Source organism: Giraffa tippelskirchi, chromosome 8 (genome assembly GCF_054371585.1).
Source record: "Giraffa tippelskirchi isolate mGirTip1 chromosome 8, T2T-mGirTip1v1.2.pri, whole genome shotgun sequence".
Classification (NCBI taxonomy): domain Eukaryota; kingdom Metazoa; phylum Chordata; class Mammalia; order Artiodactyla; family Giraffidae; genus Giraffa; species Giraffa tippelskirchi.
The window spans coordinates 133,022,868-133,128,238 of record NC_137282.1 but is presented as its reverse complement, the minus strand read 5'-3'; the positions used below and the strand labels follow the sequence as shown (position 1 = coordinate 133,128,238).

Genomic DNA, 105,371 nt, shown 5'->3' with positions numbered 1-105,371 from the left:
CCCCTGTCCATCCAGACCATGAAGGACCTCCAGAAGGGCATCAAGATTCCAGCTAGCTCCCCTCATTCTATACCATTCCCACCTGACCTTTCTTTCTCCCGATTTTTATCACCCAAATAAAATCAGAACAAATTTAAGATTGCTTTTAAAAAACTGCTATCACCAAAAAAGAAAAAAGAAAAATTGCTAACACTCAGAAACTATTTTCATGGAACTTCCCTGGTGGCCCAGTAGCTGAGACTCCGAGCTCCCAACACAGGGGCCCTGGCTCCATCCCTGGTCAGGGAACTAGATTCTACATGCCACAACTGAGCAACCAAGACCCAGCACAGCCAAATAAATAAGTTGGGGGAAGAAAATTGTTTTCAGACTTCCCTGGTAGTGCAGTAGATAAGAATCTGCCCACCAATGCAGGGGACACAGGTTTGATCCCTGTGTCTGGGAATATTCCACATATAGTGGAGCAAATAAGCCTGTGCACCGCATCTACTGAGCCTGTACTCTAAAGCCTGCATGCCGCAATGACTAAAGCCGGTGCGCTCTAGAGCCTGTGCTCTGCAACAAGAGAAGCCACCACAATGAGAGAGCCTGCACACTGCAAGGAAGAGCAGCCCTCACTGATGGCAATTAAAGAAAGCCTGCACAAAGCAACGAAGACCCAGCACAGCCAATAAATAAAACTGTTTGCATTGGGGATTAACCTTTACACAGGGATTCTTAACTTCACATAGAAGAAAAGAGGTCTCAATGGCAGTGTTAGTGGGAATGAAAAGGTCATGAGTCAGTGTCCCCAGGAAAAGTCAGGACAGCCACGCTGCCAACACTCATTGTGCTTACCACGGGAAAGTGGGCTTTGGGGACTAGAGGAATGTGTTTTTTGCTTTATACAAATCTGTACCACTTGACATCTTCCATGATCATATTACTTTAAAAATTTTTTTATTTGGCTATACCGGGTCTTAGTTGTGGCACTTTGTGGGATCTTTTAGCTGCAGCATGTGGTATCTTTAGTTGCAGCAAGCGGGATCTAGTTCCCTGACCAGGGATGGAACCCAGGGCGCCTGCATTGGGAGCGCAGAGTCTTAGCCACTGGACCACCAGGGAAGTCCCCAGTATTACTTTTATGCAAAAAAAAAATTTCCCTTAAAACTAAGCAAAGATAGAAACAGAGTAGAGATAGAATAAATGGATCTTGATGATGAGCTGCATGGAGAGCTCCAAGAGGGCTCATGATGGGTTGAGATTCTAAGTAAGGATGACTCCTCTATAAACCATGGTACCGACAATGGAAACAGGGAACTTAGCTGGAGGAACAGGTTTGAGAGAGAGGTTAAGTTCAGTTTGGGCCCACGGAAACAGGTAGAGAGAAATGTCCTGTTAGAAAAAAGGGAGTGTGAGTCTGAAGCTTGAGGTAGTGGCTGGAATTGAAGCTAATGCTTTGGGAACTGTCCACACTGGAGGGCCAGTTAAAGCCACACGAGGTAAGAGGAGATTCCTGAGGCTGAGAATGTAGAGAGAGGAAGGCCAAGGACAGAAACCAGGAGAACAGCCATCCCTGAAGCAGGCAGAAGAGGGAAGCCATGACCAGGGGTGTAGAGGCCTGGTTAGAGAAGGTGTACATGGGGTACTATCACCAAAGGCAAGAGAGCAGAGTTCAAAAAGGCAGATGTGGAGACTTTCTGGTGGTCTAGTGGTTAAGAATCCACCTTGCAACGCCGGAATGTGGGTTCAATCCCAGGTCGGGCAACTAAGATCCTATGCGCCGTGGGGCAACTAAACCCGAGGGTGCCATATCTACTGAGCCCGCGTATCACAACTAGAGAGCCCATGCACCACAATGAAAGATCCCGTATGATACAATGACGCAGCACCCCAAAAAGGCAGACGTAACCAGCTGTGTTAGTGGCTGGAGAGCAGTCAAAGAAGACCAGGTGTTAGAAGAAGCTCAAGTGATGAATGACCTTCTAGAGTACTGCCTTCCCCAAATTTCAACCACAGGAGATAATTTTTAACATTGCAAACTGGGGTGAATTCAGTTATTGCACCCACTTTTCACACCTGTGTTGGAATGAGATATCCACATTCTTTCTGGTGCCGGTGTTGGGTTTTGACTTGTGACTTGCTTTGGCTGGTAAAATGTTAATACACCTACACTTTTGAATGTGCTAGCATGGGACCTCTCCAGGGGTCCAGTGGTTAAGAATCTGCCTGCCAATGCAGGGGACCAAAGTTTGATCCCTGGTCCAGGAAGATTCCACGTCTTGGAGCAACTAAGCCCAAGCACCACAACTACTGAGCCCACACTTTAGAGCCCATGCTCTGCAACAAGAGAAGCCACCACAATGAGAAGCCCATGCACCACAACTAGAGAGTAGTCCCCACTCGCCACAGCTAGAGAAAGCCTGAGCGTAGCTACAAAGACCCAGCACAGCCATAAATAAATAAATAAATGTGCTGGCATGATCTGATGGAACTTCTTGTGCCCCTGCTCCTGCACGACAGCATGGCATGGGGCCAGGAGAGTAGACCCAAGCCAGACCTACAACCTGGTGCCAAGCCTGGGTGAATGCAGCTAAGTCCAGTCAAGATCAACCAAACCTCACCAACTTGTAGACTATGAGTGAGGAAAATAGATTGTTCTTGTGAGATGTGGGTTTTTTATGCAGAAGCACCACTGCAATAACTAAGACATAAGCAAACACACCCAAACACATACCAAATACAACACACAAAATTTTGTAAAACAATACTTACCCATAAGGTATACAATGTACTCTGACAGTTTTTATTACATTCCATTTTTTTTTAATGCTGGTTGCAACCCACAGTTTGAAAAACACTGTTCTAGATAAACTGCTCTGGATTTCTTCACTACAACACACAAGGATATACCACACTGTATATTCACAAGAGTGGCTCACTTACCAATTGGGTGACCTCATGGAAACTACCTTGCCTTCAAATGTGTGAACAAGGGACAATAATATCTGGCTAACAGAGTGGTCGAACAAATTCAATATGAGATCATGCATATTAAGTGCTTAGCAAAGTGACTGGTACAAAATAAGTATTTAATAAATATTACCTGTTCCTTTTAAAAATATGTTTTTATTTATTCAGCTGTGCCTGGTCTTAGTTGTGGCATGTGGGATCTACTTCCCTGACTAGGGAGCGAACCTATGTTGGAAGTGTGGAGTCTTAGCCACTGGACCACCAAGGAAGTCCCAGCTGTTCTTTTCATTACTGAAAACTCTGGTGAGGAACAGCAGGAACCAGAACAATTCCAGAGGTCAGGACTCATTTCTTTCGGATGGGAAACCATGCTGAAGTTCCAATCTGGGACAGGGTAACTGATGACACAAGAGGTCTGGGCAATGAAGAGCCAGGAATCAAACCAGCTGAGGCTGAAAGCCCTGGAGCAGTGAGGCATTAAGTGCATCTTTGCTCAGTCCTGTCTCGTTCATCACCTTCCTAGAGTCTTGAAGGGATTCAGAGACCTGAAGGTATCTTTAACTCCTCCTAGCCCATCCTCAGTAGACCCCTCCTCACACGTCTACACTCACCCCCTGAATGTGAGTACATGGCCAGCCAGCAGAGAATAATCAGTTGGCATCAGAGAGCAACACAGGATCAGAGGAACGAGATGGCCTCGCCTTTTCTGAGCCCACATTCTCAACTGCTCCTTGAAAGAAATGGCGGTTGAGTGGTTAGGACTACTTTTTCACTGCCATAGCCTGGGTTCAATTCTTTGACTCGGGAATTAAGATCCAAAAACTGAGCAGCACGACCCAAGAAAAAAAGTTTCCAACTGCTCCACAAACCAGAGACTAGAACCAGTGTCTGCCAGGTATCCCTGCCCTAGCACCCCCACCCCAGACTCCAAGAAGGCACACGGTTCCTTCTGCTATGCGAGGGAAGGAAGTGCATCATCTATGGACAACGGTCGGGAGTGAGCATCAGAAGCAGGTTGTAAAAAAGGCTTCTTTATTGAGAGCAGCGAGTGTAAAAAAAAAAAAAAAACACAAACAGACAACAACAACAATAAAGGTGTGAGGCAGGGGGGGGCCACCGTCCTGTCTCCTCCAGGACCAACCCCCACCTTCCACGTCCTCCCACCCCACGCTGCAATTACATACAAAAGCCGCCCATGGTGCATACAAAAAAGGGCGGGTTATATAGTGTCAAAAGCTCCTGAAAACTCCTTCATCTGCCAGGCACTTAGGACGAGGAAAGGAGAGAAGGGTAGGGAGGAGACGCAGGGCTGGGCTGGGTCAGAGTCCACGTGTCCATAGGGGAGGACTCGCTGGCCATGTCCTCCACAATCCAAGTGCAGACCCCAAAGTGGGCCCTGGGGGGCCAGAACCACCCAGGACTTGAGTATATTAAGGGACTCCATTGAAGCCAGCTCACCCGCAGCCCAGCACCACACCCTCCACCCCGCCGGCATGAAGTTGGCAGGTGGGTGGCAGAACTGGACCTGGACAAGGGGAGGAGACCCAGGCCAGAAATTGGGGTTACCTGAGGCACCCACACTGTAGGGGTGGCAGAGAAAGCTGCCCAGACCAAGGCCCCAGCTACCCAGTCTGGGTCTGACTCAGCCTCTCCGAGGGGCTGAAGGTGGGAAAGAGGAAGAAAGCCCAGGCCCTGCCAGTCCTCAGCAGTGCCTGTGGTGCCAGAGCGGGGCCCCTGGGGCCCAGGAGGACTGGGATCTAGCCCCTCATGCTGTGGGCACCCCCCAGGAAGTCCTCCCCTGCCCACGCCATCCTGAGGCACAGCCTGCCTGGGCTCCCTCCTCACGGCTTGCTGTCCGCGGGGCTGTCTCCCAGGGTGTTGGCGATCTCGCTGAAGGAGGGCCGGTCCTTGGGGCTGAGGGCCCAGCACCGCTGCATCAGCCGGTAGAGCTTGGAAGGGCAGCCCTCAGGCTGCGGGAGTCTGGCCTTCCCAGCCTGCAAGTCTGCAGAAAGATGGGAAGAGGGGTAGTCAAAATATTTAACCTGTCCAATACTCGGTGGGCTTTCCAGGTGGCTCAAGGGTCAAGAATCCACCTGCCAATGTAGGAAGACACGGGTTTGATCCCTGGGTCAGGAAGATCCCCTGGAGTAGGAAATGGCAACCCGCTCCAGCATTCTTGCCTAGGAAAATTCCATGGACAGAGAAGCCTGGCGAGCTACAGTCCATGGGGTCCCAAAGAGTTGGACGTGACAGCACGCATGCATGCCAACACTCTGCAGAGCCTGCAGTTCCCAAAGGTGGCCACGAGAGGGAGACTCTTGGAGGGCACTGGACAAATTGAAAAGATTCAAGCAGTTCTTGGCGAGTATCTTGCAACTGAAGGGAAGGGCGTTCCCTGGTGCCAGTTCCCGCTGGCTGGCAGGGGCAGGGTCCACGCTGCGCAAGAAGCAGCCAGTGCATGGGGGCTGAAGTGGGGTCAATGGGCAGGCATCAGAGTGGCTAGAGTGACCATGACAGGGACAAGGGCTTTTTACCAAGCGGTATGAATGTGTGTTGGAAATCTCACAAGTGGAATGGCCATATCCATATACCGCGGACACCAGCCCTGAGAGGGGAGGCAGGCCGAACTGGCCCCAGGACCCCGAGTAAGCTCTCCACCTAGAGAACATGGTGAACTGTCCCCTGGAAGTACAGCTGCCTACCTGCCAGCACCTCGTCGTCTGCCTGCCCACCGTGGGGCATCTCCCCGTGGGTGAACACCTCCCACATCAGCACGCCGAAAGCCCAGACATCAGACTTAGTGGAGAAGTCACCCTCTAGGATGGCCTCGGGGGGCATCCAGCGCAGGGGCACCCAGGCCTGGCGGAAGTGGTAGTACTCACTGCGGGACAGAAGGACACAGAGGCAGTGGGGTGGGGCGAGGGGCACAGTCTGGGACCTCAGCCTCACCCCAAGGGTCTGGGTCTCACACCCAGGCTGGAGCCCAAGTTTCCTGTATCAAGGCATTCTGGGAAAATGGAAACATTTTTGTTTAGCAAGGGGTAGGGGTACGTACACCAGATGAAATCTAGAGGCATCCATCTGGGGTCTGATGGTTAAAAAATTCCCTTAAAAATCAAACTTTGCTGAAACATCAGTATTTTTTAAAAGCTTCTAATCATACATACTTGATTAGTTTAAAAGTGTGACAAATGGCATACGTTAAGTGGAAAGAAATGTTAAAGAACTTTACTGGTGATAAACCAACAGGCAGACGAACCGTGGTGAGTCAGAGCTGGGATGACTCGGGGTGTGGGGGGGTTCCCGGAGACACTATGTAGCGTGTATTCCAGAGTGATCTCTGGCCGTGGGTGCTGAGCTTTAAGTCTTAGGCTTAAAAAGAATAATGACTGAATTCAGGAAGTAACAGAGGGAACCCTATGAATAGTTAAATGATATAGAAACTGTTATAAAGTTTGACTAGTTATTCTTTTTAAAGATTTATAATGTTTTATCACTAGAGAAAAGCGTAAGGTCAGGGCGCTGAGGTCTACTGGCCTCTGCACCCTTGGGAGCGGGTGGGAGGGCCCCCCTGCCCCAGGCCCTCCAGCTTGGGACTAGGCCCCTCCCCCGGCCCAGCTGTGTCTGCCCTCTGCCCCTCGCCCACCCCACCCATGCCCCGTACCTGTTGTACACGTCCTTGCTGAGCCCTAGGGCAGACACCTTCACCTGTCTCTGAGCGCTGACCAGGCAGTTGCGAGCGGCCAGGTCCTTGTGCACAAAGCGGTTGTTGGACAAGTGCTCCATGCCCAGGGCCACCTGGGTGCACAGGGCCACCTGGGACCAGAAAGGGGCCTGTCAGAGCAGCCCCAGACCGGGGGTTTCGGGGACTGCCCTCCACACAGCCCTTGGTGGGGCCTCAGGGCTGTTAACGCGATGCTTAGGGAGCCCCAGAGCAGAGGCCCCATAGCCTGTTTCCTTCTCGTAAAAGGACCTGCCTCCTGGGTCCTTGGAAGAACTGAATTTAATGAAATGAAGTGTTCCCCCCACGCACAGCAGGTGCTAGATTAAGTGCGCCGCAGACAGGGTGGGGAGAACACACGGTAACCAGCTGCTGAATGAAAAAGACAACAACAGTATAATATTAAAAAACAAGCATATATGTGTAGGAAATTTGTGTATAAGTGAAAGTAGATGTACACACCCACATACATACACACACTGGTTGCCTCTGAGAAGGGGGACGGAAGGCAGGAGAGAGAAAGGAGGGAAACTCGGTTTCTATTTTTAGTTTTGAACTACATATAGAAAAGTTCACTAAATATACGTCTACTTTTATGAATGATTATAACACCCACACCCAGGTAATAGTCATCAAGTTAAAAACAAAAGCAAAAATCAACAATGCTAGGCCCCCCCGAAAGCCCCCACTGACTCCTTCCCCCATCACGAATCCTCCCCTCTTCTCAAGAGGTAATCACCATCCACTTGGGATAACAATTTCTTGGCTGTTCTTCATAGTTTTACCACTTACGCATATGTTCCTCAACAACACGATTCAGTTTTGCCTGTTTTAGAACCAGATAAAGCTGGAAGCACACAAAAATGTGTATCTTTTTTGTGCCTTGATGCTTTCACTTAACACTGGTGGGAGAGTCACCCTTTTTTGGGATATCATTGTACTGGGTTGTTCTTCACCATAAATATATCAAAACTTATTTGATCTTTTTTTAAATGTCTATTTCTAAAATATCTATTTATTTATTTGGCTGCATTGGGTCTTAGTTGCCGCACATGGGACCTCTAGCTGCAGCATACAAACTTAACTGCAGCATGTGGGATCTAGTTCCCCGACCAGGGATCAAACCCTAGCTCCCTACATTAGGAGCTCAGAGTCTTAGCCACTGGAGCACCAGGGAAGTCCCCAGAATTTATTCTTTCTAGGGTTAGCGGACTTTTGTGTTTCCACCCCTACCCCCCACACAAATTTTGGCTATTAACAGTGCTGCTATGAATGTTCTTATGAGTGTATACATGCATGAGTTTCTCTAAGATACTTCGCATGGGGTCAGGGACTGTGAGTAGCTTCAGCATTATAAAATAATGCAAAATTATTTTCCAAAGTGTAGAAATAAATAAAATGTAAGAGAGCTGGGGAGATTTTTTGCTGCTACCTTTTAAAAATTTGTGAGCCATGTCCATGTAATATATATAATACATTACATGCTGTGCTGTGTTCAGTCACTTAGTCACTTTAGTTGTATCCAACTCTTTGCAACCCTTTGGACTATAGCCTGCCAAGCTCCTCTGTCCATTCTCGGCAAGAATACTAGAGTGGGTTGCCATTCTCCAGGGGATCTTCCCAATCTGGGGGATCGAACCCACATCTCCTGTGTCTCCTGCATTGCAGGTAGATTCTTTACCCACTGAGCCATTGGGGAAGCCCATACTACAACATATTAAATGTAATTATAATTAAGATATATTAACATTTAAAAAATATACATCAATGCATTGAATGCATGTTAATTGAGCATCTACTGAATGCCATACAACTGAGTGCTGATGGAAAATAACTGGGATGGCAAGACTGGGCTCCTGCTGAGAAGGCAGTCTAGGAGGTAAGAACTGTACCTGCAGAAGGGTGCCATCACCTAGGGGGAAGGTAAGCCATGCCAAACAAAGGTAAAATCAGAGCGCCAGGGAGTGCTTGTAAAGACCAATGGCCCCTTCACCTCTGTCACCTTATCTAAACCTTGGGAGCAACACTGTGGGACACACAGAACATGCAGCATTTCCCTGCATATAAAATCAAGGCAAACGGAAACGCAAAGAGGTCCCTGTGGAAGGTAATTTACTGGCCAGCTGTGTGTCTCTTCCAGCACAGACACACTCTGGGCATGCATAAGGGAGTAGCCACCCATCACATATGTGATCACAAAAAGATGAGAAGAACGCCGCCTGGGAATTCCCTGGCAGTCCAGAGGTTAGAACTCCACACTTCTACTGCAGTGGGGCACGGGTTCGATCCCTGGTAGGGGAACTAAGATCCTGCATGCCGAGCAATCTGGCCAAAAGAAAAAGAGAGAACATGGCCAGTGACCAGTATCATCAGTGATCAAGAAAATACTAATTAAGACCCAACAAGGTATCATTTGCCATATATCTGATTGTAAAAGGTCAAAAGTCAGCCTTCAGGTTATCTCCAATGGTTCAGAAAAATGCATAAAAATAATATACATAGAGAAGAATAAAGCAAACTAGGCAAAACAACAATTGAATCTGGATAAAGGGTCTGTAGGAGTTCCTTGAACCTTATTATAGTCTTTTAAGTTTGAAATAACAAAATGAAGTTTAACCAAACATACATACACACACACACAGAGGCCAACAAACACATAAAAAATAATACAGAAACAAAAGCAGTCTGTGTGTGGACCAATGAGAGTATGTTACAGATTAACCAAGATTGTCTATGGCCATACCAGGGCTTCTCGGGTGGCTCACTGGTAAAGAATCTGCCTGCAATACAGGAGCAGCAGGAGACATGGGTTTGATCTCCGGGTCTGGAAGATGCACTGAAGGAGGAAATGGCAACCCACTCCAGTATTCTTGCCTGGAAAATCTCATGGACAGAGGATTTTCTGTCCACCAGGCTAAGTGGACAGTCCATGGGGCTACAGACCATGGGGTCTCAAAAGAGCTGGACACGACTGAAGTGACTGAACAGGCACACACACACAGCCATACCACCCTGGACGCACCTGATATTGTCTGATTATGTTTAGTGAGATTCTTTGTCCCTGAAGAGCAAAAGTGAATGTGAGTTTTCGAGGGGCTGCTCTCCCCTCACCCCAGGGCAGGAAGGAGACCAGCAAGTCAGAGAGAAGGGGTCAGGGCACTTGCCGAGTCAGGCTGGCTGCTTCCCTGACTGCTCCCTGTGAGGGGGGCTCCTCAGTTTTGCCCACAGTCCGGGCGGATGCCAAAGCCTGGCTCTTCCCTCAGCACCGCAGCCTGGCCCTCCTGGGTCACCTCACTGGGCAGGGGGGCCCAGGAACGGCAGTCTGCCATCAGTGAGGCAAGCGTGGGCTGCGGCCTGTGGACTGGCCCCTCCGCACCCCTGCTGACCCCGAGCAGCTTCACTGGCCTGGCTCCCAGGGTCACAGTGGGGCAGGCAGAGGATCCGAGTCTCAACACCCTGGAGGCAGGGTCACTCTAAAAGCAGATCTCGGTCTGCGTGCTCTGGCCCACAAGATCCCTGCAGGCTTCGCTGCCCTCACGAGAGGTTTGCTAACTGTGGTCACAATTTATCAGTATGTCATAAAACCCACTTAATGAGTTTTCATCAGCATTAAAAAAAAAAAAAAAAAGGCACTTGAAAATATCATCAGAGAGCATCATACTCGGTAAGGGTCAGTATCATTCATGGAATCTTCTTCATAGATATACATGTCTGTGTTGCATTGCGATGTAAAAAATGCATTTGTTTGTTTTTTGCTATTGTGGGTCTCAGTCAAAAAAAGTTTAAAAACAATAAGGATGTCCCTAGTGATGCAGTGGATAAGACTCTCTGCTCCCAATGCAGGGGACTCAGGTTCAATCCCTGGTCAGGGAACTAGATCCCACATGCTGGAACAAAGACTACATAGATCACAAGTAGTAACTAAAAATCCCACAAGCCACACATGAGATCACATGTGCTGTAGCTAGGACCCGGTGCAGCCAAATAGATAAACATTTTAACAAACAAACAAAAGCAATCTATAACTCAACTGTCCAAAACAGTAGCTCCCAGCTACTTAAGTTAATAAAAGCTTAATAACACAAAAATTCAGTTTCTCAGTCTCTCTAGCCACATCCTAAGTGCTCAATAACCCCATGGGGCTAGGACCTTCTGCACCGGATGGCACAGGTATGGAATGTTTCTACCACCAAGGAAAGTTCTATTAGGCAGTGCTGACCTGAACCACCACCAGCCTGGACACGCTAAAGATCCAACATATAGACTGACACTGCACGTGCAGACGGGCTGAACTCGGGCCACAAGCAGGAAAGCTCATCTTCCTGGTGCATTTTATCAAAAGGGAAGCCACAGGACTTCACTGGTGGTCCAGTGGCTAGGACTCCACACTCCCAAGGCAGGGGGCCTGAGTTCAATCCCTGCTCAGGGAACTAGATCCCACATGCCACAACTAAGAGTTTGCAGGCCACAAGTAGAGATCCCACGTGCTGTGTGCCACTACTAACAGCAGGTGCAGACAAATGAAAATAGTAATAATTTTTGTTTAAGGTGAAGCCACAAAATCTCTGGAGAGCTTCCAAATGACTGTGCAAGCCAGTGAGGAGAGGTCAGGTCAGTGGGTCCACCAGGATGACTGAGCCCCGCTGGGTGCAGGGCCTGACAGTTTATCTCCAAGGAAAAGCAGAGACTGTATTCCCCCAAGAGCTCCGGCTCCCAGGCTGTCATCCTCAGAAAGCCTCAAGTACCACTGAGGGTAAAAAGGCCTCAGAAACGGACACTCCACTTCAGGCGTCAGAACCCCAGGACACTGTCCAGTCTTGCCGGGTTGCCGGTAAACAGCAGACAAAGGCTTTTGTCACGAGCTCGCATTGGACTTGCCTTCCTCCTCAGCCTGCCCTTTCTGCTCAGGCTCACAAGCTCCTCAATCTGCTGCGAGTCATGGGAGCAGAAGAGAGAGGACTTGGCTTGGTGACTAACTTGCTATCTTCCCAGAGAGGCAGTGCTTCTGGAAATACTGGCTAAGCGAGGACAGTAAAAGGGAATTCTGTTAACCCCAGCCAATTAAGTGTTTTCTTATTGCTGGGCGAGCTGCCATCGGATGGCCGCGGGATTAATCTTCAAACACTGTTCCAAAGACTTGCACTTTGGTAAAGACCCACCCTTCCTTCCAACTTTTATACCCTGGGGGCTCGCCCGAGTTCTAGCCAAGCCCCTGTGACACTTCCTAGGTCTTCCCAGACAGGCTGGGGCTTCCTGTCCAGCTTCTGACTGCTTAAAGCAAAAGTGGGTCCACCAGGTGTACTAGACTGCTCCTGCCCTGTCATTAGTCTGCAGGTGATCCATGAAGAAATCACGGGTTACAGTGCTCAGACTTCAAAACCCCCTTCACCTTATCAACCACTCTAACAAGCATCACCTATAATTGTGCCAATACCTAGGGCCCACAGATGTTCTTTTTAAAAATATTTTATGTATTTATTTAGGGTCTTAGTTGCAGCATACGGGAAATTTAGTTTCAGCATATGAACTCTTAGCTCAGTTTCAGCATGTGGGATCTAGTTCCCTGACCAGGGATCAAACCTGGGCCCCCTGCATTGGGAGTGCGGAGTCTTAGCCACTGGACCACCAGGGACGTCCTCGAACATCTTTGACCTCCTCCACTGCTGACCAGGAATCCTCCTGGGACTCCCACCAGCTCACCCACACCAAGCACAGCACTCTCGTTCCAGCTCTAGCTGACCAGGAAGCAGCCTGCCTACCACTCCGCCTCCCTTTAAAATCTGATCGTGTTCTCCTTCCGTCCCCGCAGGAAGGACCCTAGAAACATAAAGTGGCACAGCGGCTCACTACATTATTAGCACAAGAAAGCATCTACAAGGTTTAATGTGTCTTTCTTAAGGATTTTCATTTTCTCCGAATCCCCCAAAGGAAGTTTTTCAAACTACCAATCAAAACCCACATGGGGACTTCCCTGCTAGTGCTGGGCTCGGCTTAGTCGCTCAGTTGTGTCTGACTCTTTGCGACTCCGTGGACTGTAGCCCCCACCAGGCTCCTCTGTCCCCGGGGATTCTCCAGGCAAGAATACTGGAGTGGGTTGCCATGCCCTCCTCCATGGGATCTTTCCAACCCAGGGATCAAACCCAGGTCTCCCGCATTGCAGGTGGATTGTTTACCATCAGACGGTAAAGCCACCAGGGAAGCCCATGAATACTGGAGTGGGTACCCTATCCCTTTTCCAGGGGATCTTCCCAACCCAGGAATCAAACTGGGGTTTCCTGCATCGTGGGTGGATTCTTGACCAGCTGAGCTACCCGGGAAGCCCTACTAGTGCAGTGGATAGGAATCTGCTTGCCAATGCAGAGAACCCAGGTTCGATCCCTGCTCTGGGAAGATTCCACATGTGGTGGAGCAACTAAGCCTATGCACTGCAACTATTGAGCCCTGGTGTCACAATTCCTGCAGCTTACACACCCTAGAGTCAGCAAGTCTCAACTACTGAGCTCGCACACTACAACTACTGAAACCGAAGAGCCTAGAGCCTGTGTTCCAGGACAAGAGAAGCCACCACAACAAGAAGCCCATGCACCACAACTAGAGTAGTCCCCTCTCTCTGCAACTGAAGAAAGCCCACGTGCAGCAACAAAGACCCAGCTGAGCCAAAAATACATAATTTTTTTAAAAACAGACCTATATAGTTCTCAAAACCAATTTAGTGGGTTGAAAATAAACATAGGATATGAAATATTAAGAGCATCAAATACAGTGTTGTGAAAGGTTAATTTTACCTTTAAGTGTGTATGTGTGGGGGGGTGAGGGGCATGTGCTGGGCCATGATATAAAATGCATTTCTTACAGGAGACTCTAAGCAAAACCATTTCAAGCCACCGTCCTATCCCAGGGCTCCTTAAACCTTAATTAGCTTAAGAATCAGCTGGAGAGCTTATTTGAAAACTTTAGGTTTTCAGATCCCACTTGCAAAGATTCTGCCCTAAGTCTGAGGTATGGTCCAGAAATTTACAGTTTTTCATCCTTCCACCATCCAATGCAGAATACTGTTCTTGGAGAGTGTGGAAACCAACTTATTGAAGTTTCCCCATCAAGTTCAAGATGCTCGGGCAACAAAGTGTGCAAGAGATCTTCGGCAAAGGTGGTGATGATTTCAGCCAGAGTCCCTCGGGTCACGTGAAGGAAATAACTGACTTCCTGTCCCTTGCCTACGCCCCTGTCCCAGCCACAACAACATACCTAGGCTCCTCTTCTCCCACCCTTCACCTGCTTCTTATTCTGAAGAACTGAATTCGAATGGCTTTCTATGTTCACACTGTCTGTCCACCTAAAGGACACCTTCAAGGTCTCTTATGACATTCTTTATGTCTCTTGCTGACTTTTTGTATCTTATCTGAAGTCTGTAAAGCATGTGCTGCACTCATTTACCCACGCTCTCCCTCCAGATCCTTAGTGCCCAAGGACGTCCCGCAGTCTCAATTCTGGATCCCCAAGGGCCCTTGGCACCGTGACTGGCCCAGTGACGATTCACTGGTTCCCTGCGCGCTCTCGTTTGTGAGCTCTGGGGTCCTGACATCCCACCCAGCTGGTGAGGGCCATCATGTCCTGCGGTTTCCCACCTCCAGCCACTGCAAACTGTCCTGTGGCTTCTCAGAGACGGAGGCAGGGGCACCACATCAGGAGGCCAGCTCACTGGCCTTGTCTGGGCCTCAGCAAATTCACCTGTGATGGGAAAAGGTCGGCCTGAAAGTCACAGAGCTGCTCCTGCAGAGAGATCGAGGGCAGCCAGGATTCCTCCACCCCCCGGCCTGATCAACCAGCCACACCTTGCCGTGACCCAGGTCAGCCTCCAGGCCGGGAACAGTCACCCGGAAAGGAGGCCCAACAGTCTGCCTTCCTGCCCTGAGCTTTGCTTGCTTATGTGGTAACATCACTGTCACCATGGACACAGAGTACCTGGTCACATGGATGCAGGGAGGGGAGAGGGGAGGAGGCGGCAGGCAGGGAGAACTGGGCACAGAAGGCATGGTCTGAGGCGGACAGGGGGTCGTAAGAAGCGATCCCTCCTTCACTGTTTCAGCCCAGGTCTGTGTCTCCACGGGGCCCCGGCCAGGGCTGTGTGCCAGAGGCAGGAGGAGACCCGGAAGGAAAGGCTGGGCAGCCCACAGCCCAAGTGAGAGCAAAAGCGTGAAAACCACAGGCGGTGAAACCCTGGCAGCCGGTCCACACCCGCAGGATGAGGGAACACGCTCAGGGCACGCCCAGCCCCGCCGGCCCCGAGACTCCCTCAGCTCAGCGCCCTCCGCAGGCGTCCTGCTCCAACAGCCCGGGCCAAGGGCGGTGCTTCTAGGTGAAGGCAGTGTGGCCACACAGGGCGGCTCAGAGGCTGCGACCGGTCACTTAACCCGTCTCAGCCTCGGGGTCTCTACCCACCGCAGGGCAGTGACGCCATCCCAGAGGGTCACCGTGATCCCCGAGTGCTCACCCCGGGCCTGGCCCGCAGGCAGCGCTCGACCAGGGAGGGCACCTGCGGGGTGACCGCCTGGGCTCCCAATCACCCCCCACTATCCTCACCTTCTGCTTTGTGCTGAGGGGCTGCGACTTCAACTTTTCATCCTTGCTCTTGGAAATCCTCAGGAACTGTTTAAGGTCTCCCTGAGGAAAAACCCAGCATCTGTCAGGTCACAGCCCAGCTGGTGTCCCCCCGAAACCCAATTCAGCAGGTGCTCACAGGGTGACTGCCCGGGGGGAGGGGATGAGGACCCCCGACCTGGATACCCGACCCTCAGCCCAGACCCCCTCCCACAGGGAGAGTCCACTGGCAACTAAAACTTATAGGAAGCGTCTCCTAGAACAGCGGTCCCCAGGCTTTTTGGCACTAGGGACCAGTGTCGTGGAAGAGAAGTTTTTCCAGACTGGGAGGGGATGGTTTCAGACTGATTCAAGCGCATTACGTTTATCATGCACTTTATTTCCATCATGGTTACATCAGCTCCACCTCAGATCATCAGGCATCAGAGCCTGGAGGTCGGGGACTGCTGTCCTAGAAGCTCCCGGTCAGAAAGGGAGGAGGATAGTCATTGCTGCCCTCGGGGAAGCCCCCAGACGGCAGGAGAGGAAGCCCCTGCCCTGAGAGCACCAAGAGGAAAACACAGCCCCCGACCCGTGGTCTTCACAGATCCCAGACAGGAAAGCCTCGTCCTTGAGACGTAACAGAGATGGGACCCCAGCGGCAGAAACCTGCAGAAAGCGCTCGGAAGCCCTTGTTCATGGAAAGACGAGGGTCGCTCCTCGCCCTTCCTGCACCCGAGCTGCAGAGTCTGCCAAGCAGCCGCTTTTGAGGACCAAGGGGACTAGACCCAGTGAGCCTGGGACTGAAGAGTGACGGGCACGGCTGGGCAGCACCAGCGGGGACAAAGAGAAGGCCGGTGGCTAAGCCAACACTGTCCTTCCAGTGGCACCAGCTGCAGGGAAGGAAGGAAAGCCAGGTTCTCGCTATGTTTACTCTCAAGGGCTGACAGGCCCTGGGGAGAGCGAAAAATGACAAATGAAAGAAAACCAGAGTCAGAGAAAAGGGCCTGGAAGGCATCCATGCTGTTGGGCTGAGGAAGAAGCTGGAAGAAAACTGGGCCCAAACCCCAGACAGGGGGCCAGCAGATGGGAAAGGGGGTGAGGGTTAAGGACAGGCGGGGTCGGAATTGGGGGAACAGGAGGCTGAACATCTCATGGTGGTGACAGCAGGCTCCCATCGGTGCCCTCCACCCCCCCCCGGTCAGGGCACTGCCCCCCGCCCGAGACTGCCAGGGTGCCCCCAGCGGCATACCAGGTCCACGTACTCCAGCACCATGTAGTGGGGCTCAGCCTCGCGGCACAGCCCCAGCAGCCGCACCACGTTGGCGTGATTCAGCTTCCCAAACATCTCAAACTCCCTCCGGAAGTCCAGCTGCTGCTGCTCGTCCCGGCTCTGCAGGCTCTTCACCAGCACCAGGGTCTCGGGCAATCCTTCCTCCAAGCCCTGCGCCTTCGCCAGGAACACCTCCCCAAACTCGCTCTTGCCTGTGGGCACAGGACTGAGTCAGCCAGCCGAGGATGCCCCTGACTTGGGAGGCACCTGGCCGGGGTCACACGCGGGGGCGTCTCTCTGCTCCCGCCCACCTAGACCAGGCAGTGGTCCCGGATCTGTGTATCACTCTGAGCAAACCACTGCCCCTTCTGTCCTGGGATTGCCAGTCTCTAACAGTGAAATAAAGGGGTCAGATTGACAGTACTTTCTAGAAGGTGGTCTGTATGAGAATTTTAGGTGATTCACTGTTAACACGTGTTACTTCTTTAACCTATGCTCATAAAACATTTAAGTAGCACAGATCCCTAACTTCTCACAGCTTTTCCTACAACTAAGCTTGTTGTTTTTGTTCAGTCACTCAGTCGTGTCTGACTCTTTGCGACCTCATGGACTGCAGCACGCCAGGCTTCCCTGTCCTTCACCATCTCCCGGAGTTTGCTCAGACTCATGTCCACTGAGTTGACAGAGCTCAATTTTTTTTAAAGGTGAGGGAAAGTCAACCTACAGAAAACATCAAGTGAATAATACACAGGAATGACAAACATCTCGGGGGTGGGGCATGGACAACGGGCACACGGGGGACCCACTGGGCCAGGCCACCCTGATGCCCCCTCCATTTCTGAGGTTCTTGGCTTCAGGGGCTCCAGAGGCACCAGCCCCTGGTGCAGCCTCAAGACAGACCTGAAGCCTGTAGTTAAGTAGGGGGGTGATGGTGGCCACAGTAACACACCCAGCGTGGTGATGGGCTGCAGGTTGGCCCGCGGGAAGTGCATCTTGTCGCTCGTGCTGTGGCGCTTGCTGGTGGCAGCGGAGCCAGAGCCCAAGCTGGTCAAGGCCACCTCCTCCTGGATCTCGGCCGAGGGCTGTCCATTCTGCACAGGCCCACCTGGGAAGAAGGGGCGAGGAGGAGTGAGGATGAGACTGGCCACCATGGGAACTGCAATTCTTTCCCATAATCTCCCATGTCCACCAAAGGGGTCCAATCCTAGTGATCTACACTAAGTCCACACACAAGCCAGTCAACGAACTGAAGGGGCTGGGGCGAGGGAGCCCAGCACCCCTTAGGGTCTGACCACTTACTGACACAGCCAATTACAACCTCTGAAAAGAGACAGCACAAGTCAGCTGAATCACTGGTCCCTGGACAGCCTGGTGACATAAGGGTTTTTGCTTTCATAGGGTCTCCTAAGTGCAAAGCTCTAAACAGGCACAAAGGGACAATCACAACAAGGGAAACCCCAGTCCTGCTCCTAAACCCCTAAAGTGAGAGGGGAGACCCAGCCGTGACCCTAGAGGGCTCCCAGTAGAGGAGGGAAGGGTAGGAGGAGGGAAACAGGCAGAGAGAGCCCCCCACCCCACCCCGGGAAACTCAAAGACTAGCAGAGGGAGAGTCAAGATGCGCAAAGAAACATTAACGCATATGAGCCAGGTTGCTCAGAAGCGGAGGTTCTGGGAATCAGTCAACTCCAGGGGACGGGTAGAGGGGTGGGAGGTGGAAGTGAAAGTCGTTCATTCGTGTCCGACTCTTGGTGACCCCATGGACTATACAGTCCATGGAATTCTCCAGGCCAGAACACTGGAGTGGGTAGCCGTTCCCTTCTCCAGGGGATCTTCCCAACCCAGGGATCGAACCCAGGTCTCAGGCATTACAGGCGGATTCTTTACCAGCTGAGCCACCAGGGATGCCCAAGAATATTGGAGTGGGTAGCCTATCCCTTCTCCGGGGATCTTCCCGACCCAGAAATCAAACCCGGGTCTCCTGCATTGCAGGTGGATTCTTTACCAGCTGAGCTACCAGGGAAGCCCTATACTGAAATTTCGCCTGTGGTTTAGAACTGCAGTGAAAAGGCAGGGAAACACAGGAGGCTAGCCCAAGAATCCAATGAGGAAGACTTGAGCCAGGCTGCTCAGCAGCGGAGGCCCTGGGAATCGGCCAACCTGGGTGGGTGGGGGTTGAGTGGGGGAACGGGGTGGGTGCGGCTCTGCTTTGGCTCCAACTGCTGCACTTTCCTCCAAGGCCACGGGAGGGCGCTCAGCACCTGCGCGCGGCACCGCCTCCCTCCTCCAGGGCCCCTCACCGTTGAGGCACTCCATCTCAGGCTCCTCGCCCTCCGGCTGCTTCTGAAGCCGCTTGGCCTTGCAGCGCTTCTTGCAGTAGAACATGAGGCCCAGCACGGCGATGATGTAGGCCACAGCGGCGCCCACAGACAGCCCGATGGTCTGGATCATCTTGTAGGGGGGAGGGCTGCCCGGGCCCTCCGATTCCTCCAGCACAGGCTTGTCTGAGAGACACACAGGCAGGTGTGGGCAGGGGCGACTAGGGCAAATCCAGCCACTCCTTACTGCACACATTCAACAGCCTCCCGGACTACTTGATGCTTTGACCAAGCCGGAGCAACCTGGGAGGGTCACCCCCATCATTGGCTTCAACAAGGGCCAGTTCCTGGGGGGCCCATGAGGTCAGAGGGAGCTCTGCAGGATTTGAGTGATTTCCAGACTGGTTCTGTACCCAGACACAAGCCCGGAACACAGAGCAGAAGCACACTACAGTGGGCCCCATCACAAACCCACACCATTGTTAACAAGCTTCCTTGTTGCTGCTGCTGCTAAGTCGCTTCAGTCGTATCCAACTCTGTGCGACTCCATAGACGGCAGCCCACCAGGCTCCCCCGTCCCTGGGATTCTCCAGGCAAGAACACTGGAGTGGGTTGCCATTTCCTTCTCCGAACAAGCTTCCTTAGTGACTTGAAATCTTGAGACAGGCCCTACAGAGCTGCATGCGGGAACTTCTGGTTTAGAACCCCAGCCATCGCCCAGCACAGAGCAGGTTCAAGAAACACTTTTGCAGAAGGAATCGTCTAGTCTATAGGCTTTCAGTGGCTGTGGGTCCTATGGAGAAAGAGGTGCCAGGAGGGAGAAAGGCCCAAGGCGGGAGGCCATGCAGGATCCCCCAGTTCGCATACACACCCAGTGGCTTCAACCAAGAGGCCACCACTTCACTCTACCCATTTAAAGTTCCACAGAAAACTGTCTAAAAAACCAGTTCTGGGACTTCCCTGATGGTCCAGGGGCTAAGACTCTGCACTCTCAAATGCAGGAGGCCCAGGTTCCCACCCTGGTCATGGAACTCTATCCCGCATGCTGCAAGCACAGAAAACTGTCTAAAAAACCAGTTCTGGGACTTCCCTGATGGTCCAGGGGCTAAGACTCTGCACTCTCAAATGCAGGAGGCCCAGGTTCCCACCCTGGTCATGGAACTCTATCCCGCATGCTGCAAGCACAGAAAACTGTCTAAAAAACCAGTTCTGGGACTTCCCTGATGGTCCAGGGGCTAAGACTCTGCACTCTCAAATGCAGGAGGCCCAGGTTCCCACCCTGGTCATGGAACTCGATCCCGCATGCTGCAACTAAGACTCGGCACAGCCAGATAAAGTAAATAAATTTAAAAAAATAAATATTTAGAAAACCAGTTCTGCTGCTGAACCAAAAAAGTTGGAATGCCTCTTGTTCAAACCACTTCCATCTTAACAGGAAAAAAAACAGGAAATACCACCTAGAAGAGCTAGGCGTCAGGAGAGGTCAGGCCCAAACCCCAAGTCCAGGGCCCTACTCAGGCCTTGCACCTTTCACCCTCTGGGTCTCCAGGTCAAAGGAACTGTGTGCTGCTGCAGCCTGGCCTCATCCTCTCCCCACCCACCCAGGACCACGAGGACAGACCTGGGAGGAAGAATCTCAGGACAAGAGCACCCCCCACCACCAGAGGCTCACACACTCCAGCTGTGGAAGATGTAAATGGCAGCCCAGGTCAAGGCAAGGAAACTGAGACTGACTGTGTGGTGGCCCCAAGGAGGGGACCCAGCTGAATCCCCGGCCCCGTCGCAAAAAAACAGCTTCAGTGCCTTTTGTGTATGGGGCTGATGAGAACAAGGATGAGAAAGAAGTCGGGCCCCCCACTTCCCGTGCAGGATAGCCCTGTGGGCCCCATACCCACGACATAGAGGGGGGCCTCCGTGTGCTTGATGTTGCAGCTATTGCCCGCAATGCAGGTGTAGCGGCCCGAGTCCTCGGGGGCCACGTCGTGGATCACCAGGGAGCCGTTCTGGAAGATGTGCATCCTGCAGAGAGAGAAGCCCTGGCATTGCCCACCTGGCTGGCCCCCCGGAGCCTGAGCTTCAGGGGAGGTGGCGGGGTGGGGAGGAGGAGACAGCCTACCTGGGTCCCAGCTTGGTGGGGTCCAGTATGCGATCCTTGCCCTTCCACTGAATGAGTGGCTTGGGGTCCCCCTGGGCCTCGCACCGCAGCAGGGCCGTGTGGCCCTGGTACACGGTCGTGCGCTCCGGCTCCACCTTGAAGGTGATGAACACTGGACGGGAAGAGCCCAGCAAGGGGCAGGGAGCAGTGAGCAATGGGGCTGGCGGGGTGCAGGCTGGCCCCGGCCCCCGTGCCCGGCACAGTCGCACCTGCCACGGTGAGCTGCACGTGGGCGCGGATCTGGCCCTGCAGCCCGTTGGAGGCGATGCAGGTGTAGTTGCCAGCATCGTCACGGGTCACCCGGGAGAAGTGCAAGGTCCCGGCGTTGTCTGTCACCCACTCTGGGAGGCTGCTCCCATCTGCAAGGGAAATATGGGGGAATGATGGGCTGGACCAGAGTCCCATGGCGATCGGCAACACCTTTAGTCACTCACCTCCACTCAAAAACATGCCATTGCTCCAGCCTACCCACAGACAAGGTCCAAACTCATGAACCAGGGGTCAGGAGTCCCTGTTAGTCGCTCTTTTTCTAATTTTCCAGCCTCGCCTCCTTCTACTGCCCTGTATAACTCTCCACTTCCACCAAACTGGACTTCTGGTTGGGCATGGAATTTGCCCTGGACTCACCATCACTGCCTGTCACTCCCTACTCCTAGCACCTAGTCCTGCTCTTTGCCACCGTCCTGTCCATTTTGAGCGTCATCCCCCACAGAACACTCCCCCAGACACCTGAGCAGAGAGGGCCCGCTTGCTTCTCAGAATCGACAACCTCACTCTCTTAACTCTCACTGTTAACGGGAACGTAAAAGCCCTTTAAAAAACAATTTGGCCATTCACATCAAGGGTTGTAAAAATGTGCCTACCCTTTTCTACATAATTATTTCATTTCTGGGAATCTTTCCCAAAGGAAATAAAACCCAAATCCAGAAAAAACTTCGCAGTGAAGATGTTTATTGCGGTAACAAAAAAAAGACAGAGAGGTGAAAGAAACAGCAAGAGGGAAGGAGAAAGGAAGAGAGGATGGCTAACAACCCAAATGTCAGACACTTAGGGAATATTTAAGTAAATTACAGTGAATCCAACTATTGGAATATTATTGTAATCATCAAAACCAATGGTCCAATGTTTATGTCTAAAAACATGGGGAAATGCTTGATAATGTTAAGTAAAAAAAAAAAAAGATAAAATTACATTCAGTTATCTGCATCGTCCATTTCTATAGTAAGCATGACTTACTCATGGAAGTGTAGTAAGCGAAAATTAGATGTACAATAAAACTGCTATGTAAAAACAAAAAGATGTACATAGAAAATGGTACACATCCAGAGATGACTGATGGTGGGATTATGCATTATTTTCTCCCAAAGTTTTCTAAAGGATTACTTTTATGTTGGAAAGGATGACTGTTTTGGAGAGGGAGGACTTTATGGCCCTGTCTGGACCAATCCCATCACTTGGTGCCTTGAATCATCCTATACATTGTCTAACGCTGTAACCTGACCTCCTTTGTGTCTGGCTTTCTTCTTCTAACTGGACTATAAATCGGCCCCTACATTTCTTGTCTGTCCTGCAGTACCAGGCACTCAGCTGGTCCTTAGACAGGCACACGTCTGACCAGTGGACTGCCTGCCACCACCACCCACCCCATGCCCACAGGGTACCCACCTGCCCGGACCCACTTAATAGTGGGCTTCTCTCGGCCCGTGGCTGAGCAGGGCACCGTGGCCTCCTTGTCAAACTCCATGCACTGCTGTGGCCGGGGTGGTGGTGTGAACTTGAGCTTTTCTGTTTCAGGAGCAGGAAAAGGGAGGGACTGAGGCGGCAGGCCTGAAGATCCTGGACCCTGGTCCTCCCCTGCCCACCGGGCCAGGCGCCAGCTCACCCAGCACTTGGACACGGGCCTGCGCCTCGATGCTGCCAGCGGGCGTACTGCTCACGCAGCGGTACCACGTCCCGTCGTACACCTCCACGCTATTGATGCGCAGGGTCCCGTTCTTGAAGACTTCGAACCGCGAGTCCTGTAGCGGAGACATGCCCACGAGCGGGTCTCCACCTGCCCCCCATCAACCTCTCCCTGGGGCTGCCTCGGGGGAAGGTGCACTGGGGAGGTGAGCACAGAGGACCCCATGGCCCCCAGCTCCCCAGCAGCACCCTCATCCTCACCTCGGAGATGAGCATCTGGTTTCTATACCAAACGACTGTGGGTTTGGGTGTGGCCTGGGTCAGGCAATGCAAATAGCCCGGCTTGCCCTCCTCCAGCTGGCTGTCCTGGGGCTTCTCCAGCCATGTGGGCACCGCTAGAGGGACAAGGAGGAAACAGAAGGTTGATCAACATGTCCCCAAAACCCATGGATCCAATCCTAGGAAATCCTAATTACCCACCTCCCCCAGGCCCTGAGTTTAGAAACCCTGTCTGCTCCAATGATAACTGAATGACCCCTTAGTGAAGGCCCAGGTACCAGAACCTTCCTAATATTATCTTAGTTCAGGGCCACAATAAACCCCCGAGATATGCATTTCTATATCCATTTTACAGATAAGAAGATGGCGGTTTAAAGAAATAATGATTTCTAATGCACAATAGACGATTGAAAACTCTGGTCTGCATGACTCCAGAATCCTTGCTTTCTTATACCAGAACCCTCCAAGGCTCTGTCCTCGAATTTCTGTTCTGTTTTGGCTAAATACTTCCTGGAACAATGGCCAGTTCATGGCCTTCAATACTATCCAACGACTGAGTGACTTCACTTTCACTTTTCCCTTTCATGCACTGGAGAAGGAAACGGCAACCCACTCCAGTATTCTTGCCTGGAGAATCCCAGGGACAGGGGAGCCTGGTGGGCTATAGTCTATGGGGTTGCACAGAGTTGGACATGACTGAAGCAACTTAGCAGCAGCAGCAGCAGATGAGTCCCAAACCTAGAGCCTGGCTCCTGACCTCCCCCATGAACTTCAGACCTGCAAATCCTATTGGCATCTCCAGCTGGATATCTAACAGGCAGTTCAGTTCAGTCGCTCAGTCGTGTCCGACTCTTTTCGACCCCATGAATTGCAGCACGCCAGGCCTCTCTGTCCATCACCAACTCCCGGAGTCTACTCAAACCCATGTCCATCGAATCGGTGATGCCATCCAACCATCTCATCCTCTGTCGTCCCCTTCTCCTCCCGCCCCCAATCCTACCCAGCATTAGGGTCTTTTCCAATGAGTCAACCCTTCACATGAGGTGGCCAAAGTATTGGAGTTTCAGCTTCAACATCAGACCTTCCAATGAACACCCAGGATTGATCTCTTTTAGGATGGATTGATTGGATCTCCTTACAGTCCAAGGGACTCTCAAGAGTCTTCTCCAACACCACAGTTCAAAAGCATCAATTCTTCGGCGCTCAGCTTTCTTCACCGTCCAACTCTCACATCCATACATGACCACTGGAAAAACCATAGCCTTGACTAGACGGACTTTTGTTGGCAAAGTAATGTCTCTGCTTTTAAATATGCTATCTAGGTTGGCCATAACCTTTCTTCCAAGGAGTAAGCGTCTTTTAATTTCATGGCTGCAGTCACCATCAGCAGTGATTCTGGAGACCAAAAAAATAAAGTCTGACACTGTTTCCACTGTTTCCCCATCTATTTCCCATGAAGTGATGGGATCAGATGCCATGATCTTAGTTTTCTGAACGTTGAGCTTTAAGCCAACTTTTTCACTCTCCTCTTTCACCTTCATCAAGAGGCTCTTTAGTTCTTCTTCACTTTCTGCCATAAGGGTGGTGTCATCCGCATATCTGAGGTTATTGATATTTCTCCCGGCAATCTTGATTCCAGCTTGTGTTTCTTCCAGCCCAGCGTTTCTCATGATGTACTCTGCATATAAGTTAAATAAGTAGGGTGACAATATACAGTCTTGACGTACTCCTTTTCCTATTTGGAACCAGTCTGTTGTTCCATGTCCAGTTCTAACTGTTGCTTCCTGACCTGCATACAGGTTTCTCAAGAGACAGGTCAGATGGTCTGGTATTCCCATCTCTTTCAGAATTTTCCAGTTTATTGTGATCCACACAGTCAAAGGCTTTGGCATAGTCAATAAAGCAGAAATAGATGATTTTTTGGAACTCTCTTGCTTTTTCGATGATCCAGCGGATATTGGCAATTTGATCTCTGGTTCCTCTGCCTTTTCTAAAACCAGGCACTTCAGGCTTTTATATGTGTAAAAGAGAATGCTTGATTTCTCCCTAAACCTGCTCATCACAGTTTCCTCTCAGTAAACAGCACCGCTATCTAGCTAATTGTATAAGCCAAAAACTTAGCTGACTTCTCTCTCTACGGCTTTCCCCACCACCCCACCCAATCACATTTATTCTACACAAACCCCATCTACCTCAGCTCTAAAATGTATCCAGGGACTTCCCTGGTGGTCCAGTGGCTAAGACTCCGTGCTCCCAATGCAGGGGGCCCAAGTTCAATTCCTGATTAGGGAACTAGATTCCACATGCCACAACAAAGACTGAATATCTAGCATGTCACAAGTACGACCCAGTGCAGCCAAGTAAATAAATAATTGTTTTAAGAAATAAAATGTATCTGAACTTCACCACCTCTTGCCTCCACCGCTATCACCTCTGCTCAAGTTTCTTCAACATCTCCCCCCAAGATAATTATGGTCATCTATTAAATGCTTTCCGGTTTAGAGTCTTGTCCCTAACAGTCTAGTCTTCTCGGAACAGAGTTATCTTTTGAAAATGTTGCACTCAGGCTCAGTCCCTGCAAGGACTTCTCATCCTCTGACTCGGTGGGGCAGACTGTGTGCAAAGATGCCTGGAAACAGTCCTCCCGTCCCTTGCATCTCTTTATAATGTGATGTTGCAGGTTTCAAAGTGGAATCTGGCTGAGAGTCTAGATTTCCCAGCTCCCGGGATCGCTCCATGGCACAACACTACACCTTCTCCAGGTCATAGTTGTGACACACTGGAAAGTCAGTTCTTTGTAGAGATTTGGTGAGTATAACAACAAATAAAGTAATTACTACCTATAACTTTGTCCATATCACCTTCCCAATAAGGAAAAAAAAGTCTTTTTTATCTACTTCACTGATCTTTCTGACCATCTTGTAGGGGAGGTAATGGGTTATCAGCTCTATTTTAATAGATAAGGAACCTGAGCCCTGGCAAAGCAGATGACTCTCTATCATGGTCACTTCGTGCACTGGGGCAGAGTGTGACCCGGGTCTCCAGACTCCCCTTCCAGTGCCCTGTCCTCTGCAGCCAGAAGACCACTTTCAGGGGGGGTTGTCACCCCAACCTCTGTGTCTGGCTCACCACCCTCCACTCCAGTATCACCGTCCAGCAGAGGAATGGTTCCCAGGCCAGCAGGGCTCATAGCTGAGAGGGGACCTCAGGAGAGCTCCAAGGGCGACTTTGAGCATCACAGTCAGAGCCCAAGACTCCCTGGAGGAGCTGGGCTCGTCCCCTCCTTGCCTCGCCCTTCAGGGCATTGGTGCTTACTGGCCACAGTGATGTTGACATCCTGTCGCCGCTGACCGGCCAGGTTGGCCGCGTGGCAGGTGTAGACACCAGCATCGCTCTCGGCAGTGCTGGCAAACACCAGCTCATGGCCCTGCTGGTAGACCCTGCCGTGGGCGGGCAGCCTGGCTCCCGCGTGCTCCCACCACACACTGGGCTCCGGCAGACCCTGGGGGGGCGGGCAGGCCACACGCTCCTCGCTGCCAGCCGTGAACACCCGTGGCTCAAACGGTGGCATGTCTTCAATCTCTGTAGGGACGAGAGCAGACAGCCAGGTTACCACGGGGTCCAGGACACCTGATGTTCTCTGCAGCGCGCTTCCCCACTCCCAGCACAAGCCCTCCCCAGGACCCTCAGCACCTCCTCTTCCGACCCCAGGCATCTTCTTCCTCCCTCCGCCCTCCAAGCTGCTCTGAGTAGGCAACAGGAACCTAAACCTCTACATGGCCAACAACGCTGAAGGCAGCCCCCACCTCGGCACCCCAGACCCACAGACTCACCTGCCAGGTGGAGCGTGGCCTCTAGGACGACGGGAGGGCCCCTCTGGCCCTGGCCTATGCAGCGGTAGACCCCTGCGTTGCGCGGCCGGACCTGGGTCAGCTGCAGGGACCCGTTGGCAAACACTGTGGCTCTGCGGAGGTGTGGGGGGCTGTGGAGGAGAGACACTGATGTTAGCAGGAGTGGCCCATGGGCCTTGCTCCAGAAGGGAGCCAGTGGAACCCCGTCCTGTGCAGGCCAGATACGCAGGAAAGAATCGGCCAGGAACAGGGCAGAGAGAAGGAAGCTGACCGCCGATCTGGTGCGTGCATGTGTGTGCACGTGCGTGCACGCACTTGTTCATGTGTGTGGGCACTGTGTATTTTAACTACAAGAGACATGGCTTTGGGGCAGCCAGGCCAGCAGCGGTGTGAGTGGGAGGAATCAAGGAGTCGACGTGCACCTGTGGAGACGGGGGCCACTTTCCCAGGGAGTCAAGATAAGCCTGGCGGTAGAGCAGAAGCTCCAGCATCAGAAGCCCCTCAGCTGTACCAGACAGACCACAGGTGACGTCCTCAGGGCTGCAGCTGAGTGAGATCCCCGTCCCCAGCCTGGGGAGCCACACCTCCAAGGACCACAGCCACACCTGGCACCACCAAGGTGCTCTCTGCTCTCTAGGGCCTGGATGAGGACAGAAGTGTCTCTGTGGGGGGCCTGACACCTCCCAGCAATTTCTGGTAATGTTTGCTTCTTCCACAAAGTGTGTGTGTGTGTGTGTGTGTTTACATCTTCCACAAAGTGTGTGTGTGTGTGTGTGTGTGTGTGTGTGTGTGTGTGTGTGTGTGTAAGGTGTCTTTACCATCTGGGACCTTCTTGTCCACAATATGATCACCCAGGTTCCCCGTGTCCCTCCACCCCTGAGTCGCTGACCCCCATCCCAAAAGACCCATACGGGCAGAAGTAAGGGAGGAATGAGTCATCGCAAGCTCACAGTGTGTCTGCGGGAACTGGGAAAAGTTCCCTTTGTTGGGCTCACTTTGTAACAGGAAGACATTCTACTGCCATCTGCTGGAAAACTGAGGTAATTCCATACATAGATCTAGGATACCTGTGCTAAGAACCTCACTCTCTTTTAAGATCCTGTAAAGAACAACCTATAAAGAGTCCACCTGGCCGTACAGGAGACATGAGATGCGGGTTCAAACTCTGGGTTGGGAAGATGCCCTGGAGGAGAGTTCGGCAACCCACTCCAGTAGTCTTGCCTGGAAAATTCCATAGACAGAGGAGCCTGGCGGGCTCCAGTCCATACTGTCGCAAAGAGTCGGACATGACTGAAGCGACTGAGCATGCATGCACATACAGCTTTTAATGCCTTACCGGCTGCGGTTAGTGATGGCGGTCTCATCCTCAAAGACCCACTGCAGGCTCGGGGGCGGCTGGGCTGAGAATTGACAGTGGAACATGGCCTCCTCATTCCTTGCCACTACCACATCCTGGGGTGCCAGGACCACCCTGGCAAAGCTCTCATCTGGGGTGGGGGAGGCACGGACATGGACACGTGAGCAGGCGAGGTGGGCAGATCCCTCTCCGGCCCCCAGCTCCCCACCCCCCACCCCCCAGGCTCACCAGCGATGCTCAAGGTGAAGTTCTGGCTGCTGCAGGCCTGGCCAAAGGCATTATGGGCACAGCAGGAGTAGACGCCGCTGTGCTCAGGGCCAGCGGGCCGGAGGGTCAGGTTTCGCTCCTTGATGCTGACCGTGTGGTTGCTCTGACCGTCAGAGAGGGCGCTCCCATCTCGGAACCACTGGTAGGTGGGTCTGCGGGGGCCCGAGCGGGTCAGCAGCAGGGGAGTGGGGGAGGGGGTGTTCTCAGGTGGCCAGTAGGAAGGGTGCAAAACTGGAGAGTCAGGGCTAGACCCCTCAGTTTACACATGGGGAAACTGAGGCCTGGAGAGGGACCGTGACATGCACAGAGGCACACCATCCGGGGGGCAGAATCTGGCGGAGATTCTAGATTTCCCAGCTCCCAGGATCGCTCCACGGCACAAGGCTGCCCATTCTCCAGTGACCAGGGGCCAGGGTGGAGCAGCGTGTGGGCAGGGTGGTGGCAGAGCCCACAGTTGGGGGAGACAGGTCTGCCAGTCAAGAATAATCACCCTTTCCCTCCCTTCCCCAAAGTCTCCTTACCGAGGGTGCCCGTCGATGTGACAACGCAGCGTGACCTGGGTCAGGGGCTGGATCGCAGCTTCCGAGGCTGGATGCTTCAGGACCACAGGACCTGTCTCGAGCCCTGGAGCAGAGGCCAAGGTTGCAGAGTGAGGGGCGCGGGGCAGAGCAAGGGAGGGAGCACAGAGGGAAGGAGGACAAGCAGGAAAGGCCGGAACCTGGAGGCTCTGAGGCCAAGAGACAAGGGGCCACCCTGCCTCACGGCTCCTGCCATTTGCAAAACTATCCAGCAGATCACCGGGTCCAAGACTTGAAGGGGAAAAAAATACCCTTTGGAAAAATGAAAACTTTTAACTTCCTCCTGTCCATACAAGCAGAGAGCTGACCTCAGTTGCATTCTCCCTGCCCCGTTCAACTGGAGATGGGAGGACCTGAGGCAAAGGAGGGGGTCCCCCTCAGGGTTCAGGAATTGAGGGTCTTGCGAGGGCAGACACAGCCCCCCGGCTCTCACATTTGATGTTGAAGGAGGCGTTGGCGCTGCGGGCCTCTTCTCCTGTGACTTCATCCCGAGCCACGCACTGAAAGGCTCCCGAGTCCTGCAGGCGGTCCACAGCCGCGAAGCCCAGGCTGCTGCCCTGGGTGAAGCGCCGCTCGGTGTCCTGGATGGGAGCGCCGTCCAGCAGCCAGAAGACGTGCACTGGGCCCGGGGCCTCGACCTCACAGCGGAGCAGCGCCCGGCGCCCCTGCAGCGCGTCCTGGGAGGACGGCTCCTTGATGAAGACAATGGCCGCCTGGGCACCTGCAGGCGGGGAACACGGGAAAGATGGGGTCATGGGGACCTACAGCCACCATCCTAACACAGGCCGCCCATCGCCCTGTACACAGGAGGCGTCCAACAAGTGCAAGCGAGAAGGATCATGAGACCCCAACTGTCTACTGAGGAACGTTTGCGCTGTGCTGGGTACTCCGCGGGAAACAAAGACGCAGTACCCTCCAGGGGGCTGGTCTGGAGGGGGGACACAGGACAAAGGCAAAACTCGCGCTAAATGAATGATGTGGGCAGTCGGCACCTCTAGATTGCTGAAGGGGAGGGAGCCCCAAGGGCTGGAGGAGGGAGGGGGTTAATGCCACACAGGACACTCCCTAGAGGAAAGAGTTCGGAGCTATGGGGTCAGATCACAGGAGATGCCGGACCGAGGAGTGGGGAATATTAACAAGCAACCCTCCCCGCCATCTTCAGAACCCAGGTCACAGAGCAGAGCTAAATCATGATCCAAAGAGCTTCTCGGAAGGATTACTGGCTCTCACACACCCGCTGAGGGTCCAGGATCAGAGGTGGCAACAGGAGAGGGAGGGGGCTCTGAATCCCACCCACAGACGCTCCGCGGTCCAGCATTCCCCAGGGGTGTCTCTGGGAGAACCCGTTCCATCACGGGCGAAGCCAGTATTCTCTGGATCTGGTCTTATTCCCCACGACATGCCAGGGCCACCCCACCTCCTACTCTCCAATCCTAGGGATCCATCTGTGGCCAAGGCTGGCTCTTCTGGGCTGAGAAGTGAGCGTAGTAGTCCCAGGTTTCCCCCTCCTGCATGGCTACAGTTCAGCTCTGGCCAGGGCCATGGGGGGCACCCTCATGGAAAGGGGCCCTGCAATCAAAGGTGGAACCAAACAAAGGGGCAGGTGAAGGGCCTGGGCAGAGCAGCAGATGGGCGGGGGAGGCGGAGGGCAGGGCCGGGCAGGTGGCACGGTTGCTGCACAGGAATAACACTCTGGGCTTTGTTCCTGGCCCGCGTGGGCGCCCAGCTGGGGCCTGGAGCTTCGGGGCCTGGAACACCCGCTGCGGGGCCAGGGAAGGGTGGGTGATGGCAGAGAGAGGGATGTGCCGCTCCTCCAGGGAGGGCAAACAGGCCACCTGGAGCTGCTATGTGAAGAAGTAGGCTCTGCCTCTGGCCACACTGGGCCCGGCAAGGGCAGGAAGGGAGAGACTAATGGGGTCCTGCCTGCCGCTTCCCAAACCACTGGAGCTCCCTTCCAAGTCCCTGGGCATGGCAGGGGGAGGGGTTCTTTAGGCCACAAGAACCAGTCTCCTCATAAAGTCAGTGTCAAGGGGACTTCCCCAGTGGTCCTTGGGACTCCTCCCTCCCAATCTAGGGGACCTGGGTTCCATCTCTGGTCAGGGAAATGGATCGCAACTAAAGGATCCCACCTGCCTCAGCTAAGACCCAGAGCAACCAAATAAATAAAAATATTAAACAACAAACAAAAAATGTGAGCATCAAGATAAGTCCAGGATCCCCCAGGGCTAGGTCCAGAGGAGGGGCGGCCCCTGATGTTGGTCTATCTCCCAACATTCTAAAGGGACCAACGTCCAAGAAGCACAGTGCTGAAAGAGGCTGGGCGCTCCCCCAATACTTCTCAGCAGATTCCTGCCGGCTCCCTGGATGGGATAATTCTCCACCACGCTGGGCTATCCCATCCACTGTGCCAGTCAGCAAAGCTGCCCCCAGTCATCCTCACAACCCAAACACCCCCACTCGCTTCCAAACACCGCACTGGAGTGCGGTCCCTGCCCTCCCTAAGCAAGCTGGATGAGTCAACTGAGGTCCAGAGAGATGAAGGGATTTGCTCAAGATCAAACAGCTCATTTGTGGCAGAGCCGGGACAGTGACCCAAGGAGCCCGACTCCATACCCACACCACACTCTTCCCAGCCCGGCCCAAGAACTCAAAACCAGTCCTGGAAATATCTGAGCCCAGAATGGGTCTCACTCCCTGCAGCCAGGTACAGAGAGAGACATACCTCCTGCAGATAACACCAGGCTCACAAAGGTGTTCAGTGAACACAGGCTGAATGGAGGTAACCTCAAAGGAGTGCGGGGGGAGAGCTGGCAGGCACAGAAGCATCCGAAACACTTCCCAACACCCACTCCTGACACAGATGGGCAGCCTCGGGCAGAGGCCCCAGCGGGCCTCTGTGCACGTGACTCATTCAAATCTGGGGACCTTCAACCCAGAACTACAGATGTTCATCAAAGACAAAGAGAGTTTATCTGCCTCCAAGTGTAGACGACCCCCACTTCCCCGCTCACCCCTCCAGACACAGCGGGGACCAGGAGGCTCACCCACCCACAGGAGGTTAGTTATAAGGGTTTGCCATCAGATCTGACTCAATCCTGACAACCACGATCAGTGCGCCTGACCTTGTGCAAGGAACAAAGTGGGAACCCCAGCTTTTTCTCACCCTCTCGTTACTCGCAAATGCAGTAATTTCTTGTGCAATGCCTTGGATGAGTCCACTCAGCATGCAGTTACCGTCATCCTAACCATCATCATGCTTCCTGCCCAAAGATGCAAGTTCTAGGGATGTTATAAAGCTCCCTCCATGCAAGGCCCAATGCCCTCCCAGACCCCAGATGGGAAGCAGCTGCCACTGCAGGGAAGTTCTGAACAGATCATCAGGTTGGGGGGTGGGAAGGTAGGGGGAGGCAGGGTGGAGGGAAAGGGGCTACGGGGTTGCAGGAAGCACAGACCCCTTGCCACAGAAACCCGAGTTGGGAGAGGAGATGGCATGACTCAGAGGGACCCCAGCTCAGCCTCCATCCAGCATCCTGTCCCCTCCTGGCGCTGGCGGAGCTGTGGTGAGATACTGCATTCCCAGACTGCCACTCAGAGCCCCCTGCGCCCCCTTGACAGGGCCTGGGGAACATCAAAGCTGGCCCCGAGGGGCCCTGTGTCCTGACGTCAGCTCACAGCAGGTCCTGGTTACTGCTTGGCGGGGGCAGGCTTCAGATGTTACAGAAGGCAGGGAGGGCAGCCATCAGGCCTCCTCTAAGACCCTGGCCCCTGCTCTGAGCCCACATCCCGGCCACCGGGCTCCTCACACTGGAGCCTCGACACCCACTTCACTGAGAAGACACTGCAAGGGGTGCCCAGTCCGGCCATCTCACCGTCTGCAGGAGAGGCTGGTCTGATCTTTTGTCTGGGGGGAAACGGGCAGACCGAGGAGGGGCTGGGAAGTAGGAGCTCTTGGAAAGCTTCGGCTGAACGACAGAGGAGGAGGAGGCAGGCTTTGGGAGGATCAAGGTGGTCCAGTCCCCAGCACAACCCCGACTTGAGGATGCCCCAGCGCTGTGGTCTGGAGAAAGTCTGTGAGGGAAGCACACCAGTCTTGGGCCTCCCAAAGCTGCCCCCCTTTCACAGCCTGGCCCTCCGTGCACCCCACCTTCTACACCCAGACCCTGGGTGTAGAAGGGAAATATCTGGCCCATGTGACCCTTGAGGCGGCCACTCAGCAAAGCAGCTTTGACTCCTTAGCAACGCCACTTCCACTGGCCTCTCTGGACCCTCTCCCTTGCAGGAAACGAGAACCCCACTCCTACCACTCGGGCTGCAGGAGACTAAGTGGGTTCATAAGTGAAAAGCCCATAGCATAGCCCAGAGTTCCTGGAGGGCACAGGGCAGGCTAAAGAACACACCCCCACCACCAAAACCGGCAGACAGAGCCATCTGCCCACACCAGGCACGACCCCAACGAAGCTGGAGCTGCAAATACCCAATAAGGACATTTTTCCAAGCCATTTCCTTGGCTCCCCAACAGCCATCTATATGCAGACACTCACTCTGCCTGGGCCCTGGCCCCAGCCCCTCGAGAAAGGGTTGGGTGGGCAGTGGCCCAACTCCGGCTCCCCACCCGCCAGCAAGCGTCTGGTTTGAAGCCTGCTCTCCTCGCTGCTCTCTGGGCCCCAGGCCCAGTCAACCCATGTGTGTATACATGTGCATGAGTGTGCACACATACATGTAAACATGATTTTATGGAGAGCAGAGAGCAGCAGGAAGTTTTTCTGCTCTGAAGTAATTTCAGCTACTTCAGTCCAAGGATCCATCTGGGCCACTCAATGACCCATCTCCCAGGGGCTAGTCCTCCTGGTCTCAAAAAGACATCCCCGGACTCTAGAGGTCCTGTGAACGCGTGCGTGCTCAGTTGCTTCAGTCGTGTCCGACTCTGTGCGACCCTAAGGTCTGTAGCCCGCCAGGCTCCTCTCTCCATGGGATTCTCCAGGCAAGAACACTGGAGTGGGTTGCTGTGCCCTCCGCCAAGGGATCTTCCTGACCCAGGGATCCAACCTGGGTCTTCTGCATTGCAGGCAGATTCTTTACTGTCTGAGCCACTAGGGAAGCCCTAGAACCCACCAAACCTGACCCCAGGGGATTCCATCTACCTTCTCTCCCTCCCAGTAAGAAGTGCCACCCTTCACACAGCTGTCTTGGGACCAGGCAGAGGCACCAACACAACCCTGGCTGGCCCCAGCCCGGGCATCTTGCACGGGGGTGCATGTGATCATGACTGTGACCTCTCCCACATACGAGGCTGACCCCTGCACAGCTAAGACTCTGTCCCTGGCTCCAGGCCCCACATCCCTGTGGGACATCTTCCCGGGGCACCTAGAGAGCCCTAACCAAGGAAGCTCATATTGTGCCATATGGACCCAAGGGAGATGTCTGCCAACTTCCTGTGCCCCACCTGGGGCGACAGCATCAGGACACAGGGCAGGAGAGGCAGCCCTCAACCCAAGGGGCACAAGGGCTCCGTGCCGGGAAAGAGAGCAGCCCCCAGGCCCCCTCACCCATACGAGGACAGCCCTGCTCACAGGTCCCCTCCATCCAGAAACCCTAAGGCACCAAGGGAGAGGCCCCAGGGGTACCAAGGTCTCTACCCCACTCCTCCTTCCCGAGGGACCAATGCACCCAGACCCTTGGATCTGAGGGGTCTCACTGATGCACTTTCAGCTGCTCCAGGCTACTCCCAGGGCAATGGCTCATAGGCATGGGTCATTTGGGGTGGGGGTGGGGTTTACGAATCAGTCTCTGCAGGAACGAGTTATTTGCAGCAGTCCCAGTCGTCTTCCCAGTTCCCCCGTCTTCCCAGTTCCCCCGTCTTCCCAGTTCCCCCGGGGCCAGCAGGAATACACACCACCACAGTGGGATTGGGATCTAGTGGGTCTGGAGTGTCCCCCTCCACCACCACCAATACTCACAAGTGGTTTTAGCACCAGCAACCCCTTTTGAGGACACACCCTAGAACCTCAGGGTTCAGAGGGTCGCTGAGGATCCACCACAGCTGACTCTAAGACCCAGAGGCAGAGCACAGGGTTCCGGCCCCGTCCTGTCTCCCCAGTGTCTACAAAAGGCCCGAGGTTCACCAGCAGCCCCGCAGCCCTCCACAGACCATCACAGCCCTTGCTCGGAGCCACACAAGATGGAGCAGAGCCAGGGACCCAGCTGAGTTTTCCTGTCCTGGGATTTAACTGTAAATATCTGGAGAGGCTCCCACATCCGGATTAGAGAAACGGAACAAAATCACCAGGGATTAGGGCAGAAACAACCCAGCGGGCCAGCTTCTACGTTAGATGAAAACCACACCTCAGTCCTCCCCTGCCTGTTCCTCTGAGGCCCTGGAGCGGAAAGATGAATCTCTTACGGCAGAAGCGGGTCTTCGTGTTCACTATCACATGTATCTGAACCCAGAGGGGCAGATACAGCAGCTGGGAGATGTGGTTTGAGAAGATTCCCAGGGACTTCCCTGGTGGTTCAGGGACTAAGACTCCAGACTCCCAGTGCAGGGGCCCCTGATTTGATCCTTGGTCAGTGAATCACATCCCACATATCAAAACTAAGATCTGGCGTGGCTAAATTTATTTATCTTAAAAAGGAAAAAGCAGCAGCAGTTCCCCAGCCAGCAGCCACACCATGCAACCCTGGCACCAAACTCCTCTTCTGCTGGGGCCGAGGGGACCATATCTAGGACCTATCTCTCACCCTTAGGAACCCTTAAACGGCTGTGATGTCTCCAAGGAAGCAGCAATGAATTAAAAACCCAGCCAGAGTGAGGCAGTGTGATCAGGCAGAAGGAACATAGGGTGGAGAGACCTGGGTTCTAGTCTCAATATAACCCCTGACAAGTAGAGTGACCCTGGCCAGTGGCCACCCCCACACCAGGTAGTTCTATTACCTGTAAATATTAGAGAATTGAGAGGATGTGACTGGACAGTCAGCAAGACCTAGTCCTGGATTCACTGTGCTGAGCCCGAGAGAGGCCGTCACAGGAACCAAGGGCTGGCTGGCCAGAGTCCCCTTCCTGCCCCCTCCCTGGCCTCCAGCTGCCCAGCCAGCCCCCAAAGCCCACGCACCACATGTAAGGCTGGCCCCGGGAGGATTAAGAGTGATGCTATAAATGGCAGGTGTGCAGTCAGAGGCAGCTGGGAGCTGCAAACCGGGGACCAGCATCACTGCTAACAAGCTGCTGCCATTCCCGCGGCTCAGCTTGCAATCTGCCTCCCCAGGAGATCCGGCCTCTGCCTCGGCCGTGCCCTGGCACTGAGAGCTCACTGCCTGTAACACCCCTGAGACACCCGCCTGTGCTGCGACCGAGAGGTGTATTTCCCAAGCTAGACTGCAAGCTCGAGGAGTAGGGGGGAGACATCCGTGCCCAATACGGTACCCTGTGCTCCTCCAGAGGGCCTGGGCCACACAGCAAACACCATACATGTGTTCACGGGGAGATGAAGGCACTTAAGAGTCTATCTGGGGACTTCCCTGCTGGTCCAGTGGCTAAGTCTCTGTGTTCCCAGTACAGGGCGCCCGGATTCAATCCCTAGTCAGGGAACTAGATCCCACGTGCCACAACTAAAAGTTCGCAGGGGACAACCAAAGATCCCAAGGCAGACTAATAAATAGATAAAAATAAACTAAAAGAAAAAAAAAAGAGTTACCTGACCTGAAATCTTGTTCTGCATCTACCATGATCCAATCCTGGCCAAGTTAATTATCCTTTCTGGGCCTCAGTTTCCTCGCCTGGTTTTCGTGATTCTTTTCTGACACCAAGGATATTCAAATGAAATCCATATTAGGTATAGACCCACAAAAGGCTGCATATTTCTCAGAGAAGTAAGAAATCCCAGAGGTTCTAGAGAACTATGGACCCCAGATTAAATTCCCTTGGGCAAGGTGATCCCTGGGGAGTCCAAAGGCCTGGTGAGCAGTGGGGGCTTGAGAGGGGGACAGAACCACCAGGGGAAACCAGGGGTCCTCTGCACCCTCCATGTTCATCCTCAGCCCCAAAGAGAGAGAGAGAGACTGCAGCCAGCTGTCTCCTGAAGACGCCAGAGAGGGGACTGTGGAAATGATAGACACTGCAGGCAGGCAAGGGGGCTGCTGGACCAACAGCCTGGGAAAGGAGGCAGGAGCTCGGCCCCAGGAAGACCTCAGGGATGCTTAGCCAGTGTGCTCAGGGACCCCGGAGTGGACAAAGGGTACAGCGCTCATCTTCCAGAGAAGATGGAAAAGGACTCAATGCAGGCTCGACAGTCATTCATTGGGGTGGGGGGTGGGGTTGAGACCCAGGCCCCAAGCAGGTCTACCTCCCAGGTGTAGTGGGGAGGGGCCCAGGGACACCACAGTGAGAACAGTGCCAGGGTGGGCCTGGGCCTGAGCTTCCCACAGCCTTTCCTGTCGAAGCAGAGGGCAAAGCAGAGAACAGCCTGGGGACCACTACTATGGGACTAGTTGGACCAGACTTCATCTATTTATTTTCAAGACAGGTTCAGAAAACTCTGGGAGATTCAGTTTTCTGAGCTCTTTTTACCCATCTCTAAGGCAATGAGCAAACACCCCAAATTCCCCATCAGGGGAGAACATGAGTCCTTGTCCTTTAAGTGGAGTGATCTCAACTCCACTAATGAGGGAAAATCCTCCCTGGCTCTCTCTCTCTCTTTTTTTTTAATATTTATTTGTTTAATTTGGCTGTGCCAGGTCTTAGTTATGGCATGTGGGATCTAGCTCCCCAACCAGGAATCAAACCTGGGCACCCCCTGCATTGGGAGTTCGGAGTCTTAGCCACTGGACCACCAGGGACATCCTCTCCCTACCTCTTAAAGAAGTTAAAACATTCCTTTGACCTGTTCTGGCCAATATGGCAGTCACTAGCCACATGCAGCTATTCAAATGTAACTTAATTAAAATGAGACGAAATAGAAAACTCATTTCCTCCACCACACTAGTCATTCTAAGTGCTCAGGAGCTGCATGTGGCTGGTGGCCACCGTACTGATGATGAGCACAGACGTCAGACTTCTGTCTTTGCAAAAAGTTCCCTTGGTCAGCACGGCCTTAGCTACTCTGTCTGCCCCGGTTGGCCCTTATTTCACCGACACATTATTTCTACACATTATTTCTCGTCCTAAGAACCCCCCACTGGGACCAGCCTCATTTCACAGAGGAGGAAACTGGGGTCAAGGCTATCCCAGTGATGGTGAGGAGGGAACCGCCCCTAGATCTGTCTGACTCCCATGTCTGTGTGCTTTTTTTTGGGATGTGGACCATTTTAAGTCTCAATTGAATTTATTACACTATCATCTCTGTTGTTTTATGTTCTGTTTTTTTGGCCAGGAGACACGTGGGATCTTAGCTTCCCAACCATGGATCAAACCCACATCTTGTGCACTGGAAGGTGAAGTCTTAACCACCGGACCACAAGGGACGTCCCTGTGTTCTTTCCACGTTGCCGCTCCGGCTGCTCTTCATTTCTTCCACTTTATCCCCTTTTACCCAAGGCCACCTCCAACAACCACTCTGTCCTGTTTAATGTAAATCCTCTCTTTGTACGTGCTCTGGTCAGATGCGATTTTGCTTTGCATGTGGCTATTTTTAACCTATATAAATGCATTATCTCTCACTCTGCTTCTCACTTTATTCCCTTCAGCACTATTTCTAAAGTGCTTTCCCTGTGGCCATCACCTACATCCTGCTGTTTTTTCCCAGGAGAATAACATACTGTTGGGTACGGGGAAGGAAGAAGAAAATGAAAGATTTTAAAACAAGTAAGTGGCTGAACATATCTGCCCATAAGTCAGTCTTTGAGCCTCCACCCTCCTCTCCGTGTGCCCCTCCAGCTCTGCAACCAACCCCACGCGGCTCCCCCCACGCATCTGGGGACCAGCAGAGCCCGGGAAAACATGCATGCAGGCACACACACTCCCCCAGCTTCTCCCTTCCCCTCCATCCTCCTCCCCTCAAACCCAAAATGTGACTAAAGAGGCTGGCCTTCAGCTGGTTTCAAAGGGATAAGAGAGGGAGGCAGTCTCATACTTTTATATTTAGAAGTGCTCTGCAAACCACTTCCCGGAGCAGACAAGAGTGGGGAATGTGAGGAAATCGCTCTGCTATGTGTGATGTGGAAAGCACGAGCCACGCAGGGCCTGCGGCGACGGGCTGCATTTGCCACACAGCCGCTGACACGCAGCGATGCCAAACACATGTGCTGGAGACCAAGGCGGCCCAACACCATCCTCCAAGAGCCCTTCCCCCAGCCTTCCTTTCTTTCCTTCTCCACCTGTCTGACCAACAGCTGCTTTTGGAAACCCATGCTTCTCTCCAGGAAAAGAGATGCTCCAAGCTTTAAGCCTCAGCCTGAAATACAAAAAGAAGAACCCAGACTGAAGGAGGTGGCTTGGGAGAGCCGCTGGCTTCAAGAGGCAACGGTGCAGACTTCCCTGGTGGTCCAGTGGTTAAAAACATCCGCCTGCCAATGCAGAAGACATGGGTTCAATCTCTGGTCTGGGAAGATCCCACATGACAAGGAGCAATTAAACCTGTGCACCACAACTATTGAGCCTGTGCTCTAGAGTCTGAGAACAGCAACTGCTGAGGCCCATGTGCCTAGAGCCTGTGCTCCACAACAAGAGAAGGTACCACAATGAGAAGGCCATGCACTGCCACTAGAGAGTAGCCCCCTGCTCGCCATGAGAAAAAGCCCCTGAGCAGCAACGAAGACCCAGTGCAGCCAGATATAAAAATAAGCTAAAAAAAAAAAAAAAAAATTTAAGTTCAGGCAAAACTGAAGAAAAGAAAAAAAGAGGCAAGGGTGCCATCTGGGCCTCTAGGCTGCTGTGGAGGGTGTAGGGGTGGGATTTCGCAATGGCCCCTGCTGCCTTCTGCGGACAGATCTGCTGCAGCCATCCAAGCTCTCCCCTCAACCCCTTAGCTACCACGTGTGGCCGGGGAAATGTCGGCGGGGAAAGCTATCTTATGGCGAGGATCAGCTACTGCGGCCGGGGTCACAGCTCCAGCATCACTCAGTTGAGTCTTGCCCAGTTGGGGGAGGGTGGAGATTAGGGGACAGAGCGGAAAGGGGAAGGCAGGCCAGCTACTTAATTGGAATCAAAGCATCAGACACTTTCTTGACTCCTTATAAACTTCACTTTATGGCTTAAAATCTAAACTCTCTAATAAGGTAAAACCCAATTTAATTCTTTTCTTTCTTAACTGCATCACTGATGATTTGCTTCTTTTTTTTTTTAACAACAATAACCAAAAAAAAAGTCATTTTCGAAAACTCAGCTGTTTCGAAAAAGCATTCTGGCTAAAGATGGCAGAAGGTGTATTTTAATCTCCAAATCAGTAACAACAGATGAGGAAAATAGAATCTGAAGAATAAGGGACAGAAACCATTCCTTGTAAGTTATTTTTAAAAGCACCAAAAACTTGCAACTCATTACCAGATGCTTAAAGCCTGGGGATAACTGACTTTTGGGGGCGGGGATGTTATAAAACATAAAGTACACACAAATAGCTAGAAGAAGAAAAAAAGCCCCTAAGAGTGGCTGATGCAATAACTGGATAGCCAAAAAAATGACAAAGACCTAAAGTTTATTTTATGCCTACTCTGTCGATCTTTAAGTCAGGGTCTGGAAGGCACCAAGATCTGGCTTCACTTAAGTCTGGAACTGGTTGTCCCTCCATCCCAGGAGGTGCCTCTCACAGGCCTCTAAAGTCACGCAGAGAGAGAGGGAGAGAAGCAGACACTGACAGAGAAAAGAGGGAGACAGGAAGAAGAGAAAAAGGGGGGCTGGAGGGAGACAGACAGAGAAAGGGGGGAAGGGAGAGGTGGTAGAGGAAGGAAGAGAGCGGGGAGGGAGGGCAGCGGGGAAGAGAGAGACACAGAAAGAGCCCCAGATCAACAGGTAGAGCCACGGACAGAGACAAACTGAGACACAGAGGCAGAGTAACACAGTCCTACAGAGACCCAGAGAGACAAGAAAAAGAAAGACACGGAACACACGTAAGCACACAAAGGATTCTCCATGCCTGCAGAGCAGCCCCCAGTCCCACATTGACTCCAGCCTCCTCCGGCCAAGGGAAAACCCCATCGGGCATCTCTAGTAGGGAGGTCTTCCCCATCGCCTCCTGCCAGCCAACCCAGAAGGCACAGGGACTCCAAACTCAGAGTCTCTGGCGACAGGTCACAGATCACAGGGCTGCCCAGTATAACGCTAGACAGGGAAGGTTACAGCTAACCTGTACTTGGGAGGGATGGGGGATTGGGGCTCTAGATAATCCTGATCCAGACCACTTAAAATGGAGAGCCTCAAATTAGAGGCTCCTGGTAAATAATTCACCAGGAAAAGTACAGTACCTTCCCTGGGCTCTTCCATTATTCATCAAGATAAATGTACCATACTGTTACACTTCCTGACATCTAAAAATGGTCCGAGCCATTAGGCCAGGAGCAAGACAGTGGGGCACTTCCCACCCGACTTTTCCAGAACTCCTGACCCAGCAGTCCTGCTCCTCTTGGAACTCAGCTGGCTGCTCCTCACGCAAGGCCAAAGAAGTCAACTTCCAGAAGTGGCCGGCCCACTCTCAGACCATGAGACCCCAAGAGCAGCATCCACCGCGGTCCTTAAGAGCCCAGGCAAGTCCTGAGTAAGACATCCCTGTTCACCAGACCCAGAGATGTGGGCTCTCTCAAAGGCAAAAGGCAACGGCTGTTTGTACAATACCTGTCTAAGGGCAATTCTGTTCCTAGGAGGTTCAAGAAGTTTGACTTCGATGCCAAATGAGTGCACCTACAGAAGACCTGCATCTGACTTGCACAGACAGCTCTGAGCAAGTCACTCTGTTCTTCAGGCCTCAGTTTCCCCATCTGTAAAGCCAGCTGCTCCTTATCCTGCAGGGACGAAATTCCCTCTGGGAAGTCTGAAGAGCTGCATGACTTTAAGACCCCTGGCCCACCGGGTACAGGCAGGAGGGAGATGCGACAAGAGCTCAGAGTCTGGAGTCAGACTGTCTGACTTCAGTTCTCCTCCCCCGCTTACCGAGTGCATGACCTTGGGCAAGCTGTTTATCCTCTCGGTGTCTCCATTTCTGCAGCTATAAAATGGTGCTAATAACAGTATCTACCTCCTAGGCTTGCAAAAAGTAAATTCACATGTTAACCAATGTAGCATGTTTGGAACAGTGCCTGGCACGTATTAACTTAAGTATCATGTGAGTTTGGGCTCTTAGCCATTATTGCTTGTGATTATTATGTTCAAGATCTTTGAGGGACTCCGTTCTCGTACCCAGGGTAGCCCTGGCTGGCATCTCTCTCATGTAGACCATATGGAGCTGCTAAGTGCTACCCACTCAATCTCTGCCATCTGGGTAAGAGGTTTTTGAACAGACCCCTGAGGTCTGAAGCTTCGTCCCACAGCTGCCCGACGAAGCTGGTCACTTCAGCGGATTCCACGGGGCAGGCAGCAGTCAACTGCTGGGACCACTCTACGGCCGGCTGTCCCGGGAACCTCCAGGCAGTGTTCGGATTAGCAGTTGCTCATCATTTCAGTCACTTCCCACCTTCTCAGCAAGGACAGTCAGAACAAGTCTGTCTCAGTGAAAACAGATCCAGACCGTGCTGGAATGAGGCAGGCCTCTGGCCTCAAGGGACCCAACTGTATTTAGGTGAGGACAGCACAGTGAATGTTTAGACGCCAACTGATGCCTGGAGGTAAGCTCTTAGGGTTCAGCTTTCTGATCCCATTAGGCCCCCAATGAGGGGGGACTGGAAAATTCTTTGCTTTATGAAGGAAAACATCTGACTCCATAAAATAGAAGTTGTAAACAACTCTCAATGGCAAACGACCAATTAGGAAAATGGTTTCTAGCAATGGACAGAAGAGGGGTTGCTGGCCTTGATGCGCAGTTACAAATCAATCGCAACAACCACTAAAATTCTAATAGTGACGTGGTCAACACAGCATGTTTTCTCAAAACAAATATAATGATTAATACAAGAAAATGTTCCAAAGCACCAGTAACCTAATGAATGCAAATTAGAAACACAAATGCAAATAAGAAATGCTAATCATACTGCCCTATCAAATGAATGCCAAGTTTTTAAAATAACACTTAACATTGGTGGAGTAGATGGAGAAAACGGTCCTTGTGCTTTGCTGATGGGAGTGTAAGTTATTATTTATTTGGCTGCATCAGGTCTTAGTTGCGACATGCAAACTCTTCATTGCAGGATCTAGTTCCCTGATCAGGGATTGAACCCAGGCTCTCTGCATTGGGAGTGTGGAGTCTTAGCCACTGGGCCACCAGTGAATTCCGGAAAGTGTAAATTATATTGTCCTCCTGGAAAGTTGTTTGCTACTATTGTACTGATATACGAAAAAGTTCATGCCCTTCCTCCTTAAGGAAGTTCTGATTCCAGGTCTGGGCAGGAAATGTGCAGGATGAACCTGGAGCATCTTATCACACAAGGAAATGAGCAAAGACAAAGCAGGGTCGCATCAAAAGGCTCAGGGCCAGCTTGAGGAGGTTCCTGTGAGGCAAAGAAGGGCCATTTAAGCATCCATAAGGGTGAAAAACCAAATGGCCTTAACACATTGTGGGTGATGTGTGTGTCAGTCAGTCATGTCTGAGTTTTTGAGGTCTCATGGACTATAGCCCGCCAGGTTCCTCTGTCCATGGAATTCTCCAGGCAAGAATGTTGGAGTGGGTTGCGATTCCCTTCTCCAGGGGATCTTCCAGACCCAGGGATTGAACCTGGATCTCCTGCATTGCAGGCAGATTCTTTACTGTCTGAGTCACCAGGGAAGTCCCTTAACACATCAGATGAGTTTAAAATCTATGAATTCATAATGATGCCAAAAAAAAAAAAAGAGCCCAAGGGAGAGATAAACTGGGAAATTGTGACTGACATATACACACTACTATATATAAAATAGATAATTAATAAGAACTTCCTGTAGAGCACAGGGAAATCTACTCAACACTCTGTAATGACCTATACGGGAAAAGAATCTTAAAAAGAGGGGATATATGTATAACCGACTCACTTTGCTGTACTTCTGAAACTAACACAACATTGTAAATCAACTATACTCCAATAAAAAAGTTTTAAAGACCCTAGTAATGCCAAATCGTAAAATAAAAAAAATTTTTCTTCTAAAGAGCCCAAAATGACACCTTTGAAGGATACTAGAAAATCAACTTGTTATTTTAAAAACTGGCCTAGAAGCATTTACTAAGAAGCATTTACTTTCCCTTTCTTGAACAGCTACATCTCACGGTAATCAACCAGTTAACAAGGGGCAACTGATCTTCAAAGAAGTCTCCAACTGATAGATAGAATATCACCATTTTACAGCCCCCCCGCCCTCCAGTGAAATAATGAATCTCGCAATGATTACTGATGGCTGCTAATTCCAGAGAGACAACCAAATGTTACGTGCCTACTGGGGAAAGTACACCTGAAAAAAAAAAATCAAATCTGAACCTGAGGAAGCCTCCAGGTCTACATTTCACTATTGAAAAGAAACTCTAAAAGCAATGTGGAAAACAAGGACTGAAACAGTGAACTCTGAATGCACATTCTTCTGTTGCTCCCACAAATGGTTATTAAGACCTAATGCTGTTAACATTTCATAAGCTTCAACTGCTTTCCCCACTAGATTGTCAGCCCCCTGAGGTCAGGAGCTGGTCGTCCACTCTTCCACCGCCTCCACTGTGGTTGCCTTGCCCACTGTAGATGCTCAGGAAACACTCGCTGATCCGAGGAGGGTTCACTGGCCCCTGCGTAATGTGGAACCAGCAGAGTGGAGGTCAAAGCCCAGTCTGGGATCCTGGTCGGCAATTACATTAATTATCATTATTAATTCAACAAACACTTATTTAGCACCTACCATGTGCCAAGTATTCTGCAAGACACTGGGGACGGAGAGAGAAAAACACATTTACTGCCTTTGAATATCTCTGTTTAGTGGGGGAGTCAGACAAGTAAACGTATAATTACAATAATAGTGAGGGCTCACTGACCACTTACTACACCCTACACACTGTTCCAAGAGCTTTAACCTTTGTTAATGCTTACGACCACCCAGTGAGGTAGGTACTATGATCCCCATTCTGCAGATGAGGAAACCAAAGCACAGAAAGGTAAAGTCACTTGCTCAAGGTCACACAGCAAGTCCATGACAAACACAAGATTCAAATCTCTTGTTGTCTGGCTCAAAGGAAAAACCTATCCTAAACACTAGGCTTAACCATGTTATCACACAGTGTGATAGGTGGGTGCACAAGGCAAGCTTTTAACTCAGAGTGAGGGTAAAAGGGGGATGCAGAGAAGCATCTTGGAAGAAGCCTCCTCAAAACAAGATTTTAAGGGATTTCCCTGGTGGTCCAGTGGTTAAGACTCTGAGCTTTCACCCCAGGGACCGCAGGTTCAGTCCCTGGTCAGGGAATCAAGATCCCACATGACTCTGCACAATAACAAGGTTTTAAGAAGGAAAGGGGCCTTGGCAAATGGAAAAAGACAGAGGCACAAAGACAAAGCATGAACTTGAGGCAACTGAGGATGCTCAGAGTTTAAGGGATGATGGGGCTGGGGGGGCATAGCTAAAGGCCACTAAGACACTGGTTTGTGAGGGCTGGAGTAGACAAAGGAGGTGAAATACAAATTTACCTGGCTCAGGTTGTCCCCGGACAGAAAAAAACAAAAAAAATCACCAACAGTGAGTCCCTCCCTGTTTCCGAGGAGGTGGTTGTTAGGGTAGAAAATGGACTGAAGACACTCTTTGTCACACAGAGAGCAGCAGGCACTCTGCCATACCTGTTCTGTTAGCTTCCCAGGGCTGCTATAACAAATTACCACAGCTGGGTGGCTTAAAACAATGGAAGTTTATTCTCCCTCAGTTCTGGAGCCCAGAAGTGCGAAATCAAGGTGTTGGCAAGCTTGGTTCCTTCTGGAGGTTCTCAGAAGAGTCTGTTACATGCCTCTCTCCGAGCTTCTGGTGGGTGCAGGCAATCCTTGGAATTGCTTCGCTTAGCGATCTCTCTCCGCTCACTCAGTCGTGTCCAGCTCTTTGTGACCCCATGGACTGTATCTCACCAGGCACCTCTGTCCATGGGATTTTTCAGGCAAGAATACTGGAGTGAGCTGCCATTTCCTCCTCCCGGGGATCTTCCCAACCCAGGGATCGAATCTATGTCTCCAGCATGGCAGGCAGATTCTTAACCCGCTGAGCCATCAGGGAAGCCCTGGCATGGAGCTGCACCACTCCAATTCCTGCCTCCACCATTAGGTAGCCATCTTCCCTCTGTGCATGTCTGCATCTCTTCCCTTCTTGTAAGAATGTCACCAGACACGTAGGATTAGAGCCCACCTGAATGACGTCTTTTAACTTATTAAGCACACCTGCAAAGACCCTATTTCCAAATAAGGCCATGGTCACAGGGGCCAGGGGTTAGGACTTGAACATATCCTTTTAGGAGACACCTTTCAACCCACAACACCTGCTATTCTACAAACTGCTTTTTTTGCTCTACAATTAACCACAGGTATCTTTCCATGTCTGTTCACATGGTTCTAGCCCATTCATTTCAACCATGTGTATTAGTCAACCAGTGACCCATAATCTGTTTGTCTAACACACCCTAATCTAATCGTGGACATTCAGATAGTTATAAATTTTTTGCCATTATAAACAATGCCCCCACCGAACCTCTCTGCACAGGCATCTATGCACCTTGGTAATGAGAATGTTTCTAGAAGCAGAACTGCCCCTGGACCACAGAGAATACAATTTCAGGTTTTTGATAAATGACAAACTGCTCTTTAAAAAGGTTGTGCCCATCTATGCTTCCTTACCAACACTGATACTTTATTCTCTGCCAATTTGAGAGTCCTAAAATAACACCTTGTTTTATTTTGCAAGTCACTTAAGACATTTAGTCTGTCCTTAACAACATAAAACAATCTTGTTTACTGGCTAGCCGAATTTTCTACTGTACTTCCTTGTCTACCTTTTTGCTTGTTTATTTTTATTGCTATCTTTTTCTTATTAATTTGTTATCAATAAAATCATTAATATGAGGCCTTTTCTGCATTACCTGTCACACTTTCCCCCTCTGAGAATGGTCATTAAGTTAGTGAGTACCTACTAAGTGCCAGGCATTGTTCCAAGTGTTAGAGAATACAACAGTGAACACAGCAGTGAAGGTTCTTGTTCTTTAACTTTTCAGAAGATGTGTTTGTGCATGACTTGGGCTGGAAAATAGATAGGAAGTGAATTTTCTTGGGTGCAGAGACTGCCTTGGAATTCATTTAAATACTGTCCCGTTTTAATTCATTTGAGAGCCTTTGGGGAAAACCCACTCTGTTCTCCAGGTGTCCTGGGAGCACCCCTGAAGCAGCAGCATGGTTAGTGAAGGTAGAAGCGGGAAGAGCTGACAGCTGTGCCTTTCCCTTGGAAGAAAGAGCCACATTTCAGGCACCCACACCCCCGGATGTCCAGGGGCTTCAACAGTTAAACCCAAGTGAGTTCAGAGAGCAAAGGGAGTTTTGAGGAGGAATAACCCCTCCCCATTTCAGTGGAGGGGGTACCACCGCAGCCTTATTCCACCTTCTCTCACAGGTCCCAGGGAGGGGTGATGTCTCAGCATGTTTGACTGAGATCTTTTCTCTCCTATCCCCTTCGGGTGGGGGTTGGGGAATAGACCCCCCAACAGACAGGACACATTTTATACATGTAGCCTACACACACACCCTAATTCAGGGATGAACCAGACAATCCTCTTCAGATTAAACCTTGTTCCTCAAGTTCACCTTTGTAATAAAGGGCATGTATGGACTTCCTTCAATCCAGTTCCTCTCTGACTTTCCTTCCTCCCTGCATCCACTGGTTTCCAATTCAGAGGAGAGAAGGGTGATATTTACTAACTCCTTCAACATACAGTTTCCATTCTATTGCTTTATGCCTGTTTATTTTTTCTTCTTGACTGTGCTTCACAGCTTGCAGGACCTTAGGTCCCTCACCAAGGATCAAACCTCTGCCCCCTGCAGCAGAAGCAAAGTCCTAACCACTGGACTGCCAGGAAAGGCCCTATGCCCAAGTCTCTTATGGGTTTTCTTCTTGTTGCTCATTTTGTGAATGGGGTAAATGTTTCTATTTTACTTTGTAAAAGGTTACTCGCTGATAAGCAGTGAAACTTCTGAGTTTTGTGTAGTTTTGCCAAATGACTCAACTCTCTTACTATTCTAATGGCTTTCAGTTGATAACTGGGTTTCACATATAAAAAACTGGCACCACCTGCAAAAGGCATTAACCTTACTTTGACTTTTGTTTTATTTATTTATGGCTACATCAGGTCTTCCTTGCTGCACAAGGGCTTCTCTAGTTATGGCGAGCAGGGGCTACACTCTAGCTGGGGGTGCATGGGCTTCTCATTGTGGTGGCTTCTCTTATTGCAGGGCAGGGGCTCTAAGACACACAGGCTCAGTAGTTACCTCGGCATGTGGCATCTTCCCCGAGCAGGGATCGAACCTGTGTCCCCTGCATTGGCAGGTGGATTCTTAACACTGGACCACCAGATAAGTCCAACTTTTGTTTTCTTACAGTATTATTTCAGCTACAGTTTCCAGAATAATGTTAAACGGTAGAGACTTTATTTTAACTTTATGACTTTAAAAAGAGAACAGCATTATAATTTCATTTTTAAATATGCTATCTGTGGCTTGAAATTTTAAAAAAACAAGAACAGATGTTAATTTATATCTAATGTTATTTTTGCATCTAGCTCTCCAGACAGTCAAAGATGTAGATAAGTGTGTGAGTCCTCTGACTTCTTATTTTGATGAATTACATGAGATTAAACCATCCATGCATTTGGGGAGTAAATCCTAATTGTTATGACACATTATTTTTAAAATGGCATTAGATTTAATTTGCCAGGTTTTTTTTTAGACTTTCACACCAATATTTCTAAGTAGCGCATTTTCCTCTTCTGTGCTAGCAGCAAGCATTTAGGAGCAAGGTCATATCAACTTTGTGACATGCATGGAATGGCTGTCCATCTGCTCCTTGGCTCTGTGTCAGCCCACAAAGCACTACAAGGCTCTATTTTCCTCTGTGTCTTTTGAAATTTCCCCTCAAGGCTGTCTGATACAACAGCTTGGTGGAAGGTTTTTGTTTCCTATCTTTCGACTATTTTTTAAAATTCTTATTGGAGTATAATTGATTTACAGTGTTGTTAGTTTCTGCTATACAGCAAAGTGAATCGCTTACACATATATCCACTCTTCTTTTATATTCTTTTCCCATATAGGCCATTACAGAGTATGAGTTCCCTGTGCTATACACTAGGTCCTTATTAGTTATCTATTTTATAAATAGTAGTGTCAGTTGTTTTTAATAGTTACTGTCTAGTCAATCATCCTAATGGCTCTTGAATACATTTCAATAACTTTCATTTTCCCAGCACCGATTTCTCAGCATAGCACTGAACATGGTAACCCTTGACAACTTAAAAAAAAAAATCTTTTCCATGGCAATTATTCCAACTGGAATTATTAGTACATGTTTTAGTGAGTCCTCCCCACTGAATAGTGAGTTCCATCTCACTACCTGCTCTAAGTCTCCAAAATCTACCAGGTACCTGGTATGTACTCAAGAAATTGTTTGAGACTAAGGACGAGGTTAAGGCTTCTTTTTTCTTTTCTTGCTTTGCTTATTGACCTTTTCTTTCCTTTTCTTGACTGGGTTTGCCTAAGTTTTGTTTGTTTTTTTCCTAAAGCAATGGAACTTATCAATTCTATTTTTTTTTCATTTCAATTTATTCATTTCAAAGCTGTACTCAGAAGAAATAGCCTTAAATTATTTCCTAAATAATAAATGAAATAAATTAAGCTACTGGCCTCAAGTTAGAATAAAATGAACTCTGTCCACATTTTAGGTTTCTCTCATGTAAAGAACATGAAACCTTCCTAACTCAATCTTGTCTTATCTCTGTGGGAGACATATTTCACTGAAATTTATCATACTAACTGATATATTTGTCTTTGCTTTAATCTGGTTTATGTTTTAATACTAGAATTCTTCCTTTGTTGTATGTATTGTGTCTTATTTACCTCTTGCTGCTGCTGCTGCTAAGTCACTTCAGTCGTGTCCGACTCTGTGCGACACCATAGACAGACGGCAGCCCACCAGGCTCCCCCGTCCCTGGGATTCTCCAGGCAAGAACACTGGAGTGGGTTGCCATTTCTTTCTCCAATGCATGAAAGTGAAAAGTTAAAGTGAAGTCGCTCAGTTGTGTCCCACTCTTCGAGACCCCATGGACTGCAGCCTAACAGGCTCCTCCGTCCATGAGATTTTCCAGGCAAGAGTACTGGAGTGGGGTGCCATCGCCTTCTTCATATTTACCTCTTAGGATATGCTTTTTAATTCTACTTGTATCTCCTTTGTTTTGGGCTTCCCAGGTGACTCGGTGGTAAAGAATCCACCTGTCAATGCAGGAGACACAGGTTTGATCCCTGGGTCAGGAAGATCCCCTGGAGAAGGAAATGGCAACCCACTCCAATACTCTTGCCTGGGAAATCCCATGGACAGAGGAGCCTGATGGGCTATAGTCCATGGGGTCACAAAAAGTCAGACACAACTGAGTAGCACTTCTATCCTTTATTACTTATTAAAATCATGAATCTATTTACCTAATTATCACTTTTTTTCATCATTTTCACCTCACTGTCCATTTTCCTCTGATTCTGAGAGCATCTCAACTGCATGATATTGATTAGATTAACTACTGCTGACTCAGCTCCTTAAAGGATATACTGGAAACTGCATTCTGCCATTGCATTTTTTTTTCAGTGACCTGAGGGGTTTTTTTTTTAATTCATTTTTTAATTATTGGAATATAACTGCCTTACAATGTTGTGTTAGTTTCTCCTGTACAACAATGTGAGTCAGTTATATGAATACATATACTTCCCCCCTCATGAGCCTCCCCTCAACCCCATCCCACCCCTCTAGGTCATCACAGAGCACTGAGCTGGGCTCCCTGTGCTATTCAGCAGCTTCCTGCTTGCTATCTATTTTGCACATGGTTGTGTATATGCTATTGCTTGTTTTGTCTCCTCATACTCCTTCATTATCTCAGCCAGTCTTCTTTTTACTTCTTCACCCTTCTCATTCAACTTCCTTTTTATCTCATTCTCATCATTGGATGTTTCCATCTCAAGGTTCATAAAGTGCACGCCTTTTGATTATGTTTGAGGAGGAAAAGAAGAAGATCCTGCCATCGAAAATTCACGTTTCCATCAGTATTCCAAGGGAGAAATGGCAAGACCTTAATAACGAAGTCATGGACAATGAGATATAAGGGGAAGGAACAGATACAAGGGCAATTAAGGGGATGGTAATAATTGGAGAAACGGGAAAAAAACAAATCTAGACAGCTGGCAGTGCATCAATACATCAATAAAGTATACATCAATAAAGAGTGACAATATATGTCAACATGCTTGCCCCTGAAGCTTGCTTCCCAGGAATAAAGGCTACATCGCAATGCCCCTAAACAAACTTTGCTTCATTAACCCCTTGTCATAGCTCTATGAGGGCTTCCCAGGTGATGCTAGTGGTAAAGAACCCGCCTGCCAATGCAGGGGACAGAAGAGACATGGATTCAATCCCTGGATCGGGAAGATCCCCTGGTGGAGGGCAAGGCAACCCACTCCAATGTGCTTGCCTGGAGAAACCCATGGACAGAGGAGCCTGACGGGCTACGGTCCATGAGGTTGCAAAGAGCTGGACACGACTGAAGCGACTTAGCACGCGTGGCTCTATGAGGTAGATATTATCACTTTCATCCTGCAGATTAGAAACACTGCTTCCAGGGCTCAAATTCTGGTTTTGGGAATCCAAGAATAACTTGAACAACCACTGAGCATTTGGGAAAACAAAGGTCAGGAACTGGATCTATCCTACCAAGCTCAGCATCCTCCCTATTCTACCAAGCTCAGCGTTTTGTTTGGGAGAAACAAAAAGAACACAGCTGATAGAATAGAAAATAAAAAGGAGCAGGTCACTCAGAGTGCCACGGTGTAGAAGAGAGGACATTTCAGAGATCGGGGGAAAGATCCTGGGGGGCGCTGGGCTGCCATCCTCCCAAGTTACCTGGAACAACCCTGGCTTCGGAGGGTTGTCTGGGCATAATCACGAATAATGCCCCAGGTTGGATGATAAATTCTTCAGTCACTCTAGCAATGCCTCACTTTTGAATCATGCTTGCCAGTTTTCACATGTTAACCTGTGTGATTTTCCCCCAGCCAGTGATTCAGAAGTTTGATGAGAGCTATAAACTTCCTCCCCAGAAAAATAACATACATACAGAATGGTGTACCCAACTTTGATATAGTCCTAATCCTTTGGCAGAGCAGCTCCCCTTCTGGGAATTTATCCTTCAGGCATACAAGCACAAGGGCACAGATACAAAGATATTTATGGTGGCCTGGTTTACCAGAGCAAACCCTCAGAGACAGCCTACAGTCCATCAGTAGGGGACAGGGGCGGGTGGGGTAAATGCAGACAGCATTTGCTTTAGGCCAGGCTTCCCCTGAAAATCTGTAGGAGCCTTCCTGGCCTTGCTTGTGCCCCCAACTCAGCCAGGTCCCAGGGGAGGAAGAGGCACGAGCAAACTCGCAGGAGGCTAAATAATGAATTGTGAGTGTGTGTTGTCTTTGGCCAGGGCAGTCTGGCCAGGCTCTGGGGGCTTCTGGGCAAACATTTTTCATATTTTAGCAGCTGGCCTCTGCCCAAGGCAGTCAGAAGTTAAGTAAGCTTTGAATGAGCAGCGCCCATCCTCTCCCTGGCCCCAGGAATTCTTAATGAGGCTCAAGGCAGCAGCCTCCAGCAAACCCATCGCCCGTTGCCTTAAATATCACTCACCCTTCACTACATTTAATGAATGCAAATGATTCAGCAACAAAACACTTAGCCTGGAGTGAAATCCACCTTTGTGTGGCTGGTTTCTCCAGCTTAGAGCCCAGCTCAGGCAGGGTCCTACCAGGGCGGGCAGCCGGCCCGCAGAACCCGGGGTGCCCAGGCTAGCCCAGGCAGACCCCTGCACAAGCCAGGGCTGGGAGCAGGATCCAGGAAGTGTTCAGCAGGAGGGAAGATCCCCCTCCCCACCGCCTGCCCCCCCCCCCACCTCACCCACCTTCCCAACCACCAGATGCAGACCCTCACAACTCCGCCTCTTTACAACTCTGGCTCCAGGGCAGAGGAAAGTGTGAGCGGAAAAACAAAAGGTATTTCTTTGATCTAACGAAAGGGGCTGGTCCCAGGCACCTCAAAGGCCTGTCCGGTCACCACACTTCCTGCATTCAAGGGCACTTCACCCCCCACCCCACACACGCCCACCCCCTTTTCACCTGATGCCAGGTACCAGAAGAACCAGAAAAGCTCCCTTGGACCGGCGCCCTCCTCCACGGACTTCATGGAAGCAACAAAAACAGAGACAGTGTAAATAACCCAATTTACACCCTGTTTTCAGAGTTCTCTTTTGGCAGCAAAAACTGAAAGCAATTTGTCAGGAGCCTAAGAGCAACGTTTAACTAATTTACTTCCAACCTGGGGCTCAGGGGGATTTGCTGCCCTGTCAGCCTGATCAACACCTCTCTCCATGGCTGAGGCAGTGGCCTGGCCCAGAATAGGCAGCTGTTAATTCAGCTGCCACAGCCATCACCTCCAAGGCCAGCAGCTGGCAGGAGCCCCATGGACATCCACGCAAGTCCTCTTGAGGCTTCTCAAACTGGACAACTGGCTACACTCAGGAAAATACCCGCAGGTATTGGTCTGGGTGACTCAGACTCAAAAAGGGCTTCAAAGAATCTGTTGACCTGGTTTGAAAAGAACCACTGCCTCCCAGGACAGAAGATGGGAAGATCAGCCTCCCTGGAAGAAAACTCACGTTGAGTTTCATAGTTTTATAAAAATGTTTTTTTATCATCAAAAATGCTCTGAAAGAGAGCAGTGGAATTGTCTTAACCTCACGAACCTAGACAGCATATTAAAAAGCAGAGACATTACTTTGCCAACAAAGGTACGTCTAGTCAAAGCTATGGTTTTTCCAGTGGTCATGTACGGATGTGAGAGTTGGACTATAAAGAAAGCTGAGCACCGAAGAATTGATGCTTTTGAACTGTGGTGTTGGAGAAGACTCTTGAGAGTCCCTTGGACTGCAAGGAGATCCAAACAGTCTATCCTAAAGGAGATCAGTCCTGGGTGTTCATTGCAAGGACTGATGTTGAAGCTGAAACTCCAATACTTTGGCTACCTGATGCAAAGAGCTGAAAAAGACCCTGATGCTGTAAAAGATTGAGGGCAGGAGAAGAAGGGGACAACAGAGGATGAGATGGTTGGATGGCATCACCGACTCAATGGACATGGGTTTGGGTAAACTCCAAAGAGTTGGTGATAGACAGGGAGGCCTGGTGTGCTGCGGTTCATGGGGTTGCAAAGAGTCGGACATGACTGAGCGACTGAACTGAACTGAACAATGCCCTTTTGATTATTCAAGGCACATCATCTGTGCCTTGAATAATTCCCCAAACAGACTTCCCAGGTGGTCCAGTGGTTAAGAATCTGCCTGCCAATGCAGGGGACTGGATCCCTAGTCTGGAAAGATCCCACATGCGTGGAGCAACTAAGCCCGTGCACCACAACTACTGAAGCCCACGTGCCCAGCTCCCGTGCTTCGCAACAAGAGAAGCCACAGCAGTGAGAAGCCCGCGCACTGCACCTAGAGTACCCCCGCTCGCAACAACGAAGACCCAGCACAGCCAATAAATAAATAACATTTCCAAAAGAAGAAGAGCCCTCACTCCATGGAGAGGCTGGGTTCTTAGACCCTGGAATTTTTTGAGTTCTCCTCTTCCAGGCAAGCCTTTAATCAGCCCCTTTCCCAACTGGGCACACCCACCAAGGGTTAAAATTCTAGGCGACCACCCAGAAAGAACGCGTCCTGAAACCCCTATAAGGAGTGCCTAAAACATATATCTACGAAGCAATCTATTTTTTGAAAAAAAGCTTTGCTCTAGACATCCACTAACACGTACAAAAGGGACCTATCTTGCTCTTTTCCTGTGCCATCCAAACCCCAACTCGACAGCCAATCCATCCCACCATCAGATGAGCCAGAATCCAGCAAAGAAAGAACTCCCCAGCCTTCAGGCCACTTATGTCCTGAGGGGGAATGGCACACAAACCACCAACCCCCCACCCATGCTTGGGTAGCACAGAGTAGAATGATGAGTGCCAGCTGTCTCCACAAAGCTTCGATCAACCCCGTGCAGCTGTGCTGCTGGGCAGGGAAGCTCATACTAACACCCCCTGTGGGGCCCTCGCCTGCCCCACTCAGGTCCCCATCCTCTGTGCTAGTCGCTCAGTCATATCTGACCCTACGCATCCCTATGGACTGTAGCCCGCCAGGCTCCTCTGTCCATGGGATTTTCCAGGCCAGAATACTGGGGTGGGGTTGCCATGCCCTCCTCCAGGGGATCTTCCCCACCCAGGGACTGAACCCAGGTCTCCCACATTGCAGGCAGATTCTTTACCATCTGAGCCACCAGGGAAGCCCTCCCCATCCTCTGAGCACATGGTATTAACTGGTTCCCTCCTCTCTGGTGCTTCTCCATGTCCTTGGCTTGTTCATTACCCTCTTCTCGTTCTATCTTGGTTTGCCTTTCAGACAGTCCATTCCTGGAGTGAGTCTCCACCCAGGAATAGGTCAGCATTTTCATGCTTTTTTGTTTTTGACCACTCAACTTGTGGGATCTTAGTTCCCTGACCAGGGATGGAACCCAGGCTCTAGCTGTGAGAGCGCAGAGTCTCAACCATTGGACAGCAAGGGAACTCCCAATTCAGCCTTTTTCAATGGAGACTCTAGGGAAATTATCTGGTGGTTCAAGGGTTGGGACTCCGTGCTTTCACTTCTCCAGGGCCGGGTTTGATCCCTGGGTGGGGAAATGGGATCTCTGTTTGCCATATCATGCGGCTAAATAAGTCAATGGAGACAACCATCAGAGAGGTATTTTCTTTCCACAATAGACTGCCCTCTTAGGGATGGCTACCTCCTCTACTGGATCTGTTTTGCTTTTTAAAGGATTTAAAAGTCCCCCAACCACTCCCTCCCACATTACCTAGCATGAGGCCTTCTGCCTTAAGCAGTCTTAGTTATTTATGCGGCCAGGCTAAAAAGAAAACAGTTTCTATTTAAAGTTACAAATAGACAGGAAGCAAAAGCAGGTCTATAACTAAATCACCCCTATCCCATTCTAACTACCTTTTATCAAGTATCTACTATGGGACAAAGTCCTTCCCGTACACCGAACTTCAAAGATGTCACTGATTTTGAGATGTACCATTATTTATGATCGCCAAAAGGGAACATTACATAATTATCTTACCACCCAATCTGAAAGAAGTGAAACTGAGGAGAGGGACAGACAGCATCTCAGAGTTCATGAAATTCAGTATTATCTCACTTAACTCTCACGAAAACTCGAATGGGATCGGTATTACCATCCCCACCTTACAAAAGAAAACCGAGGGCTCAGAGACGCGACGTGAACTCTCCAAGGTCTCTCAGGGAGCGACCTGTGAAGCCAGAGCTCAGTGCCTGAACGCATTTCTGAATTTCCCTGGGGGTTGGGGCGTGCGGTGGGAGGGGTGGGGGGGACAACCAGGCCTCAGACAGACCAGCCTTGGTCAAGCTGCCCATCAAGGGCAAACAACACTTGCTTGGCTGACTCCTAAAATCAGGGTTTTTTGCAATTGCATCTTCGCAGATCCTACTTCCAGAAACAACAAAGGGAAAACAGGTTTCCCTAGCTCCTTCCTCACAAAACTGGCTGGAAATGGGGGGGGGGGGCCCGGGCAGGCGGCGGGGGAGCCCTCAGCCAACTTGTTATACATAAAGCACATTTAATGAGCCTTTCAAGCTCTGGGAGTAGGAGAAGGAGAGGTTCATTGGAAATCTGATACTTTGGCAGCCAAGTGAGAGGGGCAAGGCCCTGCGCATCAGCCCTGGGGGATAAACACTATCCCCAGCCCCTTTGTCTGCCAGAAGGAGATACTTCCTGGGGGGCAGGAGGCAGCAATGTTTTTTATGGTGAAGCCCACCTAACAATAACCCTCCACCGGAGACCTGGCTGGGGCCTCTGGACAACCCACCTAACCATAAACCCTGTCCTCTCCCAAACCTGCTGGGGTCCCTCTTCCCACAAATACCTGTGACCGTCATAAACGCCCTTCAACAACCCCCGTTTACTGCCCAGCCTGCCTGCTGCTAAATGAGGGCATTTGTTTCAAATTTGCAAATACCCAGAGCGCTGGAAACCTAAGTCCACTCCTAAAATGAAATGTTCTGCATTCCTCCCGGCCCGAAGCCCCGTGCTTCAAAAGCTGCAAGAGGCCCTGGCTGTTTACTCACTGGTGGGGCTATTGGGAGAGGCATTTCCCCGCTCCCCGAGGAGGCAGCTTTGATCCCGGCCGGGTGGGAAGGGGACGGAGGGAGGTGCCATCCTAGCCTAGGCCGGGCTGGGCCGGGCCCAGGCTCTCCTGTCGCCTTTCTGGGTCGCCGCTGGCAGATTGGGGGGTGGTAGTGGTGGCGGGGAGTGGCGGGGGAGGTGCGGGTGGGAAAGTGAGTCTCAGGCGGAGGCTCAAGTAGAGACTCAAAGGAGACAGAGCAGGCTGGCTCAGCAGGACCTCGGAGACCATCTTCAAAAGGCCCTCAAAACAAAGGTAAAGAGTACAGAGGCTGGGAAGCACCCCAGCCTCTAACACAGAAATAAAGGGGCAAACTCCCCATCCATCCCCCTTGACACCAAGCCACTCAGGACACTACATCGGGGGCTGGGTGCGGTGTGCGTGTTTACTAAATAAAAGCTTTTTGTTTTAAGGAGTTTTCAGAAAGGGGGTGGTGGTAAAGAGAAGACAAGAGATCCTCCTCCAGTCCCCCAGGGCTGTTCCAGGGCACGGCATTCCCCCCTCCTCCCCAAGCTCCTCCAGCACCAGGCCTGAACCCCAAGGGTGGAGGAGGAGTCCGGATTGCAGACAGCAAAGCTGCTGGCAAGTTGGGCATTTTTTAAATTGGTCACTTTAACAATCGGTTTAATCCGCTAAATTAACCAGATAGAATGATTTTGCTCTTTGTAGCTGAAGCTCCAAGACCAACAGCATTTCCTGCCCACCGACCCCCCACCCCACTGCAGACCCCCAGGACTGTAAGACAACCGTTTTCTTTGTCTGTGATGTGTTTTGTTATTCAGGTGGCTGGAAGTGAACTTGGGATCACAAATGCCATCCGGGCTCATCACCTCTCTATGGAACCGCCGGCTTGAAGGAGACTCTTTCTTCTCCCAGCCAGGAGACAGCTCAGCCTTGTGGGTTTTTTGCTTTTTTTAAATAGATGAGCTATAACAGAATCAGAACACCAAAGTGTCCTTTGCACCCTCCATGACAGCACGTAAGTTGAGGACTTAAGAAGCAGAAGAACAAACTCAGCAAGATGGCCAAGCGCGGTCAACAGTTCGGACAAAGCGAGATACACCTGGCTCCAAAGGACTTACATCTCCCAGAGTGTCAGAAGTCATTGTCCAACCTCTTCTGAAACCTCTCAAGAATTCAAAGACCTGCCTCCAAAGTCAGAAACGTAAGGGAAATCTACATCCATCATTTCCCTACCATGTGCGGGGGCACAGGCACATCTTTCCATACAAAAGATGTTAGAGGTGGTAAACTCAGAGCAGAGATGATTGTTACCACCTACGTGTGGTCTCCGCCGCAGCATAACCCAGTGCGCAGCTCTCAGCAGGCATACTGGTCTGGAATGTGGCAGCAGAGCTGCAAGCCTGGGCCTGTAACTGCCCATGACCTTCCAGAAACACCAGGCGGAAGCAACTCAGGACTCCTGGGTTCATGAGAAAAGCTCTAATCCTGGGGATGCAGGCACACCGTTCTGGACTTCCAGAATGCATACAGTCTGATCATGACTCTAAAAACTTTAAGGCATAAACAAATCTCTGAATGGGCCATTTAAAACTTTAACCTGGGCCTTCCCTGGTGGTCCAGAGGTTAAGAATCCGCCTTGCAATGCAGGGGCCACCGGTTCGATCCCTGGTCCAGGAAAATCCCTCATGCTGTGGGGTAACTAAGCCCATGCACCATGACTACTGAACCTGTGCTCTGGAGTCCTAGAGCCACAACTAGTGAGCCCACACACTGCAACTATTGAAGCCTGTGCTCCCTAGAGCCCAGGCTCCACCACAAGAGAAGGCATTGCGATGAGAAGCCTGTGCACTGAAACTAGAGAGTAGTCCCGGATCTCTGTAACTAGAGAAAACCTGCATGCAGCAACAAAGACCTAGCGCAGCCAAAACTAAATAATTTTTTTTTAAAAAAGAACACTTTAACCTGGCTGTTTTGTAATCAAAAAGGGGGCGGGGGGGAGACTAGCAATCCTGAATGCTGTGGCCCAGCAGCTCTCACTGTTCGGCAAGGGCTTCTCAAGTTGAGGCCAGAGAGGTAGGTGGGATGTGCCCAAGGTCACATGAGCAATCTGGGGCAAATGTGGAGCAGGGTCCACACCTGGTGCCACCCTGGTGTTCCTAACAAGTGTCTCAGCCTAGGAGGGGCGGAACACCCCCAGGTACCCAGAACTAGGTTTACGTTATTGACACACTCCCTCTGATTCTAGCAGGACTGCCTCTAAACCCACCCAGAGAGTTATCCTGGCTGCAAAATCCACTCCCCAACATTTATCTGGTTCCAAGGCACATGTGCAGCATTTCATAGCCTCCAGTGATGAGGTTCACACGAGGACATATGAACAGCTCTATTACTTATCAGCTCTGCAGTCCTGAGGGGATCATGTTTTGTGCCTCAGTTTCTTTACTTGTCAAATGCCTCCCACCTCCACTCTTGCAGAAACAAACAAAAACACAATCGCCCTCATCCTGGCTCTGAGCCTTCTTGATAGGGTGGACTGTCAGTGTGGGTGAAAGCATTCTGTAAACTGCAGAACTGGGTACAGCCGTTGGTTATCACACACGGGGGCTCTCCCAAAGCACACCCCACCCCTCTCCCCAGCTCCAAGCCTCCCTCCAGTTGTCCTCCCCTTCTGTGCAAAAGAAAAGCGGCCCCCCACACGGACATTTGTTCCTCAAATACTGAGACAACCAGGTAAAGATTGCTGCCTTCCCATACTCAGATTAAAAACTCTCGCTTTGTTTTTTTTTTTTTCTCATAGGAACTCCCTCCCCAAACCTCTCATTCCCTTTGGCACCCAGGCAATTACACCCTAATTCCAGTCGATCGAGTCTAGACGCATCGGTGCCCACGCACTAGACACTCCTGAATAAAACGCAACCCTCGGATGAAAGCGCTCTCCCAACACCAAGGGTGAGGAGGACAGTTCTACGCTGTGCGGCAGAAGCACAAGGGGTGGTGGATGGCAAGGCCATGCTGGCCTCAAAGGTCACCACGGCAAGGTCTGGCGGCTTCTCAAGTTGAGGCCAGAGAGGTAGGTGGGATGTGCCCAAGGTCACACGAGCAATCTGGGGCAAATGTGGAGCAGGGTCCACACCTCCTAGGTGCCACCCTGGTATTCCTATCAAGTATCTCAGCCTAGGAGGGGGGGAACACCCCCAGGGACCCAGAACTAAACCCCAGCAAGTCCTAGGGTCCATCTTTGCAAATAAAGTGATACCACTGTAGAAAGAATTCCTCTCAATCAGGAATGCCCACACACTTTACCTGGGGCTGTGGAAGGCCCCGGGGTCCCCCGGGACAGAGGACATAAAAAGAAAGGTAAGCATGGAGCTCCTTAATGAAATGAGAAATCAACTCAGCAGCATTTCTTCCCTGAAGACAGCCAGCCTTCTACATCAACTATCACATCAGGCTACAAGCCTGCAAGGCAGCAAAATCCTCCAGCGGGGAAAGGAGCCCAGAAATAGGCTGAGACCTCAGCAGCCGCAAACATATACTGTGGATTGGGCACAGCACTGTGGGCTCAGCCTCCCAGGCTTCTCCTATTGTATGTTCTGAGCAGCAGTGCCCCACCCCACCACCACAGGAGGTGGGAGAACAGTAGTGAAAAGGGCTCATCTGAAACATATTGCTAGAATGCTGCTGCTAAGTCGCTTCAGTCGTGTCCGACTCTGTGCGACCCCACAGATGGAAGCCCATCAGGCTCCGCCGTCCCTGGGATTCTCCAGGCAAGAATACTGGAGTGGGTTGCCATTTCCTTCTCCAATGCATGAAAGTGAAAAGTCAAAGTGAAGTCGCTCAGTCGTGTCCGACTCCTAGCGACCCCATGGACTGTAGCCTACCAGGCTCCTCCGTCCATGGGATTTTCCAGGCAAGAGTACTAGAGTGGGGTGCCATTGCCTTCTCCATTGCTAGAATAGAGGTCACCAAAATCATCTTGGCCCACCAACTGGGAAGCAAAGAAGGACTTGTTGCAAGGCTCTTTCTTCAATGGGACAGTCATGTACAACGTTACAGGTTGTGCACTGCTCAAATGCCCGGTCAAGGGGGTTAATACTGAAATACTGCCTGTGCTCCACTAAAGCCCTGCATCCTGGGGCAGGGCTGCAGTCACTTGGAGGAAGGGCATCTATTTCTAATCTGCACAAAGGCACCTTATGAGCTAGCTGCTAGGACACCCGAGCCAGCAGTCCCAAGAGCAGACAAGCATTCTCTTCATTGCCCCCCAAACCACCACCAACCCAAGGAGCGGACAAAAGAGAGCCAGTGTGCCTCCAGGAGCAGAGGCAGTGCCCACTGTGGCCACCGTAACCTCCCCCCACAGGGAGACCACACAACACCTCAGGAACCTCCGGCATGGTTCTCACAGAAGTTCCCACAAGTTAGAGTAACTGCCTGGGGAAACCTCGACACCATCCTGCAATGATAAAAGCCCTCCCCTGGGTATTATAAAAGTCGCCTCCTCCACAAGCAGCACAGTTTACTCCCTGGAAGGAATTCAGCAGGCCAAGGGAGATGGTGTAGTCTAAAGTAGACCAGCACTGGCCACCCTGGAGAGAATCTACTACTGGAATACGGGGAGGAAGAGTTCCCACCAGGAAATAAAGGGGCTGTGCCCACCTTTCTGACCTGCTGCTGGAATATGGAGACCCATTTAGAAAATCTGCCTGAGAGTGAGAAAACTATTTCTACAGCTGTCGTTCAAGAGTGACTAGGTTGAGCCCTCGCAGGCCACTCTAGAGACAGGGACTGGAAAGAAAGGCCGACACCTTAAAAGGAGACAAAAGGTTAGGACCGTCTCTGGGGAGAGACAGCATGGATGACCAGAGGGGCTGCTTCCCAGAGTCAACCACCTTCACAGCCGGGAGTGCAACCCCCTAAGTTCCAGGCAGGCGTCAGCATCATTTGCATTTTGCACATGAGTTAACTAAAGCTTGGAAAGGTTAAATAACCAGCTCACGGTCATGCGTGTGCTGTGTACTCAGTCGCTCAATTGTTTCTGACTCTGTGAGACCCCATGGACTGTAGCCCGCCAGGCTCCTCTGTCCATGGAATCCTCCAGACAAGAATACTGGAGTGGGTTGCCATTTCCTTCTCCAGGGGATCTTCCCAACCCAGGGATCGCACCTGCGTCTCTTATGTTTCCTGCACTGGCAGGCAGCAGTGAGCCATGGGTGTCACCTCTCTTCCTTTACCACGTGTGATATTAGCAGAGAAGCACCCACGTTTTCAGATGCCTGATCCAATCAATGTCTTTCCATCATTCTGATGGCTCATTGCGGACTACAGCTACCAGCAAAGTCAATCCTCTCTCCTCTCTGAAGCCCTCCCACTCCCCCATTTGCTTCTGCATGGTGAACTCACCTTCCTACACACTCTGGAACGTTCTTCCATCTATTGAGCACCTGACCAAGTGTTGTCTCTCATACTTCATCTGATTTTCATCATCTTGTCTCCTTCCTGCCTCCTACCCCACCTAAGACAGCTCCATAGAAGACACCCCAAAACTGAACTGAGCCCATCCTAAGTCCCTCAGCATTAATACCAACCTCTTTTTTATCACCACACCTCCACTTTATTTTGTTTTTAATATTTACTTATTTGGATGCGCCAGGGTTTAGTTGCAGGATCTTTAGCTGTGGCATTCAAACTCTTAGTTGCAGCATGAGGGATCTAGTTCCCTAACCAGGGCCCCCAACATCGGGAGTGCAGAGTCTTAGCCACTGTACCACCACCAGGAAAGTCCCCCCGCCTCCACTTTAGACTGACAAATTCTCTGTGTGGCTATGCACTGGGTCTCAAACTTGAGTTTAGGTAAGAATCTCCTGGAAAGCTCTTTTCAAATGCAATTTCCTTTTGAGACTTGAGCTATGTGACTGGACTGGTTATTCAAAAAACACAATGTAGGGGACATCCCTGTTCCCTGAAGGTCCAATGGTTAAAACCCTGAGCTTCCACTGCAGGGGAACACGAGTTTGACCCCTGATTAGGGAATTATGATCCCATATGCTGCTCAGTGTGGCCAAAAGACTTTTTTTTTTAGTGTAATCTAACAAATGGGAAAATAAACTACATGTTTTGGCTCCTCCCCCAACGATTCTGATGGGCAGACCTGCACTAAAGCTCAAGCAACTCAAATTTTAACCAGTACCTCCGGTTACCTGCCCTCCCACTATATTCCCCGATGGTCTCTGGACTGCATTTTTGAGAAACACACACAAATGCCCATCTTCTTAACATGTGATTCCCAATCCCTACCCCCATGACTCAGGACCCAGTTATCAGAAGTTACCTACACACCTAAGCCAGCAGGTGCATGACCGGTACATCAGGGTCTAAGCTTCTGGCAGGGGACCTGGAGTCTGTAGGTTGCAGACCTGGGACCTGGCAGACCGCGTTCCACTCACCTGTGCGTTCACTCAGAGTTAATGCACATAGGGACACAAGACACGGGGACTCCAAACCGAGCTGTAAGAGGGGAAGGTGCCCGCATAGGTCAGCCCTTTCGACAAGGCTTCCTCCCTGCCCCACAGCTGCCCCACAGTGTAGCATTACTGGGAGGGAAATGGCCTGAACTTCGAGAAGAAAAGAGGATGGAAAAAGTGACATACTACAGAGGGCTTCCTCAAACCACTGATTAGCTGGAGCAGCTCCTGCGCCAGCCAGCTCCACCAAAGTGCCAGGGGGCTCAGCGGGGCTGACTGTGCACTAAGCAGTGAACTCAGGGAACCCCAAGGCAGGACTCGCCACCAGCCACAATGGCAGAACCCCCACACCCTCGGGACAAAGGACCAGACAGCTGGGGGAGGGGGGTGGCACAGGACTCAAGGAGAGAGGGAGAGAGACAAATCGGCAGCTTGTGGGCAAGGCCAGCGCCCGCGCCCGTGGCCCCACCACGTGGCTTCACCAGGGCCACAGAGCAGAGAGGTATGTACTGAGGTTAGGGAGAGCCGAAGGAGGCTCAGGGATGCAGGCCAAGATACCCAACCCGGTTTAATGACCCTTTCTTCCATCAGGGATTCACCAAAGACTGAAGCCCTGGCCCCACACTGCTCTTGGCTCAAATATTAGAGTCTGAACTGGCCACTCTCCTTCACAGAAGCTGCCACTGGCTTAAACACACATACACAACCCACCCAAACCCGCCTCACTCCAAAATATGAAATCCTCCAAAATTTTTAACAACTACGACTGTTACAGCCTAGCAGAGACACTGCCTCCCTTTGTGAACCAAACATGTTCCTGAAAAGTCCTCTACGGACCAAACTCCCGACAAACAAATCTGATTTCTCCACTGGCTCTCGTTGTAAAACATTACACATGCTCCTCTAGGAAAAGCTGAGGCTCCCTGAGGAACTGAACTTCACACTTAGTGTTGCGAATCCTCCGGAGTCACACCTTTAATGTACAAATGTCCCGGCAAAACCTAATTCAAACTCAACCCAAAGGGAGGTCATTCTTAAGTGTACACACAATGCTGGAGAGTGTTCACATGAACCAGAAGTTACTTAATGTCAGTCTTTAAATACCGTGCAAGATCTGGGGCCCATGCTTTGTACTGTTGCAACAGGAAGGCTCTGTCCCTTGAGTTTCTATGCAAGGAGGGATGCTGAGAGTAGACTCCTGGAACCTTCGGTGCAGTCACCTGGGAGCTTGTTAAAATGCAGACTGAGGGGCTTTTCTGTGGTCCAGTGGCTAAGACTCCGTGCTCCCAACGCAGGGGGCCCAGGTCCCATCCCTGGTCAGGGAACGAGACTCCACATGCTACAACTAAGGGTTCGCCTGCTGCAAATGAAAGGCTCCACACACCACAATGAAGGTTGAAGAGTGGCCACAACTGAGACTTTGGCCCAGGTGAATATAAAATAAATAAATTTTTAAAAAAATGCACATTGGGACTCCAATTCACACCCCCAGAGAATGCTAATGCCACTTCTCTGTGGACCTTGTTTTGAGTGGCAAAGTTGTAGATAACCTAAGCCCCCACAGAGCTCAAAGTGCTTGAGCTGTGGCCTTTCCAGGCAGGTCAGTTTCCTACACAGAGGTGGATGCCCAAACCCAGAACTCCTGGAGAAAAACCCCGCCATCAAAACTCAGAAAACTGCCACAAAGAACAGACACCTCAGAGACAGGCAAGGAAGGTCTATCTGGTCCCTTAGCTGGGTCACAGTACAGCAGGCAACCCCAACCCAGAGAAGCAGGGAAAGGGCACAAAGACCGCCCCCCAACCCACAGCCTAGACGAAAAGGGGCTGCTTACCTCTGCCAATGGTCACTCTGCCCTGTACCCAAAAGCTTCATTAACTTTTTAATAAACCTAGATAAGGATCTATTATAAATAAGATACAGTAATGAATTCTACAGTAAGTAAATCTCTTCAGTAAGTTAAAAACCCAAGGGGGACAAAAATATGGAAGATGGCCTAAGGGTCCAGAGGTTCTCCAAGCGTCCACCTTCTAGCAGGAGAGATGGGGGGACAGCCTCGGGGAGGAAGTGGAGGTGGGGATGGGCACATACCAGATGGGCCAGAGAGGAGAGCAAGGTCTGCAAACCCCCGGGTGGTTTCAGGGATGGGAAAGAGACTAGCTGGGCTGGAACAGAGAGCTCCGGTGAGTGGAAAATGTTTATTGTTGGGGGTGACTGTAAAGCTGGAAAGGTATGCTGGCAGCACACCACAGGAGAGGGAAGCACAAGAAAGGGGCCCTTTATATACTTCATTACATTTAATCCTCAGCACAACTCCAGGAAGTGAGTCCCTCCAGCGAGGAGGCAAACTGTGAGGTCAAGAAGCCTGCCAGGGCCACAGAGCCTGTCAAAGGATCCGAGTTGCCGTGCTGCCAAACACTTCATCCCCACGGCCTGGGCCCTCTCCACCACTCAACCCTGCTCTGAATGCCAGGATTCTGACTAGATCCTTTGGCAAGCGATGGGCAGAGATTACCCGTGCCCACCCGCCATACATCCCAACATCTGAGAAAAGCCCATCACTGATAAATGGCCTGAATTACAGGCTGCATAATCTCAGGACGTAACAACTCAATCTCTCCAAAGAAACAAGAGCCTGGAGGAGGGAACCCAGAGACCAGGGTGGGAACAGGGATGGGTAATGACCGCAACCGACCATCCCAATGGTGGGGAGAAGAATCCCAGGTTTCAAACATCAAGCCCTTTCCTCCTCCTCCTCCACCATATTTATCACAATGGGGATCTCAAAGTTCGGAAAGTTCCTCAGCCCTTTACAGCATAATTACCCAAACTTCAAAATGGCCTAATCCACAAACCTAGCCAACCTAGGTCCCTTACTCTTACTTTATTAACAGTGGGGTCTCACTACCTCTCCAGCTAATCACACAATTTAACAATGAGATGGAAAAACCTACTGTAATCTATTAAAAAAAAAAAAATCGTTGCCCCCTGAAGTCATGCTATCCAGGGGTAGGTTGAGCCCCCTGGGTTTCACCAGAACACAGACAGCAGGCGCCTCAGCCTCGGCTGAAATTGTTTACAGCACACAGGCAGGTTCCACACCAAGACACATTTGGTGGAACTGATTTAAGGCTCTCATTAAAATGTTCCTTTGTTGAGCACAAGACATCTCCCCACCCCCAGAGGAGATTCCAGGCCTCCAGTCCCCAACCCGCAGCCTGCCCTAACTCCCCCCACCAGGACCCCTCCCTCTGCTAAACACCCGTCACCGGATTAACATTGATTAACATCAGGGTTGTCTTCTCATGGAAGGAATTTAGCATTTGTTGAATGTGAGCCCTGTTTCCACCAGAATCTCCCCCAGAACTCTAGAAACTTCAGCAGTGGAGGCAGCCCTATCCGGCACCCCACACACCAAAACCCCAACAGCCTAGGAAGACCTAGGAAGCCTGTGAGCTCCAGCTGCCAGCCCATATGGCTAGGTGCCCCCCCCCCCCATCCTGGCTGTGCAAAAAACTTCCCTACTTCCTCCCGGAGCAGATGTAGGTTCTGCCATGAGCATGACCACCCCACACGGCAGAAGGAACATAGGGCAGCAGAAGGAACACAGGGCGGCTCAAGGAACACCTCCTACTAACTCAGGGAACTTGTTCTTACATCTCCTTTTACAACCCGGGGTGGGGGAGATGTTGATTCCATCAACACTAAAACCCCTCAACAGCTGGCAGACCAGGGAGACCTCAGAAAAGGCAATTCTCTACCCACCCACCCCTTCCAGCCTCCCGGTGGCCACTCTTCAAAGGAGGAGGAAAGCAATAAGCTAGGACCAGGTCACCTGGGCACAGTCTCCTCAGAGAGGGCTGCTGCCAGGATCATCGCCAAGGATTTTGTGTTTTGTAAGGTGGGGGGACGGGACGGGACGGGGAGGCATACTTCCAGTCCAGAGTGTTGGGGGGTGTGGGGGTAGCTTGGCGCTTTCCTCCGAAGCAGTTCAACACCTCAGTGATGACTCTCAGGTGTGACCAAGTCAGGAAATAAAGGCGGGGGTGGGGATGGGGGAGAAGCGGGTCGGGTCCAGTCGGCCCTAGAGATAGGGGCCACACCCTCATCAAAAGCCTGAGGCCCTCTAAGAAGCCAGAATGGACTCTTTTTTTGCCTTTCTGCCTGTAGAAAGAGTTTCTTTCCTTGCTGGGGAGAGAGAGAATGAGAATTCAGGAAGGAGACAGAACCAACCCCGTCCGCACCTTTGCAGGCCGGCCATGCCCGATTTTGGCAGAGGCCTTCTTCACACATTAGTCACCGCGACAGCCCGGGACTCAGCTCCCAGACCGACTCCGGCCGGGAGTGGGCTCAGGGCTCCGGCCCGGGAGCTGGAGATGGGACGGCCCCTCACTCTTCCCTTCTTCCGCCCTTACCATCGGGGCGATCCGGGACCCAGCCTGGCCCAGGAACTTGGAGGAGGGAAGCCGGGAGCGTCGGGCCGGCGTGGGTAACAAAGCTCCGTGCGCCCGCGCACCGCAGGTCGGTCCCGCATCCGACCCCAGGCCGTCCTCCCTCACCTAGGCTCAGCCTGCAGGGGAGACTCCGTCTCCCCCACCGCCAGCCACCGAGCTGCACCCCCTAAGTGGGGGTAGTCGTTTCTCTCCCGCAGAGAAACGCGACACTGGAGCCCGGGAGTCGGCAACTCCCGGCAGTTCCCGAGCAAACTCTCGGCTCAGGTCGGGAAAACTCTGGGGAGACTGGAAACGCGTCCTCGCCGGCCCGGGGCGAGAGGGGCCCCGGCCGAGTGCGCTGGGGCTTCGCCACCTCCCGGCCGCCAGGACCTCGCCCCCTCCCCCCCAGCGAGCCCCTGACCCACGCATGGTGTCTGCCCCGCCCCAGCCCACCTCCCCGGCGCCCTCTTCGGCCCTAGGGGCTCCCGCGCTCCCCCAGCTCCCCGGGACTCACCGCCCAGCAGCAGCAGCAGCAGGACGCTGAGCAGAGGCAGCCGGCAGGGGCTGCTCTGGGCTCCGCGCGCGGCTCCCATCGCAGCGGGCTCGGGGAAAGGAGCGCGCGGGCGCACGGCGGGCTCGCGGTCAGCGATCCCCGGCAGGCCCAGGAGGCCGAGCGCACCGGAGCGCGGGCGCTGCTGCAGCAGCCGCAGCCGGAGCCCGAGCCCGAGCCCGAGGCGTCCTGAGCTAGAGCCGCGCGCGCCCCGTACCTCCGAGTCCTAGCGCGCCGCCGCCGCCGCCAAGCCCCGCCCCGCGACGCCCCCTCCTCGCCCAGGCGCCGCGCGGCGCCCCGCCCCCTAGACGCCCCCTCCCCGCCGCGGTGGGGAGGAGCTCGTAGTTGGGGGAGGGGTCTAGAGATGGAGAGTGGATGGAGTGGAGGAGGCCCGGGAAAGTGTGGGGACCTGAGCGAGGTCAGGGAGCGGATGCTGCGCCTACCACCTCGTGTGCGGGGACTCAGGGGACCTAAAGGGACTTTTGTGATTCCGTGGCTCCTGGGGAAGACGGGTTGGTTCTAGGCTTTCCTGAGGGCTCTGGCCAACAGTTCCCCCAAATTCTCTGGTGGGAGGGGAAAGGGTGGGGGCTCTGGCTCACTTTGCAGCAACGTGATATCTGGAGGAAGATCTAGAACAGAATGGTGTCCTTGGTGTCCCCAAGCAAGGTAACCTGGAGCTACTGTGGAGCCCCAGTAGAGAGGTAGCCTGGGGTCCAGTGCATGGTGAGGGTCTGGTTTGGCTCTGGACCAATCGGAACCCAAAGGTAGAGAGAGACTGGGCTCTCTGAACGGCGGACTGAAGGCTGTTAAACTGACAAATTCATCCCAAGTCCATCTCCAGCGGTCTGAGCCGTATCAGGGCATGGCCAAGTCTCCAGCTGTGGGGAGGCCCAGTACTGCCCTTGTTCCAGGCACCCCCCACCCCCCAGCGCCACAACTCCCACATTCTTTCTTTGTTGTGAAAGCAGCAAGGGGTGTAGGAGGCGGGTCAGGAGGAGTCAAGCTTTAGAAGATGGGCCCCAGCTGCTGCTGGGCCTCCAGGATCTGCTGAGAGGGGATGGATAGTAAGTGCCTCATCCCCCTCTGGCTCCAGAGGGCCTCCCAGGCCTTCTTAGACCTCCCTTCCCCCAAGCAGCTGGGAGGAGGAGGGGCCACCACAGAGGGCCTCACAGGCCGTGAGCAGTGGCGCCAGGACTCCAGGGTCCTGCCACATGGCCGCCACATGTCCCTGACAAGCCAGTCCACAGCACCTTCTCCTTGCGTTGTGGGCCTCCCCCTTCCCCCAGATGCCTTCCTGCAGGCCCTGCTGGAGAGGATACAAACAGGGGAAGGAAGAGAGGAGACCCAAGAAGCAACATTCCTCCTGCTGCCCCATCCATCACTACCCTGCGCCCTTCTGTGAAGGGCCTCGACGCAACCCTTGCTTCCTGCCCTCTCCATCAAGACTCAAGTGGCTCAATGGTTACCTGATTCTTTTATTTAAGAAAAGTGAAATACATGGACCTGAAGTGAGGCAGCAGAGGGAACAAGAGAGGCCAGGGCAAGGCAGGTTGGCTGGCCAGCCCGAAGCCCTCTGACAGAAAAGCCAGCAGCAGGCTGCATCTCTGAGGTGCGTACCTGCTTGTTACCCACTTTGGGGGCCCTAGTAGTAGAGCTAGCTACTCTAGAGGGCCACAGGGTGGGGGGAGGATGTCCTGAGGGTCCTTCCTGAAGGGGATTCCTGAGGAGGGGGCTGAGACCCTAAGGGCAGCAGCAATCTTCTGGTTAACTGCTCCCCCTTCACTGTCCCACCTTGGGGCTGGAAGAGCCAGGAGCAACAGGGAATGCTGTGAGGGCTGTGGGGGAACCCAGCAGATGTGGGGCGTGAGTTGAATGTCAGCTGCTTGAAGAGAGGTCCATACTGCTGGCACTGAGGCCCCGGGACACCTGAAACAGACAACACCAAGCCATCAGCCCACAGACCCCAGCTTCCCAAAGACTGTCCCCTGGAGTCTGTCCATCTCATGGCTACGGTCTCTCTCAGGACCTAGGATGGAGTCTGGAACCTCAGCCTCAAGCTCTAGGGCTTGTGCTGCCTTTGCTCGGACTTCCCAGAAGGCCAAGATCTGGTGGAGAATATACCTGGAAGAACCACATGAATACGGGGATATACTTTGAATGTGCTGATGCGAGTGGTCATTTCCCATTAAAATGTCACTGCTGTGTTTTCTCAAATGGAGATGAGGTAATACTTTTTTTTTTCCCCTTTTCCCTTCTCATCTACTGCTGACTCTGCAAGGTGAGGAGTATGGTGGCTATGGGGGAAGAGCAATTAGTATTCCCGAATCATTCCCTGTGTGCGTGCATGCTCAGTCGTTCAGTTGTGTCTGACTCTTTGCAACCCCCTGGACTGTAGCCTACCAGGGCTCCTCTGTCCATGGAATTTTCCAGGCAAGAATATTGGAGTGGGTTTCCATTTCCTCCTCCAGGGGATCTTCCTGACCCAGAGATCGAACCCACATTTCCTGTGGCTTCGGCATTGCAGGTGGATTCTTTACCGTTGAAGCCCCAAATCATTCCTTAATTATTCATAATTCTAAAGTACCCATTAAGAGAACATCAATTCCTGTTCCCCTCCTGATTATTTCTGCTCTCTCTGGCCCAAAAGTGTCCTTGGGGGTCACCAGCCCCAAAAAAGTTGTCTGCTTGATTCCTATCTGCCCACCTCCAATTCCCTGACAGAGTCTTCATCCCAGGTGACTCTCCCCTCTTCCCAATGGGTTTGTCCTTTCTTTCTCACCCATAATGCACTGAATGAGCGCTGCTCTCACCTGGAGGGGCGCTGCACTGGGTTGGTTCAGATAGTTCAAGGAGGCTGCCCGCTTCATGTTGCTGCTACAAAGGAAAAGAAAGAACTGAGGCCTCTTCTCTTCCCATGGGTGGCCCTAAAGCTTGGGACGCTTGGGCACCACCACACATACTCATATCACTGCCTCCTCACCATCTGACCTCCCCACCCAACACACACACCCACACACACACACACCCACACACACACACACACTCACACACACACACACACACACACACACACACTCATCTTCCTCAGTCACCAGCATCTGCTTAGGTATTGTCCCCACACCAGGGCACTATTTTTCCCACCCTCTCTCCATGGCCATCCTACTGACCTCCTCCATGTTTCTCTCCCAAGACACTTCTACAGAGCCCTGCCTACTTTGCCATATCTCAGTCTCAGTGTATACCTGGAAGGCCGGGGCTCGGACCCCTGGAGCTTCCTCACCAGGAGTTCGCTGCTTCTACGAAGCACATCTCGGATCTTGCCCAGAGAGCCGCTCCTCTGCAGCACCCCACTGCCATCCTGGCAGAGAGGAATGGGGAACAGAGGCTAAGAGGATCCCAGGGAGATTGGCCTCTGAGTCTATTCCTACCTTTGATTCTGGCCACCTCCCCCTTCCCCAAAAGCCTAGCCTGGTCAACAGTTGGCTTGCAGAGAGGCCCCAGAGAGGGATGGGCTAAATGGACTGGGATGAGGACAAGGTGCCCTCATATCCTGTGGGCTCAGAGCCTCTTGTCACCACCAGGAGAGGCAGGAGAGTTCAAGGGGCGATGATCAGACTCACCCCTGACCACTCCACAGCCACCGAGGCATCTTCACCTCCCTCGAATTTCACGCTGCCTCCCAGGCCCTCCTGAGAGGTCCTTCCACTGTCGCCCTCCCCAAGCAGCTCAGCCACCTTGGTCTGGCTGATTGGGTCAGTGCCCTGGAAAGAAAAGAAGGAACTGGGACTTCCCATTTCTGAACACCTCAGGGTGGGACTTGAAACTTTTTCTCACTACCAGCCACAACAAAAGAAAGAGTTTTCTTGTGACTTCTGACTACACACATACCAGAAAGGAGACACTCACCTTTTCTATTTGCAATGTGTTAGAGATACACATCTATCTTTAGCCAAGGCCCACAATGAATTGATTTCAGGACCCAGTGAGTCAAGACCTGTGATTTGAGAAACTCTTGACTCAGAGCTTCCCTCAACTGCAGCCCGTTCACCCACTGTGCCCATGCCCTTCCTCACAAGATTCTTCACATTGTCAAAAGGTGGTCTTTCCCTGTTAATAGTTCTGTTTAGTGAAGTGAAGCTTGAACTTGGAGTCCTAACCACAAAGGGCAGGTGAGGGTTAAGAACACACTTAAAAACAACCACAACCACAAGAGTGTCTCACCAGCCTCTCCCATCTTCCTCCTCAGCCTCTCCTCTTACTCTTCAGAGACTCACAAGCAGCCTCAGTGGTCCCCGCTCCTCTCCCCAGAGCCCTACCTCTGGACCTCCTTCCCCTCCTGGTCCCTGACCTGCTTCCGGGAGCGCAGGGCACATTCCTCCAGGGTCTCAGCTGCCTCCAGCTTTCCCTGGCGCCTGTACAGAGCTCCGAGGTTTCTCAAGGTTGTGTTCACTGTGGGGCTGCGGCAGGGGGAGGCCAGGGAAGGAAGAGAAGATGGACTCAGGAAACAAGCAAGAGGAGAAGAAGCAGAGCCAAGGCTGAGGGAAGGTCCCCAGGAAGCAGGGGAAGAGCCAGGAGGGGGCATCTGGAGTCGATGGAGGGTGTCGGAGCCCACATGCCCATGCCGGCTTCTCACCTGCTCACTTTGCAGGCCTTGTACCAGCCTCCATACTCGGCATAGGGTGTGCTGCCCTCACGGTGCCGGCTCTGCAGGAGGACAGAGCAGGAGGGAAAGCCAGAGGTCAATGTACAGAGATGCTGGGGTACAAGCTGGCACAGGGCTGGGGTGCAGGCTGGGTGTGGGAAGGCACCAGGCATCTAGGGCTGGTGCAGGAATAAGTCAGAGGCCCCGAGAGTCCCCGGCTCCCCAGGCTGGGCCCCTAACTCACTTTGCTCATTTCCTCCCGCTCCTCTGCATGCATCCAGATGGGCTTGTGGTCATCTGGGGGTGATACACGGGATGGGGTGGCGACGTTAGAGAACAGAGCTGGACACTATGGGGGGAGCCAGGACCCAGAGGCCAATAGCCCTGGACTAAAGGGGTCTGGCTCCCCCTGGAACCACTGTGGTCGACCCTCCCCCCACCAATCTTTGGTCTGCATTTCCTTTCCTCCCTGCGGCGCCCTACTCAGGCCCTCACCACTCACCATCCACAGAGCCAAACTCCTGCACATGGGCACGCGTCAGGATCTCCTTGTAGAGAGTCTCAGCTTCAGCATACTTGCCTTGTTTCAGGTAACAGGAAGCCTAGGGGCGAGAAGGCAAAAACACGGGAGCAAGAGGTGGAGACGAAGTCTCAGCCAGGCCTGGCATTTCCACTTCTTGGTCTCTTTATGACTTTCCCCAGAGATCCTCCTCACCCTCTCCTTGTCCAGCTGCAGGGTCCAGGGTGTTCCCACTCCACTCCCGAGAGGCTACGGAACTTCTGCCTTCCCACGGGAAGGGAGAAGACCCCTCAGAACCTACAGGCAGCCCCCAAGCTGGGCACAAAAGCGATGAGACCATGTACCAGACTACGGTGCACCCCCTCCCCTCCTCCCACTGCCTCTGCCCCTCCCTCCCTTACCAGGTTGTTCTTGGTCCGGGCTACATTAGGGTTGTCTGGCCCCAGCTGTCCCTCATAGATGGCCAGCGCCCGCCGGTAATAGCGTTCCACAGCCTCATACTTGCCCTGGTTTTGGCACAACAGGGCCAGGTTGTTTAGCTGCTTTGCCACATCTGGGTGGTTGGTACCCAGGACCTGGAGTGGTGCAAAGGAGAGATGGATGGCTGTGACTATGTATATGTGTGTGTCTGTGTGTGTGTGTGTGTGTGTGTGCACGCACCCATGGAGGGAGCAGGGGGTTGGGAATGAAGGGACAGGGAACAGGGAGAGATGGAGGGTGAGTCAAAAAGAAGTGAAGGGAAAAGGGTAGATCAGAAGAGAGATAGGGGAGGAGGGGTCACTGCAACAGGGTAGAATGGGTGGAGGGCACAGGCACCTTTTCTCGAATCTCCAGTGCCCGCTGGCACAGCGGCTCCGCCTCCTTGTATTTGCCCCTCTTCCCATAGAGCACAGCCAGGTTGTTGAGTGTGGCTGCCACCTAGGAAGACAGGCCTGTCCCCATCAGACAAAGGACCTGGAACAGCAGGGCCCCATGCTGTCCAACTCCCAGACAAATGGACTCTGCTACCAGAGCCACAGGTGCGTGGGGGGAGGGGAAAGTGCTGACCACCAAGGCTCTGAGGCTCTCCACAGGGGTGGTATCACCCCCTAAGGAGATTTTTAGACATTTCTGGAGGCGGGGTTTCCTTTGGTTGCCATAAAGACTGTGGGCACTATTACCTTTGGGGGAGCAAATATGCTACAGATGTGGTGCCTGTATGGCTGACAGCCCAGGCAACTTTTGATGTCCTGCCAGACACTCAAACACTAAATATAAGTTTTGACACTTGGTGGGATATCAAGACAGGAGTTATGCTTCCTGAGACATATCATCCTTGCCTATCACATGTCATAACACAGGGAATTCTTTTTCTAGCCAGCTCATTTTCAAAAACACCTTACTTCTCGTCTTCTCCCCTTTGACACATCTAGCATTTGTCTTACATGCTGACCCTACTTAAAGTTATTTCTCTTTCTCTTATTACAGAGAAATCTGGCTTATTATTACTTAATCTAACACTGTATTTTAATCTTATATGTGCCAATATTTCTGTTCTGTCATTTTTCTTTTCTTTTTTTAACTTTAAAAATATTACTTTGGCTGCACTATGCAGCTTGTGTGATCTTAGTTCCCTGAACAAGGATTGAACCCAGGCCCTTGGCAGTGAAAGCATGGAGTCCTAATCACTGGACCACCAGGGAACTCCTGCTCTGTCCTTTTCCTAGTAAATCAGCTCAGTTCAGTTCAGTTGCTCAGTCATGTCCGACTCTTTGTGACCCTATGGACTGCAGCACACCAGACTTCCTTGTCCATCACCAACTCCCAGAGTTTGCTCAAACTCATGTCCATCGAGTTGGTGATGCCATCCAACCATCTCATCCTCTGTCATTCCCTTCTCCTGCTCTCAATCTTTCCCAGCATCAGGGTCTTTTCCAGTGAGTCAGTTCTTCTCATCATGTGGCCAAAGTATTGGAGTTTCAGCTTCAGCATCAGTCCTTCCAATGAATATTCAGGACCGATTTCCTTTAGGATTGACTGGCTGAATCTCCTTGCAGTCCAAGGGACTCTCAAGAGTCTTCTCCAACACCACAGTTCAAAAGCATCAATTCCTCAGCACTCAGTTTTCTTTATAGTCCAACTCTCATATCCATACACGACTACTGGAAAAACCACAGCTTTAACTAGATGGACCTTTGTTGGCAAATAACATCTCTGCTTTTAAATATGCTGTTTAGGTTGGTCATAGCTTTTCTTCCAAGGAGCAAGTGTCTTTTAATTTCATGGCTGCAGTCACCATCTGCAGTCATTTTGGAGCCCAAGAAAATAAAGTCTGTCACTGTTTCCATTGTTTCCCCATCTATTTGCCATGAAGTGATGGAACCAGATCATCGTTTTTTGCATGTTGAGTTTTAAGCCAGCTTTTTCACTCTCCTCTTTCACTTTCAAGAGGCTCTTTAGTTCTTTCCTTTCTGCCATAAGGGTGGTGTCATCTGCATATCTGAGGTTATTGATATTTCTCCCAGCAATCTTTTGATTCCAGCTTGTGCTTCATCCAGCCCAGCATTTTGCATGATGTACTCTGCATAGAAGTTAAATAAGCAGGGTGACAATATACAGCCTTGATGTACTCCTTTCCCAATTTGGAAACAGTCTGTTGTTCCATGTCCAGTTCTAACTGTTGCTTCTTGACCTGCATACAGATTTCTCAGGAGGCAGGTCAAGTGGTCTGGTTTTCCCATCTCTTGAAGAATTTTCCACAGTTTGTTGTGATCCACACAGTCAAAAGCTTTGGCATAGTTAATAAAGCAGAGTGAGTGAAGTCACTCAGTTGTGTCCGACTCTTTGCAACCCCATGGACTGTAGCCTACCAGGCTCCTCAGTTCATGGAATTTTCCAGGCAAGTGTACTGGAGTGGATTGCCATTTCCTTCTCCAGGGGATCTTCCTCACCCAGGGAGTGAACCCGGGTCTCCTGCATTGCAGGCAGACGCTATACCGTCTGAGCCACTAGGGAAGCCCTAATAAAGCAGAAGTAGATGTTTTTCTGGAACTCTCTTGCTTTTTCTATGATCCAACGGATGTTGGTAATTTGATTTCTGGTTCCTCTGCCTTTTCTAAATCCAGCTTGAACATCTAGAAGTTCTTGGTTTATATAGTATTGAAGCCTGGCTTGGAGAATTTTGAGCATTACTTTGCTAGCATGTGAGAGGAGAGCAATTATGCAGTACTTTGAACATTCTTTGACATTGCCTTTCTTTGAGATTGAAATGAAAACTGACCTTTTCCAGTCCTGCGGCCACTGCTGAGTTTTCCAAATTTGCTGGCATATTAAGTGCAGCACTTTAACAGCATCATCTTTTAGAATTCGCAATAGCTCAACTGGAATTCCATCACCTCTACTAGCTTTATTCACAGTGATGCTTCCTAAGGCCCACTTGACTTCACATTCCTAGTACATACTTTTACATAAAAAGACTTACTAGTTTTACTTCTTCTACATCTAAAGGGCTTCCCTTGTAGCTCAGCTGGTAAAGAATCCACCTGCAATGCAGGAGACCTGGGTTCAATCCCTGGGTTGGGAAGATCCCCTGGAGAAGGGAAAGGCTACCCACTCCAGTATTCTGGGCTGGATAATTTCATGGACTGCATAGGCCATGGGATCACAAAGAGTTGGACATGACTGAGCGACTTTCACTTTCACATATAAATTTTTTCATTAATTGTATATCAGACTATTATATCTTCTAACATTGCTGCACTCAGCACAACTGTTACTGTATTTTCATTTTACTGTAAAGTATTATATATCTTATTATAAATTATTTTCCTTGTTTCTCTTTTATATTAATAGAGTATCATTCAACTTTTGAGGAAATTATACAGCTAGGTAGGTTACATTATATGAGTTAAATTTCAGGAAAATATTAATTGTAAGAAAGAGTCATCACAGGGAACTCAGCTGTATATTCTGTGATGACCTGAAGGGGTGGGAAGGAGGCTCAAGAGGGAGGGAATATATGTATACATATGGCTGATTCATGTCTTTGTACAGCAGAAACTAACACAACACTGTAAAGCAATTATACTGCAATTAAAATTTTTTTAAAAAAAGGAGATATTGGGTCTGAGAGAGCTGAGAACCACTGGGATGAGTGGACAGTGCCTAGGAGAAAGGAGTCCTCACACTTCCCTCCTGAGAACCCCCGGGGAGTGGGCTAAGGGCAGCAGATGGACAAGCAGAGGAAGCACAGGGCAAGGAGGGCAAGAAGTACTGACAGCAGGATGGTCCCGGCCCAGGGTGCTCTCCCGGATGCTGAGGGCATCATTGAGCAGGAGGGCAGCTTCCTTGTACTTATTCTGGTCCCTGTAAGAGGACAAAAGTGACAAGGGGTTAGCCCAAACTCTGCCGCTGAGCTATCTCCTTACTTCCTTCCCTTCGGGATAGCTAAGGTACATTTAGGGACTGGGCCCTGCCATGAGGAAACAGGAAGCCTGGTGGGGGCAGTGAGAGGGGTCATTGCCACCCCCAGAGAGTGGCCATGCCCAGAGGAGGCCAAAGTCACAGGACTCAAGAGACAGAAACAGAAAAAGACCCTCCCTAGAGGAGAGACAGGAGAAGCCAAAAGCCCGAGGGGTGAGGATTCTGAGGTCAAGGGCTCAGGTGTAAAAGCACGAGAGTCCGGTAGACAAGGAAGCCCCCTGGTGGGGGGGAGAAGAAGTACCCTGTGGAGAGGAGGAAGGACAGCCAGAGGCAGATCAAGGTGGGACCACACCTGGAGGCAGGCTCCGGAGAGGGTGTAGCACTCACCGATACACCAGAGCCAGGATGTTGAGCATGGTGGCCACGTCGGGGTGGCCGCGGCCAGACGTGCGCTCCAGGTCCTCCAGCGCCTGCTTGCAGAGCGGCACAGCCACCTCGTAGCGACCCTGGGCTGCGTACTGGATCACCAGGTTGTGCAGTGTCCTCAACCTTGCCGGGATCTCATAGCCGCTGTGCTGGGCGCCCTGGCCACGGGACACTACCCCGTCGCAGAAGATGACAGAGATTCCCTCAGATGACACCAGCTCTCCTTCTGCTGTCCGCCCGCCCCTCCCCACTCAAGTCTTTCTCCCTGCCTGTGACCAACCCCCACCAGGCTCCCTGCCTGCCGGAGACCTGCCTCAACTGCTACTCTTTTCTTAAAGTTTTTATTGGCTGCGCCCCGGCTTGCAGGATCTTAGTTCCCCGGCCAGAGATCAAACCTGGGCAGTGAAAGCTCAGAGTCCTAGTCACTGGACAGCCAGGGAAGTCCCTCAACTGCTACTCCTCTGCTTGCCTCTTTGCCCGTCACAATCCCATTTGTTCACTCAGTCATGCATTCATTCAACAAACTACTCAATGGACTTCCCTGGTGGTACAGTGGATGAGAATCTGGCTGCCAGTGCAGGGGACACGGGTTCAGTCTCTGGTCTGGGAAGATTCCACATGCTGCGGGGCAACTAAGTCCATGCCCCACAGCAACTGAGCCCTCACTCTAAAGCCCGAGTGCTGCAACCACTGAAGCCTGTGTGTCTAAAGCCTGTGCTCCACAGCAAGAGAAGCCACTGCAATGACAAGTTCAAGCACTGCAACAAAGAGTAGCCCTGACTGGCCATAACTAGGGAAAGCCGGCACACAGCAACAAAGACCCAGCGTAATAAAAAAAAAAAACAACTACTCAGCAATCCTGAGGAAGGGCTGCGCCAGGGATACAAAGATAAGAAAGACCTGGTCCTTTCCCTTGAGGAGCTCATGCTCTTCTCTCCAGGGGCACTCTCCCACTCTCGAGTGAGCTCCTTACCGGCAAGACCCATGTCGTTCTCATCTTGGTCTCCCTGGTGCCCGACACAGTGCCTGGCATGGGCGACGTGCTTAATAAATGTTGATGAATAAGGGGGAAGCTGAGGGAATCAAAGTACTGGTCCCGAGCCCATCTCCAGAGGCAGTGGAGAACCCACTCCGGGACAGTGAGCGTCCTGTGTTCACCAGCCCCCTGCTGCCCCCACTTCACCCTCCAACTCCAGAGACAGACTCACAGCCATTGCTGGGGTCCTCTTCCTCCTCATTGGGGAAGAGGTCATCCAGGGAATCCTTGGAGGCATCACCTTCCTTCTCCTCCTGGAAAGGAAGCAGCAGCATGTCTGAGATGAGATAGCCCTGGCAGCCTCTTCAAGCCCCCTCTAAACTGTGACATCATTGACAGGTGGGGTCTGGGACAAGTCCCCTGTCGCTGTCCCTGCCCCTGGGAAGGCCAGCATCTGTCCTGCCAAGCCTAGGCCTCTCTTGTTCATAGAAAAACAAAGACGGGGGTTTCTCTGGTAGTCCAGTGGTTAAGACTCAGCTTCCGCTGGAGGGGGCGCAGGTTGATCCCCGGTTGGGGAACTAAAATCCTCCAAGCCACGCAGTGCAGCCAAAAACAAAACAACAACAAAAAACCTCAAACAAACAAGAGATGCTTCAGCCAAAATCTCATGACTTTCCATTCCTTCATATCCAAAGAGTTTCCTTCCTAAGGACCCTTACCCGCCATCTCTCTCTCCCTCGCCATCTCTCTCTCCCTTGACTCTGGTAATTATAGTCCTGCATTGATCCCATGTGTTTACACTGATTACATGTCTAGTCTCTCCTGAGGGCAGGGGTGTGTCCTATCTTACTGACACATACCCAGAATGTCTAGCTCAGCCTGGTGTCCATCATCTGCCACCGCTTGCTCTGGACGTAATGCCCAGTTCTCACTGTCAACCTACTTTCACACCAGGCAAAAACGCTTCACCCCAACAAGCACTGCAACCTTGTACAAACACTTCCAACCTTCTGCCCAGCTTCACCAGGGTGACCCACTGTCAAGTCATCCCACTGTCCCTGGGTCAGGCCACCTTTCCAGCCCTGATGCCTTATCATTCACACACACACACACACACACACACACACACACACACACACACACACACACACACACACACACACACACACACACACACACACACACACACACACACACACACACACACACACACACACACACACACACACACACACACACACACACACACACACACACATCTGGTCTAGAGAGCTCCCCCTTCTCCCTCATAGACCATCAAAATCCACCCCAATTCCTAATCCAGTTAAATAAAATAATCCAACCTAAATCTTACCCATCCCTGTACCCCGCCTCCTCTGTGAATCTTTCAGTCCATCCCAGCCCCTACGACCCTATCTCCTTGGGATTCCTCCCACATTGCCTGAACCTCTCCTTCAGCACTGGGCACTGGCTGCTTTGTGTTGTTGCATACGTGTTCTCACACGTAAGTCTTGTTCCTACAGCTACGTTAGAAGCTCAAGAAGGCAGGAACTCTGTTTTGTAGCTTCTCAGATCTACCTGACACACATCTTGCCTTGCCTAAGGCACAGAGAAATATAAATGCCTGTTGCGTGAAGGTTAAATTCCACACATTTCGAGAGCAAATTTTAGAAGGACTTGCTCGACTGGGCTGTGTTTTCCCTACCTACAGCACTTAGGATTCTCAATTGGAATTGTCCAAATGCCAAAAATCTATTATTATGGGAGCAGGAACTTTGTCTTGTTCACTGTTGCACCCCCAGCAGAGTGCGCCTGACACACAGCAGTCATTTAATCAAATGTTGACTGAATGAGTGACTGGTTTCTCCCTTGCTGTCCTCTGGAGTTGGTGTCAGGACCTGAACTCTGCCAGGTGGGGGCAGGTCGGGCAGGGCTGCTGGTCCTCAGGAGGATGACGCAGCCACTGCCCTGTGTGTGTGCTGATGCCCAGCTGTCCTGCACATGCTCACCGCAGCGTGCCCGTCTTCGTCGTACTGCCGCAGCTGCCCCAGGAACTCCAGGTGCTTCTTCTCCTCCTCCAGCTGAGCCACGGCCTGTTCGCTGCGCTGGAGCCGCTGCTGGGTGCCCGCCAGCTCGTCCCGGAGCCACTGGTTCTCCTGGCAGAGCCGCCGGACCTGCGCCCGCAGCTTCTGTTTCTCCGACTCCACTGTGCTCAGGTGGTTGGCCAAAGCCAGCATCACCTAGGTAGGCACATCCTGTGAGCGCTGGGCTCCAAGTAGGAGTGTGAGGGGTAAGCAGGAGGGGAGCCGGCAAGACCCGGAGGTAGGGTGGGTAGTGATGAGTCTACCTTCCAAATATACCCTGAATCAAATTTCTCACCACTTCCAGGGCCAGCCTGGGCCAAGCCACTATCGATTCCCACCTGGATAACGGTAGTTGCCTCCTCACAAGGTAATTGTCTCCTTGTTTCTGCCCCTGTTCCCCTAAAGTCTATTCTCAAACCTGCAGCCAGATGACAATCTTTTCAAAATGTTAGACCATATCACTCCTCCGGTCAACACATTCCAATAGCTTCCATCTCACTCAAAGTAAAAGCTGAGCCCTTATGATGGTCTACAGTTCCATGTGATCTGCCCCCCCCAACTGCCTCTTCAACTTCATTTTCTATTTTGCTTCCCCATATTCACAATCCAGCAGCCACACAGGCCTTTCACTGAACTCACAGGAAAGGCTCCAGGCTGGGGCCTTCACACGGTGCTTCAGATGTTCTTTCCCCATTTGTTGTGTGACTCATTCCCTCGTCTTCACTGCTTTGCTCAAATGACACCTTTTCAGTGAGGCTCCTATCGGCCACCCTATCTAAAACTGCATCTTCTCCCTGTACACCCCAACCCCCTTCCTTGCTTGATTTTTATCCTTTTGTCCTTAACGATTATCACTCTGGCATACTGAATCATTTATTTATTTGTCTAAAGTCTGCCTCTCCCAGCTAGAATGTAAGCTCCAAGATGGCCAAGATTTATGGTTGTTCTTGTTCAGTGATGTGTCTGAAGCGTAGTGTCTGGCACGTGGTAGAGACTTAATACATATTTATTGGGTGAACGAATCCAAGCCGCTAGGACAAGGGGATCCCAAATGACCCCAAAGCTCCAATCAGACAACTGCTCCTCCATCCACCCAGGGCCGCTTGGCACCACCTCCTCCCGCTCACCTGGGCCTCACTCAGCCCCAGCTCGATGTTTTCCATGGAACGGCGCAGCTGCCGGGCCTTCTCATGCACCAGGCCTTCTTCATGGCCGCCCTGCTGCAGACACTCGATGGTCTGGGAGAGGCTTTGCAGCACAGCCTGGTGTTCACTGTGGAGGGCTTCCAGCCCCTGGCTCACCAGACGAGTGCTCCCCAGGATCTCCTCCTGGCTGAGCCGGTGCCCTGCAGGTTCATCCCGCTGTCCCAACACCAGGCCCGACATCCTGGCCAGGGGACCTTGCGTGGGCTACAGAGAAACAACAGAGCTCAGCTGGGGTAAAGATTAGCAAAGAGTGGCTGTGCACCTTGATTAGAGAGCAGTAGGAACCCAAGTAGGGGTGAGGGCGGGGGGACCCTGAAGTTTAATTGGAGGGAGAGTGACCAGTGAGCAGACAGCCTGTAACGACACTAGACATAAAGCTAAGGTTGTGGGAAAGACAGAGGGAGAGGAACAGACTTGAAAGAAGAAAAACTGTTGAAAGAACAAAGATGCAGAGAAGTAGCAGCGGGATTTAAATTAAAAAAAAAAAAAAGCTGGAGAAGACAGAGTTTGGGTTAGGAAAAGGAATCAGGAAAGGAGAGACAGCACCACAGAGAACACAGAGAGTGTCTGTCTGATAGAGCTGCAAAGGGAATGGAGTTAAAGCAGGCAGAAGGTATGCAGAAAATACTGCAGTGTTTTCCAAAGAGGAGAAGGAATAAGTTTCAAAGTTAAATCAAGAAAACGAGGGAGACGAAAAAGAGAGGAGCTTTCATCACAGGACCCAGATGAGAAGGGTCTAGAGGCTCAAGGTGTTCAGGCTGAGTCACCCGCGGGGCTAAGCCCAGCATCTCCATGCCTGGTCAGCTCTGTTTCTTCCAGGCTGTCTTCCTACTTCCTCAAAAGGGCCTTGCTTCTCATCTTTGAAGTCGTCTTACCTGTATAGAGCCCTTGGTTGTGGCGTTCAGGCGGGAGCCCGGAAGAATCTCTGTTCAAGCAGCCAGGGACTCAGAAGGATCTGCCCTGCCCAAAGTCCAGAAGTCCAGTGTTCCCACCCCTTCCCTCACCGCTTCACAGCCACCCAGAGGACCTGGCATGGAGCCCCACCCAGGACAAACGCCCTCCCTCCCTTGCCTACAGGTCTTCAAGACGACCAACGTCCCTCCTCCTTCCCCAAGCCAACCTCCCACTCCAAGCCCGGGGAGCTATTTTCTCCCAAGAAGGGAGTGAGATTTAGTCTGAGACCTGCGGCAAGGGGCGTGTCTGGGAACGGGTGAGAAGGAAGACCTGGTCACTCCTAGCCCAGTCACTTCTATATAGAGCTTTTGTGTCTATTATGACCACATACTAACAGACTCTGAGAGGAGTCACCTTACGGTGCCTCCCAGAAGCCCGATGATGCAGGGAAGAATGGCAGGTCCGCTGAGCGGCTGCGGGATCGCAGGGAAACGCTGCGCTAGGAGTTGATCTCCCGGGCCTGGGACTGCGGTGGAGAAGTGTCCCAGGCTGTCGACCTGCCCTGAGGCCCAGGGTGGGGATAGAGAGAAATGGGCCGGTGTGACGGCAGAAGATGCGGGTGGACGACCGAGGTCCGCACCGCGGGCAAAGACTTGGGGCCTGACAATCCCGAGGTTACTGAGTCAGTCGGTAGCGCAGGGGGCGGGGCAGGCCGTCTGTCCGTCTGTCTGGATGCCGAAGGGGCGGGAAGAATCGCGGGGGGCGGAGTTTTTGAGTCGAGTTCTGTGAGTTCAGTCGGAGGGGCTCATTTGTTCATCTCTCCGGGAGTGCAGCAAAGAGGTTGCGGGACCTCAACTCTCAGCCCCAGAGGTACCCTCAAAGACTTACCCGCAGTCTGTTAGGCTGGCTGCCGCGCCTGCCGGTGCTGCCCCTTTAAATCCATCATGGCTGCCGCTCGAGGCAGTTGTTTTGACGGCTCCGAGGGGCGGGACCTGTTCCCTAGTCACACGACCCAAGAGTCGCTCCAGGATTGGCTATACTATGCTCAGGAAGGAAAGGAGATGTGTGTCCAGCTTTGTGTCGGGTTCTTGACCCGCCTCTTTTTACGTCATGTTGGAGCGACGGCACGGGGACCTGTTAGCGTCATCCAGCAGTGCCAGGCGGCCGGGCTGAAGGTGATGGTGGACTGCTGAGCACGCCCGAGTCTGGCCAGACTCATGGCCCTGCGGGCAGTGACCCGCGCTCTTGGCTCACTGAGCCTGACCCCCCGGATTGCCGCCATCCCCGGCCCAGGCCTGCTCCAGGCCGCCCAGGTAATCCATCTTACCCGGGAATGTAGTTGTTTCCACTCTGGCTGCCGGAGAGGGGTCTCCAGGAGAATCGAGGTGGGAGATGCGAGTCTCATTAGGAGTCACACCGGCCCGTGGCCTTTAATAAGTCACTCTCAGCCTCAGCTTTCTCCTTTCTAAGTGTTGCTATCTCACAGGGTCACTGGAGTCCTCAAACGAGATATTGGAGGTGAAAGTGATTTGTAGACAAAAGTGTAAGTTTCAGTAACTTACATTTATTGTCTTCTTATAAGCCAAGCATAATAGACGTTTTAAATAAGTGAATTCCTCTCAACCATTTACAGTTATTATAAGTCCTAGTTTACATATGAGAATACATCAGTAGTCCAAGGTCACACACCAACTATTGGAGCTAGGCAGTCTGGCTTCAAAGCCTGGACTCTTAACCATTATTATAACCATTAGATGAGTTACTACTGAGATTATGGAATTAAGGTCAAGATAACCGAGAATTGGAGACTAACATAAAGATATCACGAAGTTCCTAATGGGTGTCGACTTAAAAAATGCATGGCATAAGAGTTGTTTTATTTGGGGAAATGTGAGGACTGCATCCCAGGAGATAGCACCTCAGATAGCTCTGAGAAACTGCTCCAGAGAGGCAGAAGGGAAGGACAGTATGTATGTGATTTTGGTAAAGGGGGAGTGGGCTGCGATCAAGCACTTTTTTTTTTTAATGTTTCTGCTGGTTTCGTGAAGCTTCTGCTAGTCACGAGAAACAGTTGTCACCGTGAAGAATGTTAGTGTTTTTCTCAATGAGAAGAGATAAAAGAATTGGGCTCATAAAAATCAGCTCCTGAGAATATCCAACTATCTGAAGATCTTTCATGCGAGGTTTTTGGGAACACAAGTGCCTCATTTCTGCTCTCCATCCTGAGCTCCATCAGGGGGTGTTGGAGGTCAGCAGCTGCAGCAGCGCATGATTTAATCCTTATAGAGGTAGATGGCAAGCACCCATGGCAAGTGCCAATTTGTTGACATGGGTAACTAGTGATTACAGGAAAGTTAGTCTTACTCTCTCTGGACTTTTCAGACTGATGGTCGAGTTTGGCAGCTGTGTACTTCAAATTCAAAACCAAACCAACCTGCTGTGTGAAATGCTGAGAAAACAGCAGGGAACAAGACATAAATGATCTCTCCCATTCATATTTGGAAAATTCTCAGAAACATGCAGCAAAATGGGCAGAAAGCATTGGTGCTGATGGTGGTACATAGATATATAGGAATTAACCAGCACTGGAGAAGGTAGTTGTTTAAGGAAGGAAGAGTTTCTTAGAGGAAAGTTTTGAGGCAAATTTGGAAGAAGATACACCAAGGGGAGAACATTCCATTGAAGAAATACTTCAGAGGTGAGAGGATCAGATGAGGAGAGGTGATCAACACACATGCATCTACATAAGCATTCTGAACTGGTATTTGTGCACGCTGTGAAGGGTCGAGTTTGGGGGTAGCTGGTCTGGGACGCTTCCAGGAGGAAGGAATCCACAAGCTAAACTTTGTGCCCTCTCCCTTGGTTCTGTGAGGCTTCTCCTTTAATAAGCTTTCAAGTGAAAAGATTTCTATTTATTTCTAGGTGACAAACAATGTCCTCCTTCAGCTGCCATCTGCGTCGACGTTGCTTCCCTGCCGCCCAGTCCTTACCTCTGTTGCCCTTAGTGCTAAGTTTGTGTCCTGGAAGAGTCGTACAAAGTATACCACTATGCCAGTAAAGATGAGGAAGTCTGGGGGCCGAAACCACACAGGTAAGAACAAGGGCAAAAAGATTTCAGCAGTAAAGAGCAAAAACATGGTAGGACCCTTGGCCTGTATTTTGATACAGGCAGAGGAATGTAATTAAAAAGCATTTATTGGACTCCTCCTGCATGTAGTATGTGTGTAAGAGTGAGAGAATAGAATATAAAACAACATAAATAGCCTGTGCTCCTAAAGATAGGTAATGGAAGAAAACGACATATTCAGGAAGTTCCATGACATTTTCCTGCACACCCTTCAGAAATTATTTTTGGCTATACTAGATCTTTGTTGCTGATCAGGATTTTTCTCTACTTGTGGCGAGCTGGGGCTACTTGGCTTCTCTTGTGGAACACGGGCTCTAGGGCGCTCAAGCTTCAGTAGTTGCGGCACATGGGCTCAGTAGTTGCAGTTCCCAGGCACTAAAGCACAGGCTCAATAGTTGTGGCACATGGGCTTAGTTGCTCCATAGCATGTGGCATCTTCCCAGACCAGGGATCAAACCTGTGTCTTCTGCATTAGCAGGCAGCTTCTTTACCACTGACCCAGCAGGGAAGCACCCCCCGTGATTGTGTTTTTACCAAGTTCCACATGGGTGTTCACTCCCACTTACCCCATTGTGCTATGCAGATTTTAATCATTTTTCTGCTTGTGTCATAATGTTGGGAGAGCACTGCCCTCTGCCTAGGATGTGTCTGTTCCCAGTGCTGGGAACTGACTCATCTGACTCGGTCATGATCCTGTGCTATCCTGACCACAGGCCGTATCCAGGTGCATGGTATTGGCGGGGGCCACAAGCAGCGTTATCGAATGATTGACTTTCTGCGGTTCCGGCCTGAGCAAGAATCCAAGCCAGGACCCTTTGAGGAGAAGGTCATATCTGTCCGCTATGATCCCTGTAGGCAAGTTTGGGATGTGAAGTGGTGGTGTGGCTGGCTGACTGCTCTGTGGCTTTTCAGGAGATGTGAGGCTGCCTAGGTGGTTTGCTTACCTGTCCCTCACTCTGCACAGGTCAGCAGACATAGCTCTGGTTGCTGGGGGCAACCGGAAACGCTGGATCATTGCCACAGAAAACATGAAGGCTGGCGATACAATCCTGAACTCTGACCACATAGGCCGAATGGCAGGTGAGTGATGGCCACCAGATGTGTGTGGGGTGAGATGCTGCAAGGGTGCTGGTGCTGACGAAATTCTGTTTTTTAGTTGCTGCTCGGGAAGGGGATGCCCATCCTCTTGGGGCCTTGCCAGTGGGGACCCTCATCAACAATGTGGAGAGTGAGCCAGGCCGTGGGGCCCAGTATATCCGAGCCGCAGGTATGAAGAAAGGAACTTGTTGGGATCTTACAGTTTGAAAGCCCAGGGGGAACTTGAGGTTGCAGCTCTCTGAACCCATGGGCCCACATCTCATCTATTGGCAGAGAAAAAGAGGGAAAAAAAGGCTGAAGAGGTGGTTGTGTTTTTGACCTAAAACCACACATGCCTCCTGCTTCAGTGTTTCTACCCCTCAAAGGGAAAGCAAGGGCAGTGTGTGGGGTGGTAGCCTTGGAAAATCTGCCCCCACCTCCTGCTCTGTGGAGGGTTGCAGCTGTTTCTCCCCTTCCCCAGGGACCTGTGGCGTGCTGCTACGGAAGGTGAATGGGACAGCCATTATCCAGCTACCCTCTAAGAGGCAGATGCAGGTGCGTGGTGGGGGTTGGGGGGGAGTGCAGGTGGGAGAGGTCAGTACAGGAGGAATTTTTGGAATGTACCTTACCTGCCCAGGATAGCTCCCAGGTGTTTTATTTTGGGAAGTGCCTAGAGCTAGGTCTGTCCTTTTCTGCCATGTGACTAGGTTGGCACCATCATGGAGCAGGAACAGTGCCTTTCATTCTCACCTACTGTAGGACCTGCATTCGGTTTCCCTTATGTTGTACTTTTCCCCTATCTTCTCCCCTTCTCTCTTTCAGTTTGAGAAGTTCCCTAGAGTCCCTGCCCTCAACGTGTCAGGCTCTTTCCCTGCATGGTGCATTCCCCTCCATTTGCTCTCTCCATCAGGTGCTGGAGACGTGCATGGCCACAGTGGGCCGTGTTTCCAACGTTGATCACAACAAACGGGTCATCGGCAAGGCTGGGCGGAACCGCTGGCTGGGAAAGCGGCCGAACAGTGGGCGATGGCACCGCAAAGGGGGCTGGGCAGGCCGAAAGATCCGGCCGCTGCCCCCCATGAAGAGTTACGTGAAGCTGCCCTCAGCTGCTGCCCAAAGCTGATATTCCTGGACTCTAATAAAATAGCCCTCATTTTTTTTTTTTAAATCTGTTTCTGGTTTTTCTGGGGAGAATGGTACATTACTGGACAGGTGTTGGAGGGGACGGAAGTAAACAACCGTTGGGGGAGGAGAAAGGAAAATATGGGGCGACAACTGGGGCCGTCCCCCCCCCCGCCTCACTTCCAGCCGCCCCATGGCCTCCAGTCCTCTATACGTCACGGAGGAGGGGGAGTAAATGACCTCCAAAGTCGTCTCCAATTCTGACTTTGGTTAGAGCGGCAGGTACTTCCGGTGGCAGAAGGAGGGGGACGAAAAGGAAGAGGAAAGGGCGGCGCCGGGGAGGAGGTGCCGTGCGTCGCCGAGGTGGCACCGGGGGCTCCGCCCCGGCGCTCCCCCGGGGCCCCCAGTGTTCCGCCCAGCTCGGCGGAAATGAGCGGCGGCTCGGGGCGTGCGGGCGGCGGGAATCCCAGAGGCGGGCGGGCGGTGCCGCGGGTGGGGTACGGGCCCCGCCCTGCCGGGCCCCGGACCTGCGCTCGGGCGGGGCGCTGACGGCCGCCCGGCCCCCGGGGCTCTTGGGCCCGCGCGCCACGCCCCCTGCGGCCTCCAGGCCTGCGGAGACACGCCCCCTCCAGCCTCTCCGCCTCGACCCCTTCAGGGGGCCCAGGCGGAGCCCAAATCTCCGCCAGCGCCGCCGCCATCGTCTGCACCGCGTTCCTAGCTCGGCGAAGGACAGGCCTCGCGCCGGGACCCCCATCGACTTCTGAGGTGGCCCGAGCCCCGCCGCGGCCCCCCGCCCCGAGCCCGGGTTTTCCTCCGCCCACTCATCCCCAGCCCCCCACCCCCGGGCCTCGAGTCCCCATCCCGCCGCGCCTCGGGATTCTGGTTTCTCTGGCCTAGCACCCCCCCCCCCCCCCCGCTCCGTACCTTGCCGCGAGCCCCTGGCTTCTTCGGCCTTCCATCCTGGTCCCCCAAACCTCGCACCCCTCACCCACCAGGTCTCCTGTGCACACTGTTAGGGTCCTCACGTCGCCCCCACCGACCTTGATGCTCCAGCGCCTCCAGCCTTGGGTGCCTTCAGTCCACCAGCCCCTCCTCCCAGCCCGTCGGGCCCTGCGCCCTCTCTCCATCACCAGATCTCGGGGTCTCTTGACCTTGCAGACTCTTCCATGCTTCAATCATTAGAGCTACCACCCCTTTCCATACACACTCTGTTTTCCAAACTCAACACCCCAAAACACACATCCCTCTAGGCATCACATACCCGCTTCCCGGGTCCTCTGCTGGGTGTCCAGGGCCCTGGGATTCACTTTAATTCCAAGGCTTCCCTGCCCCCACTGTCCCCTCCCCATTGCTCCAAAGGAGCTCCCTCCATGCTGCACTCCGGGCCTTGGACTCACCTTTTAGCCCGCCAATTTTGAGTTCTTTCAGAACAAACTCCCCAGTATTGCTCTGCTTAGGCCTGGCCCCATCCAGCCTAGCGCAGGCAACTCCTGGACCCTGCTTCATTCCACCCAGCCCAGCAGCTGTTGCCAATTTGCTATCCCAACTCCTGGATGTCCTTGATTTTCTGACCTCTCACTCTAGCTTGCCTGTTCTCTTTCCCTTGTGTTGCCAGGTGCCAAGATGGTGGGGGAACTCCGTTACAGGGAATTCAGGGTGCCCCTGGGGCCTGGCTTGCACGCTTATCCGGACGAGCTGATCCGCCAGCGAGTGGGCCATGATGGGCATCCTGAGTACCAGATCCGCTGGCTCATCCTCCGGCGCGGGGATGACGGGGAAGGGGGCTCCAACCACGTGGACTGCAAGGCTGAGCACATCCTGCTGTGGATGTCCAATGACGAAATCTATGCCAACTGCCACAAGATGCTGGGCGAGGATGGCCAGGTCATTGGGCCCTCCCAGGAGACAGCAGGGGAGGCTGGAGCACTGGACAAATCCGTGCTGGGGGAGATGGAAACCGATGTGAAGTCTCTGATTCAGAGGGCCCTTCGGCAGCTGGAGGAATGTGTGGGCACCATTCCTCCCGCTCCTTTGCTTCACACTGTCCACGTGCTCAGCGCCTATGCCAGCATTGAGCCCCTCACCGGGGTCTTCAAAGACCCAAGGGTCCTGGACTTGCTCATGCACATGCTCAGCTGTCCCGATTATCAGATTCGCTGGAGCGCAGGCCGGATGATTCAAGCCCTGGCCTCCCATGATGCTGGTGAGGGGCAGCGTGGGGAGGAAGGGGAGCTGGAGAGGGGCTGGGTCAGCTTAGCGTCTCACAGGGCCCTATGATAGGCGCCTCTGATCTCAGGAGTGTGTAAATGATTCTGTGACCCTTCTCTCCGCATTGGAGAAAGGGAGGTGGGAAGGTGAGTGTGGGCATCTCTGCAGAAAGGGGAGGCTGAATCTTCAAGAACCTCCTATTAACTGTTTTCCTAGGCAGAGGAAGACTTTAGACTGTTAAACTTTTGCAGATGAGGCAGTAAAAAGGTAGAATAATATAGTAAGCTTTGGCTTTTGAAGCAAATCAGCAAATCATGTCATTCTGCTGTGTGACAGCAAAAGGAGTGAACTGAGAGTAGAGGGTCCGCGAGACAAGTCTGGGAAGGACGAGGTTAGGAGCCCTTACTGATTGGAATGTGGGTTCCAGGGACCCGGACCCAGATCCTTTTCTCACTAAGCCAGCAAGAGGCCATTGAGAAACACCTGGATTTTGACAGCCGCTGTGCTCTGCTGGCACTGTTTGCACAGGCCACGCTCTCTGAACACCCGATGTCTTTTGATGGCATTCAGCTGCCACAGGTATTCTGTGGGGAGTGTTGGGAGGGAGCTGTGGACAAAACCTGGGGGCCAGACCTTTGCACCTGTCCTCAGAGGACAGTGTGGAGAGAAAGCTGGAACAAGGTAAGTGTAGACCAAAATTTGTGTCCTGCAGGTCCCAGGAAGGCTGCTCTTCTCCCTGGTGAAGCGCTATTTGCATGTCACCTTCCTTCTGGATCAGTTGAATGACACTGCTGTGGAACCAGGAGCCCAGAACTCCACTCCTGAGGAGCTGAGTGGGGAGAGAGGTCGCCTGGAGCTGGAGTTCAGCATGGCCATGGGCACGCTGATCTCAGAGCTGGTGCAGGCCATGCGCTGGGACCGGGCCTGGAGCAGACAGGGGCCCTCGGGACAGCCCTCCGGTTCTATCTTCCAGCCCCAGCTGGTGGATGAGGGCCCAGGGCTCCCACCTGCCCAGCCCTTGCCTTCCCGCAGGAGGTCAAGGCGGTTTCGACCTCGCTCTGAGTTCGCAAGTGGCAATACCTATGCCTTGTATGTGCGCGATGCACTGCAGCCGGGGATGCGAGTGCGGATGCTGGATGACTACGAGGAGATCAGTGCTGGGGACGAGGGCGAGTTCCGGCAGAGCAACAATGGCGTGCCCCCCGTGCAGGTGAGCAGGGCCATGGCTGGGGGTCTGTCTGCATGGGGCATAGCTGGGGCTTCATGCTTCATGCTGGGGGCTCCGGCATGCTACTCAAAGTGAAAACCCTCAGTAAGCTTGGGATGGTAAAAGGGGTTCAGTGATTGAGAGAGGAGCCATTTGGAGGGCTGAAAAAATTTGTCTGTAGAAGACTCTGAGGCCAGGGAGACTCAATGCCATGAAGAACCTGGTAACAGTGAGACCATTCCTAAGGTCAAGTTCAGGAAGACAGTGTGGTTAAGGCCAGGAGAAAGTATAGGGGCATAAGCCACCAAGAACAGGGACTTCAATGATGGTCCAGTGGCTAAGATTCCAGATTCCCAATCCAGGGGGCCTCAATTCGATCCCTGGTCTGGGAATTAGATCCCACACTCTGCAACTAAGATCTCACATGCCGCAATGAAGATCGAACATCTCACATGCCGAAACTAGACCCAGGGCAGCCAAATAAATAAATACTAAAAAAAAAAAGGCCACCAAGGGTAGGAGAGAAGAAAGATGTTCCTGTTTAGAGAAGGCATCCTTTATGTGCTCATGGGGGTTCTCCGTATACCATGTGTTTTGCTCTTTGGAGGTTTTTCCAAACCTGGCCAGGTGGTTACCCTGAGGGCTGTGTGTCCACATTCATCATCAGGTCATAGCCAGTCACTAGATAAGCTCTTGGCCCCTTCCCTCTCTATTTTTCCCGTTTTCCCCCAGGTGCTGTGGGAGTCAACAGGCCGCACCTATTGGGTACACTGGCACATGCTAGAGATTCTGGGCTTTGAGGAAGACATCGAGGACGTGGTTGAGGCTGCTGAAGAGTACCAGGGGGCAGCGGTCAGTGGAGCCGTGGGTATAGGTGAGCCCAGAGAGGAAGCAGGGGTCAGCTCGGAGCAGTGGTCTGATGGGGGCGGACAGCGACATCTCTGCGCCCCATGACCCGTTTCCACAGCCCTGCCGTCCTGGCGCTGGAAGCCCATGACTGAGCTCTATGCTGTGCCCTATGTATTGCCTGAGGACGAGGACGCTGAGGAGAGTGAACACCTGACCCAGGCCGAGTGGTGGGAACTCCTCTTCTTCATCAAGAAGCTGGATGGCCCCGACCATCAGGAGGTTCTCCAGATCCTTCAGGAGAACCTGGATGGGGAGGTAGAGCCAGACTGTGTTAGGGGGTGTGGAAGGCTTGGGATGGGAACCAGAGGTCAACAGCGGAAGGGGCTGCCGGAGAGAGGTCTAGGATGTATGGGGGGTGTTGGTGAGCTGTTTGGGAGCAGCCTGCCATGAGAGGTTCGAGGTGGAGAAGGCACAAGCAGAGAACCCTTCCCCTGGCAAGCACCTCTGCAGATGGGTAGAGCCGCTGCAGCGAGAGCGTCTCCCCCGCTGGCAGGTTCTGGATGACGAGATCCTGGCTGAACTGGCTGTGCCCACGGAGTTGGCCCAGGACCTGCTGCTGGCTCTGCCACAGCGACTCGACGACAGCGCCCTCAGGGACCTGTTCAACTGCCGCGTCTACAGGAAGTATGGGCCTGAGGCCCTGGCAGGGCAGCTAGCCCACCCGTCCCTACTGGAAGCCCGGGCCCAGCCTCAGGAATCAGCTGACACAGCCAGAGTGGAAGGTGGGGTGCTACACGGACAGCAGCTCTGCATACTGGCTAACGCCCAGGAGAGACGTCTCTGCTGGGTTTTGTGCAATCCTGCCTTGAGACCGATGGCAGTTTAGGAGGAGTCTGAAATGTTGAGATTAGCAGTGAATGGAGAAGCAGACATTGTGCTCCCTCCAAAGAATGAAGGAGGGAGTTCCCTGGCGGTCCAGTGGTTAAGACTTGTTGGGCTTTCACTACAGCGGCCTGGGTTTAATCTGTGGTCGGGGAAGTAAGATCCTGCAAGGTGAGAGGCAGGGCCAAACAGAACAAACATCACAAGAGATTTGAAGCCCTGAAAGCCCTCACATTGAATTTTTTCTGCTGGAGGGAAAAACAGATTATTGCATGCTTCTGGAAAATGCTGTCCTGTTTGCGGATAGGAAGCTCTTCTGCTTTATTTTGGAGGGAAGCCCTCACCTCACAACATTTGAGATCTTAGTTCCCCGTCCAGAGACTGAACCCAGCCCTCTACAGTGAAAGCACAGAGCTAGACTGTCGGGGAAATCCCTCCCTTGCTATTTTAAGAAAACAAAATAAAAAGTTTGTCATGAAGCTGTCTTACAAGTACATTAAGAGCTCTGAGATCCCCAGAACCTAACTTGTAGGGGGAACAAAAAAATCAAAAACATTTTTAGGAGAAGAGAGGAAACAAGAGAGTTACGAATGTGTCTCTCCTTTTCTGACCCTTCCCGTCACTAACAGTGGCCAACTCCTGTGACTTCCCCTCTCCTGTAGCAAAAGAAGCCCCGACTCAGGGTTCCAACACACCGCTGCAGCGTCTGGCAGAGGGTTTCGGTCCGGCTGGGAAAATCTTCCTGGATCTGGAGGGAGCGTTCCGCTCAGAGGGTCCCCGGCAGGGAGAGGCCAAGCCCCTCCTTCTGCAGCTGCAGCGGCAGCCCCAGCCCTTCCTCGTGCTTATGCGGACCCTCGACACTCCTGCCGCCAACAAGCCCCTGCACCTGGCTGTTCTGAGGTGAGGGGGTGCAGTGGGCTGGGGCGGGGCAGAGGTCTCTGAGCTTGATCATGCATCTCTCTCCTCCTGCCCCCCCATACGCTCCCCAGAATCCTGATGCAGCTGGTGGACTTCCCTGAGGCACTGCTGCTCCCCTGGCACGAAGCCATGGACGCCTGCATGGCCTGCCTGCGGTCCCCAAACACTGACCGAGAGGTACCCTTACCCTGCCCTGGGGAGATGCTGAGAGGGGAGGAGGCCAGGCACCTTCTGGCAAGGCAGACCCACCTGCCCACCCCCCGGGCAGGGCTCAGAAGGGCACCATGGAGCCTTTGTACTCTTGGTTTGGATTTTATGTTTGAAACTGAATTATATATATATTTTAAAAAGGTCATCCTGTTCACAGAGTTCACAAATTAGAGCAGTGTAACAATGGCACCCCACTCCAGTACTCTTGCCTGGGAAACCCCATGGACGGAGGAGCCTGGTAGGCTACAGCCCATGGGGTCGTGAAGAGTCAGACACGACTGAGCGACTTCACTTTCACTTTTCACTTTCATGCACTGGAGAAGGAAATGGCAACCCACTCCAATATTCTTGCCTGGAGAATCCCAGAGACGAAGGAGCCTGGTGGGCTGCCGTCTATGGGGTCACACAGAGTCGGACATGACTAAAGCGACTTAGCAGCAGCAGCAGCAACAAGGTATAAACTGAAAAATCTCCCTCCCACCTGAGTCCCGTTTTCCCAACGCCTCCCACGTGCCCCTTTTTGGTAACCACTTGTATTCATTTATGTATCTTTCCTGTGTTTCCTTAGATAAACAAGCCCAGATGTGATCTTACTTGCCATGTCTTTTGTTACATAAAAGGTTATATTTATGTTACATTAAGAGCCTCAGTGGAGACTTCTCCAGCAGTCTCCTGGTTAAGACTCCGTGGTACTTCCCTGCAAGGTGCACTGGTTAGATCTCTGGTTAGGGAACTAAGATCCCTTATGCTGGGGCATGGCCAAAAATGAAAAAATAAAAATGGATGCCAAAAAAAAATCCCAACAACAAAGAAGAGCCTCAGTGGCTCCTGTTTGGCTGAGCCTGTGGAAGAAAGGGGAGTGAAGGAGGTGGGGGGTGGACCATCTCAGCCCCCTGCCCTGGAGCACTCCTGGGTCCTGAAGGCTTGGGAAGGGGTCAGAGAACTATAGAGTCATAGAGGCAGTGCACGTTTGCAGCACACACCTTTGGCTGCTCCCCAGGTTTTAGCTCTATGGTGGGCTTACTTACACACATCTGCTCCCTCTTGGCCCCCTCCTTGTCCTCAGGTGTCTCTGCTTGGGGCCTGAGCATCTCAAAACCCAGCCCCACAGCTGGTCCTTGGGATATCTGGGCCTGAGAAGAAACAACCAGAGCTGCCCCCGGCACCTGTTGCCAGCGTAGTCAGTGGTCCACAACCCCAGGTCCAGGGCACCTGTTGGCTTTCCCGTTGCAGTTTGTTTGGTTCTCCAATTTCACCAAGCCCTCACACCTCCCCATCCCTGTCTCTCTCTCTTTTTAATGCTGAGTTTTCAAGCTTCTTCTTTTCTTTTTATTAATTTACGTATTATTTATGACCACACTGGGTCTTTGTTGCTGCGCATGGGCTTTCTCTAGTTGTGCCAGGCGAGAGCCGCTCTTCGTTGTGGTGCATGGGGTTCTCATTGCGGTGACTTCTCTTGTTGAACAGAAGCTCAAGATGCATAGACTTCGGTAGTTGCAGCTCACGGGTACTAGAGCTTGGCCTCAGTAGTTGTGGCGCATGGGCTTAGCTGTCCCGAGGCATATGGGATCTTCCTGGACCAGGGATTAAACCTGTGTCCCCTGCATTGGCAGGCGGATTCTTTGGGAAGCCCCATACCTGTCTCTTCACTTCCTCACTCTTTGTTCTCTGCAGTAGCCCCGGCACCCAGCACACAGTAGGTGTGTAGTCAGTACTGCTGAAGACACCTTGTGGTCCATCCCCTTTATTCACCTCCCCTGCGCCCATCCCAGGTGCTCCAGGAGCTGATCCTCTTCCTGCACCGACTGGCCTCCGTGAGCAGGGACTATGCCGTGGTGCTCAATCAGCTGGGAGCCCGGGATGCCATCTCCAAGGCCCTGGAAAAGCACCTGGGAAAGCTGGAGCTGGCTCAGGAGCTGCGGGACATGGTGTTCAAGTGTGAGAAGCACGCCCACCTCTACCGGAAGCTCACCACCAACATCCTGGGAGGCTGTATCCAGGTCAGGGGACGCTTGTGTGTTCACAGCGGGGTGAGAGTATGAAACCCGAGCAGTGGCAGGGGCAGGGGATATGTTCCTGAAGTTGGAAGGCAGGTGAGTCGAGTGAACCTGGGGGGCGTTGGTTCTTGGCCCCTCTTGGCCTGCTGACCCTGCTCTGCCAGTGTCATGGAGGAGGTCCCATGGCTGCTGGGTTTTTCCTCCACGTGTATGTCCATGTCCCTGCCCGCTCCCTGCACCCTTTCTCTCCATGTTCCGGCTGTAGATGGTGCTGGGCCAGATCGAAGACCACAGACGAACCCACCGCCCCATCAACATCCCCTTCTTTGACGTGTTCCTCAGATACCTGTGCCAGGGTTCGTGCCTGTGCCCTCACCACCCCGAGTCTCCACACCTCTGTGTGTTTTCCCCCGTGTACCTGCCAGGCTGTAACCACCACCCCTTCCCGCGGGCCTGCAGGCTGCAGCGTGGAGGTGAAGGAGGACAAGTGCTGGGAGAAGGTGGAGGTGTCGTCCAACCCGCACCGGGCCAGCAAGCTGACGGACCGCAACCCCAAGACCTACTGGGAGTCCAGTGGCAGCGCCGGCTCCCACCGTATCACCCTGCACATGCAGCAGGGCGTCCTCATCAGGTCGCGCGCCCCAGGCCTGCGCCTGGCACACACCCACGCCTTCCTGTGACTTCCCTGCTGTTGGTCTTGGGGAGGGCCCCCTGTCCCCCTGAATGTGACCAAAAGGTACCCCTGGCCGTGTCTGTGGGGACACAACTGGATCTGATGCTGACCGGTTCCTCTGCCCTCCTCCCTCCTAGGCAGCTGGCTCTGCTGGTGGCTAGCGAGGACTTGAGCTACATGCCAGCCAGGGTGGTGGTGTTCGGGGGCGACAGCGCCACCTCCCTTAACACGGAGCTCAACTCGGTAGGGCCCCTTGGGCCGTTTGGCCACCCCTTGTGGGCTCCGCCCTCCCGCCCACATCCCTAAAGGCCCGTGTTCCTCCATCTTGAGCCCCACAGAAGGTGAAGTCCGTCCCTGTGCCCCTGTGATGGCATCAGGCCCCGAGCAGTGAGGGTGGCATTGGGACCCCCTCCATCAGGACCGCACGCATCCCAGGGCTGGGAGAAGGAGGGACAGCAGGGGACAGGAGCAGACTAGGGTGCCTTCAGCACTCCCATCCACACACTGGGCGGTGACCGTGCTGTCTGCCCGCCCCCCACCCCCTGCCAGGTGAACGTGATGCCCTCCGCCAGCCGGGTGGTCCTCCTGGAGAACCTGAGCCGCGTCTGGCCCGTCATCCAGATCCGCATAAAGCGCTGCCAGCAGGTGGGGCTGGGGGACACGGGCGGGGGGCGTGGGCCCCACGCTCTGCGCCCTTTGACTTGCAGTTCTTGGACCAGCACTCCAGCCCATCCTGAGGAGGGTGTGGGGCTGGTGGAAACAGGCCTGTGTGTGTTGCAGGGCGGCATTGACACACGCATTCGGGGGTTGGAGGTCCTGGGCCCCAAGCCCACGTTCTGGCCAGTGTTCCGGGAGCAGCTGTGCCGCCACACACGCCTCTTCTACATGGTCCGGGCACAGGCTTGGAGCCAGGACATCGCAGAGGACCGCAGGGGGCTCCTGCATCTGAGCTCCAGGTGTGTGAACACGTGTGCGCCTGAGGGGTAGCCTGCAGTCTCAGGCTGGCAGACTTGGGCCTTCAGTCCCCAACACCTTCCCTCCCCAGACTCAACGGGGCCCTACACCACGAGCAGAATTTTGCCAGTCGCTTCCTCCCTGACGAAGAGGCCGCCCAGGCACTGGGCAAGACCTGCTGGGAGGCCCTGGTCAGCCCCCTGGTGCAGAACATCACCTGCCCTGGTAACTGCCCCTGCCCTGGCCCATTCACCATCCCGATGCTCAGCCCCACTCACCAGCCCCTTCTTGGTCTTCCCTGGGTGACGCCTTTGGCCCATTTGGCACCTGCATGTATTTGGCCTCCCCAAGCCCCCCGCTTCTCACAGCCCAGGGGCGCCTCCTTTCCCATGTGTCCCAGGTGCCCACTGACCCCACGCAATCAGGAGGGGCCTTGCTCCCTCCCCTCCCGTGGCGGTCCACTGCTCTTCCTCTGCATGCCCGTCCAGGCCAGCCTCCCCCGCAGGCTCTGCACACACGCCCTGCCCTAGCTTGCTCTTCACCCCCTCCAGATGAAGAAGGCGTCAGCCCCCTGGGCTGGCTGTTGGACCAGTACCTGGAGTGTCGGGAGGCTGCCCACAACCCTCAGAGCCGCGCGGCAGCGTTCTCCTCCCGGGTGCGCCGCCTCACCCACCTGCTGGTGCACGTGGAGCCCTGCGAGGCGCCCTCTGCGGCGGTGGCCACGCCTCGGCCCAGTGAGTGCTGGGAGCTGGGTCGAGGAGGCGTCTGTCCTTCCTCACTGTCCCCTCCCTGCACGCTCAGCCTGCTGCTCGTCTCCTGGTTTGTGTCACCACCACCCCCCACCCCCCGGGAGCATCATTTCGGTGGGCAGCATGTCCGGAAAGATCCCCTGGGCTCCCCCTTGAATACGGGACCCAGGAGCTGGGGGGCCGCCCCCGCCCTTCCTCTGCCCCTTCCCCTGTGTCCACAGAGGGCAGAAACAGAAGCCACGACTGGAGCTCCCTGGCCACCCGGGGGCTTCCCAGCAGCATCATGAGAAACCTGACGCGCTGCTGGCGGGCAGTGGTGGAGGAGCAGGTGGGCCAGGGCAGGGAGGGAGGGAGGAGCTGTGCCCCTGGTGTGTTGGGTTGCCTTCACACTGCCACCTCCCACCCTCCAGGTGCACAGCTTTCTGACCTCACACTGGCGGGACGATGACTTTGTGCCGCGCTACTGTGAACACTTCAGTAACCTGCAGAAGTCGAGCTCTGAGCTGTTTGGGCCACGGGCAGCCTTTTTGCTGGCGCTGCAGAATGGCTGTGCCGGTGCCCTACTGAAGCTGCCTTTCCTCAGAGCTGCCCACGTAAGCCTCCTGTGTCCCCTCCCCTGGGGCCTCTCCCCTCAAACTCTCTCTTCCCCTCCTCAGACTTGCCCACCCCCTACATTCCCACTCAGCAAGAAGCATGTATTGGTATAGACCATGTTATCAAATATCTAAAAAAAAAAAAGGGAATTCCCTGGTGGCCCAATGGTTAGGATCCTGTACTTTCACTTCTGTGGGCCCAAGTTCGATCCCTGGGCAAGGAGCTAAGATCTCACACACACACACACACATACAAAAAGATTAAAAAAATGACCCACTTTGTGCTATCCTAATATATCTCTGCATACCTTCTTCTACTTACATGCTTGATTTCACATAGTTTTACCCACGAGTAGCTAAATGCTTTATCCTGTTTTCTTTTAACCCTTACATTAAAAGTCATTTTCGTGTTGCTATTTGTCCTCAAGTTTTTGCATAGAGTCCATCAAATGGATGTACTATAATTTCCTCCACCATTCCTATTATTCCAAAAATATTTAACGAGTGCTTAACCCACTCCAGTATTAACTGCCTGCCGAATCCCATGGACAGAGGAACCTAGTGGGATGGGGTCACAAAGACTTGGACATGACTGACCGACTAACACTTCTAACACTTAATATGTGTCAGACACTGTGATAAGAGCTGAAGATAGATGAAGTCCCTTCCCTCCGAGTTCACAAATCAGAAAATTTGTGTGACTCACTTTATCTCGGTGGCCTTGTGTTCTTGTCTCCTTATGTTAAATTATTACTGTTGGATTTTAGACATGCTAAATATGAAAATCATTTTTATCACTGTTAGTATTTTTTTAATGTTATTTTATTGAATTTATTTGGGGGTGTCATGTCTTAGTTGTGGCACATGGGACAAACCCGGGCCCCCAGCGTTGGTAGCCTGGAGTCTTAACCATTGGACAGGGAAGTTCCAGTATTGTTAATGTACACAGTTGTTAATGATTTTATGAGTTTTATAAAATTGTTGACCAGTTGATAAAGCTGCTGGCCATTCATACTTCCTTCCTCAGACCCTCCTCCCTGTGCTCCCACTCACCAGCTCCATTCTCTCCTTCAGTTTCTGACTACGATCATACCACCCTGAACACACCCCAATCTCGCCTCCTTCACGGTTTGCCTGTGCTCTCCCCACTGCCCAGGTGAGCGAACAGTTTGCCCGGCACATTGACCAGCGGATCCAGGGCAGCCGGATCGGTGGGGCCCGGGGAATGGAGATGCTGGCCCAACTGCAGCGATGCCTGGAAACTGTCCTGATCTTCTCTGGCCTGGAGATAGCCACCACTTTCGAGCATTACTACCAGTGAGTGTGGACCGAGGAAGCGGGAGGTGGGGGGAGGCAGGATGATAGGCAGGGCAAGCCTTCGGGGCCTGGGGGGCTGGGGTCTGGGCAGGCTGGAGTCTTGAGTGGGAGGCCCTGCCAGGCACCCTCACCAAGGCTCGGCCTGGGCTGTGCACGCTGCAGGCACTACATGTCGGACCGTCTCCTGGGCGTGGGCTCCAGCTGGCTGGAGGGGGCCGTGCTGGAGCAGATCGGCCCCTGCTTCCCCAACCGCCTCCCCCAGCAGATGTTGCGGAGCCTGAGCACCTCGGAGGAGCTGCAGCGCCAGTTCCACGTATACCAGCTCCAACGGCTCGATCAGGAACTCCTGAAGCTGGAGGACACAGAGAAGAAGATACAGGTGGGAGCGGGGAAGGGAACTAAACTAGCAAGTAGGAGAGAGAAAGGCAGAGAGAGGCTTGGGACAGACCCGAGGAGCCAGCTGGCTTAGGGGCACCCTGCGTTCCATCTGCAGGTGAGCCGTGAGGCCAGCGCCAGTGGCAGGGGGCACGAGAGAGGGACCGGGGAGGAAGCTGAGCTGGAAGCTGGGGCCGTGGCGGCAGCGGCAGCAGCAGCTGGCGGCGTAGCAGGGGAGGAGGAGGAGGAAGAGGAGGAAGACGAGAGCGAGGATCTCTACTATGAAGGAGCGATGCCAGAAGTGTCTGTGCTCGTCCTGTCACCACGCTGCTGGCCCACCGCCTCCATCTGCCACACGCTGAACCCCAGAACCTGCCTGCCTGCCTACCTGAGGGGCACCTTGAACCGATACTCCAACTTCTACAACAAGCGTGAGCAGCTGGGCCGAGGGAACTGGGGACCTGGGAAGAGGATGGGATGCTGGGAAAGAACCTGGGCTTGGCAATGGCCCCTGGGCCTGGCAGCCTGTAGATTTGGGAAGAAAAGACTGGAGCTTAAGTTTGGAGTAGGGGTGGGGTGAAAGGCACCAGATCCCGGGACTGTTGCTGGTTCTGTTTTTCAAATAATGACCTGGGACTCCCTTTATGGTGGGGAGGATGGAGGCAGGAGGCACCTGAGGTCCCCAGAAGGTGGTGGGTGTCTGGCTCCTGGTCAGTCATCGTAACCTCAGCTCCCCACTGGGGGCTGATCCTGGGCTGGGCAGCGACAAAGGAGGTGGGTGATACTGAGACCTTGCCCTCAGGGAGTTCTTCCACCAGCTTCAAGACATTGTTTCCAGTTTGATGAGAGCCCCAGTCCTTTCTCACTTCGTGGCTTTGTCGCCCTTAAAAAAACGGAGAACCCCTCAGAGGCACTGATCACAGGCTGCCTGGCATAGGGTTGGCTCCCAGATACCTGAGGCTAACCCAGGAGGCAGACTCAAGGAAGGCTGAGCTCTGGAAGCTCAGACCAAGAGCCAGTGTCCAGACACGCTGGACCCGAGGCTCTGCAGAGTTTAGTGGGGACAAAACTCCAGCGATGGTGTGTCCTCACCAGCCCCCCGACTCCTGCCACCTCCCTGACACTCAGGTCAGAGCTACCCTGCCCTGGAGCAGGCCCCACAAAGGCGACTGCAGTGGACATGGCTGGGCCGGGCAGAGCTGCAGTTTGGGGACCAGACGTTGCATGTGTCCACCGTGCAGATGTGGCTGCTGCTGCATTTCAACGAGCTGAAGGTGGCCCAGCTCCCCCGTGCCTCCCTGCTCTCGCGACCTATCCGACCTCTTTCTTCTCTCCACCCTCTCTCTTCCCTGCCCCCCCCCCCCACCCTGGGAGGCCCTGATGCTTCCCTCTTCTCCCCCAGGCGGTCTCGGTGGAGAGTCTGCTGGCACTCTCGGGGCTCCCTCCAGACATGCTGAATCAGGCAATTGGGCCTCTGACTTCCTCAAGGGGCCCCCTGGACCTTGATGAGACAAAGGACACCCCAGCAGGTCTGTACTTAGGGCACTGGGGCCTGTGTCCTGAGCTGGGGCCAGTGTCCTCGGGGGACCCCTGTCAAGTAACCAGTGCTTATTTCAGGGTTGCTCAAGATTCGAGACAGCAGCGAGGAACCCAGGCCTCGGAGGGGCAACGTGTGGCTCATCCCAGCTCAGACATACCTGAAAGCTGAGGATGAAGAGGGCCAGAACTTGGAGAAGAGATGGAACCTTCTCAACTGCCTCATCGTCCGAATCCTCAAAGCCCACGGGGACGAGGGGCTGCACATCGACCAGCTTGTCTGCCTGGTAGGCAGGGGTGGGTGGTGAGTGGTGGGTGAGGGGGCTTTGCCAGTTGGAGGGCAATCTCCAGGAGGAGGTGGGGGCCTTGCAGGGTGGGGGGCAGTCTCCAGGAGGAGGTGGGGACCCTGCGGGGTGGGGGGCAGTCTCTAGGAGGAGGTGGATCCCCATATGAAGTCTTGGGCTCACTGTGGACCCTGTAGGTGGGTGAGAAGTGAGGTTGGGGTGCATCTGATGGCCTCGCTGTCCTTGGACTAGGGGCTAGAGGTGGGGTAAGCTGGGCATCCCTGACCTCTCTTTTCCTTTGGCCCTCCACACCAGGTGCTGGAGGCTTGGCAGAAGGGCCCGTGTCCTCCCAGGGGCCTGGTCAGCAGCCTTGGCAGGGGGTCCACCTGCAGCAGTGCTGATGTCCTCTCCTGCATCCTGCACCTGCTGGGCAAGGGCACGGTGAGACGCCAGGACGACCGGCCCCAGATGCTGTCCTATGCGGTTCCCATGACTGTCATGGAGCCTCACACTGAGTCCCTGAACCCAGGCTCCTTGGGCCCCAACCCACCCCTCACCTTCCACACCCTGCAGATCCGTTCCCGGGGCGTGCCCTACGCCTCCTGCACAAGCACCCAGAGCTTCTCTACCTTCCGGTAGCCCTGGAGACAGGGTCAGGGGTAGGTAGGGTCGGGGCTTTCCACAGAATAAAATGCAGGAGTTTGATTATTTGGCCTGTGTGGTAACTGCCAGGGGTCTGCCAAGGGTGGGAACTTTCCTGGCTGAAAGGAGATACGAGTCCTCAGCTCCAAGGCTGAATCATGCCATGCCAGGGTCCTTTGGGTGAGGATGGCAGGCTGTGTGGGACTGAGCACCCCACCCCCCTCTCAGCCGGGGGAGTTAAGTGGACTCCAGGGGTGGGCCTTCTTGGAGGGTATGTGGTCAGAAGAGCTTTCACCTGGCA

The 105,371-nt window shown here is 52.4% G+C and overlaps 4 protein-coding genes, 1 long non-coding RNA gene and 1 other non-coding gene across 31 annotated transcripts; 3 read left to right on the top strand and 3 right to left on the bottom strand.

Moving 5' to 3' along the window:
• Window positions 1-3,967: 3,967 nt before the first annotated feature.
• On the bottom strand, window positions 3,968-69,516 carry PTK7 (protein tyrosine kinase 7 (inactive)). The gene is made up of 20 exons (XM_081518756.1): window positions 69,167-69,516; window positions 29,661-29,948; window positions 29,171-29,273; window positions 28,611-28,801; window positions 28,362-28,512; window positions 27,008-27,156; window positions 26,490-26,756; window positions 23,157-23,290; window positions 22,876-23,011; window positions 22,659-22,778; window positions 21,203-21,352; window positions 20,955-21,105; window positions 20,730-20,857; window positions 18,821-19,024; window positions 17,473-17,628; window positions 16,503-16,735; window positions 15,254-15,334; window positions 6,617-6,768; window positions 5,655-5,833; window positions 3,968-4,954 (listed from the first exon to the last, which is right to left on the bottom strand). The coding sequence occupies exons 1-20, from the start codon at window positions 69,243-69,245 to the stop codon at window positions 4,794-4,796; spliced, it is 3,213 nt and encodes a 1,070-aa protein (XP_081374882.1). The 5' UTR covers window positions 69,246-69,516; the 3' UTR covers window positions 3,968-4,793.
• On the bottom strand, window positions 12,233-12,305 carry TRNAG-CCC (transfer RNA glycine (anticodon CCC)). Its single transcript has one exon. It is a non-coding gene; the product is annotated as a tRNA-Gly (tRNA).
• A 30-nt stretch (window positions 69,517-69,546) lies between the features above and the next one.
• Window positions 69,547-71,416, top strand: LOC145516900 (uncharacterized). Its single transcript, XR_014061849.1, has 4 exons — window positions 69,547-69,620; window positions 70,171-70,266; window positions 70,503-70,811; window positions 71,226-71,416. It is a non-coding gene; the product is annotated as an uncharacterized LOC145516900 (long non-coding RNA).
• KLC4 (kinesin light chain 4) lies at window positions 70,658-85,291 on the bottom strand. 22 transcript variants are annotated; one of them, XM_081518765.1, is made up of 18 exons: window positions 85,239-85,291; window positions 84,639-84,912; window positions 84,332-84,416; window positions 83,379-83,660; window positions 82,177-82,407; window positions 80,400-80,481; window positions 79,153-79,363; window positions 78,621-78,708; window positions 75,181-75,282; window positions 74,766-74,939; window positions 74,347-74,446; window positions 74,089-74,141; window positions 73,836-73,906; window positions 73,551-73,659; window positions 72,823-72,963; window positions 72,445-72,560; window positions 72,013-72,076; window positions 70,658-71,128 (listed from the first exon to the last, which is right to left on the bottom strand). In XM_081518765.1, the coding sequence occupies exons 4-18, from the start codon at window positions 83,634-83,636 to the stop codon at window positions 71,078-71,080; spliced, it is 1,851 nt and encodes a 616-aa protein (XP_081374891.1). In that variant the 5' UTR covers window positions 83,637-83,660; window positions 84,332-84,416; window positions 84,639-84,912; window positions 85,239-85,291; the 3' UTR covers window positions 70,658-71,077. The 22 variants fall into 22 exon arrangements, with proteins under 22 accessions (XP_081374891.1, XP_081374892.1, XP_081374893.1 ...); XM_081518766.1 differs by having other exon boundaries at window positions 84,742-84,912; XM_081518767.1 differs by having other exon boundaries at window positions 84,746-84,912.
• On the top strand, window positions 84,780-89,722 carry MRPL2 (mitochondrial ribosomal protein L2). Of its 2 annotated transcripts, none has more exons than XM_081518781.1 (7): window positions 84,780-84,982; window positions 87,273-87,441; window positions 88,191-88,332; window positions 88,442-88,557; window positions 88,634-88,744; window positions 89,036-89,109; window positions 89,465-89,722. In XM_081518781.1, exons 1-7 carry the CDS (start codon window positions 84,941-84,943, stop codon window positions 89,675-89,677), a joined length of 867 nt encoding a protein of 288 aa, XP_081374907.1. In that variant the 5' UTR covers window positions 84,780-84,940; the 3' UTR covers window positions 89,678-89,722. The 2 variants fall into 2 exon arrangements, with proteins under 2 accessions (XP_081374907.1, XP_081374906.1); XM_081518780.1 differs by lacking the exon at window positions 84,780-84,982 and adding an exon at window positions 85,503-85,663.
• A 379-nt stretch (window positions 89,723-90,101) lies between these two features.
• Window positions 90,102-105,136, top strand: CUL7 (cullin 7). 4 transcript variants are annotated; one of them, XR_014061841.1, is made up of 26 exons: window positions 90,102-90,441; window positions 91,292-91,879; window positions 92,312-92,463; window positions 92,597-93,094; window positions 93,824-93,965; window positions 94,059-94,255; window positions 94,494-94,722; window positions 95,485-95,722; window positions 95,812-95,917; window positions 97,723-97,950; window positions 98,213-98,303; window positions 98,407-98,578; window positions 98,758-98,863; window positions 99,170-99,265; window positions 99,401-99,576; window positions 99,666-99,799; window positions 100,126-100,308; window positions 100,545-100,651; window positions 100,734-100,916; window positions 102,073-102,233; window positions 102,396-102,612; window positions 102,727-103,039; window positions 103,737-103,882; window positions 104,011-104,141; window positions 104,226-104,431; window positions 104,744-105,136. XR_014061841.1 is itself a non-coding variant. In XM_081518702.1 (26 exons), the coding sequence occupies exons 2-26, from the start codon at window positions 91,300-91,302 to the stop codon at window positions 105,065-105,067; spliced, it is 5,112 nt and encodes a 1,703-aa protein (XP_081374828.1). In that variant the 5' UTR covers window positions 90,102-90,441; window positions 91,292-91,299; the 3' UTR covers window positions 105,068-105,136. The 4 variants fall into 4 exon arrangements, 3 of the variants coding, with proteins under 3 accessions (XP_081374828.1, XP_081374830.1, XP_081374829.1); XM_081518702.1 differs by having other exon boundaries at window positions 104,011-104,137; XM_081518704.1 differs by having other exon boundaries at window positions 100,126-100,312; window positions 100,552-100,651; window positions 104,011-104,137.
• Window positions 105,137-105,371: the final 235 nt, after the last annotated feature.

Bases quoted from the DNA above. Each gene is read 5' to 3' on its own strand.
- PTK7 (XM_081518756.1), bottom strand. From the start codon at position 69,245: ATGGGAGCCGCGCGCGGAGCCCAGAGCAGCCCCTGCCGGCTGCCTCTG. The intron at 21,106-21,202 runs GTGCGACTGTGC...CTTCCCGTCCAG, and splicing joins CGTGCAGCTCACCGTGGCAG to TGTTCATCACCTTCAAGGTG. The intron at 19,025-20,729 runs GTATGGGGCCCA...TGTGTCTCTCAG, and splicing joins GGCCCCCCTCTATGTCGTGG to ACAAGCCTGTGCTGGAGGAA.
- MRPL2 (XM_081518780.1), top strand. From the start codon at position 85,568: ATGGCCCTGCGGGCAGTGACCCGCGCTCTTGGCTCACTGAGCCTGACC. The intron at 88,558-88,633 runs GTGAGTGATGGC...TCTGTTTTTTAG, and splicing joins CCACATAGGCCGAATGGCAG to TTGCTGCTCGGGAAGGGGAT. The intron at 89,110-89,464 runs GTGCGTGGTGGG...TCTCTCCATCAG, and splicing joins CCTCTAAGAGGCAGATGCAG to GTGCTGGAGACGTGCATGGC.
- KLC4 (XM_081518765.1), bottom strand. From the start codon at position 83,636: ATGTCGGGCCTGGTGTTGGGACAGCGGGATGAACCTGCAGGGCACCGG. The intron at 80,482-82,176 runs GTGAGCATGTGC...CTTCCTTTCCAG, and splicing joins ACGAAGACGGGCACGCTGCG to GAGGAGAAGGAAGGTGATGC. The intron at 73,907-74,088 runs GTGAGTTAGGGG...GTCCTCCTGCAG, and splicing joins AGCGGGAGGAAATGAGCAAA to AGCCGGCACCGTGAGGGCAG.
- CUL7 (XM_081518702.1), top strand. From the start codon at position 91,300: ATGGTGGGGGAACTCCGTTACAGGGAATTCAGGGTGCCCCTGGGGCCT. The intron at 94,256-94,493 runs GTAGAGCCAGAC...CCCCGCTGGCAG, and splicing joins AGGAGAACCTGGATGGGGAG to GTTCTGGATGACGAGATCCT. The intron at 98,304-98,406 runs GTTCGTGCCTGT...GCGGGCCTGCAG, and splicing joins CCTCAGATACCTGTGCCAGG to GCTGCAGCGTGGAGGTGAAG.